Source organism: Malus domestica, chromosome 07 (genome assembly GCF_042453785.1).
Source record: "Malus domestica chromosome 07, GDT2T_hap1".
NCBI lineage: Eukaryota > Viridiplantae > Streptophyta > Magnoliopsida > Rosales > Rosaceae > Malus > Malus domestica.
The window spans coordinates 5,807,244-5,949,910 of record NC_091667.1 but is presented as its reverse complement, the minus strand read 5'-3'; the positions used below and the strand labels follow the sequence as shown (position 1 = coordinate 5,949,910).

General features: G+C 38.4%; 10 protein-coding genes and 2 long non-coding RNA genes across 18 annotated transcripts; 7 read left to right on the top strand and 5 right to left on the bottom strand.

Annotated features, from left to right (window-relative positions):
- The first annotated feature begins 5,196 nt into the window (after window positions 1–5,196).
- Window positions 5,197–7,453, top strand: LOC103420565 (uncharacterized). Of its 3 annotated transcripts, none has more exons than XM_008358626.4 (5): window positions 5,197–5,537; window positions 5,959–6,252; window positions 6,345–6,556; window positions 6,661–6,934; window positions 7,025–7,453. In XM_008358626.4, the coding sequence occupies exons 2-5, from the start codon at window positions 5,989–5,991 to the stop codon at window positions 7,319–7,321; spliced, it is 1,047 nt and encodes a 348-aa protein (XP_008356848.3). In that variant the 5' UTR covers window positions 5,197–5,537; window positions 5,959–5,988; the 3' UTR covers window positions 7,322–7,453. The 3 variants fall into 3 exon arrangements, with proteins under 3 accessions (XP_008356848.3, XP_070680636.1, XP_070680637.1); XM_070824535.1 differs by having other exon boundaries at window positions 5,212–5,537; window positions 6,003–6,252; window positions 6,389–6,556; XM_070824536.1 differs by having other exon boundaries at window positions 5,358–5,537; window positions 6,389–6,556.
- Window positions 7,454–7,790: 337 nt separating this feature from the next.
- LOC103420566 (diphosphomevalonate decarboxylase 2-like) lies at window positions 7,791–13,338 on the bottom strand. The gene is made up of 10 exons (XM_008358628.4): window positions 12,917–13,338; window positions 11,840–12,038; window positions 11,235–11,298; window positions 10,858–10,921; window positions 10,655–10,735; window positions 9,779–9,865; window positions 9,300–9,457; window positions 9,125–9,173; window positions 8,413–8,537; window positions 7,791–8,260 (listed from the first exon to the last, which is right to left on the bottom strand). Exons 1-10 carry the CDS (start codon window positions 13,130–13,132, stop codon window positions 8,047–8,049), a joined length of 1,257 nt encoding a protein of 418 aa, XP_008356850.3. The 5' UTR covers window positions 13,133–13,338; the 3' UTR covers window positions 7,791–8,046.
- A 16,788-nt stretch (window positions 13,339–30,126) lies between these two features.
- On the bottom strand, window positions 30,127–31,507 carry LOC139197335 (uncharacterized). The gene is made up of 5 exons (XR_011582628.1): window positions 31,227–31,507; window positions 31,046–31,143; window positions 30,865–30,962; window positions 30,684–30,781; window positions 30,127–30,508 (listed from the first exon to the last, which is right to left on the bottom strand). It is a non-coding gene; the product is annotated as an uncharacterized lncRNA (long non-coding RNA).
- A 5,988-nt stretch (window positions 31,508–37,495) lies between these two features.
- On the bottom strand, window positions 37,496–40,389 carry LOC103438831 (uncharacterized). The gene is made up of 2 exons (XM_008377376.4): window positions 39,217–40,389; window positions 37,496–37,993 (listed from the first exon to the last, which is right to left on the bottom strand). The coding sequence occupies exons 1-2, from the start codon at window positions 40,298–40,300 to the stop codon at window positions 37,689–37,691; spliced, it is 1,389 nt and encodes a 462-aa protein (XP_008375598.4). The 5' UTR covers window positions 40,301–40,389; the 3' UTR covers window positions 37,496–37,688.
- An 8,073-nt stretch (window positions 40,390–48,462) lies between these two features.
- Window positions 48,463–50,598, top strand: LOC103438792 (protein trichome birefringence-like 36). Its single transcript, XM_008377344.4, has 5 exons — window positions 48,463–49,020; window positions 49,186–49,357; window positions 49,564–49,745; window positions 49,866–50,024; window positions 50,123–50,598. The coding sequence occupies exons 1-5, from the start codon at window positions 48,692–48,694 to the stop codon at window positions 50,418–50,420; spliced, it is 1,140 nt and encodes a 379-aa protein (XP_008375566.2). The 5' UTR covers window positions 48,463–48,691; the 3' UTR covers window positions 50,421–50,598.
- Window positions 50,599–50,907: 309 nt separating this feature from the next.
- On the bottom strand, window positions 50,908–52,117 carry LOC103438791 (germin-like protein subfamily 3 member 2). Its single transcript, XM_008377343.4, has one exon. The coding sequence runs from the start codon at window positions 51,869–51,871 to the stop codon at window positions 51,230–51,232; it is 642 nt and encodes a 213-aa protein (XP_008375565.2). The 5' UTR covers window positions 51,872–52,117; the 3' UTR covers window positions 50,908–51,229.
- A 1,168-nt stretch (window positions 52,118–53,285) lies between these two features.
- LOC103438790 (ACT domain-containing protein ACR12) lies at window positions 53,286–59,183 on the bottom strand. The gene is made up of 10 exons (XM_029105358.2): window positions 58,840–59,183; window positions 58,450–58,504; window positions 57,614–57,736; window positions 57,202–57,296; window positions 55,664–55,748; window positions 55,485–55,544; window positions 54,485–54,540; window positions 54,030–54,135; window positions 53,883–53,951; window positions 53,286–53,662 (listed from the first exon to the last, which is right to left on the bottom strand). The coding sequence occupies exons 1-10, from the start codon at window positions 59,001–59,003 to the stop codon at window positions 53,600–53,602; spliced, it is 876 nt and encodes a 291-aa protein (XP_028961191.1). The 5' UTR covers window positions 59,004–59,183; the 3' UTR covers window positions 53,286–53,599.
- A 14,914-nt stretch (window positions 59,184–74,097) lies between these two features.
- LOC103438788 (uncharacterized) lies at window positions 74,098–83,533 on the top strand. Of its 3 annotated transcripts, XM_029105355.2 has the most exons (17): window positions 74,102–74,309; window positions 74,970–75,549; window positions 75,782–75,826; window positions 75,892–76,019; window positions 76,587–76,858; window positions 77,396–77,566; window positions 77,691–78,473; window positions 78,609–78,703; window positions 79,152–79,214; window positions 79,342–79,430; window positions 79,540–79,605; window positions 80,334–80,966; window positions 81,207–81,281; window positions 81,451–81,521; window positions 81,656–81,713; window positions 81,940–82,195; window positions 82,607–83,533. In XM_029105355.2, exons 4-17 carry the CDS (start codon window positions 75,912–75,914, stop codon window positions 83,284–83,286), a joined length of 3,420 nt encoding a protein of 1,139 aa, XP_028961188.2. In that variant the 5' UTR covers window positions 74,102–74,309; window positions 74,970–75,549; window positions 75,782–75,826; window positions 75,892–75,911; the 3' UTR covers window positions 83,287–83,533. The 3 variants fall into 3 exon arrangements, with proteins under 3 accessions (XP_028961183.2, XP_028961188.2, XP_028961189.2); XM_029105350.2 differs by having other exon boundaries at window positions 74,098–74,309; window positions 75,782–76,019; XM_029105356.2 differs by having other exon boundaries at window positions 74,168–74,309; window positions 75,788–76,019.
- Window positions 83,534–83,737: 204 nt separating this feature from the next.
- LOC139197334 (uncharacterized) lies at window positions 83,738–87,413 on the top strand. The gene is made up of 5 exons (XR_011582627.1): window positions 83,738–85,133; window positions 85,600–85,705; window positions 85,939–86,058; window positions 86,908–87,014; window positions 87,148–87,413. It is a non-coding gene; the product is annotated as an uncharacterized lncRNA (long non-coding RNA).
- An 11,221-nt stretch (window positions 87,414–98,634) lies between these two features.
- Window positions 98,635–100,527, top strand: LOC103438787 (uncharacterized). 3 transcript variants are annotated; one of them, XR_011582994.1, is made up of 3 exons: window positions 98,645–98,837; window positions 99,305–100,427; window positions 100,471–100,527. XR_011582994.1 is itself a non-coding variant. In XM_008377337.4 (2 exons), the coding sequence occupies exon 2, from the start codon at window positions 99,333–99,335 to the stop codon at window positions 100,239–100,241; it is 909 nt and encodes a 302-aa protein (XP_008375559.2). In that variant the 5' UTR covers window positions 98,635–98,837; window positions 99,305–99,332; the 3' UTR covers window positions 100,242–100,509. The 3 variants fall into 3 exon arrangements, 2 of the variants coding, with proteins under 2 accessions (XP_008375559.2, XP_008375560.2); XM_008377337.4 differs by having other exon boundaries at window positions 98,635–98,837; window positions 99,305–100,509; XM_008377338.4 differs by having other exon boundaries at window positions 98,653–98,837; window positions 99,309–100,509.
- A 10,516-nt stretch (window positions 100,528–111,043) lies between these two features.
- Window positions 111,044–117,437, top strand: CDPK (calcium-dependent protein kinase 1). Its single transcript, XM_029105345.2, has 7 exons — window positions 111,044–112,791; window positions 114,206–114,349; window positions 114,486–114,638; window positions 115,129–115,244; window positions 115,397–115,564; window positions 115,994–116,218; window positions 116,970–117,437. Exons 1-7 carry the CDS (start codon window positions 111,972–111,974, stop codon window positions 117,075–117,077), a joined length of 1,734 nt encoding a protein of 577 aa, XP_028961178.1. The 5' UTR covers window positions 111,044–111,971; the 3' UTR covers window positions 117,078–117,437.
- A 2,843-nt stretch (window positions 117,438–120,280) lies between these two features.
- On the top strand, window positions 120,281–128,843 carry LOC103438830 (nuclear pore complex protein NUP1-like). The gene is made up of 9 exons (XM_029105344.2): window positions 120,281–120,660; window positions 121,687–121,733; window positions 122,417–122,541; window positions 122,942–123,143; window positions 123,307–123,609; window positions 124,295–124,384; window positions 124,477–125,271; window positions 125,377–125,795; window positions 126,626–128,843. Exons 1-9 carry the CDS (start codon window positions 120,390–120,392, stop codon window positions 128,343–128,345), a joined length of 3,972 nt encoding a protein of 1,323 aa, XP_028961177.1. The 5' UTR covers window positions 120,281–120,389; the 3' UTR covers window positions 128,346–128,843.
- Window positions 128,844–142,667: the final 13,824 nt, after the last annotated feature.

Genomic DNA, 142,667 nt, shown 5'->3' with positions numbered 1-142,667 from the left:
ATTTAGTAGCTACTTGTCAAAACCAACATTGTCATTGGTTATCATCAATCCGTGATCCCATATTCTCATGTGCATGCGCATGCATAAAAGCTTTTTATTTATTTGGATATCCATTGCCTCTTCAAGGCTATTACACTATCTCTTCCAGGATAGTCATAATTTAAAGAATGCAGATCATAATCTCCTCTTGAGCGTTATAGAGCTTGGATTTTAATCTCCACTTTCGGGGAGTTAAGTCATTGGAACCTATACGTCTATCATGCTACATGCATGAGACATCAATATTCCCATGTCCACAGATTGTCCTTCTGGACCATGTATTCATGCGGCGACTGTCATGCTTCTGGCATGCAACAGTTATGTTACAAGAATGCAATAGTTCAGTAATGCCATATTCTTCTTCTTTCAAATGACTGAACCTTTTGAGTCTAAGGGTTTGCCACGCTTCGGGCGTGCAACAGAGAAATCATTTACAGCCTCATTATATTGTCCAACAAGGACATCAATTCTTGTAGGCACATTTGCAGCAAATATATGTGATTTCATCACTTTCGTTGCATCATTTAATCATTCCTATTTCATTTTCTCATTGATTGCTTCATGAATCAAAATAAGACAAATTATCTTCGTTCTTCTGGAACAGTCTCTTCTTATCATTCTTCTGGAATGATATTTTCTCATCGTTCTTCTAGAACAATGTTATTTTCTCTCCCTAATGGCGGGATAACTATCTTATCAAAATCATAGTCCGCATACCACACGGTAAACATATCCCCAATCAAGGGTTCTAGGTATTGAATGATAAATGGTGAATCAAATCCAACATAAATTCCCAGTTTGTGTTGATGCCTCATTTTAATATATTGTGGCTGTGCAATAGGCACATAGATAACACAACCAAAAAATCATAAAAGTATAATGCTTGGCTGGTTCCCAAACACGAGTTGTACTGAGAAGTATTGATGGTTGGTAACATGTCTCAACCGAATTAACATGTCCCCATGTAGAAAACTGGCAATTTCGTTTTCATGAGCAGAGCGCGCGTAATCAATTTCATCAGCTTAATAAAGGCTTCTGCTAAACCATTTTGAGTATGGACATAAGGAACTTCTGGTCCTTATTTAATAATTTGTAAACTGAAACTCTTATGGCTTTTATTACAATTAAGTTAAGGCACTGCGGCACTTCAAACTTACGGTACTCATCTAGGAACTTCATGTCCTGATCTTCAGGATCAAGGGACTTCATACCTGATCTTTTTGCGTGATGGAACTTCAGGTCCAATCATTTTTATATGATGAGGATCAAGAAACTGCAGGTTCTGATCTGACCAATGAACTTTAGGTCCTATATATACTCATTGTAACGAAAGATAAGTGTAATAAATAAATTAAAGCGATAGGCGGTAATTCCAGCCATATTGAATAAATTGCATTTAAGTAAATAAAACTTGTGACAAAGGCTTTAATTTAGCACCATCAAAATTTAAAGCAATGGGCGGTAAAACCGTCCATGGTAAATAAATTGCTTTAAAGTAAAAAGAACTTGTGAAAGTGTTTTAAGCCAACACAATTCACATAAATAAATATATTGTTTCTCCTTTCTTTTCAGATGGTGCAACACCATCCAAAAGCCTTTATCTATTTTTATTATTATTATTTTCTTATTCATTCACATGTTGCAACATTCCAAGAACTTTGTCCTTTTTTTTTTCTTTCACATGGTGCAACGCACCTTTCCAAGAGCTTTGGCCCCATTTCCCTTTTTATTTTTGTTTTCATTTCACAGTTCTGAAGTCATTTTGGTTACTCAGGAAATAATAGTAACAATAGGTTCCAATTGGTGTTCCTCCTCCGATGAGTTTCGAAAAAGTCGAAATGGTTCCCATAAGTTTTGGAGTCAAGAGTGTCTGCAACTTATGCGAAAATCAAACCGTTAGATTTAGGTCAAATTTTAGTATGATATGGATAAGAGGATACCGAACAACTTTCATGAAAAAACAATTTCAATCTGAGCTACCGAAATAGAGTTTTGGTACTCATAAGGTGGCTGTCCAGTTTTCTGCGGAAATTAGAAACTGGTTTGGTATTTCAGACATCTGCGACAATCGCACCGTTAAAGTTTTCTGATATTTTGATATGTTGTAGATATTGAGCAGACAAACAACTTTGAAGAAGAAAATATTTCAATCCGAGGTCTGCAAGTTGGAGTTCCGAGGCTGTTTACATGACTGTTAGATTCTCTACGAATTTTTGAGTTTGTACTCTTTTGCTTCTGCAAATGATGATATACAGTCATACAACAATATATATATTTGCTTCAAGAAAATCAGTAGTACAAAGATTTTAAGATAAAATGAAAAGATTTTCTTATCTGTGAAATTTCAGGCGATAGAGATGAACAAGATTTGTGACGTTGTGCTTTCTACTGACACGAGAGCTTCTCGTGTTGATAATGTGTTGTAAAATCGACGGCGTGTGCAGTGGAATAAATGAAACAAGACACAAAATTTACAAGGTTCCTCTACAATCAGTGTGACTGGAGTACGTCATCGGGGCAGCGGTGGTGTTTTCATTATAATCTGAAATAATAAGAGTACAAAGATAACTCTCTCTATTATCTCCTCTCCTCTTTCTCTCTTTTCTCTCTTCCTTTTATTCTTCCTATCTCTCCCATGAACCTCTCACCTTCGTCTCCTAAATCTTTTGTTGTGTTCCATAAGACTTGCTTTTTTCATCTCCTAAATCTTTTGTTGTGTTCCATAAGACTTGCTTTTATAGAAGCAAATCACAAGCAACATAGTGAAAGGCTTACTATATGCATATGAGTATTTACTATACACATTACTATACACATGTGGTATTTTACTATACACATGTGGGCAAACATACCCACTATTTACAACAGATGGTGGATTACTAAATCAATATTTTTTATAACACGTGTTTGATACAGTTATTTCTTTTAAAATTCATTATACATACGACATTTGAAAAAATATTTCGTAAAATACTGCGTCACGTAATCACTTAAACTTTCATCTCATACCATCTAATTCACTAAATTACTAAAGCAAAAATTCTGATGTTTTTGTATGTTATATGTCAAATAATAAACCTATTTAAAATAATAAACTCAAATCCTAATCATAAATATAGTTTTTTAAAGTGTAAATGGGCACTTATTATATGTTATATATTAAATTTATTTAAATCTGCCTAGTTTGCCTAGGCCCCATCTAAGCGCATAGGCGCGAGGCCCCAACCCACCACCTAAGTAGCGCCTATCCTAGTGTGCCTTGATTAGGGCCACCCGATGGTAGAATTTTGGATCCGCCACTAGTTATATTAAAAAGTCTCTTGAAGATGCTCTAGCACTATAAACATGTCTATAAAAAGCTCTAAATTTTTATTAACTAGCAAGTCAAAAGTGCCAAAAAACTATTTTAGCTATTTAGTTTAACTTTCCATCTCCAACAACACTCTTTATTTTAACAAACTTTGAATATTTTTTTTATTAACAATTCAACCCCAACTCATTTATTCTTATTTGGAGGATTTTGTACAAGTACCACATGAACTTTCATTTTTATTTTTTATCACCTAGACACTCTTAATTTTTAGAACCTACCACCTACATTACTTTTCATCTATTTTTCCGTTAAAATATTTCACGCGCTCTTCACATGGAGGGATATTTTTGTCAATTCACTTTTTAGGGATCACTATTGTCAATTTGTACAAAGGCAAAAGGCGAATTTTTAGCGGACTTGGAGTTAGGTCATCAAGAGAAAGGAAGAAGTTGATTTCTGATTTGATTTTGGCAAGGACTGTTGAAGAATTGAAGTAGAAATATTGTACAAAATCTAGTCTTTCATTTACAATGTATTTTCACTTTTTTTTTTTTTTTTGGATCAGCAAGTGGGTGTGTGATTTATCTTAATTTATACAAATATGAATTTTTCTAACTTTTATAAAGGGAATTGCCAAACTGGAGTTGTACAAACCCCCAATTTTAGCGCAATATTAACTCAGACACTATTATTTTGGAGCATATTGATTCTAAATAGCCGCATGAAGTTAATTGATGAAAAAAATCTCTTCAGGTGACATGTTTTAACAGTAGAATGGATGAAAAGTCACGTAGGTGGTACATTCCAACACTTAAGAGGGTCCAGGTGGTAACAAATAAAAATTGAAAGTTTAGGTATTATTATCGCACATGCTTACAAGTTCAAGTGGTACTTGTGTAAAAAACCATTTCTACAACAGTCTTCTATTTCTTTCTTTTTTCGTTGCTCAAGGGTCAACTTTTAATTTTATTTTTTAAATATTTAGTTGATGGACAATTACTCTATAAATTTGAAAAGTGACTATTCCTTATGTTATAATAAAGACTTTTTTATATAGTCTGTTAGAGATATGTGTGGAGCAAAAAATAATTCTAAAAATTCTGGAAAAAACATGTGACTTTTTTTTCCAAAAAAATACAATAAAGCCCTCATTAATGGGTAGGGCCCACAAATATTCACACGTGCAGTTCAATATCCCTAGAGAATTGAGCTGCTGAATACAACATCACCAAGTTTCCTGTCGTAACATGGAAAAGTTAAATACATTAATGATAGGATTAGTCACCAAATTCTATCGTTAATACATTCCTAATTGAAAATCAACTCAAACAGGCAAGGAATTCTCATCAGAAGCAATCAAAGATACTTGATAATCCCAAGGTATTATCTCATAGTTAATATCTTCGGGATAATTCTTTTCTTATCCATCCTATGAATATCACACCTTGGCCAATGGGAAACCGTCATGTGTAAGGAAAAATCCTAACATTATGACTACCCATCTTCCCATAAATACTGCATCTACACCATTTTCTGGTAAGCTTTTGCTAAACACTCAAGCTCTAAAAACTCACTCTTTTCAGATTAAGCATCAGAGATCTATTGGCTAAACCCCCAACTCGTGGGCGCGTGTGTGGCTTTGACCTTGATCAAATTCGTCAAGACTAAAGACAGCTTTTTGCTACAACAATATTATTTTTAAATTTGACTCATTAAAATAAAATTTTAGTTGTTTTTACACCATGTTTAGAGATGCTGTAATGACATTGCATTAATACCACATTTGTGATGGGTCTGATGACTCATAAAAGTTCCAATACAGAAAAAGATAAAAAGGTGAAAAGGAAAGCCGGGAAGGTATGCCAAAATCATCAGTGGATGGATTTTTCTGTGTGGCTGGTTGTGTAACTTGTGTTAGGTGGAACGCGATACCAAACACCATAATGAATTAAAAATGTCTAACAAAACTATATCCCTTCTCATCTTTCTGACTTCTCATCATTGTGATGGACGAATTTTCTTCATGACTTCTTTATCTTCTTCGTTTGTCAATACGAAAACAAGCAGCCCACCGACACCGGCAGCTTCAGCACCACACAAAAGCTAAAAGCAGCTGCTCACTCAGCCTGTTTCTGCCATTTTCTTCTGCATAAACATATAAATATCAGAGGGAGGAGCATTGGTGGTAAGTTTTTTCCAAAAAAGCACATTAGGAAGTATGATTTTTTATGTGCATATGATTTCTTTTCTTGTGGTTTCGGTTAAACAAAGGAGTGCATCTTTTAATTTCCAACTTATTTATTGATTGTGTTCGCTATAGAAACAATTAGTATAACCTAGTTGGTTAGAACACCGCGTTCTCTTAAATATTGGAATCCGTCTCTTGTTGTTTAGATATTAGAATATCATTTTCGATAAATGAAAAGTGTGTTTGTATTTGTATTGTTTATACATTACACCCTTTTTTCTGATGGTTGTTTGATTAAGATGACCTGTTTTTATTTGAGCTCTTAAAAAATTGAGTGATCCAATTGAGGCAAAATTAGAACTTATTATATAATGTCCTCAAGTGTAATGTTATTTTTGTATTTGCTTCTTCACTGCAGTTGAGCAAAGCTCCATACTTCATCTTCTCAATGATGTTTAACAGGATCGCATTCATCTTGTTGGTTGGATTGCTGGCGTGGGCACATCAGGCCGCCCGACCACCCCCTCCGAACATCTGTGGTTCACCTGGCGGTCCACCTGTCACAGCGCCTAGAATAAGGCTAAGGGATGGAAGATTTTTGGCCTACAAGGAACATGGTGTTCCAAAACAAGTGGCCAAGTATAAGATTATCTTTGTTCATCCATTCGGTACTTCCCGACATGATCCAGTCATTGCAACATCTGTCTCTCCGGTACTACCTTGATTGGTTCTCTGTCATTCTTCAGTTCAACTCTTATTTGGTTGATTTCGTGGCGGATGTTTTTGTGTGTTTTTTTTTCTCAGAAAGTTATTGAAGATTTAGGTGCGTACATTGTGTCTTTCGACAGACCAGGGTACGGTGAAAGTGATCCGGATCCTAAGCGAACAGCGAAGAGCTTGGCGTTAGATATAGAGGAGCTTGGTGATCAGCTGGAACTCGGATCCAAATTTTATGTGATTGGATACTCAATGGGAGGACAGGTCATTTGGAAGTGTCTCCGGTACATCCCTCATAGGTAAGACTTCAGAACAAGCCTCCTTCGGTACCAGATGATGCATCGTTCGGTACTGAAATTTTTCTCTAAAGTTTGATGTGTGTTTGGGATGCTTATTAAAACAGGCTAGCAGGAGCAGCGCTAATCGCTCCTGTGATCAATTACTGGTGGCCAGGACTTCCTGCCAACTTGTCATCCTATGCCTATAAGAAGCAACCTCCACAGGATCAATGGGCGGTTCGAGTTGCTCACTATATACCTTGGTTAACCTACTGGTGGAACACTCAGAAATTCTTTCCTTCATCCAGCGTTGTATCCGGTAAACCAGAGAATGTGTTTTCCCACCAAGATTGGGAAATCATTAGGAATGGAAAGGTTTCTGGAAGCGAAAAGCACAAGGTACTTTCCTTATTCGATCTCTAAATGTTTAGGATTTTTATTGAAACTCGGCTGCTTTGATGATTTTTGTTTTGTTATTTGTTTGGGCAGGCACATGTCACGCAGCAAGGAGAAGCTGAGTCCATCTTTCGCGACATGATTGTTGGATTTGGGAGCTGGGAATTTGGTCCTATGGATCTGAAGAACCCTTTTGCCAGCAATGAACGCTCGGTCCATCTATGGCAGGGTGACGAAGATAAGCTTGTCCCAGTTGAGCTGCAACGCTATATTGCCGAAAAGCTTCCATGGATTCACTACCATGAGGTACCAGGTGGTGGACATTTGTTGCCAGCTGCAGATGGTATGAGTGAGGTCATCTTAAAGGCACTTCTAATTAGAGAGAAGTAGACCATTGACGTTGTCGATACAGAGCAGCTCTCTCAGAGATGCTACATTATATACTAATTATGTTGCAAGACAAATTTTTGTAATGTTACAGATTCAAATAGACGAAATATTTGGAAATTGTGATGTTCCAAATCTCAGGCCATTTTTGTGGTTACATTCAGCGAACTCACACCTGGAAGGTGAACGAACGGCTAAGTTGGAACTACATTAATGACAGATGCAGTGCGGTTCCTGCAAATATAACACCTGGAAGGTAAAGCATCTCTTTAGAAACACGACAATTGATACTACAGAATAGGGTGTTGGATTTCCTCCCATGCATCTTGGTTCGAAACTCCCTCCTCACCAAAATTATTGTAGAAGTTTCGATCACCATTTTCCGGCCTTAACCGCTAGCTATCATTTTCAGTGAAGTCTATCAATCTTCCATCTCAAATTCCTACGAAAAGTGAAAGATGCAACGCCATACTTTTGAATGAACAAAAGATAAATTTATTCATTATTGTGTCAAAGACTCTTAATACAAAGGCCATAATTGGAATAAAGAGCAAAAAGTAAGTTACAAATGCATGAAACAAGCAACAGAAGCTGTCAAACTGCGAGCAACTCAGAAAATCATTTCAAGCCAAGTTCTCGGTTCAGCCTAAAAGCATTATCCATACAGCCATTTGAATAGACCTGAGAAGGAATAGCATTATGAAACAAAAGAGAGAAACCTTCCGCGCTTACTTTGGCAATCCAGTTTCAGGGTTGAGAAGATGACTTTCATCTGACAGCACAACTGGACCTCTCCCAGGTCTTGTGCAAATAAAGTAACTGACATCTCCTCTGAATTTCTGGGACGGATCCTTGATTTCTGGAGGTGGGGGTAAAGTTTCAATATCCTCCGGGCTCTCAACACCGGCATCTTTTAGAATTGACTTATCACCGAGAACGAAACTGGAAAATGAAATGTGAAAATATTTATTAAAAGAAGAAAGAACAGGGTTGGCACAGTCAGAAAAATCCTTGATGCAGAAACTCGCAGAAACAAGAATCTCTTAAACTTTGTGGATCATATGAAAGCATGATAGCATCTAAACTCGAATTACCTGTTCAAATCTGCATCAGAATTTGGTGGAAAGCAGAATAGCAACTTCTGAATTAAAAGGGCAGCCGTTTCTCTGTTACGTGCAATTAGAACTGCATTCGGCCCCGCATCAAATGTATAAGCCACCTATCGATTATTACAATATTGTCAGCTACTCGAACGAATAATATAAACAGTATGCAACTCAAACAAAAGCTTATAGAGTTGAGATTATTATTTTCGTTTAAGCCTAAAATCATTTTCCAACTAATATTTAGTAGCATGCTTATATGCCACAAACTTATAAAAAGTAGAATCAGTGCCAGAAGGGAAGAAGCAGTTCCAGATTTAGAAGCATGCTTTGAACTAGGTTTATCACGAGAACAAAGTCTGATCCAAATTACTTGTCAAGCCAAAGTAAAAAGAAATTCGTTTCCACGAGAAAATTTGTAAATCGTTAAGAGCTTGTATTTGTTTCATGTATGTAGCTGTGCAATTTGTGTCAGTTGAGGCATTATATTAAGAAAACATGTGCAGTGAAGCTCCATGTAGATTAATCTCTTTAATATATAGACATAAGGACTTCTACAGAAAATATAATCACTTTTGGTCTAATACTGAAAATATACGTAATCAGAAATGCTAAATTCAAGATGAGTATCATGCTAGAAAGACAAACAATTAGTATTTTATACTCATTAAATATCATTTAGTTTTCTCCTGAAAATTCAAACCTGAGGTGTTCCTTCTGCGCGGTTCCACTTTTCAACAAGGCTTATTATCCTGAGACATAGGCACTTCGTCAATATTAACTTTCACGTGTATAGCGTCGCCTCAATGAATGAAAAAAATATATGAATTAATCTACTTGCTAAGCTTTTCAAGTGACACAAATGCAACGGGGCTTGCCTGTGGGATGTATCATTCATGTAGAAGATGGGTGGACATGTGTCCAGGCAGACAGCGTGAAACTGGTTACTGTCAGTACAGGTCAGTTGTGCAAAAGAAGCAAAATCACGATTTTTTATGGCTTCTTCCATTTTCAATATGCGTTTTGGTACTACTTCCTGTAACAGTATCAAAAAAGAGATAGGAGAAACAAATTAGATCAGAGTTTAAATGACCCCAAAAAAGTAGAAAAATAACAAACCAAACAAAAAATTAGACGCCTTTTTCTTCTATAATAGCAGTGCATTTGGATGGGGTAGTTTAAAAGTTCCGAGGAATTTGAAAATGACAGAAATTAAACCACAATCTATAAATCTCTTAAGTAGTTAACCTCTTGAGCATAATTGGATGTAAAACGATGGAGCTCTGCTCAACCAGCTACTACTGAAGACAAATCCTATTATTTAGGATGGACAGTGAAAAGGAAAGTGAGAACGTACCTTTGCTCTATGTTGTAAGAGCAAACTTGTTTCAACAGTATCACGCATTCCTGTAGTGCTACTTGTTTCCTTCTGCCGTGAACTTACCTGAAATAAACAAAATCAAGAAGGTAAATAACAGGGTTCTTTACAGTTGTAGCATCTCAACATTCCAGAAGAAGCATGCGCACCTATTATAAGCACCGCAATATATATATATATATATATGTATGTATGTATGTATGTATGTATGTATGTATATTGGACTTTAGTGACAACATAAGTTATCTGGCTTAACTCCACTTATAAAAACGTATTCTTTAAGATGGTGACAACTGATCAGTCTGTCAAGTTATTAACTCTATTAGATGCAATTTTCACTCTTTTTCTATTTAATTTAATTTATGCTTGACTTTGACTTAATATCTTCCTATCTCTTTGTGTGAAAGGATACTATCTTCACGTATATCATATATTTGACATTTTGACTGCAAAAATGTAGTTCCCACTTTCCTCGAATTTTCATGCAAATACTACAGGTGAAGAAAACGGTTGCATCAAGAAGCATAGAATAGAAATATGACTAAGCAAACTAGATAAGTTCATAGGCAGTATTTGCAAAACTTAAAGGTATCATCGCCCAAGGATACACATTTAAGACCATAGAATTTATACTACCAAACCAGGAAGACATGCAGACATGAACAGATGTAAAGTACTGTATAAGCATCAAAATACAAATGTATGGCAGAGATGGAAAGTAGAAAATTCAAAAGACCCCAGAGAAAACCTTTGAAGAACCGAGCACAAAAATGACAAGATAAAAGTAACGTCCACTGGCCAAAATTTACCAATACAATCATTTACTCAAACGAGAAAAGAAAAGACAATACATACCACAGCGATAACAATAACAAGTTCATCCCAGTGCTTCTCATCTGCAAGTTGGACTGCAAGACTGTCGGTTCCCTTATCATCCTTAATAGATCATGATACCAAGAATCAGAACTAAAGCTCCATAGGAAAACTTGCTTTTCAACAGAGGACATAATGAAAACAATAAAAAAAAAATTGAAAATATAATTATAAACTAAGCTTACTTTTCCCATGATCCACTTGACAAATCCCCCATATAAGCTGCGGCAAGCACTACCAGAACCTTGCCTGTATGAGCAAACAAATTCAAGGAATTATTCCCACGAACTACAACCAGCATACTAGAATCTCTATCATATGAATAAATAAGAACATAAATTTTAAACACACAACCTCATGAATGAAAAATAAAGCAACAGAGTAAAAGTCATCTTCAGTGAGGCCTATATAGTGGCTGATATTTATGTAACGTAAAATTCCATTAACAACCACAAGAATGACAGATGAAACTGAAGTGCAAGGTGTTCCCACTTGGAATCATTATAACTGAAACAAGATACAGGCACCCTGGAAATGAGATATCTAAATAACTCTCAACTACCTTGCAATAGCAGAAAGCTGGCTGTGATCTTCTTTCACATTCATTAACTTTCCGAGGGCAAAAACTGCAAAGTATAAACAGACACTTAGCTATCATATGCTCATTGTTAATTACTATGTATATGTATTGATAAAAAAGAGTAATCTACAACCTGAAAGGGAAAAAAAGTATTTCAAAATATTAAGATAAGATAAAAAGAAATGTCCAAGTATTAAGTGTTAATACCAAAAGATATTGGTAAGAGCAGAAAATAGATACTTGTCAAGAGTCTTTATATATCTTTTACTAAAAATTATATAACATTCATATATGTGCATCTAGATACGTGGAACTTATGTATTCTAAAAAAATTTCATCCAGTAATACCAATTTGTACAACCAGCCTTCCACTTTCTCAAGTTGCCTACTAATTTTTTGGATCATTATGCAGTAATGTTAGTTGGATTGCCCATATTTTGGATATGTATCGTTGTAGACAAAAAAGCAGTTGAGTTATGAAAAGAAAATTCAGCCTAAAAAACACAAAACACATTCGGTTGCTAAGGTAAACTACTTCCAAGTTATAATGGATAATATAGGGCAAAATTAGGGTAATTATTAATTACCTAGACAAGCAAAACCAGCAGCTGAGGAAGCCAATCCAGCAGCAGTAGGAAAATTGTTATATGAAGAGATATGTACATGCAATTTTTCCCAATCCTTCTTAGTAATCTTGATTCCCTTTTCCTTATCATCAACATCGGTAGCTCGACTGCGAATTTCTCTTAAACAGCTTTGGAATCTGCCTCCAGAAATGGATATCTCCTACACTAACCGGAAAAAACATGAGAGCCATGAATCAGTGAAATTCCGAAAGGATCATGATTCATGTCTATGTGGAAAGTAAAACATCAAACCCCTGATGATTTTTGTGGGAAAAAAAACAACAGTGCAAGTTGTAAAATCCAACTACCATCGTTTTTCAACACATGAAAAACCCAACTTAATTAGCCAAAAAAAAAAAAACTGGCACTTGTTTCCTGAAGACAGATCTAAAGATATACACATTATTCAAAGTTTCAAATTTTAATCTCTTCATTTCATCACCTACTGTCACTCAACAGCCAATCCGAACTAAATTGATAAAACACAATGGCGATGGACTTGTAGCTCATTTCGCTAAGAGCATTCTCCCTTACACCCGAGGCACTTCGAATTCCCCCAAATTTTAATCTCTTCATTTCATCACCTACTGTCACTCAACAGCCAATCCGAACTAAATTGATAAAACACAATGGCGATGGACTTGTAGCTCATTTCGCTAAGAGCATTCTCCCTTACACCCAAGGCACTTCGAATTCCCCCAAAAAAAAAAAAACCAAAACCCCCAATATCAGTGATATAGCTGTTACATAGTGAAAAGACTCTGTTCCTCAATCTCTTACAAATTGACAATCATTAACTTTCAGTATCTAAAATTCTTTAATTTCCTTTTCATTGGTGACCAAATGGAGTTTGTAAAACCCACAAAATTATGGCTCCCCATGGAGGCCCACCAAGTCGTTTATGTCAAAGTTAAGAGCTTCTCTGAACCCCTGATCCCAAACAAGTGCTCCGGTTTCTTTGCCGGGCATTTTCCCGGGAACCAAACAGAAAGAAAGAAACTTGTAAGAGAAAAAAGAAAAGGCGACTAAAAGTTATACCTCGCCATTGAGCCACATCCGATCTTGGTCAAAGGTGGGACTGACGGAGACAGTGGTGGTGGTGCAGAGGTGGGCCGGATCAAGCGTCACGCTGATGCTGTCATTGACCGGCAGGATGAGCTTCTCGTCCCTCTTTCCCCAGTACTTGATCACGGCGATGTTGGTGGGCGTCTGAGCCGTCACCATCAGCACCCATTTCTGCGACTCATCCGCCATTGAACGCTGCGAAAAGACGAAAATTTTCCCGGAAAAAGCTGGGCGACGGAGTGAGATCTAAATTCTAACGAGGTCTAATGGGGAATGTGAACCTGAGAGGGAATTGGAAGTTGGTGGTGGAGTTTAATAGAGTGGCGGGCGGAGGAAGAAGCCAAATGGTAGGATTTATACTTCACAGTTGAAAGATATAATTTGTGTACCTGGCTTGTCTGCACTCCACTTTTCATACTCTCTCATCTTTTTATATTTGCGCGGTCACAGTTAAGTTAAGTTATTATTACTTTTTGTCTTATTATCTTTGTAAAAAAATCAATATAAAGTATTAACGTGACTTAAACATGATGACATAAAATAGGAAAGGATAAAAGTGTATAAGAAGCATGGTCTAAAATATCCATAATATCCCAATATTTTCATCGAAATTTCCGTGTTTTTGGACTACCGATATTTCCGATATCATCGATAGTTTAGACCTTGCTAAGTCACTCATGTATCTTACCATACAATGTATAAAGTGTAAAATATTGTACTAATTCATTATATATAAATGATTATGGTGTGTTTAAACTTTTTTCATTAATTACGACATATTTTCTACACTCATGTCAGCTCGCTATATAATCAACTTAAATCAGTTATATTTATCATGCAATACATTTCCTTCTAATTTTTTGTGATAAACTAATAGATAATTGACTAAATAAACATCCTGCAAAGTTTCAATAAAAATTTCCAAGTTTTTCTTACAATTTCCGTGGTTTTTATTCAATTTTTATCGATATCGATAATATCCCGATATTTCTATCAAAATTTTCGTGTTTTTAAACTATCGATATTTCCGATATCATTGATATTTTATACTTTAATAAGAAGTGGGAAAGCAGAGAAGCCGTCCATAATTTGTTGGAGAGAGAGCTGTCGGTAGTGGGCGCCCACCTCGGCGCTGTCTTAAGTCAATGTCAATGGGATGCGGATTTGGGGATCTGCGAATGGGAATCCTCGGACGCCCTTCTTTGACTTCGACTCTTAATTTTCTTCGCCAAAAAGAACAGAAAAATAAAATAAAAATGTTCGCCACTTTTAACTAAATTTCAGTTCCAACAAAATGATTATAAAGCTGTTAAACAAAAAAAATGATATAAATTTATATGAATAACTACTTTTATCATTTTTTTTTTAAACATTTTTGGGTAATTGGCTAAATTAAACATAAACTAGATCGTAATAGTAAGTGATAATATTATAGAATCATTAGAACAACTAATTATGAAACAATTTTTTTTAGTTCAATTAGAGCAAAAGTATTGTAACTCAAGTGATTGACATTATTTACTCTACATCTTATCTTTAATTCCTCATGCGTCATTACCTAATAAGATAATTCACCACTTGTAAACCTCTCCAAATTAAAAGTTTTTTTAGGCAATTCACCATTTATCATTTATTAAACTTCATATAAATATATAGGAGACGGATTCGTGACACCATTTTTTTTACACAATTTTTTACAAACATTTTTGTGTGGCCCACTTTGTAATGTTCTTCAACAATCCGAATCATCTATCTTTCAGATATTCCCTCAAAGACCATGTTCACCAAAAATCACTCAAATATGAGATCATATGATCGTTAGATTAAGGTTTTAGGGTTTCTTTGTAAACTAGTATTCGTCTATTTTCTTCACTACAAATGAATGCCTTAATGGTTTTGGATTTGTCTAATTTTTTGCAAGGATGATATATGAATGATGTTCTAAAAGACAGACGATTTTGATCGTCAAAAGACATTAAAGAGTGAGCTCCAAAAAAAATGTGTCAAAGATTGTGTAAAACAAGAAGTGGTACCACAAACCCGCCTCCAAATATTTATTTGAAGTCTCATGTTGAATGTTAACATTTCTCTTCACTGACCTCTCCCAGTTGACTCAATTTTTAGCATTGAACATAACTTGTGTCTACAAATAGTTGACTCTTTTTTTTTTTTTAGTACACCGATATTTTTATATTAAGAGGAGGGGGAGTTCGGCTAAGCCACATAAGAGGAGGGGGAGTACTGAGTGACAATTAACTCTTTTATTATAAGCGATATTACTACTATAAGTTACTATAAAAATAAGGGAATTGATTTGAACCTAAAGACACGGTAGCTTAAAGAGAAATGCTCAAAAATTTCTGATCCATTAGCAATTCTAATTTACATTTAAATTAAAGGAAAACTAATGAAAATGGCTTGAAAACTTTGAGTTTTAACGATAAAGACAAAATAAAGAGTAAAGTGAATAGTATCAGAATTGACTTTTTAGTGTAAAAATGTGATTTTTCGTTAAAGTGAATAATACCAGTAGCTTTTCGTTAAAGTTTCCTTAAATTTAATGGGCTTTTCTTGGCACTTGTCCTTGTACAAATAGTAGAATCTTTGACATTATTTTTCTATCTTTTGGGGGAATAAGTAAAGATGAAAACAATGTTTTTTACCAAAGTGAGTGTGAATATGGAAGAATTCAAGGTTGGTAGGTTGGTGAAAATCTGAAAATTGACCAAATTTAGTATAATATATTAGTCTGAACAATTACTCACACATCCATATATATAAAATACAGGCTTTTTTTATGGAAAGGAATCATCATTTTTTGGAAAAAAAAAAATGGGGATTAGTTATGACATCCACTCCACATCGAACTTTAACAATCTGAACATTCTATGTTGTAAATCTTGATTCATAAATTATCCTTGCGAAAATTCAATTCAATCCGAAATAATTTGTCCATTCAATTATCACGATGAAATTTTGATGATTCTTAGACCATAGTGTTCGTCAATTTCTTTGGACTCAATTAGATAAATCAAATATTTCCGATTTGTCTAATATTTTGCAAGGATAATCTATGAGATACAACTTGATAGATAGACGGTCCAAATCATTGAAACTCGATGTGGTGTGGGCTCATAACCAATCCTCATTTTTTGAAAAAAAAAAATTAAGTTCCTTCTCTTAAAGACTATAAATATTCATATATACTCTCACTCCAAAAGTAAAAGAGTTGAAAATGCTTAGTAGCATCCCAACCATGTGTGATTTGTATGAGCATTTGAAGGTCCAACCAAGAAAATTCAACAAAAGCAAGCTGAAGGATTCACCACATGGCGCATATTTGTCCATTTACTTTTAATAATATTCTTCAGGTGCTCCCAAATTTTTTTTTTTTTTTTATTCAAGAAAACTCTTATTTCTAAACTTAAAAATGTAATTTTCCTTTATGGTACGTATGGCTGAGTAAATTAACAGCTAAATATTATATATAAGAATTTAATAATAGTAAAATTTTGCATAAAACTCGTACTATTAAGTAGTATGTACTATTGTAATTGAAACCCATAAATATGAGCATAAGTTTTCTCAAAAAATAAGTGCAATTATGCATGGTAGGTAGGCATACATGTTCCAGTTTATTGTCAACCAAGACAACACATTAAAAAATGTCAACCAAAGCCACTTTTTCTGATGAGCCCAAAATGTAATTGGTTTCAATTTGGACATTCGAACTTGGCAAAAAAAAATAAAAAATAAATTGGACATTCGAAAATTAATCTTTTCATTGTTGAGTGGTTCATTAGCTCATTAGCCAACTAAGAGGGATTAAGAAGGCTGGTAGTATGCTTAAGACCTAAGTGGCTATTAATCGTCACTTAATGCTACGGTTAGGTAGTATAATTGTTCATTCATAAATGAAAAGTTATAGGCCAACAACCAACTCTTATTGATAATCATTTCGTTTTCAGTTTTTAATTTCATTTTTACATTGTAAATATATCATATTTTTAATGCAATGATACTATAGTCTAAAGGAAAAAGAGAGAGAAATTGCGTTAAATCACACAATATTTGAACAACTAATTTAGTATTGAACTTAACACAAGTACATTACATCTTCATTATTCATGGATCAAACTTTGATACTCTTAGTTAATAATTAATCAAGTGCTCAACAGTCAGCAAGTTGGCTGCATGGAATGTGTCTCTTATCACTCAGCAGCAACCAGCAAGTGCTGTCATAAAACATACAAATGGGTTTTCTCAGTCAAAATACGACAGCCTAGGCAGGCAGCCCTCCATTGTTGGCTTTCTTCAAAATTTATATTGACAACGACATCATTGACATGGGATATTATACATTAGGACGCCTCTCACCAACTTCTATTTATTTATTTATTTATCTATCTATCTATCTATCTTACTTATTTATATACATTTAATCATACATAATATTGACAGTAGAATAATACTGAGGATGTGGGGCCAAAAATAATCAAGAAGAGACACGTGAGTTTTTGGGTAAAAAAAACAAAATTACCTTCGAGGCATATCAAGATTCCTATGTGCGAGCAATGGATAATCATCCCTCAATCAAGTCAAAGGTGCCCAAAATAGATAACAAATTCAAAGTTATTTCATCCATTCTCATTCTATATTTTCCACAAGGTAATTATTTCATAACTTCAAAACATTCCATATAAATTGAGTTAATTGGCTAATTAATGGATTTATTCCTAATTAATCCATTAATTACCAATTAAATCACTCATTTCACACAAAAACCCAAAAGGCTGGCCACCTTTTCTCAAAAGAGGGACTGGCCACGCTCTATATATTGAACCTATTTTCTCTAAAACCCTAGTTCCAACACTTTTGCAAAACTCCCAAAAACTCTCTAAACACTTTTCTCTCTGGCATCGGAGGTTCTTCGGCCAAAGCCCCCCCCCCCCGGCATTCATCGTGGGTTCATGAAGCTTTTGGCCTTAACCAAAGGTGTTAGTTGTTTTGTAGGTGCAATTTTGTCCAAGACCAAGGAGGAAGAAATTTGCATCCACAGAGGAGACTAAATTTGTAGATAAAATTTACAAACTAAATGATGTGTCAACAATAGAAAATGAGAACATTTATCAACACTTCAGTAATAATTCAATCATCAATTTCCATGATAGTATATGCTCTTCAACTCACTCACTCCATTTCATATTAAAATTCTCTCATTGGAAAAAGTACATGATATTTATGAATACATGTGAGGTATAGTAATCTTCATATAGTCATCTTACTATCCTAGAAAATTACACAAATACTCCTAATTTAACAGGGAGAAATCAATTGAAGAATCGAAACTTACTGAATTGAGGAATCAATGACTTAACAATTACACTAATTAGTGAACGAAAATAAATATCCTGCGACAAAACTCCTAAAAATAGTAAAATCTTGAATGTAATTCGAATATATCTCTTTCTCTACTTCTCACTCGTCACATTACACGATACAATCTACTTCTAGTATCAAAATAATAGTTAAATTGGCCAAGAGGTACGAGCAAAAGAGCGAAAAAGTAATTTATTGAGCAATCTTAGTACTTGCATTTGAATAAGAAGAGGACAACACAAGGCATATACAGCGAAGCTTGCTTGAAGTTTGAGTTTGAACATTCAAAGTTGCACGGCGCCCAGACCTAACTCGGTTGCTAAACACTAAGAGGTCGACTTTTGATTAAAACTGGTCTTGACAAGTATCGGTTAGCCAAAAATATAACGGCAAAAAAATTCGGTGTATTAGATAGGGTCATCGGTCCTTTAACAAGTTGACCGTTAATGAAAGTTTAATCACGAGGGAGATGAGTGTTTTGCAAGTGACAGACAGACAACATCTCAAGTTCATCCTCTGACACTGACATGAAGAAGAGTTTGATACTTGATATCAAATTAAGGATCCATTCGTGTGTTACTTTCTTCTTTCAAGTTGACTATGAACGGATTTTATTGATTTAGTGGCTAAGTGGCCAAAAATTTTTCGGTGCGTATAATAAAAAATGAAGGACATTATGAGGAGACAAATGATTATGTTTCCTTTTGTTTTGTTGAATTTTCAAAGGCACAAAATTTGGTTTTTTACTTCCACTCTTTGCCTTTGGAGAAGGAGAGAGAGCATCATTTTGGTTTTTGGAGAAGCCCAACTTTGCTCAGAGAGCAGAGCAGCAGAGCATCCGAGTAGAGAAGGAGTGCTGCATTCCTCATTGGAAGAGAGCACCTCTCTTCGGTTAGTAATCATTCATCAAAGTTGTATTATCTTTGAGCTTCGTATAGAGAGGAAATTATTCACAATATTTCCTTCTCTATTTGGTTCTTTGGTGTGTGAGAACTATTGGTTGTATTGGGGTTTGAGGTTGTGAGATTGTCAACACTTTGTAAACTCCCATTTGGTTGATAGTGGATTATTGGGTGAGCTCCTACTGCTCTGAGGACGTACTCCAGTTAAATTGACTGTTGATGAACCTCGTTAAAATCTTAGTGTCTTTTATATTTTGTTCTTGCATTCCATTTGATATATTTCTTGTGGGTTAGCTTGAGTTGGTTTCAATTGGTTTTGGTGCTATCCTAGCACAACAATTGGTATCAGAGCACTGGTTGCTCTTGGGTACTGTCTAGTTTCCAAAGATGTCAGACGGACAAGATGAGAATCCTTTTGGAAGCAGCTCCGGGTTTGCAAGAACTACGGTGCAAAATGCAAAGTTCGAAGTGGAAAAGTTTGATGCAACAAACAACTTCGAGATGTGGCAATGTGAGGTCAAAGATGTGTTGGCTCAACAAGATCTACTTGCCGCTTTGGGAGAGAAGTCGAAAGCTATGTCAAAGCCGGAATGGAAGAAATTAAATTTGTGGGCTTGCTCTTCAATTCAGTTGTGCCTTGCAAAAACTCAGAAGTATTTTGTGATGCGGGAGACAGTAGCAAGTGTGTTGTGGCAAAAATTGGAAGACAAGTATATGACGAATAGTGCAAAGAATCGGCTACACTTGAAGAAAAAACTCTACAGCTTCTAATACAAAGAAGGTACAAAAATGATTAGACACCTTGATGTTTTTAATAAGTTGATTGCCGACTTGTTAAATGTAGATGAAGATATTAAGGATGAAGATAAGACCTTAATATTGTTGAATTCCTTGCCGGACTCTTATGAGCATTTTGCTACCACTATTATGCATGGTAAAGAAACTGTGAAATTTGAAGATGTGTCAAATGCCTTGATGAATTATGAAATGAGGCATAGAGATAAAAAATCATGATAGTAACTGTGAAGCTTTATTTGTTAGAGGTAGATCATCGGAGAGGAGATCCTCTTCTAGTAGAAAAAAAAAATCACACTCTCGACCTAGAGGAAACTCTAAAGGTAGAAAAACCTTGGAAAATGATGAATATGCCTTTTGTCATAATAAGGGTCATTGGAAGAAAGATTGTCCTAGGTTGAAGACCAAAGGAAAAGAAAGTTCTGAAGCCAATGTTGCTGAGGTTGAAACATATTTTTTTGATTTTGCTTTAACCACTTCCTCATCATTTGATTGTGCTACTAAATGGGTGTTGGATATGGGTTGTACTCATCATATGACTCCTCACAATGATTGGTTTTCAAGCTTGAAAAAGTTTGATGGTGGTGTTGTGTTCATGGGAGATGACAATCCTTGTACAACAAAAGGGATTGGTACAGTTCGTTTGAAGTTGCATGATGGCATGGTTAAAGAGTTGACAGGTGTTCGGTATGTACCGAATTTGAAGAAAAATCTTATTTCTTTGGGCACTTTAGAATCCAAGGGCTTCAGGTTTCATTCAGATGGGCAGACATTGAAAGTTACTTATGGTGCACTTGTGGTGATGAAAGCTCTTCGATGTGATCATTTGTATCTATTGCAAGGAAGCATCGTGACAGGTGAAGCGTCTGTAGTCTTAGAAAATATTGGCACATCTGATTCAGATACTACTAGACTGTGGCATATGAGATTAGGCCATGCCGGTGAGAAAACTCTACAAGGGCTTATGAAAAAAGGTCTTCTAAAAGGTGTCACAACTTGTAAGCTTGATTTCTACGAGCATTTTGTCTTGGGAAAGCAAACTAGAGTGAAGTTTGGTACTGCAGTACATCAGACGAGGGCATTCTTGATTATGTGCATTCAAATGTTTGGGGTCCTACAAAGACTTCCTCTTTGAGTGGTAGACATTGGTTTGTGACCTTTGTTGATGATTATTCAAGAAGGTCTTGGGTCTACACTATGAAGCACAAGAGTGAGGTGTTAAGCATTTCCTTGGATTCGAAGAAAATGGTTGAGAACCAAACTGGGAGAAAGATTAAAATTTTGAGATCGGATAATAGTGGTGAATACACATCCGACCCTTTCTTTAAAGTTTGCAAAGAGGAAGGGATTGTGAGGCATTTCAGTGTCCGGGGAACTCCACAACAAAATGGAGTTGCAGAAAGATTGAATCAAACCTTGCTTGGGAAGGTTAGATGTATGTTGTCTCAATTAGGTTTGAGCAAGTTGTTTTGGGCAGAGGCAGTTACTTATGCATGTCACATCATCAATTAGTTACCCTCAGCTGCTATTCAGGGTAAGACACCAATGGAGGTATGGACTGGGAAACCTTCTACTGATTATGATTATATTCATATTTTTGGTTCACCTGCTTATTTTTATGTAACTAAAAATAAACTTGATCTTAGAGCCAAAAAGGTTATCTTTCTTGGTTTTAGTAGTGGTGTCAAAGGTTACAGGTTGTGGTGCCCAGAAATGAAGAAACTTTAATTAGCAGAGATGTGACATTTGATGAAGAAAGTATGTACAAAGACTCTGAGAAGAATGTGAAAGATGTCCAACAGGTGGAGCTTGAGAAAGTTGCCTCTGGTACTTCAAATCCTATTTTCGCTGATGTCGAAGCCACTACAAGTGAAGAAGTTGGAGACCATGAGGATGTTGAAGAAGTTGAACTTGAATATTCTATTCAAGTTAAAAAGCAAGTTTCACCTCAAGAGTCTATTGCCAAGAACAGAAGAAAGAGACAAATTACCAAGCCAGCTCGGTATAGTGTCTATGTTGCTTTTGCTCTTCCTATTATCACTTATGATATTCCATCCAATTTTGAGGAAGCCATTGAGAGTGAGGAGAAGGAGAGGTGGTGCAATGCCATGGGTGATGAGATGAATTCTCTCTTGAAGAACAAGACTTGGGAATTAGCTAAATTGCCTAAGGGCAAGAAAGCTATCGATTGCAAATGGGTGTATGCCAAGAAGGAAGGTGCTGATGAGAAAAGTAATGTAAGATTCAAAGCAAGATTAGTTGCTAAAGGGTATGCACAAAATGAGGGCATTGACTACAACGAAATCTTTTCTTCGGTTGTGAAGCACTCCTCAATTCGCATTATGTTAGCTCTTGTTGCACATTATGATCTTGAGCTTGTGCAACTAGATGTGAGGACGGCTTTCCTACATGGTGATTTGAATGAAGAGATCTATATGTGTCAACTGGATGGGTATACAATGAAAAGGAAGGAGAATTTGTTTTGCAAATTGAAGAAATCACTTTATGGCTTGAAGCAATCTTTAAGGCAATGGTATTTGAGGTTTGATAAATTTATGAGAGACCAAAATTATTCTAGAAGTTAATATGATCATTGTGTGTACTTCAAGAAATTGCAAGATGGGTCTTTCATTTATTTATTGATATATGTTGATGATATGTTGATTGCCTCAAAGAATGTCGAAGAGATTGAGAAATTGAAGAAGCAAATGAATAATGAGTTTGAGATGAAGGATCTTGGTGAAGCGAAGAAGATTCTTGGCATAGAGATCACTAGAGATAGAGATAAGGGTTTGGTCATGTTTGTACCATACTTGACCAATCCCGAAACTACCGAGCACCGGCCAACGCTATACTGTTAAGGACCCAGAAGAGTTCCCCTCCGACCAGGAGGCCAATCACTACTCGACACGTGTCAAGATTAGAAGCCAATCAGAGCGCAGCACGTGTCAACATCAAGAACCAATCATAACATGACACATGTCAATGTGACAAAGCTACAAGTTTTTCTATAAATAGGGGTCATTCCCCCACAATATTGCCTAATGCCATTTTGTGTTAAATCATTCACAAGAACTCACTAAATTGAGAGCTTGATCCTTTGTACTTGTGTAAGCCCTTCACTACTAATAAGAACTCCTCTACTCCGTGGACGTAGCCAATCTGGGTGAACCACGTACATCCTGTGTTTGCTTCTCTGTCTCTATTCATTTACGTACTTATCCTCGCTAGTGACTGAAGCAACCAAGCAACCAAGCGAAGGTCACAAAACCTGACACTTTCTGTTGTACCAAAGTCTTCGCTGATTTTGTGCATCAACATTTGGCGCCGTCTGTGGGAAACGACACTTATTCCTACTCTCTTCAGCTGTGTCAAGCTGGTTTCTATCATTCGTACACTTTCTTTTGACCAGGCATCCCTCTCCAACATGGGAAGCGAAGGAAGCCACAGCACACAGAATGACACCCCCCTTGCACATAGTGCGAAACAACGAAAGAAGGAAGGAAAACGAGTTCTTCTTCAAGCTAAAGTCGATGAGTTGGAAGCTCAGAACAACAAGATAGCAATAAGGAATGAGGTCCTCCAGGAGCAATATGAGAAGCTCTTCGAGACACTCCACGAAGCTAGGCAAGCTCAGACACGCGAGCTTGTTGCCCCCGTGGAAGTCAACCATCAACTGGGTGCCCTCCAACATGGAGGGTCACATGCATTCGACATAGATATCCCTGATAATCAACATGAGGCTTCTCTTAACCCAGTTGCTTCGACCCGAACCATGAGAAGTGGAGGGAGACACCTCTTTACTGAAGGGGCAGAAGGATCGAAAGCCGTCTTTCGCGATTGTCGGGATTTCCTGAAGCAACGTCGAGAGAATTCCATCCATATAAGCTCAAAGATTAATGACCCAAGGATTTCTGAGAGACTCGGTCCCCTGCCACGGCCCAAGCCGGCCACCAATTTGGGGAAGGGGCAACAAGTCCCAGAGAGACATGAGGGTACAGGGGACTCAGAGGTGTTCCGACAGACATACCCTGGAAGCCAGTACAGCGAGTCCAGGGAAAAATCACATGCCCTCGATCAAACCTTCCTAATTCCAAGAGGAGATGGAGATTTACGAAAGAAAGCTCCAGTGACACATAACTCCGCTCAGGACCCCCTTGTCCTACAACTTCTTGAGGAAGTAAACAAGTTGAAGGCTGAACGTCAGGCTGAAATACCTGACTGGAACCAACCCAGGCCTGGCCCTCTTACAAGGAGGATCCTCAACACCCCCCTTCAAGCAAAGACAAAGCAAAAGCTTGGCTTGCAACTTTATACTGGAAAAGAGGACCCGATTGAGCACCTTAACCTCTTTGAGTCCACCATGGCATACCGGATGCACACCGACGAAGAGCGATGTCTTCTCTTCCCCTCCACCCTCTCTGGTGGAGCTCTAAATTGGTATTGTCGTCTTACACCTGAGACGGTAGACTCATTTGAGGAATTGAGGAAACTATTTGTTTCCCAACACATTTTCCAAACCGATCGCTTGCACTCTGCAGATGACTTGTACACTATCCGCCAGAAGCCAGACGAGTCATTACGTATGTATGCTGGCCGCTTCAGCCATGAATACTCCCGGTGTGCCGAGGCAGATGACAAGACTGCCCTCAAAGCCTTCACGGCAGGCCTACGTGATTGTTTCTTTAAATACATGATCAATGCCAATACTTGGAAGACTTACTCTGAGGTGATGGCGCAGGCTTATAACCATGCCTCCGCCGAGGCAAAGACATATCAGGGGAAACCCCCTACAACCATCCTTTATCAACAAGTGGGAGGTGGAAGCCAGACTCACCTAAATGAGAAGACCTCGACTTTCCAAACAGCAGTGGCACCTCCCCATGCCTTGCATAATGCTTCGCCGAATCAACAGACATATCAATTTCAAGGCAAGAGGAAGGATTTCCATCCTCACCACTCTCATTTCAGTAAAAAGAGTAAGGGACACTATCCCGATAACCAAGGGTATCGCCACAATAACGCTCGCCCCCAGGCAGTCAATGCAGTGGGTCAAACCCGCGTCAAGATACCCCCTACCCCAAGGTATGAGACATACACGCCCTTGAATGCCACATGCGCGGCCATTTACCCCAGCATAGCTCACCTGATACCAAAGCCAAAGCCGAGGCACCCAGATTACACGCCCCCGAATAACGCGGGCATGTTTTGTTGCTACCATGAGCATAACGGCCATGATAGCGAGAAATGTATCATCCTCCGTGATCGTATTGAAGCTTTGGCACGAGAAGGAAAAATTGATCAATTCCTCCTTCACCCTCAAAGGGATAACCGTAACCAACGCCAGGTGAATGTCATATATTCCATAAGCGGCGGCACACCCATATCTGAATCTTCCAATAGGGCCATGAAAAACAGTGAACGAATTCTGAGGCCTGGTCACCAAGTGTTTCACGTGGAAGACATCAGGGGAGGGAAGTATCAAAAGCCTAACTGGGATCCGATATGTTTCTACCCTGAGGAAGAAAGAGGCATCATCTACCCTCATAACGACCCATTGATCGTGGAGGCTCACATAGCCAACTTTGATGTTCGACGAATCCTCGTAGACACAGGGGCTTCGGTCAATATCATGTTTGCCGAAGCTTTCAGGGCACTCAGTGTAGCTGAACACTTGCTCGATCGCTCGATTTCTCCTCTGATAAGCTTCTCCGGTGATATCGTGCAACCCTTAGGGAGCATACATTTACCCTTTACTATTGGTACAGGCCCTTACACGGCTACCATTACCACTAACTTCCTAGTGGTTGACTGCCCAACGGCATACAATGTCATCTTTGGGCGCACAGGCATCAATGATCTCAAGGCTATGGTATCCACGCATATGCTGTTGATGAAATTTCCAACCCCCCATGGCAACGGCTACATCAGAGGAGATCAGCTTAGTGCACGATCATGTTACAACACTTCAGTTAAGCAACAACACTTGCCCGGACCCAAGGAAACCCTGTCTGTACATGACCAAGTCACAAAGACCAGCTTAGATGAAGCGAACTTGGATCTTCCTGATAGCAACAATCAACCCGATGATCCTCGAGATGACTCTTTCACCCAGCAAGCCCAACCTGCTGAAGAGTTGGAGAAGGTACCTATCTCAAGAGATTATCCAGATCGCATGGTGAAGATTGGCACCACATTGTCACCACCCCTTCGGTTAGCATTGATATCTTTTTTGAAAGAGAACACTGAAGTCTTCGCCTGGTCATACGAGGACATGCCAGGCATCTCTCCCGATGTCATCTGTCATCGTTTGAGTATTGACCCCAAGATCAAGCCGGTGAGACAGAAGCGAAGATCTTATGACGCTGAACGATACGAGGCAATGAAAGCAGAAGTTGAAAAACTCAAAGGCATAGGCTTTGTCCGCGAAGTCAATTACCCGACATGGGTAGCAAATGTGGTCCTTGTTAAGAAAAATCCGACCAAAGAAAGTCTTTTGCTTCAAAAGGTCTTGTGGAGAATGTGTGTTGACTACACCGACCTAAACAAAGGGTGTCCGAAAGATAGCTTCCCTCTTCCTCTTATTGACAGACTTATAGACTCTACGGCCGGATGTGAACTCCTGAGCTTCATGGATGCTTACTCAGGATACAACCAAATCCTCATGAACCCTTCGGATCAAGAACACACAGCCTTCACTACCGACAGAGGACTATACTGCTACAAAGTCATGCCTTTCGGCCTAAAGAATGCAGGAGCGACTTATCAGAGACTAGTCAACTCAATGTTCGCCGAGCAGATTGGGAAGAGCATGGAAGTTTACGTTGATGATATGTTAGTCAAGAGCAAACATGCTGACCAACACATCACCAACCTATATGAAACTTTCACTATTTTGAAGAGGTATCGAATGAGGTTAAACCCCAACAAATGTGCCTTCGGCGTAGGCTCTGGCAAATTCTTAGGTTTCATGATTAGCCAACGAGGCATTGAAGCTAATCCCGAGAAGATCAAAGCAATCCTCGACATGAAGGAACCGGTAACTTCAAAGGACATCCAGAGCCTTACTGGCAAGGTGGCAGCCTTAACCAGGTTCATTTCTAAGGCCACAGACAAATGTGCTCCCTTTTTTAAAGCACTTAAGGGAAGTAGGAAGTACATTACATGGACTGATGAATGTGCCGAGGCATTCAAAAACCTCAAGGAGTACATGAGTAAAGCCCCTCTACTCTCCAAGCCCGAGGTAGGAGACATTCTCATTATCTACCTATCGGTATCAGCTTCAGCCGTAAGTTCCGTTCTCATTCGAAAGGATGGGAATATTGAGCGACCTGTCTACTACGCTAGCAAAGCCTTACAAGATGCGGAGACACGGTACTCTAACATTGAGAAATTGGCTCTGGCATTGGTCATGTCTGCTCGAAAACTCCGCCCTTACTTCCAAGCGCACTCCATCATCGTGCTTACCAATTATCCTCTTCGACAGATACTCCAAAGTCCTGACACTTCAGGGCGAATGATCAAATGGGCAATAGCGTTGGGTGAGTTTGACATCTCCTACCAACCAAAGCCAGCTGAGAAGGGCCAAGCAATGGCAGACTTCATTGCCGACTTCACATATCCGGTTGACATTGCTTCTACACCTGAAGCAGTGGCTTCATTACCCCCGGAAGCTCAGAAGATAGAACCAACAACCCCAGCATGGAGTCTGTATGTTGATGGCTCATCCAACCAACAGGGCTGTGGAGCGGGACTAGTCTTGACTACGCCCGACAAAGTAGCAATGGAGTATGCTCTTCGTTTCAAATTCAAGGCATCAAACAATGAGGCCGAGTATGAAGCCCTTCTAGCAGGATTACGTTTGGCCAAACACCTCGGGGTTAAACAAATTGATATTTTCAGTGACTCCCAATTAGTGGTCAACCAGGTTACCAACAACTTTGATGCTAAGGACAGCTCCATGGCAGCATATCTTGCGCAAACACAACTTTTGCTCAAGCACTTCCACTACCAGATCACCCAAGTTCCTCGAGCGGCAAACAGTCATGCAGACGCCCTGGCTCGCCTCGCCTCAGCTGTGGAAGACAAGATTGGAAGAAAAATTCATGTCGAACTGTTGGCAACACCAAGCACCATGGCCGCAGAAGTATGCAACTTACAACAGGGGGATAGTTGGATCACCCCGATCTATAATTTCCTTGCTCATGGCACCCTCCCAAATGATAAAGTCCAGGCTAAGCAAATTCGATACAAGTCTACCCGCTACCTGATCATCAATGATCAACTCTATAAGCGAGGTTTTAGCCTGCCATACTTAAGGTGTCTTACGCCTGCCGAGGCGGAAATCGTCCTTCGGGAAATACATGAGGGAGTCTGTGGAGATCATGCTGGATCTCGGTCCCTAGCACACAAGACTTTTCGCCAAGGATATTACTGGCCAACACTCCACCAGGATGCCATCAAAGTATCCCGCTCATGTGACAAATGTCAACGATATGCAACTATTCCTCATTCCCCTCCAGAGCCTCTTACTCCTATGATCAGCCCTTGGCCCTTCGCCCAGTGGGGACTTGATTTGATCGGCCCAATGCCGGCAGGGAAGGGCAAAGTTTGTTACGCAGTCGTTGCAGTGGACTACTTCACAAAGTGGGCCGAAGTAGAACCCCTGGCAACCATTACTGAGGCAAAGATAGAAGACTTCGTGTGGAAGAACATCCTTTGTAGATTCGGCATTCCCAATGCGATAGTCACTGACAATGGGCGACAGTTTGACAACAAGAAGTTCAGGTTGTTCTGCTCTAAGTTCAACATCAACTTATGCTTTGCCTCTCCAGCTCATCCCCAGTCTAATGGACAAGTTGAGGCCATCAACAAAATAATCAAGCGCACTTTGAAAACCAGCTTGGACAAAGCTAAAGGCTGTTGGCCAGAATTTGTACCCCAAGTTCTTTGGTCATATCGCACTTCATATCGGACTTCAACAGGAGAAACTCCATTCTCACTTGCCTTTGGCACAGAGGTGGTTGTCCCTGTTGAGCTCGAGCAAGCAACATTCCGAGTCCAGAACTACATTCAAAGTGAAAATGACAAACAACTCACCCTCAACTTGGATTTAGTCGAGGAACACAGAAACCAAGCTCACTTGAGGAATGTCGCCTACAAGCAGCGCATCTCCAACTATTATGACTCTAGGGTCAAGCTTCGTTCTTTCAAAATAGGAGACTGGGTCTTAAAGAAAAGATTACTCTGCGACAGAGTCCCGAGTGAAGGCACACTTAGTCCAAACTGGGATGGACCGTATGAAGTCATTGGCATCAGTCGCCCTGGCTCTTACACACTTAGAAGCTCCGATGGCAAGACCCTTGGCCATCCATGGAACGCTGATCACTTGAAGTACTACTACAAATAGACTCACGATGTACAAGTGTTGAGCTATAGCCGTTCGGCATCCTATGTAATGAAGGCCATTTGGCAATGAATTCAATAAAGAGTCACTACAAAACAAGCAAATGAAGACCGTGTCAAGCGCCAAAAAAAAAAAAAAAAAAAAAAAAAAAAAAAAAAAAAAAAAAAAAAAACAACTTCATCCAAAAAGCTTCACCCGAAAAGCTTCACCTCCAAAGCTTCACCCACAAAGCTTCACCTAAAAAGCTTCACCCAAAAAGCTTCACCATCAAAGCTTCACCTAAAAAGCTTCACCCAAAAAGCTTCACCTAAAAAGCTTCACCCAAAAAGCTTCACCATCAAAGCTTCACCTAAAAAAGCTTCACCCAAAAAGCTTCACCCGAAAAGCTTCACCTAAAAAGCTTCACCCAAAAAGCTTCACCCGAAAAGCTTCACCTAAAAAGCTTCACCCACAAAGCTTCACCTAAAAAGCTTCACCCAACAAGCTTCACCCGAAAAGCTTCACCTCCAAAGCTTCACCCACAAAGCTTCACCTAGAAAGCTTCATCTACATACTTTCACCATCAAAGCTTCACCATCAAAGCTTCACCTAGAAAGCTTCAACACCAAAGCTTCACCTACAAAGCTTCAACACAAAACCTTGCTCCAAATAAACAAATTTTGTTCACAAAACCTAAACATTTTTTGTTTTACACCCACAAGGGCCCAAAATCTTCCTTCTTATTTATTCACTTATATATGTTCCCAAACATATTATGATAGATCAAATAATAATTCAAAGTCCAAAATTTCGTTATGGACAAAAATACAAGCAATTCACCAGTACTGAAGTTGTTACAAAAACTGGAATCTTCCCCAGCCTAGAAATCCAACAAAGCTTCGCCTCCTTTTCTCTATCAAATTTTTGCAGCTGCTGCTTCTCTCCAATGGAGCTGAATTTTGGACACCCTTTAGTTCTTGAGCAGATGAACAACTTTCAAGAAGGAACCATTTCTGTTTGAGCCACGGAAATTAAAGTGTTGAAGCTCCAAGCATGACAGTCGGATTCTTGCAGATTTCGAAGCTGCTGTGATGTTTCGAAGATCTGGAAATATTTAACCATTAGTTCATTCTGAATTTTTGATATGTTATGAAAGAGACGATGCGGAACAACTTCAATGAAGAAAGCATGCTGATCTGAACAATAGAAAATGGAGTTTCGAAGCTCACAACAAATCTGACGGGTTGACAGACAAATAATAACCAGTCATTCATCATACCTGAATTTCTTGAGTTATACAGCTCCGAGGGATCTCAAATTTGGATATGTTGTAGTTCACAAGCTGAGGAACAACTTCAATGAAGAAAGCATACCGATCTGAACAAGATAAAATGGAGTTTCGAAGCTCACAACAAATCTGACGGGTTGACAGAAAAATAATAACCAGTCATTCATCATACCTGAGTTTCTTGAGTTATACAGCTCCGAGGGATCTCAAATTTGGATATGTTGTAGTTCACAAGCTGAGGAACAACTTCAATGAAGAAAGCATACCGATCTGAACAAGAAAAAATGGAGTTTCGAAGCTCACAACAAATCTGACGGGTTGACAGAAAAATAATAACCAGTCATTCATCATACCTGAGTTTCTTGAGTTATACAGCTCCGAGGGATCTCAAATTTGGATATGTTGTAGTTCACAAGCTGAGGAACAACTTCAATGAAGAAAGCATGCTGATCTGAGCAAGAGAAAATAGAGTTTCAAAGCTCACAACAAATCTGACGGGTTGACAGACAAATGATAAACAGTCACTCATCATACCTGGATTTCTGGAGTTGTACTGCTCCGACGGCTCTCCAATTTGGATATGTTGTAGTTAAGGAATTAACGAACAACTTTCATGAAGACAACTTTGTGATTCGACCTACAGATGATGGTGTTATGTTGAAAAACAATTCCGGTTGTTAGGGGAAATGAAAAACAATTCCACCAAAGAAACATCATTATGATGTTTCATCATTATGGTGTTTTCATCATTATGATGCTTTCATCATTGTGATGCTTCCATCATTGTGATGCTTCCATTATGATGTTAATGCACCAACGGTTACACCTTCTGCAATTCCACTTATTCGGGCCTAGCAACCTTCATCAACAAAATCTATGAAGAAAAAGTCCGGGGCTATTAGCAAGACACCTCATTCGTCAACTCCCTCGACTAGAGACTTGGGGGACTCCCACCATATGCTACTACGCCTTGGTACTCAAAAGTTCGTGACTACTCAGTGACTTGGATTTTTCAAGTCTCCAACCGAGAAGTTTTCCTCACTCGGGAAATTAAGGGAACACTACCTCAAACTACATGCTTCACTCACAAAGCTTCAACAATACAGGTTTCAACAAAAGCAAAAATTCAAAGAACTTTATGAAGAAGGCTTTGGTGTATTTAACACAATATGTTGAAATGAAGCAAAGCTTATTTATTAATATTTTCGATAAGCCACAAATATGTACATATACATGAGTCAAAATAAACAAACAAAAGGGAGCCTTCACAAAGGTTGCTTAGGGGAAGTCTCAGCAGTCGATAGAGCCCCAGAAAGAGAAAGCACCGGAGGGTGGTTATCCGGAGCCTCAGTACTTGACAAAACCCCAGAAGGAGGAGGCATTGGAGGTTCATCATTTGAAGCTTCATTACCAGGTACAGCCCCAGAGGACGAAGGCAATAAATGCCTTTGGAACAAACCCACAAACCGCTGATGATCAAGTAAAACCTTACCATCAGATTCCTTCATCTGGTCAAGCTTCCTCTTCATGTTTGTAGCATAGTCATGGGCGAGCCGGTGCAACTGCTTATTCTCATGCTTGAGCCCTCTAATCTCCTGTTTGAGACTCATCACTTCAGCAGCCAATGATTCAACTTGGCGGGTTCTAGCAAATAGGCGTTGGGCCATATTAGACACAGAACCTGCACACTGAACACTAAGAGCCAGAGAGTCCTTAACAGCCAACTCATCAGACCGTTTGGAAAGTAGTCTATTATCTTTGGGAGTGAGAAGGTTCCTGGCCACCACTGCAGCGGTCATATCATTCTTCATCACAGAATCCCCAACGGTAAGAGGACCAGTAGGGGATATGAAGGATGGGCGCCATATGTTGTCTGGAGAAGGCGTGGCTGTCTCTTCTCCAAGGTTCAAGTCAAAACGACGGTCGGAGGGTCCAGACATTTTCAAATGTGTTGAAGAAGGAAGAGGTCAGACAAATCAAGATCTTAGAAGTGCAAGAAATGAGCTTCTACTGGTAGAGATTCAAGTGTGTTGTGGAACTTAATGCCAGCCTCTATAAAAATCTGCACTCGACGGAGCTTCAGAAATCGAAGAGGCGTTTGCTTTCTCAAAAGCTGGGCTGCTCAGAGACCACGAGGGCCGATCTCAGAAATCGAAGAGGCGTTTGCTTTCTCAAAAGCTGGGCTGCTCAGAGACCACGAGGGCCGATCTCAGAAATCGAAGAGGCGTTTGCTTTCTCAAAAGCTGGGCTGCTCAGAGACCACGAGGGCCGATCTCAGAAATTGAAGAAGCACCTGCTTTTTCAGCCTCGTCAGCACCTGTCACATGCACACTCAGCTTTGCAGAAATTACGGGCAATCTGTCGAAGATTTCTGGTGAAGTAGAAAGCACGTGAATCTTACTGTTCAATCACCGCTCTCCATATGCACCATCAACTCCTCGGGTACCACATATAACTTTGTCAAAGATCTCTGACAAAGTTTAGGCACGAGAATTTCGAAGTTCCATCTACCCTACTATTACCCATAAGGGTAAAGGAACAGCACCACTGCTTGACAACTGGAAAGTCCCTATGTGTGTCGACCTCCGGGTTTTGCGGCAAGACAGGTTGGCAAGAACGTCCAACCTTTACTCACATTCGAGAAAAGACTCCCAACATAATTACTTTCTAAAAAACCGGAGTAGCACCGCTTTCCGAATCTCGAGAGTCAGATCCTCGACGGGATTGCTTGTTCGAAAACCGAAGAGGCACAACTCTCAGAACTTCGAGAGCCAGATTTCCTTAGATAAAGCTTGTCTGTAATCTTCACACGTAACATCAGCTTTCCAGATACCACATACCACTTTTTCAAAGTGCTCTGACAAAATTAAAACACGTGAAGCTGGCAGCTCCCACTACATTGCTGTGACCAAGAAGGGTAAAGGAATAGCATTACTACTTGTTATTGGGAAATCCCTATATACATTGACCTCCCTCCTCAACGGACAGGCAAACCTGCAAAAATGCTCAACCCTTTCTCACATTCGAAAAGGCACCCTCAACATAACCTCTCGAAATACTCAGCTTTATTTCCCCCCGATAATACCTCAGCAAATAAGCCACACCAAGAACAAGAGTATCTCATATCATCAGGGTCGAAAGCAAGAGTATCCCATATCATGCTTTCTCCCTGTCTTTGTCTTTGTCCTTGTCCACACCTGCAGGACAAGGAGAAAGAGAGCAGTCAGTCGGAACCTGAAATCAAACCTCCAATTTGGAACTGACTGCCTGGAGCCTTTGCCTGGTTGCTTACTTAGCATTGCTCTCGAGTACTCATCCTCAACTGCTGTCAAGGTCACGAATTCCACCGGCAAATACCTCATGACAGTTGATCAGATATTGGCTCTTTACACTGAAGCTGCCAAGCGTGGATGAGTCACTATGAAGGAATGTTCTGAAGGACCATTTAAATGCAAAGGTTGCACACCACTTCTGCCATGCAAAAGATTGAAGCAGAAGGTTCAACGGTGAGCTGAAACAGATCACTACAGCACGACACCTTTCCATACCACATTCATTATTCCGTCAACAGCAAAAGTATCCCATATCATCAAGGTCGAACGTACTCTAGATTTGATGGACTTGTTTTGACCCTCAAATTTTTGAGTCGGCCTTATACTCTGAAGGGCACCAGAAAACCCTCCAGCACAGTTCAAGAATAAGCCTGTGGAAAGTTACTTCTTCAAAAGCAAAAGTATCTCATATCATCTCTTATCCATTTGCTTCTCCTTATCCTGGCAGTTGAATGAGAGACAAGGAGAATGAGAACAATCAACCGGAAGCCGACGTCAAACCTCTGATCCTGGGTTGCTTACTTGGAAGTTTGACTGCTTACCTTGTCTGTCACCTCTTTCGGCAGATCTCTTAGCTCGGCGACTTGGGGGACTCCTACTATAGGGTTTGTATCACACTTGACTAAGCCCGAAACTACAACTAAGCTTCAAGTGAAATTGATACATTACCTTGTGCGTCAACATCAGCTAAGTACACCATTCCCGGATGGAGGAAAGGTACTTCCAGAGAAGGGCAGATGAAGATCAGACCACACTTCGGTACTTAGAAGTTTCGTGATTACTCAAGGGATTGGATCTTGCAAGTCCCCAACCGAGGAGTTTCCCTCACTCGGGAACTTAGGGGAGCACTGTTTGTACCATACTTGACCAATCCCGAAACTACCGAGCACCGGCCAACGCTATACTGTTAAGGACCCAGAAGAGTTCCCCTCCGACCAGGAGGCCAATCACTACTCGACACGTGTCAAGATTAGAAGCCAATCAGAGCGCAGCACGTGTCAACATCAAGAACCAATCATAACATGACACATGTCAATGTGACAAAGCTACAAGTTTTTCTATAAATAGGGGTCATTCCCCCACAATATTGCCTAATGCCATTTTGTGTTAAATCATTCACAAGAACTCACTAAATTGAGAGCTTGATCCTTTGTACTTGTGTAAGCCCTTCACTACTAATAAGAACTCCTCTACTCCGTGGACGTAGCCAATCTGGGTGAACCACGTACATCCTGTGTTTGCTTCTCTGTCTCTATTCATTTACGTACTTATCCTCGCTAGTGACTGAAGCAACCAAGCAACCAAGCGAAGGTCACAAAACCTGACACTTTCTGTTGTACCAAAGTCTTCGCTGATTTTGTGCATCAACAGGTCAGTTTGAATCAAAGACAATACCTTGAAAAGTTGATGCGGAAGTTTGGAGTTCATGATTCAACCAAACCGGTTAGTACCCCTTTGGCTCCTCATTTTAAATTGAGTTCTCTACAATGTCCTAAAACTGATAAAGAGAAGCTGCAAATGAAAAATATACCATATGCAAATTTGGTTGGTAGTTTGATGTATGCAATTGTATGCTCTAGACCGGATATTGCTCATGCAGTTGGCATGGTGAGTCAATATATGCATAATCCAGGTAAAGAGCATTGGTAAGCAGCTAAGTGGATATTGAGGTATCTCCATGGTACTCGAGATGTTGGTTTATGCTTTGAGAGAGATGACTCTGGTATTGGTCATTTTGCAATTGGTTATGTTGATTCAGATTATGCAGGTGATCTAGATGGAAAAATCTACTACAGGGCTATGTGTTTACTATGGCTAATGGGCCAGTTTGTTGGAGGTCCATTTTGCAGTCGTTTGTTGCCTTGCCTACTACAGAGGCTGAATATATGGCAGTTGCTGAAACTATAAATGAGGCCATTTGGATACATGGGCTGATTAGAAATTTGGGGGTTGATCAGAAGCAAGTAGAGGTACATTGTGATAGTCAGAATGCCATTCATTTGGCTAAGTATCAGGTTCATCATGCGAGGACCAAGCACATAGATGTGCGTTTGTGCGTGAAGTCGTTGGTGAATGAGAGATTATTCTCCAGAAGATCCCAACTAAAGACAACCCCGCTGATATGTTGACTAAGGTTGTTGGTGTAGCCAAGTTTGTTCATTGCTTAAACTTGGCTCACATTTTGCCTATATGAAGAAGGTGTTGAGCAGTAAGAGTTTTGGAGCATTTGGCTCGACATGAGTTGTTCTCTTGCAAGTGTTTGGGAGTAATTTTTGTGTTGATTGTGTTGGTTGGCTTATCATGGCATTTTCGGAACTTGGCCAAGGTGAAGATTGTTAAATTAGTGGCCAAGTGGCCAAAAATCTTTCGGTGCATATAATAAAAAATGAAGGACATAATGATGTGGGAACATCATTATGAGGAGACAAATGATTATGTTTCCTTTTGTTTTGTTGAATTTTCAAAGGTAGAAAATTTGTTTTTTTACTTCCACTCTTTGCCTTTGGAGAAGGAGAGAGAGCATCATTTTGGTTTTTGGAGAAGCCCAACTTTGCTCAGAAAGCAGAGTAGCAAAGCATCCGAGCAAAGAAGAAGGAATGTTGCATTCCTCATTGGAAGATAGCACCTCTCTTCGGTTAGTAATCATTCATCAAAGTTGTATTATCTTTGAGCTTCGTATAGAGAGGAAATTATTCACAATATTTCCTTCTCTATTTGGTTCTTTGGTGTGTGAGAACTATTGGTTGTATTGGGGTTTTAGGTTGTGAGATTGTCAACATTTTGTAATCTCCCATTTGGTTGATAGTGGATTATTGGGTGAGCTCCTACTGCTCCGAGGACGTACTCCAGTTAAACTGACTGTTGAGGAACCTCGTTAAAATCTTGGTGTCTTTTATATTTGGTTCTTGCATTCCATTTGATATATTTCCTATGGATTAGCTTGAGTTGGTTCCAATTGGTTTTGGTGTTATCCTAGCACAACAGATTTAGATACGAGCAACTGTAACATCACATTATTGGAAATTGACTTAAATCTACGGTTTTGAGTTTTTGTTTGGTTTTTGTGTGCCATTTCTTTTACATTTCTTCTTCCATTCCACCGCCCTTTCACTCTTCTATATCCCTCTTTTACTTCATATACTTTCTTTCTATCTCTAGCACAAAAAAAGGCAAAGCTAAAATAAAAATGATTATTAGACGGACAATAGTTTTTCTATTAATAAATTGATTGTAAGTTTGTAACTAAATTTAGGAGACATTTGATAATCATTTCAGTTTTCTGAAATCTCTTTTGCTAACTACTTTAAAAAAATGAAAACTAAAAACCAAATCTGACAGCCAAATTTTAATAACTCAAGAAAGTAGTTTTTAGTTTTCATTTTCTTTTAAATTAAAAACTAAAAGTAGTAACCAAACGGGTTTTAGTTTTCAAAAAAGTGAAATAAATAAAATAAAGGGAAAAACAACCACTTGGAGAACAGTACAATAATATATCAGCAAAGATGTCTGCTTACAAATATACATATACATGCAAATGTTTCTAATCATTGAAGAAAACCAGCACTTCACTAGATATAAAGTAAATGAAAACAGCAGCGAAAGAGAAAGAACTAATTTTAAAGAGATTTTGAAGTCACGGGCTACTTTTGATTCTTCATTTGGTTCATACTTCAGATTGACTAATAATAAACAGTATCCACTCCCTCCTCGCGGAATCATTCAGAGATTTCACTAGGGAGAATTCTTCTGGATTACCATTCAGTAATATGCGCACAGCCTTCATAACTTGCAGTCTACTAAGTTTTGGTACCTTCAAAACCACGTCAAGTACCTCCTTTCCTTCGAGTCTCACTCGCGGTTTCACTTGACTTGCCAAAAACTCCTTCACTGACTTTGCCATCTCACCAATTGCATCCGCCATGGAATCTCTTTTCGCTTTCTTTTTTGGATGGGAGTCGCAAGTTGAAGCTGACAGATTTATACAAGCATGCGACGAGAGTTAGGAATCAGATTTTTTTCTTCAGCACAAGCACAGATAGAAAGTAGACTTCATTTATTATCCTCCCATACAGATCTTACAGAGGTATGGGAATCTTGTAAATTTTACAAAGATAACAAACTTTTCTCCATCACTTTATAAATGTTCATGAAAAAAGGCAGCTCAGTTTCAAAGATAGGATTTTATCAGATCATCCAGTGACAATCTTATAAAGATTTCCACTTACGATGAAGCCAACCTGTAAACACTGGAAGGTTATTCAAAATTACGAATCACAAAAGCATTCCGTGGTTGATCTCTAGTTGCTAAGCTGCTAACTATAATTTCATAACTACAACGCCCCCTGTAAAAACCTGACAATTTCTTACCAGCTTCACTAAAGAGCAATTTAAGGGACAATGACATTTACCGTAATAAGCTGAATGTCCAATAGCAATTGCATGGACGTTAGTTTTGGGAATCCTCATTTAAAAAATTCTTTCTTCGATGAACATATAAGGTAACAGCTATCTGTTAGATGGATTCTTAAATCCAGGCACCATGCTCACTTTGGTTGGTGCGACTGCAGACAAACATAGTTATGTACTGCAACCGCATGAGCCGGCCACCTTGAGAGCTCTAATTATAGTTATCCTTGGATCTGTAGTGGAAAGAATGTTTAACTCTATATTGTCTCACACGTTACCTGACAGAGCTTCTCAATCTTATCCTACCGGCACCGTTCTATATTCATCAATAGCTTCAGTCCTACCCTCAAACAAGGTCTCCCCTCTACTTCTTATCATAGGCAAATCATTAGCAACACCCCCTGTCGATAGACCCACAAAACCGAACTATGCCTACTACATGAGTTACATGTTAATAAACGCAAACCCACGTCTCTCTCTCTCTCTCTGTCTCTTTCTCACACACACATGCACGCACATTCATAAATAGTTAATAAGAAACGCTGATTCCTATTACATGAGATACAGATCAATAAATTCAAGCCCATTTACAGGCCAAATTCTCTCGTTTGATAAATAGTTACAGGTAATGCTAAACCCTAACATTTCATAAATAGATTATGTTAAACACTCATATTTCATACATCGTCAGTGAATTACAAACGAGAGTTCAAGATAGAGGGAAAATAAAGCAAAAGGCCATAATTACTGTCAAGCAAGCCCATGAAGCTAAATATTTGACTGACCTGTAGATTGCTGCAGATTAGTTGGAGATGGGGATTCGGGGTGTGCGTAAACGGCAGACGAATCACCGCGGAGCTCTGCGATGGTAAGTTGGGTCCTGTCGTGCCTCACGATTGGAGGCTGATTATGCTGTGGAGTTGGCTCAGAAGCAGCTGATGCTGCATTAACTATAGGAGAAGATGGTACACTTGTCTTGCCATGAAGCATCATGTTGTTGACAGGAGGCACAGGTGCGGGTGCGCGTGCGCCTGCAGGATTAAATGCAGGAGAAGACGGCACACGTCTCTTAATATAAGGTATACAATCCAACTTCAGAGCTGGTACAGAAGAACATCGAAGCCTATCCGTAGGATCAATTCGCACCTGAGAATCCATGGCGAACCGAGTTATTAAGGACCCGAAAGGCAAGTCGCCAAGGGTAAAACTTGCAGATCGGCAGATTACACGGAAAATGTAGGTGGGCAGATCAATTGGCAGATTGGTCCCAATAGCATAAAGGAGGCGCGCTCTATCAGGAGTAATGAAAGAAGAGGAAGAGAAACCCAGAGTATCAATATTATCAACCACAATGCAGTTAAGTATTTTGTAGAAGTCAGTGAGACGGGTTACGGAGAAAAGTTCTTGCAATCTCTTGTAGGGGCCAACTAAGGTAGACCTGACTAAATTCATGTCAAGCTTAGCAACAAGCTGATCATAATCGAAACCGGGTTCATCCGGCTTGAGCCGAGGAAGTTTACGCAACCGGGCAATGCTATTTACGGAGAAATTGAGGGTCTTACCGCGTAGGTAGACATCAAAAGAGTCGGGGAATGGCCGATCAGCAGGGAGAGGGGGGATGTTGGAGTAGAATTCTTGAATAATCTGGACATTAGCAGGCTCTGCAGGTCCTACAACGGAAAGCCAACCGCGTGATTCGAAGACGGAGGGAATCCCAAAATCCTCGAAATCGCTCAACAGGTACTCTTGCCGATCGGTCCTCAGAAAACACAGTCGGAAGTTTTTCTTGTAGCGATTGAGTGCCTCGGCGTCCTTGAACCTATCACCAACACCACCAACATCCTCATCGGCCTCTCTACCCATCGTCATTAATTGATTACAAAGACAAGATTGAGTAGATTTGAGTGAGAAATAAGTGAGAGGAAATGGCGTTCCAGTTTGCTGAAAACAGGATAGAAGAGGAGAGGGAGGAGACGCGAGGGAAACTTTTTATATAAGCGCGCCACTGCAATTTTGAATTTTCATAAGAAAATATCTCAACCGACTTCCTATTTTACTCTTATTTTCAGTTTTTATTTATTTATTAGGCTACTCACAGCATTTCCAATAGACTCCTTACAGCTTTTTCAAATGATAAATTCTCTTCTTTTCCAATGGATGTGTCAAATATTTATTTTATTATTTTATTGGGCCTAGAGTTACATTAACTATTAAGAAATAATCAAAGTTAGTTGTAGTTTTTATTCTATTGGTTGTTAATGAGACCCATGTATTAAAAAATTCAATTAAATATGTTTGACTCCTTCTTTGTTTGCTGTCAAAAAAGGCAGTAAGAAAGCAAGAAGTCAAATGACTCACATGCCACATCATATTTAGCATATCCATTGAAGAACACCTAAATGTCTTTTAATCCTATTTGGCATATTTGATATCTCCTTTGGAGATGGTCTTAAGATCATCTTCAAAGAAAATGCTGGATTTTAATAGTCAAATTACAATTGTTGAGTGACTTGGCAATCTAACGTCTTATGTCAAATTTTATATTTTTCCAACTAAACTGTTAAATGTTATTTTCTTATTAATATAGAGCTTAAAATGATTTCTCCATTTTATACGTTTACTATGTAAGTTGGCGTCTATATTTTCATTCAACGTTCATTGAATTTAGTGAGTTGTTCAAGCCAAACCAATCCTAAACATCATTGAGTGTATGATCATAGGGGTGGAAAAAATTCCCGAAAATCCCGAACCGAACCAAAAAAATCCCGATCCCAAACCGAACTTCCCGAAATTTTCAGGATGCTATCCCGAAAATTTGGGATTCCCGATTTGTCCTGAAATTCCGAAAATATATATTTAAACAACAATTCATAATTTCATATTTAAATTTAGGATTCCCGATTTGTCCCGAAATCCCGAAAATTTGGTTTGGAATTGGTCTTCAAATTTTTGTCCCAAAAAAAATCGGTTTGGGATTCGGGATACTAGTTTCAGTATGCTATCTCATACCGAACCACCCCTATGGTCATATGTGAATATTGAAAGTGATTTATGACTACAAGGAACTTTTCTATTTACAAAAGTTGAGATGTACAAGCAGGCTAAGTTCTACCTCCCATGAAAGTGTAAGAACGAACACCACAACATATGCAGAAGATTCGAGAGAAAGAGACCAAATTGAAGGGGCAGCTCATTCCGCTTGTGATTGATGGATTTGTTGTTAATTGTTCAGTATTGTGTGTCTTGGTGGTGCTAATGTTTCAGTGGATATGTGCTACCGGAGTTGGTGGGTGGAGGAAAACGAGTGGTTTGGCATGTAGGAACAAGTTTATAACTTCTTATTCAAGGAATAAGAATTCATCCAATTGAATCACAACTTAAAAACCAAAGCCTTGAAACATACCTGCATTATTTGATCTTGATGATGAAGCCATTGCAGCCTCTGTGCTCAAAACCTTATCCTCTTTTGCAATGATAATAGTTCTTCTAATCAATAGGTCTTAGAATAAAATAAACCAGTGTTCGCAAGAGCAGTGGTTTGAGATATATATATGGTACTCCTCTGTCCATTCCCTATCAGAATTAGACTAGGATTCAAACTAGGCAAACCATAAAGAATTATGAGACCTTATAAAGTTCCAACACTAAGTTCTTTTCCAAAACCAATTTGAACTTCTCTCAATTCTATTATCCTAAAACATTAAGGACAACCTAATAGCTTTAATCAAGACTTTTCCATATCAATCTCAAACACTATAACCGGTTCTATCATATATTTCATACTCATAATCTTACATTCTCCCACTTGAGTATGAACACAACCAGTCTTCAAAATTTATAGAAGTGATCACTAAGTCTTATTCAAGCCACATTCATACTCACATACTATATAGTTATGCATTTCAAAATAAGGAAATGAAGAATCTACTATGTACATTACATAAACAATTCAACAACTACTACATATTCAATCTGCAACCAATACTTATTTGAACCAAAGCGCAGAGCACAAAAATGTATAACTCCTACTTTGAGTGAAACAGCTTTCAACTTAATAGAATTAAACTCTCAGTTAATGACTATATTCATTAACCAACTTGACATATCAATAATTCTAATAATTATGCATCAGACAAAATCACAAATTGATTTTCTAGCAAACTTACTTTCATTGAACAAAACTTGTTTTTTCTAGAACAATTGATCACATTGGAAGAATTGAACATTTATTGAAAACCCAAATAACCTATAAAACTAGCTAAACAAATACTACTAATTTCAAACTAACAAAACTACATAATTGTGAAGACATGCTGCCTCAATGCCATCATATACTAATGAAACACCACAACAGTCTTCCAATTTCGAAGCAGTTCACTCCCACTGTTCAAAAGACTCTACAACCTCAATATGTGTAACATGCTCCTTGTAAACATTGTTTGGCAAGGCTTTAGTAAGAGGATTTACAATCATTGCATCAGTATATAAGTACTGAATATCAATTGCACCGATATATAAGTACTGAATATCAATCTCCCCTTTCTTGACCATTTCTCTAACTTTAAGGAACTTCACATCCATTAACCTTGAAGCTGAAGTTCTTTTGTTATTCTTTGAGAAAAAATACAACATCATTATTTTCATAGAACATTTTTATAGGTCTTTTAACTGAATCTACAAGCTTCATATCAACAATTAAGTTTCTGAGCCAAACAACTTGCTTCATCCCCTCAAAACATGCTACAAACTCAGCTTCCATAGTTAAAGTTAACACTATAGTTTGCTTAGCACTCTTCCATGACACAACACCTCCACTTACCTTAAAAATATATCCACCAGTTTATTTTCTTTCATCCACATCCCTAGCAAGATTAGAATCAATAAATCCAATCAACTCTAATGAATCATTATGTCCATAAACTAGCATAAACCCTTTAGTTTTTTGCAAATATCTCAACACCTTCTTAGCTGCCACCCAATGAGCTTCTCCAGGATTTGATTGAATTATTCCCAAAATACCAACAATGAAAGCCAAATTAGGTCTAGTGCAGATATTAGCATACATAAAACTACCAACTAATGAAGCATATGGTTTCATCTCGTTAACTTAGTCTCAAGTTCATTCTTGGGACATTGATCTCGAGAAAACATGTCACCTTTATTTACTAAAACATCAGCCTTGTTGCAACTTTTCATGTTAAACCTGTAAGCACTCTCTCTATGTAGCCATTCTGAGATAAGCCAAGGAGTTTTGGTCTTCTATATCTCACAATCTCAATTTCTAGAACATAATGAGCTTACCAAGATCCTTCATTTCAAAGTTTGAACTCAGCATGCTTTTAGTCTCTTTTAACAGTTGCACATCTGAACTTACAAGTAAGATGTCATCAACATATAAAACAAGAAAAATGAACTTGGATCCCTTGAACTTAAGGTAGATACAATCGTCCATCTTGTTTTCAACAAACCCTTGTGAAGTAACTACTTGATCAAATTTCAGAAACCATTGTCTTGAAACTTGGTTTAAACCATAGATTGATTTATTCAATTTGCAAATCATATCTTCTTTCCCCCTTTCAACAAATCCAGGAGGTTGAGACATAAAAATCTTCATATTAAGTTCACCATTCAAGAATGCAGTTTTTACATCCATCAGGTGCAATTCCATATCAAAATGAGTTGTCAAGGCCATAATCACTCTCATTGAATTTTTTGAAGAAAGAAGTGAAATAGTGTCATTTTAATCAACACATTCCCTTTGTGTGAATCCCTTTGCAACTAATCGAGCTTAATATCTCTCAATTCTTCCCTCAGCATTTCTCTTGGTCTTAAACACCCACTTGAGGTCAACTGCTTTAATTTTAACATATGGCTTCACTAAAGACCAAACATTGTTTTTAGACATTGAATCAAGTTCTTCTGTCATTGCTTGCTGCTATAAAGCTACCTGAGGACTTCTTCATAGCTTGTTGATAAGTCACAGTGTCATCTATATCACCATAATCAAATTTTGATACACATTGTTTTTAGACATTGAATCAAGTACTTCTGTCATTGCTTGCTGCCATAGAGCTACCTGAGGACTTCTTCATAGCTTGTTGATAAGTCACAGGGTCATCTATATCACCATAATCAAATTTTGATACACATAGCTACCTGTGGAGTTACTCTAAGTTGTCAAATGTTTTTTTTTTATTAATATAAAGTTTCAAATGGTTGTATTTATTAAAAAAACTAGCATCTATATTTTCTTAGTAACATAGAGCTTTAAATGATTTCTCCATTTTACATCTTTACCATGTAAGTTGGCATCTATATTTTCATTCAACATTCATTGAATTTGCAATTTAGTACTACAATTTAATGGTATTCCTCTTCGCTTGTAAGTGAGAGGTTCTAGGTACGATTCTCGCCAAAAGTGAATTTGAACCACATTATTCCTAGCCCATTATAAAGCTAAACTCACCTCATTCCCTCTTAATGTAGATAATAGTGTTTGTTTAAAAAAAATCATTGAATTTAGTGAATTGTTCAAGCCAAATCAATCCTAAACATCAACAAGTGTATGGTCATATGTGTATTGAAACTTTGAAAGTGATTTATGACTACAAGGAACTTTTCTATTTATACAAGTTGAGATGTACAAGCAGGGTGAATTCTACCTCCCATGAAAGTGCAAGAACGAACAACACACCATATGCAGAAGATTCGCGAGAAAGAGACCAAATTGAAGAGGCAGCTCATTCCGCTCGTGATTGATGGATTTGTTGTTAATTGTTCAGTATTGTGTAAGTATTGGGGGTGCTAATGTTTCAGTGGATATGTGTTACCAAAGTTGGAGGGTAGAGGAAAATGAGGGGAAGTAAATCTATTGCATTTTGTGTAAATAAGTGTCTGCTTATACTTAAAATATATATAATTTCATCATAAATTAGAAAATAGAATGACATATATATTATAAAGTATTGGAACATAATTAAAACATGGGGAGCAAACATATAATCATATAATGTGTGTTTATTTAAGTGTTCAATAAGTCTCTTACAATTTATTGGAAACAATAAAAAGTTATCTATTTTCTATCTAAGTAAGTTGCAACCTAAGCACACCTAGCCGGGGCTGGGCGGATTAGGCGAGTGCTGTAGTGGTCTAAAGGGATGCCTCAACAGGTCTAGGCGCCATTTCTTAACTTTCAAATGCCTAGGCATTAATCGGGGCGGTGACTAGCTGTCTAGCATGTTGCACCCCACCCCAGATTTTAAAAGTAGTTTTGGGTTTTTATTTAAAAAAATTTTTTGGGTCTTAATTGGTGAGCCCAAGGGGCCCACCCCCTGATTTGTGTCCCCGGTCTATCTTTTCTCTCTTCTCCCTCACTCTCTCTTATCTCTCCCTCTCGACTTTCTGCAACTCTCTCCTTCCATCTTCCCTGAATTCACACTCACACACCCAGTCACCCCTCACCCAAGAAGTCTTGGACGACGACACCACCACACCACCGTGCCACGTTCTCTCTCCCTCACATTCTCTCTCTGCACAGTGGTACCCCCACTGTTTGGGGTACGACTCCGATGAGATTTCTCGTCCCTCGACCTTGGTAAGCTTCGGAACTTTCTCTAATCTTTCTCTTAGATCGATCAAACCCTAGTTAGGACTCATTTTAGGTTCTTTGGTGAAGGTTTGTAGTGAGAAACAACTCAGAGGTGTTTTCCTAGTTTTACTGGCAAGTCTGACAGCTTTTGAGCCAATTTTCGGCCAAACCACCACTAGTTGGCCAGCGTGCAAGGTATCAATCTCTTTGTCTCGCTGAGTACTACAACTTTCTTTTTTGTTTCATCCAATTTTATTGAGTATTGAAGAAGTTATATTCATTTGAATCTTACCCAGTTTCCGGCGACCTCCTCGGCTTTCGAGGATTTTTTTGGCCAAACCACAGCAAGTTAGACATCGTGCAAAGTATCATTCTCTTCGTCTCGTCGAGAACTATGATTTCTGTTTTTGAATCACTTGATTTCGTTGAGTATTGATAAAGTTATGAACGTTTAAATTTGTACAATATCCCGGCCGGAATATGGCCTTCTCCTTCAATTGGGTCCGACGACCCATGTTTTGAACTCAGGCCGGGCTTTCAAGCACAAACCCTTTTGAACCAGGCCCTTTGGGCCGTGCCAAAACCTAGGGCCTTAGGCCCATTGTTTGAAAACCCAAAACCCTTTCCTTTAAGTATTTATTTGTCTATTTCCTTTTAAAACCCAAAGGCCCTTGGGCCATTCAAATAGGGCATTCGGCCCATGAACTTAAAGCCCTTTAAGGCCAACCCTTTTGAGGCAGCCCTGAAACCTTTGGGCTTTGGAACCCAAACCCACTCATTTAGGCCCTTTGACCCAAAACCCTTTAAGCCCTAATCCATTAACCTAACAGTTAACCCTGGCACAAGTCTTTACTAAACCCCTTAACCTTTCAAACCCTAAACCCTAGCCGGCCCAAACCCTTTATGTGGAATATTCCGTTAGGGAATATTCCGTCAAGGAATATTCTCTGAAATATTCTTATGTTGATCTTTCAAAGTTTAACCGGGACCCTTCTTAGGGTAATTCGACATCCTGAATCCATTTCTAATGTCTATTTTTCCAAATTCAATTGTTATGATATAGTTTTATTTATTGGACCCTTTATGTGCTTAGGGACAATTATTTGTGACGATTCCGTGTTCGCTAGTTTGTGTGGCTCTTTGGCGGCTAAGTATCTGTGAGTGGATCCCTTCTAAAATGCATATTTCAATAGTAGAAATGCATACATAAAAAGCATGATTTACTTAATACGTTTTGTGAACGTTTTATGAGACATTGATTATCATGTTATACTGAGCTTATTTTGGAATACCATATTTTCTATCAAAACCATGTTCTTTGTAGGATATCTGATGGATGCCGATATACTATTTAGAACATGTTTTCACACACTTCTTTATAGTATAGATGATGGATGACTTTATACTATGAAGATGATTTTGAGATATATGTACCTATAGTTTAGAAAGATTATGTTCAACGTTTTGTGTGTAGTGGTCACTATATGCTTGTTTGGCAATTGATACGGATATGCCCGTTTGGCAAATGATATATATGCTTGTTTGGCAAATGATAATGTTATGCCTGTTTGGCAAGTGATAGATATGCATGTTTGGCAAATGAAGGGTTCTGATACTGTAAGCGATGCTAATACTACTAGTTAGCACTATATACAAGATATTTTTTATGAGATGTTTTATGGCATGCTAGAGTTCTCGGAAAAACATATTATATATTATGCTATTTTTTTCATAAAACCTAGGGGTTAGTATGTTGATAACTGTTTCTATTATATGTATATAAACTCTGGTCCACTCATGTTTGTTTTGCGCCTCCTTCAGAACTTAGAATCAAAGTGTACAATCCCGGCGTCAAGACACTTTTGCATCGGCATCTTCGAGTCCTCTCAGCGTAGGACCCATTCTCTTATTCATTCAAATTTATATTATTTCCTTTAGTGTTCTACTTAGTCGTATGTTCTGAATATATTCCTCACTTGCATAATATTTATAATTAAATGGTTTGCGTCACCTTCGAGTGTCGACCAACACGTGCCTACCCTGGTGTATGGAGAAAATCAAGGTCGGGGTGTGTCATAGCACCTAGGCGGCGCGGGGATTTTTAAAACAGTGTTTAGGAGATATTGGTGTTTATATTTGGTGCAACGATCCTGAAATTTCTGCTAAGTAAACTGGTTTAATTATCTCTTTAACCTTTATTACTTTTGAAAAGCAATACCATTGATGTGCATGGCCTACACATCCGCCAGTTACGGGTACCTAATTTCTTACTTTTTATCCCTTGTTTCGACTTTCTACCACCCCTCCTCACTATGAGAGTAATTTGTGGCACCAGTACACTATCACAATGACGTTTCATGTCAATAATATAAGAACACCACTCTAGTAATGTCCCACGTTAGTAATAGGATGATAAGTAGAGAAAAACTAACACATTATTATTGATACGAAACGCCACCATGATAGCGTTGTGTCATACAAGTCATTCTCAAAAAGCATTGCATATGGATAATTGGATATGGTGCCACCACACCGCAAGTCATGCCTTTGATGCTACAGTTCTAATCATATACATTCATCAAGGCCCTGCATGCAGCTTATAAAATGCTTGTTTTCTTCACTGGGGACACTAGCTACTTCAAGCTGTCCCTAGCTTTGGAATTCGGAAATCAATGAGCAAACCAAAGCTTCAACTCCTCTTCTTCTCCAACATCTTCATTGTCTTTCTATGCTTCTTTCATGGGAAGTCATCACATCTTGAGCTAGAAGATGACTTTTGGCTTGACGATGAAGATGATGCAGTGAACATGGTTCAGAGCCACCAAAATTCAAGGAGGAGATGTGAGCTCTCTGACGGAAAATGGGTTTACGATCAATCGTACCCTCTTTATGACTCGACTTGTCCATATCTTAGCACTGCGGTGACTTGTCAAAAGAATGGAAGGCCGGATTCCGACTACGAAAAGTGGAGGTGGAAGCCAAACAGCTGCTCCATTCCAAGGTACCACTCTAAACTAAAACTAAAGAATCTATCCGAATGCATGAACTTAGCCAAGTAATTTGCTAGAGTAGTGTGCTCTCTCCTCTACATCCAAGTTCGAATCTCCCTCCCTGTAATTTAAAATCATTTAGTAATGTGATTTCTTGGTTTTTTGTTTCAATGAAGGTTTGATGCACTGAAATTTCTTGGGAAGATGAGAAGGAAAAGAATAATGCTGGTGGGTGATTCTATAATGCGGAATCAGTGGGAATCTCTAGTGTGCTTGGTACAAGGAGTTGTTCCAACTGGCAGAAAGAGAGTGACCTACAATGGTCCTTCAATGGCATTCCATGCAATGGTACAATTATTTTTGTTCAAATTTTAGGCATCGTTTGATAACCAATCACTTTCAATTTTCGGTTCATAGTTTTCATCATTGTAAAAACTGAAAACTTGTGTGATAACTATTTTCAGTTTTTGTTTTTACATTGTTTAGAGGAAAGCCTCAAGATTTGATCGTTGTTCTTAAATCTTTAACATAAACAGTAAATGTAATTCACACAGGATTTTGAGACATCGATTGAGTTTTCGTGGGCACCACTCCTAGTGGAGTTGAACAGAGGAGCTGACAAAAAGAGAATTTTACATTTGGACTTGATAGAAGAGAATGCAAAGTACTGGAGAGGAGCTGATGTTCTTGTGTTTGATTCTGCTCACTGGTGGACTCACTCTGACAAATCGAGTTCGTAAGAGAAAATTCGCATTCATCGAGTCACCTTTCCTCATTTCCTTTGCTTCAGAAGTGGTAGCATTGTGGATGTTCTTAATTATGATCTTAATTGAAGAGTTCTTCTAACATGTTTCAGGTGGGATTATTACATGGAAGGGCACTCTCTGTATACAAACATTAATCCAATGGTTGCATACCAAAAAGGACTCACTACATGGGCTAAATGGATCGATTTAAACCTAGATCCTCGAAAAACCCGAGTGATTTTTCGAAGCATGTCTCCTAGGCACAACAGGTACATAATATGAGATCTCTAATGCAGTTATGATGCAATTATATAGTTCACAGAATTCTTTTATACATACTTCAACGTGTTATTCGCTTTTTCGGCAGAGAAAATGGTTGGAGATGCTATAATCAGAAGCAGCCTCTGGCTTATTTCAGTCACCAACATGTTCCAGAGCCATTGATAGTGCTACAAACTGTATTGAGAAATATGAGATTTCCGGTATATCTTCAGGACATAACTACCATGTCGGCTTTTCGAAGAGACGGGCACCCTTCTGTGTACAGAAGGGCCATGGGGCAAGAAGAGAAGCAGCACCCAGGAGGCTTATCCTCTGACTGCAGCCATTGGTGCCTTCCTGGGGTGCCTGATAGTTGGAATGAGATGTTGAATGCCTTGCTTTAAGTATGACTTAATTAATTGTGTTAATTAAAAATTTAGGTCGAGTGTGAGAGTAACTCTTCTTTTCTGCAGATTAAAGTTTGTAATGCTAATTATGATGTTGTGGTGGGGTGGTTGTAGAACAATGTGAGATGGTCATCACTCATCATAATATGCTTGGTAGCAAAGTCTCTTTGCACTCGTCTATGTTTTTTGTTCTTTTCTTTATTTGACCGACATTCGAATCTAACCTAAGCTTCAGGGAGGGGGGATCGAACTTAGGTTGGGAAAGCACCTGCAGATTTAGCCAACTTGACTGCAGATTTAGCCAACTTGACTACGCTCATATCTGCATCCATTTAATAATTTATAACCAAATTTCTAGACTACTAGTAGGAGAGGTGAGCAACTAACAAAGCATGCTGGCTGGCTATGATCATAAAGGTTGAAGAACCAAAGTTTTCAATTCAAAAAAGCAAGAGATGTTACCTTCACTTTTGTAGCCATGACCTTATAATAATGATGTCTTGTAATAATTGACATTTATTTAAATTGCTTTTTCGGTAAGAAATAATCTTTATCATGCTGAGTACCAGATATAATATTTTATACAACAGTATTTCACGAAAATAATCAAACTCAGGTGCAAAAGGCCAGCGTATTGCCTTTGCCAACAGTCCTAAAAATATACCTTATTTGAATTCATGTATTTCATCAATCTATAATTTGCTCACACAATTATACTACATGCAGTCACTACATTCAAATTAATAAAATCAAATAATAAAAAATAAAAATAAAAGAAACTGCAGGTACTCTTCTAGCAAGCTCAATCAATGTGAACCAAGCTTCTTTTTCAACTTAGAAATCTCCTTAGAACTCAATCCAAAAGCTTTTTCCAAGAGCTTATCTTTGATACCGGATCCGAAAATTGCAGCGGGGATTCTCTGGGATCCGGGGTTTTGGCTGTCAAAGCTGCCCAATAAAGTTGCCGGAGTATCACCAACATTCATTTGGAAGTGCAGTAGACCCCTTGGAAACACCATCACCTCACCTTTTTCGATCACTTTGGCGAAAATCCTGTTATTCGTATCAACAAACCCCGAATAAATCTTTCCTTCGAGCACGAATGCAGTCTCCGTGGCTCTCGGGTGAAAATGTGGCACGTTTACTCCACCAACTTCAAAGTCAGCTCGGACAAATGACATGCCAAGTGTGTTGAGTCCTGGAAAGACATTTGAGTTCACCGAAACGCCAGAAAGCCCGGTAGGACCAAACTTTCCAGGAACCTTAATGCCGGAAAATACAAAATCTTCTACAGTTGCGAGGGATGAGTTCTTGCATTGGCTGGAATGGCTTGCAGGCTCTGTGTTGGCTATGCAGAAGTCTTGAACCGGATCCGGATCAGAAGCGAAAATCACATAGCTCATGTTGAAGAGGAGGATAACGAAAAGGACCACCGTTTTGTAAACCATTTTTGGTATAAATAATCAAGAATGAAGGAGGAGAACTGGTGTTTCAATTTTCAGACATTCAACCACTTTGATCTGAAAATTATGGCATCAAACAACAAATGTTCTGGCTAGATAAGGAAACAGACCTTTAAAATACGTTGTTAAAATAATAGAGAGTTGGTGGTGCTACCTGCCCTTTAGGCCTTTTACATGTACCAACTTTGCTTGGGAAGAAAGTGAGAATTGAGGATTAATTAGTTAGCCAGAAATGACTGCATCCACCAACATGTAATTTGATTTTTCTTCTTGTTTCTGGTGGAGATTAGAGTTGGTTCTAGTGGGGGGATGACCTGTGCCTATGGCTCTCATTATCATTAAAGTTTGGTCTTATTAGCTTAGCACGAATAACTATCCTAAAAATTCTACTATGCTTCGGTTAGATCTTTGCTCATTAGATCCTTGTCTAAAGATCTAACAGTCGAAAATTTTGACATATAAGATACATTGGAACATAGTAGAGAATCCACACTTAGCAACCAGTGGCGGATCCACCAGGAGGTCAACGTGGTCAGTTGACCCCTTGGAGGCAGGAAAAGTTGTGGATTGCCTCTGATGACCCATTGGTTGTCCTGGTAGTAACCAATTCGTGCACATACCAACAAAATGCATGAATGAGACTCGGCATGACCTAACTTGTCAACAAAAAACGATGACTTTTATGCTGATATCAGTTGGCAGACTCGCTCGGACGTTGTGGGCATCTCTATGATACCTACACACCATAGCTTTGCAAATGACTATAGCCTATCAATTGCTCGACGAAATGCCATATCGACAAATTTATGTGTTGTTTCCGGCCAAAAAATGGCACCAACTTTTTCCTTACTGACCCCCTCTTCCTTCCCAAGAATTTTTCCTGAACTTGCCACTGTAAGCAACCAAAGAAAGAAACAAAAACTTGTAGACTTTTACATAATCTCGCTTATTCCTCTCAGGCATTTTTAGTGCCTTGAAGGTACTCTCACCTTCAAGTTACTTGGCCTACGACAAAATTGTTATCACTTTTTAGGTGCATACATTATACATGGTTTATGACATGATTGGAAGCTAATTGTGTGTTTCATTATTATTTTTATTTTTTTAACAAGCGGCCTACCAAAAAAGTTCTCACTTTTTAGGTGCTATAGAGTGGACCATATACGGTGGTTTACGACATGGTAGGCAGCTAATTGTGTTTTATTTTTCATTTTTATGCAAGCGATAATTGAAAATAAAAGATTCGAACAAGACCACGAAAGAAGCTAATGGCGTGTTTTCAGTCTTCGGGAAAATAACATCTGCATGTTTTGAATTATGCTTTAAAAGACATAATTTCGATTCGTAAGACGTTTTACTAAAAAGCTTGTTCGAATCTTCGATACGAAATTATCAAAAATAGAAAGAAAAAAACCTCTTAAATCATTAACCATGTCTTTGCCGCATAGACACATAGAAGGCTGAATACATCAATTCAAAGGAGAAAAAGTTCGTATTCGAACTGCTTGGTCACCACTCGACAAGGCGTCGGGCGGAAGACAAATGCATACTACTTTTATATAAATCATAGGAATCACTGGATGCTCATACAGAAAATCCCCCATGCTGCAGCAACATTAACTCAAAATCTCGAAAACTAGCGCATCAGCAAGTCACTCTGAGCTGACTGTTTGCTACAGTTTGCTTTACGAACAAATGCAGTTTATCCAGGTATTAGTAACTATCTATATCTGTTTCTGGCCTCCGGATGTAGTAACGCAAACAGTTCACCAACACCTGAAAATTAAAAAAAAATTCTTATAGCAGATAGTGCACAACGTTCTTACGATGCATAACCAGAGTTTTTTGTTTTTTCAGTTATAGCAGAATTCAAATTAATAAACCCTAAAACTTGAAGGTAATCAAGAGCTCTCTCAATGACGATTGGAGCTAAAAATATTGGTTAAATCGGAAGGTCACACAATCTGAATTGGCAATACAGAACCAAATCAATTACCTGAGACAAGGAACTGTTTAATGCTGCCCCTCTGTAGCTAACATGAAATTTATCTTTGGCTACCAACCCCTATAAGACGAGAGTAGAAAGTTAACCACGGGTAAATGGGAGGAAAGGAGGAGAGAAAGCAATTAGGGAAGGGCATACTTCTGTATCAATCTCAGCTGATTCCACATCGATATTAACGTCAGCAATGATTTTTATGATTTCTACTAGCAACCCAGGTCTATCTGCTGTCTCTATGTAAAGCAAGCTGGTGATATGGATAACATAAATGCATGAGCACATGCTAAATCAAGCAACCATCACGATAAACAAATGTGAAGAAAGCTTAGAGATGAGGAGAGATTTCTTCATGTGCCCAAAACACGAGCCGGTAATATAAGCAGAGAGACGGGTTTTTTAAATGCCCCTCCCCTTGCATTATAACATGTGGTGAACCGGCCCGTGTTCCGTGTTCCGGGAACACTGAAAATTTTATCAGAGATGAGAGTATTCATTCCGCAACCCAATGTGGTGTGGAATATAACACTGAAACTGAAATAGAAGATAACAAATAAAATTGTAATGCTAAATGCTATTCTCAATTATATGTTGCAAACCTCTTCTTAGGTCCATCTTCCTTCACATGTATATGAGTTGCAATATCCACATCAAGCTGCAATCAACAATATCAGTATATTACAAACAAGTTTGTCATAAAAAAGGACATTTTGTCATAAAAAAAGGACATACAAACATGCATGAACTAAAAGCGTCTCAACAATAAAATCATACTTGACTGCAGTGAAGTAAAACAAACTTAATGACAGTGGAAATGTTTTGAGTCTTTGACAAAAAAACTAAATACTGGCTGCAAGGCTTTTAGTACTAAAATGAAGTTGATTGCACATAATTGAGAACGAAGCAAGTTACAGAACTTATTAAGCATAAGAAAACGCAAAGTGAGATGACTAAAAGTGATCCTGACTTTTCTCTTATGATAAACACAAAGTGAAGAAAATACAAGGTGAGATGACTACAAGTCCAACAGCTAATACAACAATACCAAACAAAATCATATAATACAATCAGCACACTCTACAAAAAAGATGCTAAAAAATTAGTCCACTTAGAGAGAGAGAGAGAGAGAGAGAGTGGGCAAACAAAAAACAACACACTTTTTGGCAACAGGACCCCAAACATATTTTATTATTAAGATTCATCTTCAAAAATAAATAGAACCAAAAAAAAGCAATCAACTTCTTTTCAGCCTTAAGGGAATCATATGAAGCCATTGAGACGACAACTGATGACAAGCTGACTACAATATAGCATGCAGATTCATCTGTGTGGTCTGGATTCAATTTGGCCCAATAGAGGAGATAGGCTATGGAAGCATAATATTTCCAACCCTGTGACTATTATGGCATCAGAGCAAAGGCCAAGAGTGACCAGCAGGACAGTCCTATAATTGAGTTTCATTAGGACATACACCGTTCAGCACTGGAAGGTAAGCCCAAAAGAGGGACATCCACAGTAGAGACGAACAAATAAGAACTGTAAAATGGGCATAGAGCTGAATAAATTATGATCCTAAGGCTAAAAGGTTAAGAACATCACCTTCTTCTCTGGAGCTTTTATTCCAAATGCTTCACCCATTGCTAGATGCTGACTAGATTCCTATAGTAAGCAGAAAGTTAGCAAATCAAATTGAAAACAACGAATCATTTGACAACAATTTAAAAATACAATGAACCGTCTCACACTTCACATAAAATTTTATGATTGAGCATTCTTACTGGATGATACTTCAAAAGATTGTTGATGATGGTAAGTCGAATTCTCTCTAACATATCGGGATCTTCAACTTTGCGCCCAGTGTCTCTAGCATTCGCGAAAACAATTTGTAAATGCTAAAAACTTGCATTACAAAATGTAGAGAGTATTTGTCTTATAGGTGGTACAACAAATTAAGAGTGACAATTACAGACTTGTACAGTGAAACATATCAAAATTTTGAACATCTGTAGATTATGTACACATGTATTGGAAACTAACTATAAACACACTGAGCAGTTCATCTTAAATTTCAGGTAGACAGGCCATGGGACCACTCCAACACCGATACTGTCCCCACTTGGCCACCTGCTCAATCCGTAAGGTGTGGGGTTTTAACACAAAAGGTCTCGGTGATTGTTAGAGTGGGGTAATTCTATTTGAAGGGCTTGTTCTCAAGCTCTGTGGCCGATGTGGGACAGAGGAATTCTAACACTTCCCCGCACATGAGACCCTATTTTATGGGTCACACGTGGAGTTCCACACATCGGTAACCACGTGGAGCCAAGCCAGAGCTCACCAGTTCGCGCTGGGCCAATGCATGCGGCATCTTTTGGCCTACGTGGAGCCATGTCAGGGCTCACCCATTTGCGTGGGGCCAAAGGAGACCCACCCGTTCACGTGGATGTAAGGACCCGTCCCCTGGCTCTGAGACCATCTTAAATTTCAGGTAGATGGGCCATGGGCCTACTCCAACAACACCGATATTGTCCCCATTTGGCCACCTGCTCAATCCGTCAGGTGTGGGGTTTTAATTCAAAAGGCCTCAATGATAGTTAGAGTGGGGTAATTCTATTTGAAGGGCTTGTTCTCAAGCTCTATGGTCGATGTCTGACAAAGGAATTCTAACAGCTCAGCTTTTTATAAACCCAAAAGAACAATATCTCAACATCCAAATTGGCTTGAATATCTTTTTGATTTTATGGTCATAAATTGGTGGTTCACAGAATTAGAAATGAGCTGGCTTAGTATTGCAGCACAACTTAATTAGGGGCCCTCTAAGGTCTGAAGATACTAGAGACACCAGTCGGTGTGGCACCCTGATGTACAAATTTAGCCACTAGAACAACAGTGATAAACCTTATTTTCTACTCAAATTTGGCAAAAAATAGAAGTGGCGCAGTCCCGAAATAAGTATGGTACATAGTAATACCTATGTGGTCGGTTAGGATGACCAACATTTGATGAATGGCTCTGATTGAAGCAATTCAACTTACACTGGGAGTTTCTAATTGCAAGGATTTAAATTCCAAATCTCCTGCCCTGATACTATGTTAAAGTACACCGGCTGACCACTATTCCAAAAAGCTTTAACTATTAAGTGAAAAATGAAATTGGTATGATGCTATATTAAGCACCTAGACCTAAAATGTTTGAGAATCTCCAATAGCACCACAAAACTGGTTCAAACTTTCTTTTAGAACTACGTATGGGAAAAACTCAACATACACATACTTAATATGTGCTACACGATGAGAAACAAAAAGAAATAAGTACTCACAATCGTGTTATATAAAACTTCGTTTGTTTGACTGGTCCCTCAGTGGTGACAGTTCCCTTAGCCACATCCAATCCCAAATCTTTCAATGCATTCATCTGTCCTCATTTAAACAAAGGAAAGCAATCAATCATAAGCTTCCTTTTGTTAACAAAACAAATAAAATCTATTTGATTAGTAGATCGGGTACATGCAGCACGTTTGAAGGTGGTTTCAAGAGAAACAAATAAGAAGTCCTATCTGAAATCTAAACTGGTGTGCCGAAAGATTTTGGTTTAAAAGGATCTGCTTTAAGACCCCTGTTTCAAAACTTATCACACTCAAAACTGAAATACAATGTAAATAAAAACACGAGGATCGCAATCCATGTTATCCTAAAATAGAAAACATATAAAGTTTCCATTGGCAACTTCACCGTATCAATGAGTGCTCCAAGGCGATCGCCGAAGCTGAGTTGCACAATAGTTGCATCAGAATCTGAATCTTGATCGATCATAACAACTGGCATTGGAAGATAATCAGCACCTTGATCAGACTTCTGCAGTTTAAAGTATCCATCAATTTGTTGGTATATGATACAGTCTCATCACACTCTTGCAGATAATCAAAAGTCAGTCTAGACTCTAGATGTATTATTGCATTGTGAACTAATTTTTCCAACCCCAAAAGTTCTAAGATTTGATCATGACCCACTCAAGGATAATGAAAAGTTTTAACAGGCAAATAAAATATTGACAGAGCAAAACGAAAAACAGTCAAAGAGAATGTAATCTCTATTTTCTGCTGCAAGGTCCAAACTACCTCTTATTCTATCTTACTGTCTGCGATGGAATTTCCTGTTTCAAGTCATGGGTCACTTGGGTTTCTCAAACACTAAAATTTACTCATAAATAGTGGTTTGAATAATCTGACCAATAATGCAGCCCCTAGAATCCCATAGGAATAACTATAACAAATTAACGCCCCTTATTTCGGGACCTCAGCACAAAGATTTGTGAGGTTAATTTGTTTTCCGTTAAAGCTTTCGACATATAGGTATCTCCACTAGAATCCAATGTCTGTTATCCTTTCAAAGAAACTGATCGCAACTCATTTCATTTGCCAAAAACAACAGATTCACTAATTGAAAATTTTCAGATAGTAAATCAAACAACACCAATCGATCCGAAATATCATAGGAATGGTCATAAACATGAAATCCCACTAAAATAACCATGAAACTATTTGCATTAAGCATATAATGTAACTAACCAACGAGCTTGATCCAACTGCATTCAGACCATTCATCGACGCACGCATAATGTTCCTGCATAAAATTTTCCAGTATATAATCAAAATATCAACGAATATTTCGGATCGTAATTATTAAATTAAAAAATTAAATAAAATTAAAAAAAAAAAAAACTTCAAAATCTACTCTAAGTTGACTTGAAACTTGCTCTTAATCTTCTTCGTGACGATTTAAACAAAAATGAATTAATAAAACCTTGATCATAAAGGCCGAAACAAAGAGATCGAGAGCTTCTTGAGAAGCTTGATCTTCGTTTTAATCCAAAATTTTCTCGGCTACCAAACAGAACATTCAAAGAAAAGCGAAAACTGAGAAGTCAGAAAAGAAAAACTGGGAGAGAGATCTCACACCTTTCTCTGGAGAAAGCGTTGGCGGCAGCACGTTGGGAGGAGCATACGGCAGGAAAAGGGAGGAGTTTGGGGGGGTCGTACGGGGAGGGGCGGGGCCGAGGGGCAAATTCGGAATGAGAGATTTTAGATAGATGGAGATTGATGGAAGAAGCAAAGAGCGCCATGGGGGAGGACTAAACTGCAAATTGATGAGATTGTTTGTCTGAGCTTCTCAGAAATTGAGATTTTGGGGTTCCGGTTGCTGAACAAAAATGATGAAGAAGTAGGGAGAGTGAGGAAATGGCATCGCTGTGGAGAATAATTTGATTATTGCGTCATTCGGGTGGGGCCCACTCTGGGTGATTGAAGTCCGCGTCAGTTTGTACCTAAACGTATTTTTTTTAATCAAAAACCGGTTTTGATTACGTTAAAGACAAATTTGAATCACATTATTACTAGTCTATTGTGAGGATAAACTCACATCTTCCTCTTAGTATAGATAATGTCGTTTGTTAAAAAAAAAAGGTTTTTTAGGTTGAGTTTGGTATTGCTTTAGTTTTTTTTTTTTATATATAAATTAAGTTCACCCAACAAATCTCCTTTGTAATTAGGTGATTCAATGTATTTACCCTAACAAAAATTGCTCCAGCCCACTCAAATCCCCATGCTATTTGGTGGGCCCAACTCTCCTAGACTCAACAATCGAGCAATTCTCGTCTGCCTTTTGCGCCTGAGGCAATATGATGTCATGTTGACGTCATCATGACATCACATGACAATAAAAGAATTGAAGGCGAGGGCGAAGCAATAGGAGATGGCAGTCGAGGGAGGAGTCCGCCTTCTCTATGATCGCGAAATCGGCTTAAAAGACCAAGAGGAGGAACAGGAAGATAGAGAGGAAGGGACGAAGACGAAGAAAAAAGGCAGACGGGGAAAGGCGGAGCAAACTCCAAAATTTGAGTCGTGTTCCAATGTTCTGATGGCGGTGGTGATGGAATTGGACGACTAAGAGCTGAGGCCATTGGATAATGGCCTCATGTACTAGGACTCGTCGCCCGCGAGCACAAAGTCGAGCGAGGAGGATGAAGAGAGAATTCGCTGATAGGAAGTGAGGCGAAAGATGAGATCATTCGCCGACGGCTAGTGAGTGCGGCTTTGCCTAAGCCAAAGGCAATGAACTTGGACGACATGTCATGGTGGAAGTGCAGGTTGTAAAGACCCAAAATTCTTATGTGGAAGCTAAATCCGGTGATAGGCCAAAATAAAATCATGGTTAATCTCTACGCTATTAACCATAATAAATTTCTTTCCTTAGCAAATCAAGAATAATATTAAATTTAGGTTATTTTATGACTACATCTAACCTCCTCGTTAGATTGCCTACGTACCCTACGAAGGGATCAAGTCATTCGTAGTTCACCATTACGCTTCTAGAACAACATACTAAAATTTCATTATGATCCAACGGTCGGATCTCCGCCAATCACGAAATCAAGTGGCGGTCAACGTTTTATTTTACTAACTGGCAAATTCAATTCGGGAAGATCCATACGTCGAATTCCCAATCCGTAAGTTCCTAAGGTCCTCAAATATTACGTATTATAATGTATCAAAGTTTTGTGATAATCCAACGGTTGGATCGTCGATTCATATATTGATAAGCAACGTATCGTAGTGAATTTAGGTTCAAACGATCAACCTACGTCATACGAATATCAAAACTGAATTCAAGACATCTAATTTAGCCTAAAAATAGCATTGACGGCCTTCTGGCCATGCGCCGCCGTGGGTGGCGGTTGGCCGTCCCGAAAAAGGCTCCAAATTGCCGTCGGAAAACCCCGATTTGGGTAGTTGTTGATTCGCCACCAAAACGAACTCCGCCGCCTCATCCAAGGCTTGGGCATTGCTCCTGGGGTTGAGATGAGTCTTTTGGAGGTGGTCATCGACAATATTTTTGGCTGATTCACCGGAAAGAGGGAGAAACCCGTCGGAACCACCGTAGGTTTATGGCTTCGATTTGAGAAATTGGATAAGGAATTTAAGAATCTAACACCACAGGGAGGTTGGGCTCCTTGAGAGCTCTCCATAGACACCGAAATCACCTCCAACGGACTTCGGACGGAAGAGATACAGCCGAGTCAAGGTACCAGGTCGAGTGGAGAAACCGGGTCAGCCGGTTCTCTCCTTCTCCCATCCCTCATTTCCCTCATTTCTCTTCTCTGCTTCTCCCTTATTTTATTTCCATCCCAGCCATCCATTTCTTTCCTTCCTCCATCATAGCCATCCACGTGGTACCATATCCACTCTCCAACAAATCTGGAACCTTCCAAATTAATAATTAAATTCCCATTTTACCCATAACTTTATTTGTTAATAACTCATTTGTTATAACTCCGTTTCATGAACGGTTTCCGCCTACGCGCTTGTAGGATCATCCTCTATCCAAATATGTCAAGAAATCCAATAAAACATACAAGGATAAAATACGTCCTCGTATAATTACGTTTAGTCAAAGGGGGACATTTTCGTCATTTCACTTTCCGAAAAAAAAATTCCACATAATCATATATTTTAAATTTTTTAGGGTATTACACAGGTGGCACTCCTCTCGCAAGCTCTGCGTCGTGACAGAGATTACGAAAGACGGAGGAATCGAGGGACAAAAAGAGGGAAAAAGTGGGTTTGTTCCAAAAAAAAGATGATATTTATATTATAAAATAATATTAACTTTTTATTTATTTTTTAAATAATTTTTTTAATGTGAATTGCCTGAGCAATTTATTTATAGGGTGGAGAGGCTCTCGAGCAACTATTGTTCACGAAAGCAAGAATTGCCAATTGCCCATAGCTTAGGCAATTATTGTCTTAAGGGGTGGAGTATTGACTTGCATTTATGATGATAAGGTGAAGGCGGCAACAATGATGTTAGGGAGTACTAGTAATGGCAATGATGGTAAATTGTCGTTGGTGAGATGGTGGGAGTGGTTTTGAGTGCTTGGTGATGGTGGTGAATGTTCATTGAAAAATGTAGTGGTGGTAGCGGTGATGGCGACAGTGGTGGCGGAGGTGATGGTTGTAATGTTGTTGGTGGCCGCGTTAGTAGAGATTGAAGTAGGATGGTGGTGTTGGGTAGTGGTGGCAACATTTGATGCTTAAGTTAGAGAGAGGTTTGTAGAGATTTATGAATTATGAGATTTAATGAATGACTTGACTATTTATAGAAGAAAAGTTCAAACTTACAAGAGACATCTAGACTTCTTGTACTTCATCCTAAACTCTACATGTAAGAGCTAGTCTTCAGTTCCATAGGCAAGTCTTTGACTCTATTTAGGACTTTAATGAGTCATCCAAAGCTTTTAAGCTGACCTGCAGGTTGAACTACTATCTGGTAGTTGGTCATCTTAATGGGAAAAAAAAGTGTTAACTTGCTAATGGGTCAAGTGTTCAGCTAAAGTGCTAATTACTTGGCCTTAAGGCCGAATCATTGTGGACTTTCATTATTCTTCAACTAGGCTGATCTGTTTAGTTCATTAGGGTTGAAATTATGGAATGCTTGTGCTGTCAAGGGTAACTTCGTCATTCCGAGGTTAGGGTTCATATGGCAAGCTTTGAATGGGTGTGATTATTTATGTTCCTACAAGCAATGTTATAAAAAAAGTTAGCTTGCTTGAATGATTTTTAGTTTGGGGAGTTGAAAACTCATGAGTTTGCTGTGAAAGAGATGCAAAATTCATGTTAATTGCCTTTTTGAGACAGTTGTGCAGTGGTAATATTAGGGTGGCGATTATGCTTTGAATAATGTGTAGAGGTTGTGGATACAAAATTTTGCCAAGAATAAAATGACATCAATCACACTTGCAAAACAAGTAACACCATTAGCTTAATTGGCGAACACCCAAAAAAAAATTAAGGTGTCCACCAGAGGGCCTTCAATGCCTAAAGTCAGAAAGAGGGTTTGAGAGAAACTAAATTGAGGGAGTTATGAGTAGTAAATGACGATGATCTATCTCCTTGTTCGACTTGGCTATTTATAGAAGAGGTTTCTCATATGCATCCTGACAATAAGGTTGCAGGCCCATGTTAGGTAGACCTCTGTGTTCTGCTAGGATGGTGCATTTATTGAAGAGACCACTCGAGCATATTTATGGTGGTATATGCGGTATTTGGCATATGAGGCTAACTGAACGGAGAACACTAGAGTGAGACTCCAAAGAGTCGACCCCTGCATCATTGAGCTCAAGAAAGGCAAAGTCGTAGGAGTATGGGTATCAAGGGCCTGAATGACTCCTTAATATGTACTTGAGCATGAAATTCCCAAGACCTATAGGCACGTAGTGCTTCCGTGTGTAGTTTGCTCACATTGTTAAAGATAATTCGTCACATTAAGCTTATAGTTCATGTGATCATGTAAGATAATCCTTCTTCCATTTTTGTAAACAACTTGTTGTCTTTGTAAATTGTTGACACCTCACTTTTTTTTTCGTCCCAAGTCTAACAAGTGTACAATGATTTGGCTGCCCAACTGCTTCCCATGTTATTCACTGAGCCAAACAACCCATGCAAAGTGTCTTGCACTGCATTTGTCGTAAAATTCACAACGACTTCATCCGAGCTTTGTAAAATAATTCCAAAGATGCTACAAACTCATAATGTGGTCCATCATCTTCTTATAATCACCTTTTTGGATAAATAATATGAATATATTTTTCTAAACATTCTTTCTTCCTTGGTAATAAATTTCTCGAGTCTCACATGTTGACAATGAACATATAACAAATATCCTTTTTATGTGACAAAAAGAACATAAATGAACTTGTTTATACCATACTTAGGGCCTCCGTATTTAGACCTCGTATAAATACTCAGGAGACTTAAATGTAATTATGTAATAAAGGAATGGGCAAATATGTAATAAGTGAGGAGCCCTTATTCTATAAAAGGACCCCTCACCCTCACAATTAAGAAAAGCCTCACATCCCCTCTCATATTCAGAGAAGCTCATCTTCACATAAGGAAACTATATCTCCCTTTCAATCCTCTCACAAACAGAGAAATACAATATCAGTGTGGACGTAGCCCAAACCTTGGGGTGAACCACGATACATCTTGTGTTATTTACATTTCTTGCAGATTCACAGTCGGATTTACATTGTTCCAAGATCCCTCCGGTTTTGTGCATCAACATTTGGTGCTGTCTATGGGAATCGACACGAAAAGTTATGTCGGTTCTCTTTCAATTTTTCACATCCGTCGTGAATCTGCGAAATCACAAAATCCCAGAAACATAAAAGATTCAAATCTCTCTCTCTTTCTTTCTCTCTCTAGCTTCTCTCTCCTTTCTCTTTCTAGAGAGCTCTTTCTGTCTCTGAGCTAAGAGAACCCCAAAACTCATTGACTACAAAAAGTAACAAAAATGGCAAACTCATATTTTTAATTTCCACACCCACGACATGTACTCGGAGAAACCTCAACCAATCGATTTCTACGAGGATGAAGGCAGTTGGGACATGATGATGTTCAAACGAGGCACTCTCTCAATCCCAATCTCAAGCTCATCTCCAATAGCCGCCGCCGCAGCAGATGTTGATGGGGGACAGCAGCGAGGAGGACCACGAAGTGAGGGAATGATAAATCAGGAGAAATATGTGTTGAAAAAAGATTCGCCTTGCACGCCAGACTGATAGATCACGGAGATTTGCACACCAGGAGATGAAGCTCAGTTCCAAATTCGGAAGTCGTCTCATTGGTGCCCCCACAACCTAAGCTGCTTCTCTCGCAGGTTGCCGGAGCAGACGCCGGCGGCTGACAAGGTCAGAGGCTCGCAGCAGAGGGAAGTTTGTCAACAAGGTCAGAAGCTCGGGATTCTCGGAGATCAGCCTCAACGACCTCGCCGTTGAGCTATTCGACTCATCTGCCCCTCATGCGCCACGTGGCAGACTCCATGGCCTCCGACATGTGTGCCGAGCTCATCGTGGACGGCGATAACGACCTTAAGATAATACTCAGCTACGGTGATTAGGTGGCGGATCTGACCCGACCGTGAACGGCGACAATGCCACTCTCCTCTTTCTCTCTTTCTCTCTGGTACTTCTAACTCTGGAGAAACCATCATCGCCAATCGAGTCACGTTGTAGGAGCTGATATCGAATCCGGCGACACCATGCGGGGTGTCGACACCGGAGATACAAACCTCATCTGATCAAAGGTCCCCTCGCTTGCCGTCAAATGAGGCGAAGACTCCACGGCCTGGACTCCGACGTTCGCCACAATGCCAATCATAGGTTGCAGATGCACTCCTCGTTGGTGCGAAGGGTTTCTCAGGAAAAAGAATTGGAGGGGCATCAAGGTTGTGTTAATTCCATTGCTTGGAATTCGAATGGATCAGATGTCTGGCTCGCGTTTAATCCCTCATTCCCCTAATTTTAGATTCTTGAAATCCCTAGGCCTCCGTTCCGTCATGTGAGTCAAATTCCAGTAGTGAACTTTGTTCTCGTTGATCTAGCTTCAAATTTGGTTTTGGTTTGATCTAGCTTCAAATTTGGTACTGCTGTGTGCACTGAGCACGCCCTCGACCGGGGCCCCGGTGGTGGAGAGATGATGGTGCTGAAGAGATGCTGTTCCTGATCAAAAGCCACAACCTCGTCGTCTTTGGTGGTCCCGTTGTGCCCAACGTCTCCACCTCCATCAGGTGCAATAAAGGCAAGTGCACTTGAAGATGCCCCTTCATTTTGTCTGCACCAAACGTCTCCACTTTCCAAATATTGATTATTTTCTCGGCACCAACTTTTCATCTTGTCCACCAACAATTTAAGGCTATTAAAGAAGCACAAATTGTAGTGTGGGTGAATATTACGAGCCTTGGAAGGGACTCGTGGACCATGCAGCAGAGAAAGCAAAAGCAGAGAAAATAAAAGCAGATAAAGCAAAAGGGGATAAAAAGAAGCAGACATAATTGCGATGGTGATGACATGCAGAAGAAGGAATTATGGGCGTGATCCATTGAGCAGATGGTCGGATTTATTTTTGAATGATGTAATATATTTTTCTTATCTTTCAGAGATATCTGTATAAACCCCATCAGAGGGTAATAAAAATAACAAAATAAAAAAAAAAAACAGCAAGCCCAAAATGATGGGCTGGAATATTATGTGGAGGGCGAAGATCCATATGCCCAAAAGAGTCAGGCCCTCTATTATCACTAACCAGATGATCAAAAGTACGCCCAGTACTCCAAAATTATTCGGCACCCTGCCTCTATTATCACCAATCAGGTGATCAAAAGTACGCCCAGTACTCCAAAATTATACATAAGCATTACTCATGTCAATCATACATAAACATTCATGAGCATCACTCATATCAATCATGCATAAACATTCATGACCATCATTCATGTCAACATTCATGAGCATCACTCATGTCAATCAACATAAACATTCATGAGCATCACTCATGTCAATCTAGCTTCGAAAGCTTCATTTACAGAGTTCTAGCTTCGAAAGCTTCATTTATAGAACTCTAGCTTCGAAAGCTTCATTTACAGAGCTCTAGCTTCAAAAGCTTCATTTACAAAAGCTCCAGCTTCAAAAGTTTCATTTACAGAGCTTTAGCTTCAAAGCTTCACTTGCAAAACTTCACCTACAAAGCTTCAGTGCAGGGTATATAAATACCGCCTCCGAACAACCGCCCATTCGGCCCATACATGGATTCAATTTGAGTCTCCAGCCAACAGACTCTATTGACCGAAGACTTAGGGGACTACATTATGTACCATATATTGGGCCTCAACTGGGCCTCATGAAAAATACTTGGGGGACTCTAGCCCATTATTTATGTATTAAGAGCGAGCCCTTATTTTATAAAAGGGACTCCTTCACCATCATTAGAGAGCATCAATTCTAGCACATTATTCATGTATTGAGGAGCGAACCCTTATTTTATAAAAGGGACTCCCTCACCTTCAAACGCCACAGGCCAAGCCAACCAAGGCAACATAAGCCACAAGCAGAGCAGCCTCGCAACATGTGCTACTTCTAGTTGAGCATCATTTCAGATTGGGTACCGCCTCATGTCGAGTATCAGTTCTAGACGACATCTAGTTACTTCGGCCCACACATGGACTGAATTTCAAGTCTCCAGCCAAAAGACTCTCTTGACTGAAGACTTAGGGGACTACTGTTTATACCATACTTAGGGCCTCATTATTTAGACCTCATATAAATACTCGGGGGACTTAAATGTAATTATGTAAAAAAGGAAGGGGCACATATGTAATAAGTGTGGAACCCTTATTCTATAAAATGACCCATCACTCTCACAATTAGGGAGAGCCTTACATCCCCTCTCATATTCAGAGAAGCTCATCCTCATATAAGGAAGCTCTTTTTCCCTCTCAATCCTCTCACAAACAGAGAAATACAATATTAGTGTGGACATAGCCCAAACCTTGGAGTGAACCACGATACATCTTGTGTTATTTACATTTCTTGCAGATTCACGGTCAGATTTACGTTGTTCCAAGACCCCTCCGGTTTTGTGCATCAACAGAACTAAACTCGAGTGGCACATGATAACAAAAACTTTCTTGAACTAACTTCTCTCTTTATGCAAATAAAAATGCCTTTTTTTCATAGTGTACCTTTTACCTTATTTACAACCAATCTAAATGCAAACTTATATTTCTTCTTGTGACATCAATTACTTACACTATCCACAACCTCTTATATGCTTTAAAAGGGTACAAATAATAAGACCATTTCCAACATGAGTTAAAACCTTATTTTAGTTTTAAACCAACCCAATTCCTTCTCCAATGGTTGGGTTTAAAATAAGTTTTGGATTAAAACTAAAATTTGGGCAAATTTAACCCATGCTAGGGTTGAAAAGCCAACCCACCAAAATTTAGGTTTTAAACTAATCCAATCATCCTCCAATGGTTGGGTCTAAAATAAAATTTAGGTTAAAACCTATAATTTGAGCAATTTTAAAATTTTAAATACATTAAATCTAATGGATGAGATCAAATATGATCAAATCTAAAGGTTACAAAAAAGATCTAACGATCCAAACCTAAATCTAACGATTAAAAAAAATCAAAATTCACTAAAACAACTCTATAAATACACGTTTCATGAAGTCGGTTTAGAGAATTTTCAAATTTTCTCGGAATATTTTTGGTTAAAATGTTCATGAAAATAAATTATGATAATCTACATAAAATTTATTTTGAAAAAAGTCATCGAAAAATTTTTTAGCCTGTATTCATTATCTAATAATCTTCGGATAAAATTTTAACTCAAAACCATTGGAGCAAAAAAACTATTTCTAGATTGAAGATGGTCTATGACACACCCTGACCCAAAATGTCCACCTGGACTTCGAATTGAGCTATGCTAGTCGACACCAGGAAGGTTACCTTCGATGGTATAATTCTCAATCTAGTCTACTGTACTTTACTTATGCTTTGACATCATGTGTGAAATGAGTTCATTCCCGCTCACTAGCGCACTCTTATATTTAGGCACTTTTAGGTTTAAATTTATTCACATTTTTCCACATTACTACACTTTATGGTGACGGCAATATCCACCAAACCAAAACATGAACCCTCTATCTCTCCCCCTCTCATTAGTCTATCTTGCACACACTCTCTGCTCAAGGCTAGGAAGCCGAGCTCTATTCGAATTTGAGTAGATTCCAGTGAGGATATGACGAATCCGACCAAGATAAAGGTTGGGACCACTCAATTTGTCTTCCTCGTCTCATTTTAATGATGATTGAGTCACTATACCTGTGTTTTGGCAACGTTTTGATGCAGAAATACCTCTGGGAAATATTCCCCAATTTTCGGCAAACCATATAAGATTTGTAAGCCTTTTTTTGGTTGATCTCGACCACGTCTCGACTTGATTTCTGGTATAAAATTCTTCTCCTCTCTCTGAGCTTCAAATCCATGTATAATTTGTTGAGTTTAGTTTAGATTCGAGCTTGAACGAAGCTTGGGAGCTTTCTTGGCCAAACCAACCCAGAAACTGGCTGTTGCAGAGGTGCAACCTGCGATGAAGATCGGGTCGACCCAACCTGAGAAAAAAAAACTAGATCTACAATTCGATCCGGATCCAAACCCAGGATCAGACCTAACCCATTTCTCAAATGGATATGGAAATTATTTGGAATATTCTATGAAATATTCCTTGTGCTGACTTTTTCAAAATTTTCTCGGAAATCCTCTAGGCTAATTTTGACGCCTTGAGTCCGTTTTTGACATCCATTTAGTGAAATTCCAAAGTTTTAACGTAGTAGACTGCTAAGGCATCTCGGTTGACCTTTTAGGGTTGATCGGTGACTTTTTATGAAAATTACCGGGACCCATCTTAGCATATTTCGATGCTCTGATTCTAAATCTGCACTCCGTTTTCCCAAATTTAATCATTTTAGTGGAGTTTTACTAATGAGTCCCAATATAATGCTTAAGTGCGATTATTATTGGAGACTTCGGCTTCCCTAGTTCGAACAGCTGTGACCTCACAAGTATCTGTGAGTCAGTCTTTTCTTTTATATAGTATATATGTTATTTGATTTTCCATATATATTTTAATAATGCATTTTCTAAGCGATGCCATAATTAGATTGACGTTAAAGAATTGTCGCAATGAAGAAAATTGTGAGATCATTATGAATCCTACAGGATTCACATGTATGCATATTATTACGGGGTGCCTTAATTATATTTTCGGCCATGAATAGTATTATGTTGACTAGAATTATCGATTTACCGTTGCATGATCATATTTACGTTATCTACTCATCGTGTGCTGCACTGGTGTTAGTACTTGCCCGGGGCTAGGGTCCCATTCTTGGATTTCAATGTTATAATCTACATATTTGTATTATTGAGATTTTATATTATTTTTCGATAATTTATATTAATTTAGTTGAATTTAGATTTTAATTAAACTATTTACAAAGTTTGAAGTTGGAAATTATTTATTTAAAACTTGTAGGCATTTCGAGGTCACAATTTATATATTTGGATAGAGCTCAATCTCACGAACGCGTAGGCGCAAACCATTCGTGAAACGGAGCTATAACGAAGAAATTAGAGACGTTTTGGTATTTAAAAAAAAAGAAGAAGAAAGAAATGAGGGACTGGATGCTACCAGGTGGCAACGGGAGAGAGAAGAAGATGAGGTTGTGGGAGAGAAAAGGAGGGGAGATGAGAGACCCGAAATGAGTCATTTTTCACCCGCGAACCACCATTTTTGATCCGGCCATATCTTCTTCATCCGACTTCCGTTTTGGGTGATATTGGTGTTCATGGAAAGCTCTTGACGAGTCCTACATCCTTGTAGTGTTAGATTTCCATTTTTCTTTTCCATTTTCCAAGGTCGAAGCGACAAAGTACCCAGGGATTTCCTGCGAGTTTTCTCATTTTACGATAATTCTGACAATGATTACCATCTATCACCATAACCAATAGACTCCCCTCAACCCCTAGAGCAAGGCCCAAGCATTGGATGAGGCGTCGGAGTTCGTTTTCGCGATGAATCAAGGAACACCAATTTCTAGGGTTTCCGGTGGTTTTGGATGAAATTGGGACACTTCCCGGCTGAATTGGACTTGGCCACAGGTATGAAAATTTATCCCCTCACTGAGATTTTATTGTTTGTAAAATTTGGTAATATTTGAAAATAGTTGAATTTTTCGACGAGTCGGGGCGACTGACTACCACCCACGACGGCATGTGCGGTGGCGTGGGGCCATTGGGCTAATGGGCCAATGATGTCTTCCTAAGTTCAATTAGATGTCCTCATTCCATAATTGATATCTGTATGATATAATTTGATTGTTTGAAGTTAGTTTCATTAGGATACATTACTTGATCAAAATATGAATCACCAATCCGAACGTTGGATCATTACCAAACCTTAATGTGTTATAGAACATAATATTTGAGGATAACTGGAGCTAACAGATCGGGAATCCGATGTACGGACCTTCCCGAATTAGATTTCTAAGTTAGTAAAATTAATTGTTAACCGCCACCTAATTCTAGCAATTGGCGGAGATCCAACCGTCGGATCGCGATGATATTTTAGTCTGTTGTTCTTTGAGAATAATGTGGACCTTAGGAAGTTACGGATCTAGATTATTATGTGCAGATCTTTCGGATTAAATTGCTAGGGTGTGGACCCCACCATTGTCATTTGGTCAACATGTCTTGAACCATTTGAATTACTAAAATTAGTATTACTAGAGACTCAGTCAAGCTTTGTGGACTTGTCTCGGTGAGTGACTTTAATATATGTGATATGGTGATTACCCGATTCTTTATATTAATATCCTTTGTGGATATGACATAGTTTTATAAATGTGTTTTCTGTTAAAATGTGATTATTTTATAATTGGCCATCAATCTATTTTTATTAAATGTGATTTGATTCATGGATTGGTAATATTTGTGAAAAAGTGATTCGAATTGCATATTGAAATGTTTTGTAAATTGAGGGCTAATAGGGGACTATGACCTTGCTTGGTTAATCCGCATTGGGGAATCATACAATATATGGATCATGCTTGGTTAATCCGCGTTGGGCGATCCTTATGGCCATTTATACTTAGGGGTGATCATGCTTGGTTAATCCGCGTTGGGTGATCACTGCCTAATAGTTATGTAGGTGTGACTCTGCTTGGTTAATCTGCGTTGTGGGTCACTACCTACCTAATTATCTTGACCCTGCTTGGTTAATTCGTATTGGGGGGTCACTAGTGGTCCTGCTTGGTTAATCCGCATTGGGGAACCATACTATATGTGGATCGATCTTGGTTAATCCGCGTTGGGCGATCCTTATGGCCATGTATGCTTAGGAGTGATCATGCTTGGTTAATCTGCATTGGGTGATCACTTCCTAACAGTTGTAGGAGTGACTCTGCTTGGTTAATCCACATTGAGGGGTCACTGCCTACTTGGTTACTTTCTCAAGGGTGGCTCTGCTTGGTTAATCCACTTTAGGGGGCCACTTCGTGTTTGGTTACTTATGTAGGCTTCGGCTGAACTGCGTCCCTTTAGCCCTAGTTTTTAATGTACATATGAACGATGGTTTTTGATAATCTTGGTGATTTGAATGGGAAAAGTCGTTGGATGTTTGGGTGACTCATTCGGAGTTGTTAGAGACTTGACTATGTTTTCATATTTACGAACTTATATTTGAGGTTTATAAACTGTGTTCGATGATCTTTCTTTTTATTGATTATCACATACTTCTATTATTGTCACTCACCCAAGCTTCCGAGTTTCGTTTGGCCGATGCACCATTTCCATGATGTAAGCACTGATTTTACATATGACAGGTCTGGGTAGATTATGAGAAGCAGCTTGATACTTTGGTTTCGTTGAGTGGTTCGGAACCCAGTGTTGTTGGATTCCGTTGAGTGGTCCGGAATCCTTGCTCTCGCTCATTCCCATAAGGTTAGTCTAGAACCCTAGATTCGAGTGAATGAGAATTACCCACAATAGACCTTGTGAATATAAAATAGATTTATTATGTTATTGCTCATAATCCAAGTAGGAAATTATATAGAGTTCCTTGGTTAAATTCGTGAAATGATATGTTATTGCATTCATTGATTAACATAATTAAATGCTAAGATCATGTATCTTTGATTCATGAATTGATTGGTTGACGGGATTGTGGAATGACCTTGGTTATGGTTGTTATTATTCTAATTATTTTAGTTGATCAATGTGGCTTGAGAATAATATGTGCTTCGTTGGTTATTTGATATGTTACATGCTGTGGATGGAAGTATCATGCTGAAAATATGGAATTTATGTGATGGATAGAATGAGAATCTTGAACAGCATGTTGGTTTGTTTTGTAGCCCTGAACTTGGTAATGTCATGCATGTCAAGTTCTAATAATTGATTACAAAATGCTATGTATTCCTGTTAGAACACACTGGAATAAATGTCTAAATTAGTGAACGACGAACTACGAATGACTTGATTCCTAATGAGGGTACATAGGCAGTCTAACGAGGAGGTTAGATGCAGCCATAAAGTATACGAAAAATTACTATGCGATTTGATTCTCAAGTTGTTATTTGCCGTATCTCGGAGGCGGGGTATATTGAGATACGTGTATTTGGTGACATCACGTGTCGATCTTAGATGTATGTCGGGATTCGGGTGTGACAGCCAGTCTTTCACGTGTATGTTTACTTCGCACCGTACGCTCACTTTGTATCCATTGTAGATGCGAGTCCTGTCCTAGATTGCTATAAGCAATTAGGACTCGTATGTGATGTGCATAACGCCAGTCTTCACGTAATTGTAGTATTAAAACATATATCATTATTACACCCAGTTCTGTTCATGTCATAATATCTCTGCATGAACACTTATGTCAGCATATGTCGATGAACACTCGATATGATATGTTTGTTTATGCGAGATTATGTGATTACCGAACTTTAGGTATATATTTACGAAATACTATGACGAATTGAATTCTTGAGATATTGTTGGTTACGGCAAGTATTTTCATACTATATGTAGTATGTTATATGTGAAAACTATATTTGTTTTATGGCAAGAGGTTATTACATTTGCGAAAAGATTTTTTTACAAAACTTTATTTTTAGGCCATACCTTTGTTTTTCGCCCCTCAAGGTTTTAGTAGTTGAGTTTTGTATCGACGATGATTCTTGGAAAATCTTGATATAGAAGGTTACCTTTGATGGTATAATTCTCAATTTACTCTACTGTACTTTACTTATGGTCTAAGATCACGTGTGAAATGAGTTTATCCTACTCACTAGCGCACTTTAGGCACTTTTATATTTAAATTTATTAACATTTTCCACATTATTACACTTTATGGCTTTGTTATCTTCCTGGTGTTGGCCAGTACAGCTCGATTTGAAGTCCAGGTGGACATTTAGAATCAGGGTGTGTCAGTTTAAAGAAGAAAAGAAATCATGACTTTTGCCTATTAATTTTTTTTTAATGATCTTGGACTAAAATTTCAATCCAAAACTAGGCAAAATTTTTAACCTAGAACTACTGAAGAAAAAAAAAACTATTTTTGGTTTGGAGTTTGTATAAAGAAGAAAAGAAATCATGGCTTTTGCCAATGGAGAAAAATAATTAAAATCAAAAGTGAAAAATGCAAAGTACAAATAAAGGTGAATCCATCCATATGAATATGATTCCGGTCCATTAACGGTCCACCGGTCCGGGAAATAAAAAACTCAAAACCAGATACTAGGGAGGGACCTGCTGTGGGAGAGTGTGGACTCAGCAGTCAAAAAGTCAAGCCCCTAAATTGGCGTGGGACCCACTGCCCTTCCCCCTTCTCTCACAGAAGACAGAACCTCCACGCGACGACAGCCCCAAGCCTCTAACGCCCAAAACTCCCCAAATCCCTAGAATTCACTGATACTTTGTCGCCCTACAATTCGACCTCTTCCTCCTCGATCGCTCAATGCCGGTACGTCTAGCTTGCGTTTCGTTCTGTGCTTAGCTTCTGCTTCCCCGAATTTTGTATTTGCGAGGGAAATTCAGGTTCAATTTGTTGCAATTTCGGAAAACCCTAGTTTCTAATAGTAGCTTAATTCCAGGGTTTGGATTGTTGTAGTGGGGTGCTTGAATTTTTAATCTTTCTTTATTTGTAGTTGTCCAATTTTCCCGAATTATTTTGAATTTAAGCTGTTTATGTGTTTAACATAGTGGTTAATGGTTGGTTTAATTGTTTAAAAAAAGCAGTTTATGGATAATTGCAGTTGTTGAGTTGCTTTTGTTGGTTGGTTAGAAGAATTTAGGATGTGTAGTTTGGAATCTTGAGTCAGTTTTGCACTTGTTTTGGGACGCTAGGTAAAGGTAGCTTTTTGGTCAACTCTGTTTTCAATTATCTGAACTCAATCCTGTTTTTGGAAAGTGAACTTACACTAAGTTCAACATCAAACCGGGTGCCGGGTGGTGTACCATTTCGGTGTGGACGAGTGCTTTACATGTAGACGGCACTGTATTATTTTTGACAATGATTAGTGTAATCTTTTGACTTTATTATTTAGAACTTATTGATTGTTTACTTAAAGAACAGAGTTTATATTTTGTTTGTGTACTAATTTAGGCTCAATGTGTGTTATAGATATGGTCGGATAACTTCAGAATGGACATTTATTTATGGATATGATTTGTCCAGTACTTGTAGACCGCTGCATTTGAGATTGTTTCTTGAGTGAGCTGAACTAGGTTTTTAGGAAGAAACTATTTGTTGATATAAGCTGGTTCCCTTGGCCTTGAGTAATGGCGGGAGGTGCGAGATTTGAGATGAGTGCAGCCAGTCCAGAGGACTCGGCATTTGCAGGGGGATATTCAAATGGGATGAGAGGAAATTACCCTGGTGCCAGTTTGGATAGGTCTGGAAGCTTCCGTGAGGGTGGTGAGAGTCGGATGCTTAGTTCTGGTGCTACTACGCCCAGGGACAATGCTACTTCGAGAGGAAATTTGCCTCCACTACATCAGTGTTTGATGTTAGATCCTATTACAATGGGAGATCAGCAGTTTGCTTCCTTGGGTGAGCTAAGGAGGGTTCTGGGAATACCTTTTGGCGGCAGTTTAGAAGACAATCCATTTGGAGCAGCTAATTTGAAGCCCCACACTCCAGTGGCTACAGAGGACCTAAAATGGTTCAAAGACAGTGTGCTAGTGGCCTCAAACAAGGCCAGGTAATCTCATTAACTCTGAAATTTCCATTTACACTTGAATCTGTTTATTTGTGGCTCGAGATCCTCTCTAGTGTTCATGTCCTTTTTTATGAAATTAAAGTCTCTCAAAATAAATATAGTTGAACCTTTTAATTATCGAGCTTGTTGGAGGTGGGTGAACCTTGTGATGTGTTTATTTGGGTTGTATTCAAGAAGTTATCTCTCTGCTGATGTTACAACAATTTTTGGTCAGGGTTAGAGCAAAAAGGTTGGATGACTCCATCGACAAATTGAACAGGTATTGTGAAGCTTTAAACTTAAAGAAGCAGCAAAGGAATGAGTTTATAACAAATGAAAGATCAGGTGGGTCAAACTTGCTGAAGATGGGAGCTTCGAGAAACTCTTCAGATTCTATGAATCAAAGGCTGGAGGACAGGACTAAGACTGTTGTGATGAACAGGCGTGCTCGCTCATCGGTCACAGAATTAAGGGTATGTATTCAGAGAGTTTTACCTTGTGGTTTGAAGTTAATTGCTATATATTAACGCCTAATGCTGTAAACAGTGGCAGACATACATGTACGTACATAAGTAAGAATGGTAAAATTTCAATATCTTTGTGGTTTTCTTGCTAATTAGTGAAATTAGTCTTCCAGTTTTCACTTTCTTAAATTATTAAGAAATGTAAGTTCTACATAAAATTAAGGAAGATACACCCTGGGAAGAGAAAATCAAATCAAAATAAAAGGGTTGTACCCATAACATAGGCATGGGAATTTGAAACAACAAGGGCCAACTAGAAATGAAAAATGTAAAAATTTAAGAGGTGGCAAAAACCCACTAAATATTTTTTTATAGAAAGTAGTACCACCCTTTCAGATTTAACATTATCCTGAGCTAAAAGTCTGAGTACCATGACTATAAAATTATTCAGGTTTCAGCTTGAAGGTCTTTAATCCTAACCACATATCTCTAACTTGCTTGAAATTTACCTTTGTTACTTAATTTTGAATCTTGTTTCCATAACACACACATTTGTGGTCAACTTTATTCTTTTAGGCTGAAAGCAGAAGTAATGTGCTGACAAGGCAGCCTGTGGTTGTGGGAAAAGATAGGGATATGCTTAGAGGTGAAGGCTCTGATCTTGTTGAAGAAAAGATTCGCAGACTACCTGCTGGAGGGGAAGCATGGGATAAAAAAATGAAAAGGAAACGTTCTGTAGGCACAGTATATAGCAGGCCCATGGATGGTGATGCAGAGCTAAAACGAACCTTACATCATAAGCCTAATGATGAGCCTTGTCCCCAAGCCTGTGATGCCCAAAGTTTCAGGTGACTTTAGACGTTGACAAACATCCACCACCACTTTGTAGAACCAAGAATTTATATTGTCACAATGATTCTATTAGAAGTATATTTATTACATACACTTGCAGCCTAGTTGATTGCTGTGATGACATGCTGTATTGTATTTAAATGGTTTGATGCTACAAGAATTATTAGATGTGCTCGTTGTTCTTTAAAATCCAATTTTTTAACCTGTAATGTAAAATCAAATAGAAAAAAATAGCCACCATTTGAAATTGCCATTTTCTTTATTTTTTCATATTCTGGACAATGTAAATTTCCCCTTCAATGTGTAAATTCTCAAAGCGTGAGTGAAATCATGTGTTGTGTTTGTTATTTCTGATAAACCTATAGTGCAGGGGTTGTATTTGAAACATTTTATTCTCTTCCTACGGAAGTATTGTGGTTTCTTTTTGAAATTGTCTTGTTTCGTACAGTAATCCTTTGACTGGTTTTGCCTCCTTATTAGTTTTGTTTGCTACTAGTTATTATATAAAACAAGAAATCTCTCCACTCTTGCAGATCAGGGTCATTTACTGGTGGTAATGGCATTAACAAGCTAGACTCTAATTCCTTGTCTGCTAATGCAAATGGTCGTATTATGCTCAAGAATGAGTTGGACAAGGTCTCTCTTTCAAAAGATTTAACGTTTGGGTTGACTAAGGAGCGACTTTTACCAAAGGCAAACAATAAGTATGTGCTTGTACTATTCTTGTGCAATAGTTTCTTGTAGGTGCATTGAAGGTTTCTTTGACTGGTTATTACTAAATTTTTCTACCGACTTTTTAATGTCTGATCTGGTGACCATTCTGTTCAGGTTAAATGTTCGCGATGATAGTCAAATACTCAATCCTAATCCAGTGATAAAGGGAAAGGCTTCAAGGGCGCCAAGAAATGGCCCTGTAACTGCATGCAACTCATCTCCTAGTCTTCCTCGCACATCTGGAACACCTGAGGGATGGGAACAACCTCCAAGTGTAACAAAAAATAATTCAGTGAGCGGGGCTACCAATCGCAAACGTCCGGTGCCCACAGGATCAACCACGCCCTCGATGGCTCAATGGGTTGGTCAGAGACCACAGAAAATGTCTCGAACCAGAAGATCAAATCTACTGTCTCCTGTGTCAAACCATGATGAAGTGCAGATACCCTCAGAAAGATGTTCCCCTTCTGATGCGGGTGGTAGATTAAATTCTTTTGGGACCAATGGGCTGCTTCAGAAGAGTGTTGTGAATGGTGCCCAACAAATTAAAATTAAACAGGAAATGGTTTCATCTCCTGTCAGATTATCTGAAAGTGAAGAATCTGGTGCTGGTGAAAATCGTGAAAGTAGATTGAAAGAGAAAGGACCAGGTAGTAGTGAAGTAGGTGAGAAAGCTGTGAATGATGTTCAGAATACTGGTTCTTCAATATTACCTACAAAGAAGAATAAACTGCTCAATAGAGAGGAAACTGGAGCTGGTGTTCGGAGACAGGGAAGGAGTGGAAGAGGATCATCAGTTTGTAGGGCTACCACTGTAGCTACAAGGGAAAACTTGGAAACTCCAGCCTTGGCAAAGCCATTCAAAAGTATGAGGCCTGGTTCTGAGAAGAATGGAAGGTGTTAACTAATTTATTTATTCATTAATGTTTTGTTTCAGCATAAAATGATCTATATTTTCTCACTTTAGCATTTTCCTGTTAAACCAAATCTCGACAGTATTATATTTAAGCTTTGTATTTTTTCTTACTTCAGTAAATCAGGGCGTCCTCCTCTGAAGAAACTGTCAGATAGGAAGGCCTTTACTTTTCCAGGCCATATATCTACCATCGGTTCCCCTGATTGTGCAGGTAGAGTACCAGCATTTCTTTTATTGGTATGTTTTGACTAGGTCTTTTTATTATTTCTTGTTCCAATACCAAAAGGTTATTTGGCTGATTACATTTCTGTATAGGGAACTTTAGTAACACTAAAAAAAGTCATTCTGCAGTCCTTCTCCATCCCTTTATTATTTCACTAGGGAGGAGTGCATGATGATCCTTTTGTAGAGCCAATAGCAGCTCCATTCTGTATATTGCGCCATCTGTTGAAGTTTGACCTTCATTTGGATATGCATGTCTGTACACTCCGTGAATGATGACTGATGAGAATCATCGTTACCGTTATATGATTTCAAACTTTATTTCTTTGGATTTTTGCTCCGACACAAAATTGATTACAATATATTTACTGCCATAACGGTTTGGCTCCTTGAAACTTAAGGGCTGCAATTATATGCTATTGCCTATGATGTTTCAGGTGAGCCAGATGATGACCATGAAGAACTTCTGGAAGCTGCAAATTTTGCCTGTAGCTCCAACAGTATGTTTCCGTGACTAATCTTTCTTTAGAAATATTTATGTACGTATATTATATGCTTAAATTTGTATTATAACTATGTTTTCTCCGTATACATTTTCATTATGGTATTGCTTGGTTGTTTTTGTAGATTTGGCCTGTTCTAGTTCATTTTGGAAGAAAATGGAACCAATATTTGGTCCTGTCAGTTTAGAGGTGGTATCCTACTTCCAGGAGCAGGTAGCAGCTAGAGTTGATCGCTACATCTCACTCAATAAAATTTCTTTTATTAGATTGATATGGTCCCTGACTAATGCTTTCCCTATTTGTATGTTTGCTTTCAAATCAGCTCATATCTGTGGAGGAGAATGATGAATGCATGTCTCTGATGCTAGGCAATACCAATAATGTTTCGGTAATGTCTAGCATATTATTTATTGACACAGACTTTTGATATCTGATTTCTATCTCTGCCATCTTTCTTTACACTAAATCTTGGTTATTTTCCATCCAGTGTCATATGTTATTTGATTAAGACTTGAATTTGGTATCTCATCCTAACTGTGCCACCTCAGACATCTATTTAAGCTTCAGCTTTTAGGCATCCATTATGATTTTTTTTTTTTGAGAATAAACGATAACACTTTATTAAAATAAAAACAAGAATTACAAAATAGTGGATAAGAAATCCACCATGTAGCAAAGCTAGCTAAGACCTCTCAAACAGATCTGAGTACAAGTAACATAACCTCAACCATAATCATTTTACGGTTGCTATCATATCCCACACTATATGAGAAAGAGAATAATCCTTGAACTCATTCGAAACTGATGCCCAGGATTTTCAACGGTGTAGCAACACATTTTCCTTCTATGCTTTGGCAAACGCTGCAAATGGTATCCCACTTTTAAGTTAGTGTTACAAAAGGGTGGTTGCCCAAGTGGTATAATTGAAATTGATCATTTTCTTGCAAATGACATACACCAATAAAGGGAAAAGAATGAAAAATCTATGAATGGGTTTATTCTGTCTGCGATGTTAAATTATTCTAACCGGCTTCGCTTAGTTTCTACTTTACTATTAAGTGTTTCTGAGGAAGACAAGCATTGCGATGTTAATTATGAAGTTATGTTCTTACCCAGGGTGATATTGTGCACGAAGAAAACTTTGTGCCCAAGACTCTTGTTTCTGGACAATACGAGTGGAACGTGCAAGACCAAATTCAAAAAGGAGATATATCTTGTGGAAGATTAGTCTCAAAAGGAACAAAGAAAGTGCCTCCACTGTACCAAAGAGTATTATCGGCTCTAATCGTGGAAGATGACATTAAAGAATTTGAAAATGGCAATGACTGGAGAACTATGTCTTTACAATATAATGGGGACAATTTTCCAGGTGCTACATGTGCCTCTATTAATGTTGAGCCAAGGAACAGGATCGGGGTCCAGCTTCCAAACGATACAGATATGGGTTTGCAGACTCTCAATCAATGTTCCATTGACAATTACCCTTACAATGGGGCCAGTGGCTTTGTGAATGCCACAGGCATCTGTAATCAATTATACAATAATGATTTGTCAAAAGTAGATTTTGGAGAGTTGCATTCAGAGAGTGGGATGCTTCCCTTGTTTTCCGAAAATGGTGCAGATGGGTTACTACATGTGGTTACAAACTCTCCAGGAATTTCTTCCTCTGATTGCCCATATGAACAGATGCCTCTGGAGGATAGACTCTTGTTGGAGCTACAAAGTGTAGGCCTGTATCAAGAAACAGTGGTAAGCTCTTACCCTATGTGTAGTGTTGATACTTAAGTGTTTAGCTCCATGGCCATAAAGTCTATTTTCACTTTACTGAGTTTGTCAGGCCAGTCCTGTTTCTGCCAGAAATTTGCATGTCATGGAGTGCAGAATTAGGATCAGGGCAACTATTTCGAATGGAAGCTCTCTTTCTGTCTGTTGCCTTTTTCAACCCCTTTCCTACAATAATTTAACAACTTACTGTTTGCCTTGTCTCAGCCTGATCTAGCAGATGGAGTGGACGAAGCAATTGATAAAGATATTGTTGGACTACAGAAGCTACTTCACCAACAGGTTATGGCTCTTAGATATCACCTCTTATGAACATAACCACGTTTCCACATTTCACCTCATTAATATGATTGCCCCATTTTGTCATGCAATTGGTCCATTCCGAGTAATTTCTTCACCTTTCCCATTTTATCTCATAGTTTACTAACATAATTGCATTCTGATTCTGTAGGTTGATGGGAAGAAGATACAGTTAAACAAATTTGTTAAAGCAATTGAAGAAGGCATGGACATCGAAAGACGGTATACTATTCAGTACATTAGATGATTTCTAGAAATTTGTAGTATACTTGTATATTTTTTTGGTATGAAAATCAACACAAGAACCGATTCTTTTGATTCTGTGGAAGTTTTAATCTTATGTGGCTAAATTGCAGGCGCCGCGAGCAGGTTGCTATGGACAAGCTTGTTGAGTTGGCTTTCAGAAAGCTTCTGGTACTTTTTTCAATTTTCTTATTGGGATGGGATTCGAACTTGCATGTTCCAAGCATCAGTTACTTACATCTTGATTGAAGTGCAAAAAAAAAAAAAAAAAAAAAAAAAAAAATTGATGTCCTTTAACTGGAGCATGTACCCACATTCTGCTGAATTTTAACTGTAGCATGTTAAGTATGAAGTATTACTTTAGACCATAAAAGGTCTCATTTTCTTGTTTCTTTAGGCCACTCGGGGAAGTATTGCTTCAAAATATCGGATTGCTAAGGTTTCAAAACAAGTTGCCATTGCTTTTATGAAGAGGACTCTTGCTAGATGTCGAAAATATGAAGAAACTGGAAAAAGTTGCTTTAATGAGCCTGTACTTCGAGATGTCATTTTCGCTGCATCGCTTCCCAGTAGCAATGGAGAAACCATGAAATGCAACAGCATAAGTTCGCCACTTGAAAATCAAAACTCTCAACAAGAACCTGGGGTTTCAGGTTAGTACTTTTAAGTACTTAGATGTTTTGCTTTTAAGGAGTATTTGTTGGTTTAGCACACGTTTTTTTTTTTTTTTTTTTTTTTGTGTGTTTGTAAATGTTTAGAATTTTATATGCCACAGTTTTATAGTTAGAGGTCATATATATCAGACAAAACCAATGCACAGTTTTATTTCTCTCCCATGATTTGGACCTTTTCCAAACATCTCTGATTTATTTATGGGAGCTGTTGTTGGCACACGAAAAAGGTCCTCCAAATTTATAAAAATACAAGGAAATCTGTATAGGGAGGAGTGCACTATTTTTGGAGTGCTAATAACAACACCCTTTATTTATAGTTATCTTTCTTGCAGAAACTTATTCTCAGTTGAACTGCTTTTTGTAAATGCCTTCTCTCTTTTCTTTCCACAGGTTCTTCCAAATGGGCAGAGCGGCCTGATCATCGTAATAAGCATGACTGGGGTTCTTCTGGTATGTCCAGTCTTACCCATCCCACTGAGCAGGTTACAAAAACTGGACCAATATTGTACAGAGGGAAAAAGAAGGAAGTTCTGCTTGATGATGTTGGCAGCCCCTCCTTGAAAGCTGCATCAAATCTTGGTACTGTGTTGGGTCGAGCAAAAGGAAAAAGAAGTGAGAGAGAAAGGGACAAAGATACATCAGCCAGGAATTCTGTTACCAAAGCTGACCGTCAATCATTGGGTAACAATAAGGGTGAGCGTAAAACCAAAACAAAGCCCAAACAGAAGACAGCTCAGCTATCAACTTCAGGAAATCGGTTGATTAGCAATGCCCCTTCAGCTGGATTTGTTGAAGTTGTTGGCAATAATAATAACAGTAAACGAGAGATTGAGCCCACATGCTATAATGACATTCCTCAGGGTCCTACAGAGACCAAGAAACAAATGGATTTTGCAAACTTGCATCTGAATGATTTAGACTCGATAGAACTAGGAGTAGCCAATGACCTTGGTGGCAACCAAGATCTGAGTACTTGGTTTAACTTTGATGAGGATGGTTTGCAGGACCATGATGCAGAGGGGCTTGACATTCCTATGGATGACCTCTCGGATTTGAATATGCTTCTGTGAGGACGACAGTAAACTGTATATTTCCTTGGATTACTTGACCATTTAGACAAGACTGATGGTGCTATTGTCAGAGGGCAACCTGCCAATATAAGTTTTGGCTCTGGCAAACAAGCACATGTAATTATGGCCATTTTTTGTATACTCATCCGAAGATGTTTAAAAAAGGAAAATAAAAACAAATCTCAATTGTTTGTGTAGTGCAGATGAATTCTCATCAGAACAAATAACAGTTTTCTTTTGAGCATAATTTTGCCTCTGTTCATCTTTCTATTCTCTAGCATTGCTGACTCATTTTTCCGCGGCAAATAAATTTAAGTGCTTACTGGAATCTAGGTGCCAGTGCTAACTGCTAACTACTTCCCTTCCAATTTTATATAATTTTGATGTACTTTTTGTGGCTGTTATTCTGCTTATGTGCACTAATGAGAATCCTATGCTGACAGTGATGGTGAATTATTCACTAGTATTGATTTTCTTGGGAAATCAAGTGGAATCTGGTTAAAAGGTACATTCTTATTTTGTTGGGTATTATTTATCTGCCTTATGGCTGGGATTGGTGTCTACAAGAGATCATTTGCCTCGTTGCACAGTTTCAGGCTCAGCACCAGGGTATGCCTTTAAATTTACAGTTATTTTTTTGGTCAATATATGTCTCCCCATAAATGAAGTGAATGCCTGGAAGATCTTGGTAATATTTGTTGTAGTAGGTAATTTTGAACTCTTTCCTAAGAAGACCGGTTTTGACGTAACAAATAGAGAGGCTCATTAAAAAATTTCATTCACTCTTGACCAAATAAATCTTTCTGGATTCGTTTTTATGCTTTTTCCATGCGAAGCCCACAGGTGTTCATTCCTTCTTTTTCTTTTTTTAATAATTTTTTGTCCCTTTACCATTGAAGTTTGAGGCCTGGAAACAGGATTTATTAAGGTAGGCTATTTCCTTTCATATCCTGTGACAGCTACAATTGCTTGAGATTTATACTGAGTTCTGCCAAAATCAGTGTTTGGTATCAACTATGACTTTGCGTGATATCCCGAGTTCTAACATAATTTGGCTTTTGTAATCAACTGTTATGTGGCTTGATAATAGAGTGTGCTGCACTACCCAACGCGTAACCTTGTCCCCCCCACCCCTCTTCTGGTTATGCCATTACCAATCGTAGGTACCCCATTTAGTATTTCGTTTGTATTTGTATTCTGGTAACCCTTGTAACCTTGTTCTTGGTTAGGCCCTATTTTTTCAACTAGAGTGGGAGTGGGCCTACGCATTATAGGGAGTATTGAGTTCTGTTGTCAAGTTGTTGAGGGGATGATCTCCTAACAGCTTAGGCTTTTGGGATTAACAGTTGCTTGGATGCCGAGTCTAGTAGTTTTCCTTTTCACTTGTAAGTGAGAGGTTTTAGGTTCGATTCTCGCCAAAGGCGAATTTGAACCATATTATTGCTAGCCCATTGTGAGGCTTTGCCCACTCTCCCACCCCCTTAGTGTAGATAATATCGTTTGTTAAAAAAAACACAGTTGCTTGGATTTGTTTTGTTTCTAGAAAATGGAGAGGTTTTATGGTTTGTTTCTGTTTCAGGAGCTGTTACAGTCTCAAGACCTCTGCATTTGTACGTATGCGGTTCCAATGATGCAATGTCGTGACTGTTTCATTCTGTTTGGAAACTTGATGAATCTGCAAACATCAGCTTCAAAGTTGGTTGTACCTTTTCATGTATTTGTTTCATTAAATTTTGGCGGTTGCTTTACTTGAGTTTCCTTCTTGTATGTTGTTGTTGCAGGTTGGATCTGATAGATGTGTGTCCTGAATATAGCTCGTCCACTGTCTCAGCTTGTTCTGTTTTACTGTAAGATGATTGTCCTTGCCCTGGCATCTGGCTCTGTTATCTTATCATTAATTAACCTTGCCCTAAATCTGGTTCTGTTTTTCATATATTTTTATGGTACGGAGCCTCTGGTTTGATTCGGTTAGTAGTCCTTGATGGTACTGATTTGGTTGTTTTACATAGGATTGCTTTGATTGGTCATTTCTTGAGGAGCGTTTCTTATTACCTTTCTAATGGATTGTTAATGTATTCAAATACTAATAGGTTTGAATCCGTTTGAAATCTAGAAGCAGTGAGAAACCACTGTCCTTGTGTGCATTACATTCTTAGAAAACATCGTGGCCTTTTGTTTTCATGGTTTCTGTGATCTTTACCAGCCCTACACTACACTTACAGATTCTTTTCATCCCTGTGATTCCAGTTTCAACACATTTACACTATCATGTTGTTACGATTATGAGTTGATAAAGTTTGACTTTTCTACCAGAATGGTGTACAAAAAATGGACGCCAACTTAGTGTCTCCCTATCCTATCCTTCTTGCCCTTCTTTTCTTTGGTGGAGTGAGGAAAGGAACGGGGTCACATGTCTAAGGTGTGTTTTCTTGTCGACCTATTGACAAAATTATTAATTTGGATGAATGTGATTCGATCAGGAGATTATAAATGTTGATCTGTTGGAATTAGAACAATGATAAAAGAGTAGCCATTTCATTAGCATTACTTAAACTGTATTCGTCTTAAGGTTGAACAATAATTAGATGACTAACTGGTTCAGAAGATTGTTGACAAAAAAATTGCTTTAAATATTGCTGTTTTTTGGCAAAGGTGTTCACAGACGGGAACCTAAAATGAGCGGGCTGGATTATTGGGCCATATTTCGGCATGTTATTAGGTTCATTATCAGTTGACAGTTAAAAGTAGTGTTTTGATACCGTGTAACTTCTGGTAAGGTTTATCTCTTAAATCCTAATGTTTTAATGTTCATTATACAGTATACACTCTTTTGACTGTGGAGTAGATGGGTTACTATTTATAATTTTATCAGATCAATTGATAGTTTAAGTTTTACAAGATTGATGTTCTGCTGATCCAACCGTTGAATCTCTCTAATCATACACATAATTCATATACACGGTAATAGGATTAGTGTTCTTAAACTATAAACGTAACCTTCATCATATGGTTGTGTGGGTGGTAAAGATCATGTGAATGGGAGTTCAACAGTAAATTCAATTTTGTTTTTTTAAAGAACAAATGCGAAAACTTATGAACTGGTGTAACACACTCTAGTTTACAACCCCAGCTGCTTTGAGTTTATGGCTAAAGGTGAACAGTGTCATGATTGATGTAAGATCTGATATTCAGACGGAGTTTAGGGTGTAAGCGTATAGGAGTTACGTTTTAAGTAGTTTTAAGGATTATGCGTAGCATGGGGTGATAAGGAATATGTAGGAATATGTATGTGTTAAAACTTACCGAGGGGTTTCCAGGAGTTTTCTATTGCATCTTATAAACATTTTATTCATCGCCATAGTTGGGGTTGTGAAAAAATGGATTTTAATTTTTTGTGAAGGGTCAGGATAAATGGGGATTTTAGGGTTTTATTAAAGAAGTGTTGAGAGGTTAAGGCTTGGACTGTAAGCCAAGTAAGGTAAGTGACTAGAAATTGAAGAACGGTTCTTTCGATCTCTGTGCGTTTAGATGTTTAATCCATCTCCCTGGGTTCTCCAAATAGGATTTGTAAGAGGTAGATGCTGCTGGAACAAACTTTCACAGGCTGGATTTTGGGTGCAGAGTGCAGAACATCAATGAAGGCAGAAGAAGATAATGAATGCAGAAAATTAAAGTTAGAAACCTCAGAATCTCATAGGCTAGGATGCTTACCTAAAAAACGTGTACAGGTAGCGTTACAGATTGATTAGACTTTTTTATATTCCAGTTGCGTTGTTTAGAAATTTGAAGCTATTGTATTTTCTACCTTGAATTTGTTTTACATATTTCAACTCTAATCCTTTCTGCTCATGGTATGTGCAGAGGCCAAAAAATTGCTCACAAATGGAAAAGAAACAAAGAACATGTGGGTTGTGATGTTATGGGTATGATGGTGAACCTGGCCGAAGCGGCTGAAGTTACCTGTGGCCTGGGTTATTGGCTTAAGAGTTACTGGGTTGTTCTATACGAGGAACTTTCAACGAAGAGATGTTAAGCTATCGACATCTTCAACATTCTGATATGCACGTTGAGTGCGTGACTTGAACATTTTTTGCCAAGTAGAGGGCACAACTTAGTCTTCAAGTAAGGTACTTATCATGTTTAAACTGTTTTAAGATGGAAATTCAGCAGTTTCCTTACATTGGTATGTTCCTCAAGATTTATTATCTGCGTAATTGTAATTGAATCCGTATGAGTGTCCGGTTGCTGAATGACAACAGAAACAAACGACGAAAAGTGCCTGCGGTGTAATTTTGCAACCGCAGTTGTCGTCGTGCTTGAACCTTGCTCCAATGGTAAATATGCGTTGCAAGTTTGCTGCCTCCAGCGCAAGTGTTTTCCAGATGATCATAATATTAGGCTTTCGTTTGTTTCATTGAATGTCTTCCAGGTTATGAGGAGTGGAATCCCCCAACTATTGTGCCGTTGCTTTACCACTCACTTTCTTGATACTTGGTAACCACTCATCTAAACACAACATCAAAGTTGGAAAGAGGTTTTAAATTCTAATCCCGACTCTTTCATCGATAAAAAAAAAAAAAAATGAAAGATGGTATGTGGATGGCTGAAAAATTGCAATATATATATGGAGGAGATTCTACACTTGTGCTCATTTTGTAAAAAAATGTTACATACGTATATTTACACTCCAAGGTTACCTTTTACGGTGTGGACGTTCTGCTCAGGAGGATCCAGTTCCCACTTCTTAGTTGCATAATATCACTTTGTTGATGCTGGTTGGTTAAAGATTCTATACCTCTTTCCCCTCTCCCAAAAAGTGAATGTGTAGTTGGATGCCATACACCAGGCAGCACGCTAAGGGTAGGCATATCTTGGTCTGCGGGGCTTGGGTTAGGACCCATAACCCCAATCTAAAGATTGATTTTTTATTAGCTACCCAACTATGGTGGATGGGAAATCCTACTAACCCGAGGGCTTAAGGGCGCACGTTGTGTGATTTCACCCAAAGTGAACAGACTAAGACCACCATAACCTCACCTGGTTAGGCATCACTGATACAACCAATCACTTTAATGCCCTGCTTAGTTACAAGTCCACGCTACTAGACTCGGCAATATCATATCCTTGTGTAAACCCTTTTAAACATATTTAATATTTGATCTCTGTCCGATGTGGGACTTTAGCAATTATCTACTTAATAACTAGCTTCCAACTTACCAACTGTGAAATTCAAAATCCAACAGAGAGTGATGAATAGAAAGCTCTTCTCATATTAATTTCCAGGTGAGATATAAGAAAAGAAGCTTATACCGCTTTCCCATGAACGTAGCCACGTAAATTCCTTGGTACGCATTATTTCCTTTACGTTTATCTTATTTGGTTTTCTCCATTTTTGTGACGAGTAGCCCTTTGAAAATGAAGGAATTTGAGCAGAAGGTGTTATATCTACAAATTAAAATGTTTAAACCATTGAAAAGCATGTCAGTAATCTCCAGATTCCAATATCCTTCACACACCTTGCACGACTCCTACATATTTACTTCGACCAGAAGCCTTGGGACTCAAGGAACAAAAAAGTACCGATAGTACGGTGAGTTTGATTTTTTTTTTTTTCTGTAAATAGTGATGAGAATGCTGTATCCTCCTCTTCATCGGTGGCGGTGGATTATGGAGAAGAGACCGAGGAGGGAGAAGTCGCATAGTGGGAGTTGAAGAGAGAAGGGAAGAGAGTGAGACCTTTTTTTAATTCCCTTCCTTTTTTATTTCAAATTTTTCTTAATTAATTTGTAATATGTATTTAAGTTCAAACTCCAAGTGTCAGAAATTTGGTGGGCTAGAGCAATAAGTAATGTCAAGTCACCAGTTAACGAATGAGTTGATAGCAAAATTAACAGAAGTATTAAAGTAGAAGAAAATTTAAACTTAAGGTATGGAAGTGGGTCAAAAAATAAATAAGTGGAGTAAAATGAGATTTTGCGAACTTAAGAGTAATAAAATAGAAATTATCCTCATTAGAACTTTAGAATTTAAACAAGTTTTTTTTTTAGTACAGAGGAGGGCAAAAGCCCACAGCAAGCAAAACAAGAAAAACCTAGGCAAGGACGACCCTATGAAGGACATTGCCTATAATATCAAAAACTGCAAAAAATTAGTATCAATGACAGGAGGAGAAACAAAAACATGATGACCAAGGGAAGCCATAACCCAGGTCAGCCATGTGTTCTCTATAGATAGGAGTGTCTTCATACTTTGTAGTCATCTTGGCATTCTTGTTTATTGTTTTCTGTTAAGAGTATTCGTAGTTTCATACTTTGTTCATCCGTTTAGTACTTTGATTTTCAACTGGTAGATGGTATATGACTGGCCAAATATTGCTTTATTTTTTTTTATTACAAGTCAATCAAGATGTAGTCCTCAGTATGTAGTCGTCTCGGCATTCTTGTTTATTGTTTTCCAGTTAATATTATTCATAGTTTCATACTTAATTTGTTAATCTGCTCGTTTGGTAATCTGATTTTCAACTGGTATATGGTATATGACTAGTTAAAATATTGCATGATTTTTTTAAATTTTTTATTACAAGAGACATTTTACACTATGGGGGTGAAGTGAGGACGACATAGTTGCATGATATTCATCACTTTGATTTTCCACTGGTAGATGGTATATGTCTAGTTGAAAATTATATTGCATGATATTTTTTAATTTCTTATTGCAAGAGACAATTTACACCATAGGGGTGAACTCAGGACGACGAAGAAAGATTGAATGATATACATCACTTTGATGTGGGTTACAAAAAGTGAATGTGTAGTGAGATGCCACACACCAGATAGCACGTTGAGGGTATGCATATCTTTGCTCTGCTGGGCTTGGGTTACAACCCATAATCCCAATCTAAAGCAAGTTTTTATTAGCTACCCAACCATGGTGGATGGGGGACCCCACTAACCTGAGGGCTTAAGGGCGCATTATGTGTGATTTCACCCAAGGATGAACAGAACAAGACCGTCATAAACTCACCTAGTTAGGTTTCATCAAGGCAACCAAGCTCTTTAATGCCTTGCTTAGTTACAAGCTCACGTTACTAGGCTCAATGATGTTATAGCATTGAATGTCTTCTAGGTTATGAGGAGTGGAATCTCTTAACTATTGTGCCGTTGCTTTACCACTCACCTTCTTGATACTTGGTAACCACTCATCGAAACACAACATCAAAGTTGGAAAGAGGTTTTAAATTCTAATCCCGACTCTTTCATCGATAAAAATAAAATAAAAAATGAAAGATGGTATGTGGATGGCTGAAAAATTGCAATATATATACGGAGGAGATTCCACACTTGTCCCAAAAAGTGAATGTGTAGTTGGATGCCATACACCAGGCAGCACGCTGAGGGTAGGCATATCTTGGTCTGCGGGGCTTGGGTTGGAACCCATAACCCCAATCTAAAGCAAGTTTTTATTAGCTACCCAACCATGGTGGATGGGAAACCCTACTAACCCGAGGGCTTAAGGGTGCACATTGTATGATTTCACCTAAGGTGAACAGACTAAGACCACCATAACCTCACCTGGTTAGGCATCACCGATACAACCAATCACTTTAATGCCTTGCTTAGTTACAAACCCACGCTACTAGGCTCGGCAATATCATATCATTGTGTAAACCCTTTTAAATATATTTAATATTTGATCTCTGTCCGATGTGGGACTTTAGCCATTATATATTTAATAACTAGCTTTCAACTTACCAACTGTGAAATTCAAAATCCAACAGAGAGTGATGAATAGAAAGCTCTTCTCATATTAATTTCCAGGTGAGACAGTAGCCTTAGAGATTAAGTATTCTCTCGTTGTACCCTTATTCGACGTAAGAAAAGAAGCTTATACCGCTTTCCCATGAACGCAGCCACGTAAACTCCTTGGTATCCATTATTTCCTTTACGTTTATCTTATTTGGTTTTCTCCATTTTTGTGACGAGTAGCCCCTTGAGAATGAGGGAATTTGAGCAGAAGGTGTTATATCTACAAATTACAATGTTTAAACCATTGAAAAGCATGTCAGTAATATCCAGATTCCAGTATCCTTTACACACCTTGCACGACTCCTACATATTTACTTCGACCAGAAGCCTTGGGACTCAAGGAACAAAAAAGTACCGATAATACGGAGAGTTTGATTTCTGTAAATAGTGATGAGAATGCTTTATCCTCCTCTTCATCGGTGGCGGTGGATTCTGGAGAAGAAACAGAGGAGGGAGAAGTCAGTCGCATAGTGGGAGTTGAAGAGAGAGGGGAAGAGAATGAGAGGCCTTTTTTTTTTTTTTTTTTCTTCAAATTTTTCTTAATTAATTACTTTGTAATATTTATTTGGGAGACTTTGGATGCGGTCCCTAGTTATGAATAGTCTTTGACTGAAACCTTGTTGGTTTTCAATTTTTGATCCAAGTCCCTGAAATTAATTGATAATTTATTTCTATGTACGTTACTATATTTTTTTAATTAAAAATTAAAATTTATAGTTGTTTATAGTAATGAGATTTTAAATAAAAAACCATAATTTGTGGGATTAAAAATATTAAAATATAAATATACTATTGTGTGTGTGTGTGTGTAAACATGGGTACATTCATAAAAAATAACCAAAAAATTATTGTATCAAAACATGGGTACATTCTTCAAAATTGGTACATTTAGCAAAAATAAAAATGGGTACAAATAAATAAAAAAATATGGGTACAATACAAATAAAACTTTAAAAAATATGGGCACAAAAAGAAATTAATATATGGGTACAAATTAAAAACTGAAAGGAAAATTGGTACAAATTAAAAAAGGGTTGCAAATTAAAAATGGGTACAAACTAAAAATAAAAATATATGATAAAAAATTTAGCCATAAATATAAATATACTAATTGTAACATTTTTAATATTAAATGAATATATTTAGAAATAAAAAATATTTTATTATTGAAATAATTAATTATATTATTAATACAAAGGACCTTGATCAAAAATTGAAAAGTAATAAGGTTTTAATCAATAGAGTAGTAAAAATAAGGATGAAAACCTAATTACTCCTATTTATTTTAAGTTGAAACTCTAGGTGTCTGAAATTTGGTGGGCTAGAGCAATGAGTAATGTAAGATCATCAATTAACGAATGAGTTGACATAAAAATTAATAGAAGTATTAAAATAGCGCAAAATTGAACTTAAAAGTATGGAAGTGAGACGGAAAATAAGTGTAGTAAAATACGATTTTGCGAACTTGAAGGTAATAAAGTAGAAATTAACCTCATTAGAAATTTAGAATTTAAACAATTTTTTTTATTGGTATAGAGGAGGGCAAAGCGCAAGCAAAACAACAAAAACCTAGGCAAGGACAACCCTATGAATGACATTGCCAATAATATCAGAAACTGCAAAAAATTAGTAGCAGTGATAGGAGGAGAAACCAAAACATGATGACCAATGGAAGCCATAACCTAAGTCAGCCATGTGATCAGCTGAGACATTCTCTTCTCTATAGATATGAGTGTCTTTATAGTTTGTAGCCGTCTTGGTATTCTTGTTTATTGCTTTTCTGTTAATAGTATTCGTAGTTTCATACTTTGTTCGTCCGTTTAGTACTCTGATTTTCAACTAGTAGATGATATATGACTGGCTGAAATATTGCATGATTTTTTTTATATTACAAGTCAATCAAGATGTAGTCGTCTTGGCAGCAGTCTTGTTTATTGTTTTCCAATTAATATTATTCGTAGTTTCATACTTAATTTGTTAGTTTGTCCATTTGGTAATTTGATTTTCAACTGGTAGATAGTATATGACCAATTAAAATAATGCATGATTTTTTTTTAAAATTTTTATTACAACACATTTTACACTATGGGGGTGAAGTTAGGACGATGTAGAAAGGTTGCACGATATTCATCACTAAGATTTTCAACTAGTAGATGGTATAGGACTAGTTGAAATATTGCATGATTTGTTTTTAATTTTTATTCCAAGAGACACTTTACACCATCGGGGTGAATTCAGGACGACGTAGAAAGATTGCATGACATTAATCACTTTGATGTGGGTTATAAAAAGTGAATGTGTAATGAGATGTCACACCAGATAGCACGCTGAGGGTACGTATATCATGGTACGCGGCTTAAGGACGCACTTTGTTTGTGTGATTTCACGTAAGGGTGAATAGACCAAGACCACCATAGTCTCACTTGGTTAGGCTTCATCGAGGCAAACAAACACTTTAATGTCTTGCTCAGTTACAAGCTCACGCTACTAGGCTCGGCAGTATCATAGCATTGTGTAAATCCTTTTAAACATATTTAATATTTGATTTTTGTCCGATGTGGGAGTTAGTAATTATTAATTAATAACTAGCTTCCCACTTACCAAGCGTCTCTTGGCGAGACACTGTAGCCTTAGAGATTAAGTATACTCTCGTTGTAACGTTATTCGACATAAGAAAAGAAGCTTATACCGCTTTCCCATGAACGTAGCCACGTAAATTCCTTGGTATCCATTATTTCCTTTACGTTTGTTTTAATTTGGTTTTCTCCATTTTTGTAACAAGTAGCCCTTTGAAAATAAGGAATATGAGCAGAAGGTGTTATCTACAATGTTTAAACCATTGAAAAGCATGTCAGTAATCTCCAGATTCCAATATAATACGACTCCTACATATTCACTTCGACCAGAAGCCTTGGGACTCAAGGAACAAAGAAGTACCGATAATACGGTGAGTTTGATTTTGCTGTAAACACTAAACCGTGATGAGAATGCTTTATCCTCCTCGTCATCGGTGCTTCAATTGTCCCTAGCTTTGTGTAAAACTGTAATGAGTTGTTCTACCATTCTCGAGACAAATTCGATATTTGGAAGATGAAGAACTGTATGATATTCCTTCTCGTCGAACTCGTAACTCTCAGTAGCTGATCTTGGATATGACCCCTAGCAATGGAGACCTGCGATTTCACGGAAAACCATTACATAAGACGTTAAAGAGCGACTTATCCTAGGTTAATCTTTCTCTTAACTTAACCTAACCTAAATGAAACTACTGCAACTACTGCCAAGGTTAGAATTCAGAACATGTCTTCAATGTTTCAGCCTTTAATCGTTAATGTTCTCGAGTCTCCAAGTTTCCTCCTTTTCTTGATATTTTTGTTACAACAAATATCCCTCCATATGGATGTTATCATTCAACACATAACGTCGTGAAATATTCCAATTTACCTACGCACCAACGTTACTTTTACTAAATGTGGATGTTATAGATCGGTCGTACCCAGTGCACAAGGCTCCCGCTTTACACAGGGTCTGGGAGAGGTGAATGTCGGCTAGCCTTACCCCAATTTATGGAAAGGCTGCTTCCAAGTCTCGAACCCGAGACCTACCGCTCATGGGCGAAGGCACTTGCCATCGCACCAAGTGCGTGGATGTTATAGATAACCAATAAAATAACTATGTAACCATGACGATCAAAATGACACAGCGATATGCACCAAAAAGCCAAAGCTCGTGGAAAAGAAAGAGAGAATTACCAATGAACTTACCAAATGTCCCTTCCCTAGCTCGAGAAGCCAAAATCACCATCCTCTCATAAGCTTCCCATCAACGTGTACACAAATATTTGTCCAGCTACTGTGATGAAATTCCACTTTGTCCAAACCATATGCCACTCCACTCCCAATGGCTTTGACATATGCTTCTCTCAAGCACCAATATCTACACACACATACACATACACACAAAGAACATACAGATCGTCAGCTGCTCAAAATTTTTACATCACTTGGATGCTGTTTGTTTTAGAACTAAAATCTTATAAGACAGAAAAAGTTTTCATTTTTTGTGAAGGGCTTGACGGCAACTTGAACTAAATCAATATGCAAGAAATTATGACAATATTTTCTGTGTTTTTTAATTGATTCAATGTTGAATAACTGATATGTCTCGTGTACTTTACCGAGTGCATAAACTTGTTCTACTGTCTTAATATGAGCTATGGTTTTAAAAGCAGAGAGTGACCATTTTTTCTTGTAATTTTCAGTACCTTGAACCTTGGGTATATTCCAATCATTATAATCAATATTTTTATTTGATTGATACTCTATTTATTCTTCATTTACTATGTCAGGATTTTTACTAATACTGGCTCTAGAATTATAACTTACGCACGAGTTTGATCTAAACAGTCGACTCATCTTTGCAAGATTACTGATGTTCGTCACTTTGATGTGGGTAGCTTGAGGAACAAATCAGTCAAGATGTAACTCAGTTCGTCCAATTTTCAACTGGTAGATGGTATATATGGCTTGATGGGGGTTACAAAAAGTGAATGTGTAGTGAGATGCCACACACCATTATAACTTACGCACGAGTTTGATCTAAATAGTCGACTCATCTTTGCAATTTTCAACTGGTAGATGGTATATATGGCTTGATGGGGGTTACAAAAAGTGAATGTGTAGTGAGATGCCAAACACCAGACAGCACGCTGAGGGTACGTGTATCTTGGTCTGCAGGGCTTGGGTTACAACCCATAACCCCAATCTAAAGCAAGTTTTTATTAGCTACCCAACCATGGTGGATGGGGAACCCTACGGGCGCACTTAGTGTGATTTCACCCAAGGTGAACAAACCAAGACCACCATAACCTCACCTGGTGAGGCTTCATCGAAGCAACCAATCACTTTAATGCCCTGCTTAGTTATAAGCCCACGTTACTAGGCTCGGCAATATCATACCATTATGTAAATCCTTTTAAACATATTTAATATTTAATTTATGTCCGATGTGGGACTTTAGCAATTATCTAATTAGTAACTAGCTTCCCACTTACCAAGTGTGAAATTCAAAATCCAATACAGAGTGATGAATAGAAAGCTCTTCTCATATTAATTTCCAGGTGAGACATAGTAGCCTTAGAGATTAAATACTCTCGTTGTACCCTTATTCGAGATAAGAAAAGAAGCTTATACCGCTTTCCCATGAACGTAGCCACGTAAATTCCTTGGTATCCATTATTTCCTTTACGTTAATCTTATTTGGTTTTCTCCATTTTTGTAACGAGTACCCTTTGAAAATGAAGGAATTTGAGCAGAAGGTGTTATATCTACAAATTACAATGTTTAAACCATTGAAAAGCATGTCAGTAATATCCAGATTCCAATATCCCTTACACACCTTGCACGACTCCTACATATTTACTTCTTTTACGAAAATATCCCGCTTTTTTATTAGGGCAAGTCACTCAAGTTCCTCTTTTACGAAAATTCTGGGGTTTATGCGTTTTTCAGAAACTAAAGTCAGTCGCTCGTCAAGCTAAAAACAAAGGAGTTCCCTCACTACGAAAGGTGTCTCGTGGATGGACGAGTTCCTAAACTAAGCCAAGTTTCTCGCTTGTTGGGTGACTAGAAGCCTTGGGACCCAAGGAACAAAATAGTAACGATAATACGGTGAATTTGATTTTTTCTGTAAATAGTGATGAGAATGCTTTATCCTCCTCTTCATCGGTGGCGGTGGATTCTGGAGAAGAGACAGAGGAAGGAGAAGTCGCGTAGTGGGAGGTGAAGGGAGAGGGGAAGAGAATGAGAGCCTTTTGATTTTTTTCAATTTTTTCTTAATTAATTAATTTGTAATATTTATTTGAGTTTAAACTCCACGTGTCAGAAATTTGGTGGGCTAGAGCAATAAGTATTGTCAGGTCATCAATTAACGAATAAGTTGACAGAAAGATTAACAGAAGTATTAAAGTAGTAGAAAATTAAACTTAAGCTATGGAAGTGAGACGAAAAATAAGTAAATGTAGTAAAATGCGTAATAAAGTAGAAATTATCCTCATTAGAAATTTAGAATTTAAACAAGTTTTTTTTTGGGTACAAAGTAGGACAAAGCCCAACAAGCAAAACCCAATCTAAAGATTGATTTTTTATTAGCTGCCGAACCATGGTGGATGGGGATCCCACTAACCCTAGGGTTGAATGGCACATTTTGTGTGGATGAACACAAACCAAGACCACCATAACCTCACTTGGTTAGGCTTCATTGAGGCAACTAAACACTTTAATGTCCTACTTAGTTACAAGTTCAGGTTATTAGGCTCAATATCATAGCATTGACTAAATCCTTGTAAACATATTTAATATTTTATTTTTGTCCGATGTGGACGTTAGCAATTATTGATTTTTGTCCTCATGCTTGAAGTTTTGAACCTTGCTCCAATGGTAAATATATGTTGTAAAGTTTGCTGCCTCCAGCACAAGTGCCACATGTTTGGGGAGTTCCCATCCCATGAGCATAATATTAGGCTTTCGTTTGTTTCTATAAATGTTTTCCAGGTTATGAGGGGTGGAATCCCTTAACTCTTGTGCCGTTCGCACTTTCTTGATACTTGGTAACCCCTCATCTAAACACAATATCAACATTGGAAAGAGGTCTTAAATTCTAATCCTGACTCTTTCATTGAAAAAAAAAAATGAAAAACGAAAGATGGTATTTGAATGGCTGAAAATTTGCAATATATATATATATATATATATGGAAGATTCTACACTGGGGCTCATTTTGTAAAAAAAAAAAAATGACGATTCAAGCCGTCTATTTTATTTCATTATTTATTGATCATTATTGAAAAAAAAAAGACAAATTCAAACCATTAAGACTTCTATCGAGTCAAGTTGATGCCGAAGCCCATATTAATGTCAAGCAGATTTATCTCCGGGAGCTGGGAAGAAGGGGAACGAAGCGACGACCCGCTTTGGCTGCTGCTTTCTGGTTGATCGGCATGATCCGAACATAACCCACTTGAATGACTAGTTCGAATGATTGATACTTAAATATTATGATTGACTCATCGTCTCGCTAGGTCAAATTCTAACTCTAGTGTCACGTTGGATGTTCTCTTACACTATGTTTAGATAAGAGAAATAAAGTTGGAATTTAGGTAAAAATCAGAATTTATAAATTGACATGCACAAATTCTCTTGTTTGGATTCATAAATATAGAAATTTAGAATTTCCGCATGGAAAAAAAACTTGGAATTTGGGACCTTCAATTCCCAAGTTTAAATTCCATATAAATATGTGTTATTTCCCAATTTCTATAATTTAGAGTTTAAAAATAACAAATTCCATATGGAATTTCATTGTTCTTTTAGATTAACCAAACAAGAAAATTCACAAATTCTAAAAAATAAAATTTCGTCATTTCAATTTCTATCATTTTAAATTTTTTTAATAATTTTAAATTTTTTCATCGAAACGTAGTGTTACGGTTGAGATTACGATCCTAACCGCATTAAATGAAACCCACCGGATCTGCAAGTTGCCCGACCTGAACATTATTTATCAAAAAAAATAAAAATAGAAAAAAGAACCCGTTGAACGCAACAACAGGAAAACGCATATTTCTGTGCGAACCACGGCCGAAGAAGAAAAAGGAGGCAAACTCTCTCTCTCTCTCTCTCTCTCTCCCCTTTCCCCGTTGGGTTTCCACATCCTCTGCAACAACGAAGCTCTCTCCTCCAAATCCAGGTTTGTTTTCTCAATAGCTTTTATCCTTATTTCTCCTCTTTTTTTTTCTGGTTATTTTTACCTTTATGGGATTAAATTGTTGTCTGGAATATAGGGGTTTAGTCTAGGGTTTTGATTTCGTTTTCTCTGTATTCCCAAATTGTACCATTATTAGGGTTTATAATTTAGGGCTATCAGTTATCTTTGTCAAGATTTTATCATAAAAAAAATGGACCTATATATCCAAATTGTTGTTGGGATTCATTTGGTTAATGATGACAAAATGCAATGTAAGCTCTGCAATCACAAAAATTTGACATCTAACAATCTCTATGTTGCACGGACACACCGACCTTACTTAGTGGGATAATGCTTGGTTATTATTGTTTTATTAGAAGAAATTAACCGTTTTTGGTAACATGATATATGTCTTGTAGCAATTTATATTATCATATATCATCCCTTGAATGAACTCTTTTTGTTTCTAGGAAGATATTGGCAAAATACAAAATCAAAATGTATGGATCCACAGCGAAGCGGCTTCTCCAGCACTTTGGCGCAACGTTGGTTAGCAGTAGCGGTACCCATATGATTCGATTCCGTCCTCTTCAATCCCTTGTTAGTCGTTCTCACTTTTCCACCACTGTGAACTCTGAACCATTTGCCAATAAACCCCCTAGTTTTGCGAATTCCACATCATCATATGCCGATGAATTCCCTAATATTTCGAATTCCTCGTCGTCAACAGCCGATCATACTAGGAGATCGAGAGTGGAATACCAAGATGAGCAAGCTCGCGTGCTCCAAGCCTCACTTCCGCATGTGATAAGGTTGGGATGGAGTGAAGCTGCGATGATTGCTGGTGCGAAGGATATTGGTGTCTCTGCATCTATTGTCGGATCATTTCCAAGGAAAGAGGGAATGTTGGTTGAGTTTTTCATGGATGATTGTTTGCAGAGGCTTATTGATAGAATCGAGTCCAGTCCAGATGAGCTGAAAAGTTTGATACCCAGTGACCGTATCACCAAGCTTATCCGCATTCGCTTAGAAATGCAGTCACCCTTCATATCGAAATGGCCTCAAGCTCTTAGCATCCAGGCACAACCAGTGAACGTCCCCACGAGCTTTAAGCAGAGGGCGATGCTTGTGGATGAGATCTGGCATGGTGCTGGCGACGACACCGCTGATTTTCAGTGGTATGTGAAGCGGACTGTCCTTGGAGGAATATACTCCACAACTGAGATTTACATGCTTACTGACAATTCCCCAGATTTTCGTGATACATGGGCATTCTTGGATGATCGGGTGAAAGATGCTTTTGACTTGAAGAAAACCACTCAAGAGGCGACATACTTGGCAGAAGCTGTTGGTGCTGGGATGGGGACTTCTTTGCAAGGATTTGTGAAGAGAGTCTTTCAGGGGTAAGAAATTACGAAGGCATTCTATTGCAAGCATCAGTCCTCCCTCCGGTCAGTATACTTGGATGAGATGCTGTGTTAGTTACTACTGTAGTAGTTTCGGGGCGGATCGAAGTTGAAACTTTCTCGAGTCTATTGAACGTTCCGAGTCATACAATAAATAAAAATACAGTCGAATTAAAGGAAAATGGAGGTGTTATTAAAGTTGTACGAGGTTTTGTATGATGTATACAAAGAAAATGCTTCCTAGAATTTAAATTCTTTTGCCTTAGAAATGAATTTGTATAACTTCATATCCCGCGCTTTAACCAGTCATCCATGGCTTTGCTACGAAAAATTCCGACCGAGGTGCTTCGCTGTAGGGGTCGCTTCCTTTCCTTCAAAGGCAAGTTGGTGTTCTTGGCTTCTTGATGTGTGGATTGCATTGTGCAACAGCTCACGTTTGGTTCGAGCATGGCTGAACCCGGTTGTTACATGAAAGTCCTCCTCTATACAATGAATTAAAATTGGGAAAAACTTGTATCCATCCTATGAGGGAACCTATTTGTATCATCTATTTGAAAATCATTCTATTTGAAGATCGTTTAGTCATATATATATATATAACCTTTAAGGGAAGGGATTCTCATTTTTTTATAAAAATAGGGATTAGTTGTGGAGCTCACAACATATCAAATTTTAACGATCCGAACTGTCTATTTTTTAAGTTACATCTCATAGATCATCCTTACAAAGTATTAGCAAAATCGGAAATGTTTAAGACATCTAAGTGAGTTTAAAGAAATCAACAAATACTTTGTTATGATAATTAAATAGATAAATGGTTTCGGATTGAATTGAATTTTTGTTAGGATGATCTATGAAACGAGACTTACAAAATAGATTGTTCGGATTGTTGAAGTTCGATGTGAAGTGAGCCCCACGCCTAATCCTCATAAAAAATGAGGATCCCTTTGCATAAAGGGCCTAATATATATATATATATATATATATATATATATATATATATCAAATAAATAAGACGGGTGATCATAAAGATGTTATTTGTTTTTAGAACCGTCCATTTGTTTGACATGCATGAATGCTAAATGGTCTATAAGTTGACCATTTATTTTTTGTAGAGATAATTTTTTAATAATAATAAAAAGAATTAACGGTCGCCATTTAGTACTACGGTCTAGTGGTATTCCTCTTCACTTGTAAGTAAAATGTCTTATGTTCGATTCTCGTCAAATACGAATTTGAACCATATCTTTTGCTAGCCCATTGTGAGGCTAAACTCACATCTCCTCTTTACTGCAGATAATATTGTTTATTCAAAAATAAATAAACAGTTTCAATTATAACATTTATTCATTAACGGAGTGGACACAAGTATAATCTTAAATTGTTCTCGTCACAGTAAACGTAACCAACACGTCAAGCCAAAAACTCTCCCACTAATTAAGAACTTTTCCATCTTATTGGTTGACCCAACAGAACCTAAAACATCCCAAGAAATTATAATTTTCGTGACGTTCATCTTATTCTACAAAGTACAAAAATAAACAATTAAAAGGATGAGATTACCACGACGGCAAACTATTGTAAGCCTTTCCTTAAATTATTGAAATGGCAAACAATTTTTTAGTAAGATCAGAAATGGCAAGCAATTAAACAGCTAAATTACACTGTTTTTGGCAATATTTTGTTATCTCTAACGCGTCCAACTAACATATAAATAAGCACTCCATCTCCATGCATGCATTAGTCCTTCATTTGAAAAAAATAAGTCTCCTTCGATCGATCGAATTATTACTGTCGAAGATGATGATGAAGAAGTACGTGAAGCTTCACAAGTGCAAGCTCCAGCAGGACCAAGAGTCGTCTCAGAGACCCATGTTAATGGAGGACCACCACCATCACCACCACCAGAGGCGGAGCCACCGGAAAACCAACATAGATGTAGTTGTTGGTGATGATAAAGAAGTTGTTGGGCCCCACACACCTAGGAGTACAAAACTCATGGATGCCATGCGCAATCTCTTTGTCCAACTCCAAAGACAACCCTCCAATTTTGCTCCCAACTCCCAAGAACAACAGTAATAATACTTTTACTATTGCTCCTCAAGAACAACAATAATAACATATATATCATCATGTCATATGTGGTGGTGGGACGGCCGCTACAGGCGGCGGCCGGGGCTTAGCCGAAATGTGTCGCTTCTCATGTTCCGTGAATAGCTCGGATATTGAAGAAGATCTAGAAAGGCATTTAGCTAGAGAATCGATTTGATTCTATCTCTCTTTTATTCTGTTTGAAGGAAAGAAGGATCCTAACGAATCGATATGTCTTCTTTTAGGTGTTGAACATTCTTCATGTTTAGGTGTTGAACATTCTTCATGCTTGTCCAATAGAATTACATATGGAAGAAAGAATTAAAGGACATGAAGATGATTCTGTACTTTTTCTCTTTGTAATATACTTGTCTTGCTTCTCTTCATTTTTCTTTTCATTTTCTGGGTTGTGCATGCCCATGAAATTGGCATGAATTAGTATTTCACCGTATGAAATGTTTTAAGGGTGACTTTTTTTGAACCCCTAAATTTGTTCAACTATCCACTTTAACTTTTTTGGGGGGTTTATGAACTTTAATTGTAAAACTAAAACTTAATTAAAATCTGGAGTTAGATTACATATTGGTTATAATTTTTTGACTATATATCCATGTCAACATAAATAATAAAATTCTTATTTGACTTTTGTTTCAATATTTAATCTGTATTATTATAATTTTTTAAATTATTCATTTATTATCTTTAACATCTTCCAATAATAAAAGTGCCTAAAATGTGAAAACATTCCCAAAAAATATATTAGTTTATTTTTTTAAATATATTTTGTAGAAACGGATTAGGCGAGATTAGCTCTTCTTCAACAGTCGCGTGCGAGGCACCAACCCTCTCCCAAAGGAGAAATGACTGTTGCACCTAGAAACCCCCTGCCCGTCCCCCCTCTACAAGATTTTATTAATAATATGAAGAAAAAAAGGAAAAGTAAAACAAACGGGAGGACTAGGCCAATACCCGCTAAAAACAATTAACAAAAATGATATGGACTAGTTTAAGACTGCTTAGCTTCAGTCACCTGAAATTGATTTCCCATAATTCAGCTGCTCATATTTCATTACCAAAATCCACTTCCATAGCAACAATTTGCTCCTCATGAGCTTGAACGGAAGAATGAAAGCCTGACATAGTCTCTTTTATAAGACTCATCAGCAAAATCGTGTACCAAGTCCCACCACATAAAGCTATTATTCATCGCACCAAAATTAGCAAAAGCATCCGCCAAACAATTCTCTTCCCTGAAAATATGCGAAAAACACAAATGCAAGCGAGCAATATTCCATAAACAATTTGCCCAAGAAACTTTAAGAAACCATGGAACATCCATGGAATGAGCTGATAGTAGGCTGATGACATGCATAAAATATGTCTCTAACCAAATGTTATGTCATTCTTTATCCTATGCAATCTGAACTGTCTCGATGACAGCCACAATCTCCGTAACAACTGCACTTGGATAAGAAGACGAGGAGGCAAACGCCCCTAAAAAAAGACCACTGGAGTCACAGAAAAACACTACCACTACCCACATGACCATTCCCTTTACAAGACCCGTCTGTGTTAATCTTAATCCACCCAACAGGAGGTGGATGCCAAAACACAGGCACAAAACTAAGAGCATCCAAAGAAAGGGATGAAATTCTTAACATGGAGAATATGGGAATCGATACACAACCAGGGAAAGAAGAAAAACAAATAGAAGTTGATTCCCTCTAATGCCGTAAAAGACGACGTCGGGACTTGACAATACTAAAACTTTTGTTCTCAAACCTGATCTTGTTCTTTTCGTGCCAAAGCCACCAAAAGAAACTGCAAATAACCAAGAACCAAAGTTTCCGAACAGATGTGGGGAAAGATGAGACCAAAGAACCATAAAAAATAGGGTAAAAGACTGTTTACTACCCTCATGTTTTGTGGTTTTCAACATTTAGTACATTAAGTTTTTTTCGCCTCAGATTCATACCTAAAGTGTAAATTTTGGGACAGTCTCATACATCTGTTAGTCAAATTGTTAAATTTGCCATTAATTGTGACGTGGCACCATGACTGGGGCCACGTGTCATCCACCTTTTTTTTTTCTTTTTTTTTTCTTTTCTTCTTTCTTCTGCAATTTTTTTTCCTTCCTCCTTCTCCTTCTTCCTTCCTCCTTCCTCCTTCTTCCTTCCCCTTCTTCTCCTTCTTCCTTCTTCTGCCTTCTCCTTCTCATTCTTCTTCTTTTTCTTCTTCCTCTGAATCTGGAGATAGTTTTTTTTTTTTTTCTTTTTTCTTCTTCGTCCTCCTTTTTCCTCCTTCTTCTTCTTTCTTCTTCTTCTTCTTCCTCCGACTGCAACCTTTTTTTTTCCTTCCTCCTTCTTCTCCTTCTTTCTTCCTCCTTCTTCCTTCCCCTTCTTCCCCTTCTTCTCCTTCTTCCTTCTTCTTCCTTCTTCTTCTTCTTCTTCTTCTTCCTCGAATCTGGGGAAGATGAAGGTTTTTTATTTTTTTTATTTTTTTTATTTTTTTAATTTTTTTGAGGAAGATGAAGAAGAAGGGGAAGGAAGAAGGAGAAGAAGAATGATGGAAAAAAAAGTTGCAGTTGGAGGAAGAAGAAGAAGAAGAAGAAGGAAGAAGAAAAAAAAACCTTCATCTTCCCCAGATTCGGAGGAAGAAGAAGGAAGAAGAAGAAGAAGGGGAAGGAAGAAGGAGGAAGGAAGAATGAGAAGAAGGAGAAAGGAAGAATGAGAAGAATGAGAAGAAGGAGGAAGAAAAAAAAATAAAATAAAAAACCTTCTTCTTCCCCAGATTCGGAAGAAGAAGAAGAAGAAGAAGAAGAAGAAGAAGAAGAAGAAGAAGAAGAAGAAGAAGAAGAAGAAGAAGAAGAAGAAGAAGAAGAAGAAGAAAAGGAGGAAAAAAAAAAAACCTTCATCTTCCCCAGATTCGGAGTCGGAAGAAGAAGAAGAAGAAGAAGAAGAAGGAAGAAGAAAGAAAAAAAAAGTTGCAGTTGGAGGAAGAAGAAGAAGAAGAAAAAAGAAGAAAAAAGAAAAAAAAATTCCCCAGATTCGGAAGAAGAAGAAGAAGAAGGAGAAGGAGAAGAAGGGGAAGGAAGAAGGAGAAGGAGGAAAAAAAAAGTCGGAGGAAGAAGAAGAAGAAGAAAGAGGAAGAAGGAGGAATAAGAAGAAAAAAGAAAAAAGAAAAAAATAATAAAAAAAATTCCCCAGATTCGGAGGAAGAAGAAGAAGGAGAAGGAGAAGAAGGAAGAAGGAGAGGAAGGGGAAGGAAGAAAGAGAAGGAGGAAAAAAAAAAGTTGCAGAAGAAGGAAGAAGAAGGAAGAAGGAAGAAGAAGAAAGAAGAAAAGAAAAAAAAAACGTCGATGACACGTGGCGCCCAATCATGGCGCCACATCACAATTAACGGCAAATTTAACAGTTTGATTAACGGATGTATGAGACTGTCCCAAAATTTACACTTTAGGTATGAATCTGAGACGAAAAAAAACTTGATGTACTAAATGTTGAAAACCACAAAACATGAGGGTAGTAAACAGTCTTTTACCCTAAAAAATATTTTCAATGCATTGCCAAGGATCATAAGGCTTGCCAAAAAGAACAAAAATACATTTCCATAAAGTAACTGTTTTAGGACAATGCAGAAGAAGATGGTCACAAGATTCCCTAGCATTATGATAAAAAACGCAATAAGAAGCTAAAGCCACACCTCGGCGTTGCAATAAATCATCAGTCAATAAGCTTTCCAAACAACTAAGCTTTTGCGTGGTTGAATAGATTGATGCCAAACCATTTCAGCTCATTTTCTACGCGGAGCATGAGATGAGAAAAAAAGAAAAGCCTCATTAGTTGAAACAGTACCTGAAGATGAACCTGTCCAAAATAAAGCATCATCCATGTGCGTAATTGGCAATGGAGTCTTCATAATCTTCTCCAAAACATGAGGAAAAGAAGAAGTAAGAACATTGGGAGGAGACCATTTTTCATCCTGAATAAAATCTTTCACCTTAGAATTCAAAGGAATTATGTCAACCTCACCAATATTAGAGAGCAAAGGGGTTCCAAGCCAGTTATCATACAAAAAAGAAATCTTACGACCATTACCAACACTCCATTGAAGGGAACTATAGAAGGAGGGCCATAATTGTTTAAGCTCCAACCAAACGGAAGACTTTTTATAAGACTTTAGCAAATGAAAGTTGTCTTTAAGAAATCTATTACGTAACCAATCTGAAGCCGGTGAGGAAGAAGAAGTTACATCCCAGCATCTTTTAAGAAGGAGAGAACGGTTGGATTCAAAAAGATCTCGATACCCAAACCACCCTCTTCCTTCAACTTACAACAAGAACTCCAAGCTATTAGAGGCATACCTCGTTTTAACGGATCACTAGACCAAATGAAATTTCTAATCCACCCTTGAACCTCACGTAGCAAATTAGTAGGCCAAGCATAAATTTGAAAACTATAAACCAAGATTCCCTGAATTACTGAATTAATAAGTTGGAGTCTCCCTGCTTGCGAAAGCAAAGAGCCTTTCCAAGCTGTCAACTTGCAACGAGTCTTATCAGCAATGGCTTGAAAATAGATCCTTTTTGGACGACCCCGAAAGATAGGGACACCTAGATAAGTAAAAGGTAGATTTCCCCGACTTACACCAAGAACCTTTCGAATAATAGCATGCCGACTGCTTGCATATTTCCTAAGAAAAACTAAAGATTTTAATTTATTTATGCATTGCCCAGAATTTAAGTTGTACTCCTCTACAAAACGCATTAGGTTACGCATAGATCGCTTAGTTCCACGCATGAAAACCATAATATCATCTGCAAAAAGAACATGAGATGGTGGAGCAATACCCATGGGAACTGAAAAAGTGTCAATTAGATCATCTTCCACCATCTTTGTTAAACCCCTGCTAAAAACCTCCTCAACTAGACAAAAGAGAATAGGAGACAAGGGATCCCCTTGATGAACACCATGAGAACATGTGAAAAAACCTTCAACTGAACCATTAATAAGGACAGAAAGATGAGCTGAAGTTAGAATAGAACGAATCCAATCCACAAAACCTGCTGAAAAACCAAAAGCATCCAAAACCCGAAGAAGAAAACCCCAATCCAAAGTGTCAAACACCTTTCGAATATCGAACTTGATTGCAATATTCCCACCTTTACAACATCTATCAAGGAGGTTCATGCATTCAGAAGTGAGAATGATGGGATCCACAATAGATCGTCTTTTTGTAAAAGCATTATGCTGGGGGGAGAAATACGAGCAGCAATAGGGCTTAAACAATCTGCTAAAATCTTAGTGATAATTTTAAATGAAAAATTAGCCAATGCAATAGGACGAAGATGATTCACTGAATTTGCTCCATCTACCTTTGGAATTAAAATCATTACGTTAGAATTGAAGTGAGGCAGAATATTCCCTTGGGAGAAAAAACTTTGCAATGCTTGAACCACGTCATTACCCACAATGGACCATCACCTAAAATAGAAAGACCCGCCAAAACCATCTGGACCCGGGGAACTAGAATGGTCCATAGACTTTAAAGTTTTAAAATTTTCATCAGGAGTTGGAACTGCTAACAAAGACTCATTTTCTATTGCAGTGACTACATTGGGAATATTGCGAGCAACCAAACCAGTGTCCGTCATAGAACTATTTGTAGAAAAAAGATCTTGAAAATAGATAACAACATGCTGACTAATATCCATATGATTATCAAGAACCTTATTACCAAATCTCATAACTACCAGTGACTGATGAAATTTCCTGATTTTAACCATGGAATGGAAAAAAAAGGTATTATTATCCCCTTTAGAAAGTCATTTAATGCGAGACTTGTCACGGTAAAAATTTTCATGTGCAATAAGAGCCTTTTGCACGCACAAAGAAGCTTTATCCTCATTTGTAAACCTTTCTTCTGAAGGACCCAAGCTGGAAATTTCCTTTTGAATTTCATCCAAAAAATATATTAGATATACATAAGGAAAATATGCAAATACATGTGTACCAAAATCTCCAAAACAGTTGTGAAAATATGCAAATACATATGTACTGAAAGGTGTATGCAAACACCATGGCTAAACCACGGTTGTGTACACCTTTAATTTCCAGTTATAATTGTGTAGAATTTCGGTGAAAAATAAATGTTCACCAACATATTAAATTTCGCCATGCGAGGGCTTACGGGACATGCGAGGGTGGACTAGTCATCGATGACAAATGTCAACACTTGGTGAACAGTAGTATTTGATTTTCATTTAAATTAACAAATTAAGTAATTTAAATTTAATCAAATGAAAATGCCAAATTGGAAAGATTGATTTGTTTGATTTTTATTTAATTTTTATTTGAGTAAATCAAATATTAATTGATGGAGTAAAATCACAAATCATGAACCAAGACACAAATTAAATCTTGGTTCTTTCGTAGGCAAAGCTTGGAGAGTCAGTAAATAGGAGGCTCCAAAACAAAGAAAAGAGTCAAGAAAATCATTCACACGCAGATGAGAAAGCTTTGAAACTCTAAAGCTCTCAAGCATCCAAATCCTCCAAATTCCCAAATACTTAGAAGAATTCAAAAAGAGCTCTATGTTCTTTGTCAAACCTTTGAAGAATCATCAAGCACCACCACTACACGTGTCAGTTCTTCAATTGCCACAAGCCAAAACCTTGAGGCGTTCGTTCATTCGAGATCAAGTCATCGTGATTTTTGGATTAACAACACTACATTTTTTTTTCTTTAGGAAAACTAACGAAAGTAGCTTGAAAACTTTGAGTTTTAATCAAAATGACAAAAAGGTGTTGTAAGTGAATAGTACCAGAGTAACTTTTTAGAGTAAAAATGTGGTTTTTCGTTAAAGTGAACAGTATCGGAAGTGTTTCGTTAAAATTCCCCTTTTTTCATCTTCGGAAACCGAATAAGAGGATCTAGTTATAAAGAGATTGTAACCCTACATTTGCATGGATACAAATATTCTTTGTACATATGTTCTTGTTTAATTTGCTACAGGTATTTTTGTGTTTACAAATTGTCCGTGACATATTCTCATATTTTGCAATCATCGTATTACATCATCATTATCAATAGAATCAAATACATTTTTCTCAATGTATACAACCAAAGACGAATCCAAAAGCCAAAACTGAGGTAAGCTTAACTTTGAAGCCAAATTCTGTTAATGGAACATTTTATTTTATTTTTATTTATTTCTTGCTCAATCTACTTTGTTTCTATTATATTACCCTACTTTCGCACGTATTATTGACTTCCAACTACAATATATACAAACGTTCTATAAACAAAATTTGACCGTAAAAAAATACATTTAATTAGGGAATCTATGAGTCTGATTCCTTAAAATGTATACTTATACATAATAAAAACTCAAGAAAAAAACAAAAAAAAAAACAAAAAATAATTCAATATAAACTAATTGTAAGAAGTTAAAAAAAAAAAACAATGTTTGATATAGAATGAAAAAGCAAGAAAATTAGTTTTAAAAAACAAAATTGGAATTAGGATATATAAATTACAATAACAATGCTAACAAAAGTGAGGGATTAGTTAAAAGTGAGTGGGGTTGAGGGGAATTGGGGTCGGCTAGATGGGCAGCCAGGCCTGGGGCCTGTCCTTTTATACAACAAGCTATCATCAATGCTAATATTACAAGCAAGTACACCGAGAGATATTGTTTATCTCCCGTTGCCTCCATTAATTTTTATGCAAGACTACTAATTTATTTCAATCAAGAAAATTCATTATGCAGATGCTTGTTAGAAATTTAATTCTTAAGTTCATCTACAAGAAGTGTGAGCTATCGATCATAAAAATCTTTGGAGAAAATCAAGCAAAATGAACTTACTTTTCAATGCCAGAAATTGAGAATGAGTTATTTGGGTTTAAGCATGCCACACAAAGAAGGAACTTTGCAGTTGCCTCGTTAAAACAACTATTCAACTCTTGAAGTTGCTTATCAATAACATCAAAGAGATGAGTCTGTGACCCCAACAATGCGTAGAACAAACCATGTGGTTATGACGCATCGTCGAATGGTTAAAGACGTCTCCACAAGATAATTGTGGTATTTCAGGTCAAATGACTACCTTGCATTATTCCAACAAATAAGTATTCATTAGATATGAGTATGAGAACTTTTGTTTAATTGTTTTCACTGAACTCAGTCTCCAAACTCGTTGGGCCGGGCGAACCCAACACTTTATAAAATGCGTAAGGCACAGGCCTAGCCAAGGATCGATAAAATTGGAACCGGATCCCCTCCTAAGCATAAGATGGGGATCCTCTTGATCAAACCATCTAAGCCATTGAAATTTGATCTAACGGCTACAAACAGGGACCTCTTAAAAGTTATAATTATTGTAGTCGTTGAATCAAATTTCAATAGTCCAGATGATCCGGTTCCGATAAAATTTGTTGTTGGTAATCTAGCTCGTTTGTGTTTGTTATGCAGTGTGCTTTCAGTCTTTTCATTTTTCAAGTTATTTCTTCTTATCGTGGGTTATTACTTGGTAATTGGAGATACAATTGAGATCATGTGAATGTGATCTTTCCATTTCTCACGGGTCACGGCTTTTGCCCCGTTGTCGACAAAAATGAAAAAGAAAAGAGATTTAGATTCTTTGAAAAATATCTTCATGTTCCCCCTAATTTTGCGTAAACCTCGTACACTTTCGTAATGAACAATACACATCTGAATCTTTTCAACAATATTACAGATGATGATTTGATAACATGTTTGAACACAAGGAACCATGAAAGCCGGGGGTTTTTTTTTTATTTATTTGGACCGAACGCGTTTGCTTCTGGGTCCTCACCCTCCTCCCATTCACATTCACATACAAACCTGTCCAAATAGAAAAATGCTTCTCAGTGGCAGCAGATAGAGACAGACAGGAAAATCAACCCCCATTCTCTTTGCAGTCCATTTCTACTAGGCTGGCAGGCAGCTTGGTAAAACCAAGGGAAAAGGACAAGGTCGATCCATTCTCTTTCTCTCACCTACAACTTACTGGCTACTTGCCCATTTTTTGTTTCTACCTGTTCTACACGGTTCCTGTTTCTTTTTCTCAGTTGGGTTTTGCAGCACCATGCTTGAATTGTTCAAATTTGATAGCTTTTGATTCATTTGTTTGTTTATCTCATCTGACTACTTCTTTGCCCTTTATTTTCCTTGGTTTTTTCATCTCAAACTTGTCAGTAATTGTAGATTTAGTCGTTGATCAAGCAAGGTTTTGACCATTTTTATCTATCATTTGTGTATTCTGCAATTTATACTTTGAGTTTATGATTTCTGGGTTTCTTCTTTCAATCGCAAGAGTTCATGTGCCATAGTCTGATGCAATTTTAGAAAGAAAGTTGGTAAGGGTGATTTCTGTCTGTTGACTTGGTATAAATTTTGATGCTTTACTTTTGGGGTTACAAATCCAAGCTTTTGATCTTGCTTCTCTGGTGTATAAACTAGAGTCTAGAGAGAGAGTGGGAGGAGAGTTTGACTTGATCAACGATAGTTGTCGGATTCCGAAATTAGATCTTATGTGTTGTGCTAAGAGACATTCAATAGAGAAGGTTAGATTTTGATGTTAAGCAAGTGTTAAGGAAGGAATAGAGTTTTGGTCTAAATGGGTAACACTTGTGTTGGACCGAGCATTTCCAAGAATGCTTTCTTCCAATCAGTTTCAGCTGTAATGTGGCCAAACCGCTCTCCCGATGACTCAGTTCATACTAACAGAGAACCTGTCAATGAGACATCATCACCTAAGGAACCTGAGTCGCCTATGCCAGTACTAGACAAACCACCAGAGCAAGTGACAATACCAAAACCAGAAACCGAGCCAAAGCAATCCGCAAAACCTGAAACTGAGCCAAAACAATCCGCAAAACCCAAGAAGCCACCGCAGATAAAGAGGGTCCCTAGTGCAGGACTTCAGGCTGGTTCGGTGTTGCAAACGAAAACCGGAAAGATAAAGGAGTTTTACAGTTTTGGGAGGAAACTTGGACAGGGGCAGTTTGGAATAACGTTTCTGTGTGTGGAGAAGGCGACAGGGAAAGAGTATGCGTGCAAATCGATTGCGAAAAGGAAGTTAATAACTGATGACGATGTGGAGGATGTGAGGAGGGAAATTCAGATCATGCACCATCTGGCAGGCCACCCAAATGTTATCTCTATTAAGGGAGCTTATGAGGATGCTGTAGCAGTTCATGTTGTTATGGAATTATGTGCAGGAGGTGAGCTCTTTGATAGGATTATCCAGCGCGGGCATTATACAGAAAGAAAGGCAGCTGAGCTAACTAGGACTATAGTTGGAGTGGTCGAAGCTTGCCATTCATTGGGAGTTATGCATCGAGACCTTAAACCAGAGAACTTTCTCTTTGTCAGTCAGGATGAGGATGCACTTCTCAAAACTATTGATTTTGGATTGTCAATTTTCTTGAAGCCAGGTAATTATCATCGTGTGGTTTTCATATTATCAATGTCATTTCATATTAGTATTGTCACATGATCAAGATTGTTAAATGTATCTTGCCCATTATCTAGTACAATACTTTGCATAAAATGTGCCAGATAATTCTTTTTGCTCTTTGAATAATACTTAACACTGTACTCTTTCACTCACCAGTCTTACAATACCGTTTGAATTTGATATTCGATCATGTATTAACAATTTCTTTGACTTGAACGTTTAATTTGTTCTGGACCATTGTGCTGTTGTAGCGTTTGTCTCTAAAGGAACCATTTCTAGCTCCAGGTTTTTACTTTGTTAATCATAAAGTTAACTAAGATGTTTTCTTGGATGCTTAATTCTGGGATTGGAATACCTGAAGCCATATTGACCATGTATTCCCATTTATAATGATTTAAAATTTTAAAAACGTCTTCTTCCAGGCTTCAACATTCCCAGTAAACTATCTGATTTTATATACCAAATGCAGTCTGCTAGCTTTAACAATTCCTTTTTAAGGTTCCTTGGTTTCTCTAAGAAAATTATAATTTTTTAGAACGAGTTTGATTATCAGAGTCTGCTGAAGATGTAAGAACATGTACTGTTACTCGCAAAAAAATTTTACTTTGACAGATTATATTTCACAAACAGAATTGTGAATTTTATGAGAAAATGGGACTTGAGGTCAAACGTTATCAATTATTGTGGATTGAAATTCGAATCAATAGATTTTAAATGATAGGAATGATCTTTGAGCTTAGTACCAAAAAGTTAAATTTTAAGGGAACATCAGGAACCCAACCTAAGTTATTTCCATATTAGTCACTTCTTAAATAAGCAGTACTTGTTTGTAATATTCTAGAGCAGTAACTTTACATTGGCATTACATCTTTTGGTATAAACTTATTTTGTGCTCAATTTCATTCCCTAATCTATACACCTTGAGTTGAGACCTGGATGGCAACTTATGATAAAAAATTACAATTCACTATGTCTTATTATACAGTTTTCAGCCATTAACTTCGCAGTCGTACTCATTGAGTATTTGAGACTTCAGACTATCTTCTTTCTATTTTTGTATCTAGGCCCATTTGTCTCGGTTGTTCACTTAGTGAACCACCCTCTTTTGCAGTTTGGGAAATGTTCTGATTTCGGAGAGCTTTGTTGTCGCTGTGTTCCCAAATAGTCAAATAGAAGTAACGACTGCAAAAAGCATCTCATGACGTATGGGATCTGTATAATCCGACCCTACATTTAATCCATGCTTCCTAATTGTTACTTTTGGACAAGTTTTCTTCTTTTCAGTGCTCTTTTTGACTCATTGGTGCTTACACAACTAGAGTTTATGATAAAATGATTCAGAATTGATGATTGAATCTAGAGTTGAAAAATTCATGGCTGCCTCCTTGCAGGAGTAAAATATAGTGATGTGGTTGGAAGCCCATATTATGTTGCACCTGAAGTGTTACGCAAGCGTTATGGTCCAGAAGCAGATGTCTGGAGTGCAGGGGTGATCGTTTACATTCTGTTAAGTGGGGTACCGCCATTTTGGGCTGGTGGGAACTTTTGACTTGCTATCTATTTGATTCTTGATCTTCATTTCATGCTTTAACAAACATGAGCTTACTTTTACTGATTGTAACTGTTTTCCACATTGTTTTCTTCTTAATGTACTTTGTTATAATTCCCCAGAAAATGAGGAAGGAATATTTGACCAGGTCCTACATGGTGACCTAGATTTCGAATCAGACCCTTGGCCTAGTATTTCTGATGGTGCCAAAGATTTAGTGAGGAGAATGCTTGTCCGAGACCCCAAAAGGCGGCTGACAGCCCATGAAGTTTTGTGTGAGTCTCTTCCATTACTTTTTGTTTATTATTTAGTTATTTTTTCGTTGCTCTATTTGGGGCTTTTGTAGGTCCTAATATTATACCTTAAGTACTCTTCTGGACTGTTAATCAATCTTAATGCTGTGAATCTGACTGTTGAGTAATTGCCTCATTGATGCTTGCCTTTATGGGTTCTGCTATGAGCTCTAATGCTTGCAGCATCTACCTCCATTGACTTAAAAGAAAGACAGAATTTCCTTCCACATCATTTGCGTATTGTGGGTATTTTCATTTGTTTTATTGTCTCTCAGACCGACAAAAATGTTACCATAGAAGTGATTAAATCTTTAATTTTATAAACCTCTTAAGAATTCCTGAGATCATTTCTGCTGCTACACATAAAGTTACAGGCATTTCTTTAGATATATAAATTCTTTTTTTTAATTACAATTTGGTTTTAGGAATGCCATTTACTTTTGTTTGATTAGGTAGGTTTTATTCCTTTCAGGCCACCCCTGGGTGCAAGTTGATGGTGTGGCTCCCGATAAGGCTCTTGATTCTGCAGTTCTAAGTCGCTTAAAACAATTTTCGGCTATGAACAAACTCAAGAAAATGGCTCTCAGAGTAAGTATCAATTGTGCCAGACGCATACTTTAGATGCCTTTAGTTAATAACTCTTTGCTTTTGGCCAGAACTTCAATTAGTAACGTAAACATGTATTTTCAGATGGTCATTCACCAAGAAGGATGATAATTTCTTTTTTAACTATTTGGCAGGTCATTGCAGAGAACTTGTCTGTAGAAGAAATAGCTGGCCTGAAAGAAATGTTCAAGATGATAGACACTGACAACAGTGGTCAAATCACTTTTGACGAACTAAAGATTGGATTGAAAAGATTTGGGGCAAATCTAAAGGAGTCTGAAATTTATGATCTAATGCAAGCAGTATGTACCTCTTACCCTCTCTGGCCAGTGCTTCGTCAAGCCATAGCTACTATGGTCATGCCAGCCATGTTGACCTGTTTTAAGAATTAAAAAAATAGAAGAAGAAAGACTAGTAGTATTCTATATCCAGGGATAAAAAGTGAAGTTAAGTGAGTTTATTTTAACTGTCTCTTTGATGTCGGGTTTGGCAAAAGCAAATTTTAGTGAATATCGACAATTGACAGTTTCAGTTTCCTTTGTAATCTATGGAATCTAATTATCATAAATGCTATAATTCTCGAATTTCAGCCATAGAGGTTGTACATATGATTAGGCCATTTAAATACCCTTGCTGTATAGCTGTTCTAGTTGATAATTTGTTTCTTAAAAAAGTCGATATCATTTATCCAGATTTCAATATCATAAAGGAATACCTTTTCTGATTTGTAGGCAGATGTCGATAACAGTGGAACCATTGATTATGGGGAGTTCGTAGCTGCAACGTTGCATCTGAACAAAATTGAGAGAGAAGATCATCTATTTGCAGCTTTCTCCTACTTTGATAAGGATGGAAGTGGCTATATTACTCCGGATGAGCTTCAACAAGCTTGTGAGGATTTTGGCATAGAGGATGTTCGCCTCGAAGAGATGATAAGAGAAGTTGATCAGGACAATGTAAGTGATTATATCTTAACAATACGGCATTTGTATCATATTAGAAAGGGAAAATAGTTGAGTGAGCTATTTCCTTGCATAGAAAAATGATGTGGCTCAAAATAAGACATGGATCCAAGCATCTAAATTCAGTATCAGCATGAAACTTGACTTTCAAAAGTAAACTTGCATAATTTGGAGAGTAATACAACAGGTTCACATATTGAAGAGTGATTTATTGTATAAATTGACGTGGTAGTTCCATTTCCGATTGTTATCATCCATATGAGGCATGTTATCTGCACCAAAGTGATTACGAGTGGCATGTTAACTCAAGTCCTGTGTCAGTTTATGCAGCAAATTTTTGTTAAGCTTGAAACTGTGCCCGTAGTATTTTGCTTTCATGGACCCTCAAAGGCCTTATGGTGACTGATTAGGGAGCAATTTGCATGCAACTTGGTAATACCGTATGTCTTCTTTCAAGTAATTGGGATTTGTCCTAGTTGCTTTAATTAACAATTTTAAGACCAAAATAATGACTGCAATGTCAAGCAGAAGCTCTTTGCTATTATGGTGATGATATTCGAAATAGGACAGTGGGTTTGGGGTTTACAACTCATGATGACCGAAATGGGGGAACTAGCGTCAAGAATCTGTGCCTTTTCTTTGTTGCAACATTAATATTACTTGCATACGGGAGAAATGATTACGTGCAGCCTACTTTTCTGATCTGTTTGTATGTGAGAGTTACCGTGTTGATTTACTATTGCAGGATGGACGCATAGATTACAACGAGTTTGTAGCCATGATGCAGAAGGGAAATTTTGTTGGCCCTGGTAAGAAGGGACTGCAAAGTAGCTTCAGCATTGCATTTAGATAAGCACTTGAAATTTAGTTCATAGATAACAATGAGGGTTTCAGGTTTCCTGCTTCATTCTTCATTGTTTTGAGGTATGAAGATTGTATAGAAAGGTACTTGACTGCTCTTCCAAGTCGAGCCAGGCATTTCGGGTTATTTTCTCCGAATTTATTGAGGCTTCCACACCGAGGGATTTTGTATCTGAAACTCGGAGCCCTTTCTATCTTGTATACAGGGAGGAGAATTTTTTTTTTTTTTTATTGGCATATGTATTTTTATTTTCGTAAAGCGGGAGCCTTGTGCACTGGGTACGACCTTTTTTTATATGTATTTTTATTTTCGTATCGATAATGAATATATGCATACTTGGTTTGAAAGACACATTTGCGAGCTGTGATGGTAACATACACTGATTTATTATGTCATTGTCACGATACGAACACTCTCCTAGTTATTTATTTATTTCGGAAATTTGAACATTTTTTAGTTATTTATTTATTTATTTTGGAAATTCGAACACTTTATCCTAGTTGGGAGTTTTGAAATGTGGAATGTGCCCTCTTTCTAAAAGTAAGCTGAAAGAACTAGTTTATATGGTAGTTGGGTACAAAAGTGCTTTCACAACTTTCTGCTTTGTGGGCGCCATGCAAAGGGAAGGAATTAGAGCATCCAACTGCATGAGCGTATCCCACTTTCTTGCCCACCCGCTCCCTCCCACTCAAAATCATTACATTTGATTTGATTGAACATAGCCAAAGTACAATTCTAAATTAAAATACTTACAAAGCAGATGACCTTTTACCGCAGTGACGAAAAATAATCATGTTTATGTATTCTGGTGCGGGTTTGGTCTCTACCGTTCCTCTTCTCCTCTAACAATTAACAATTTAATCCACCAACGTCATCGTTTGTTAAAAAGAAAAAAATACTTAAAAAGTGTAGACTTTGCGTAGCTGAGTTGATTACGACAATGTGCTAGTGGTAACTAAATTTCACCTACTTGAGAGGGAATGTCACATGTACAAGTGGATCTCGTACATCGATATTTTTACACTAAGGGGAGGAGAAGTCCGATAAAGCCACACAATAGGTAGCCTAATTTAGTATCGAATTCGCCATTCACGAGATTCGAACCTAAAACCTCTCATTTTTAAGTAAAGAGAAATACTATTAGACTGTAGTACTGGGTGACACAAGCAAACCTAGTTGAAAACGTCACCCATATGGTTTCGTCAGTGCTTAACCCTCGCGTGGGAAGAGGGGGCAACACTTTGGGACCTTGGGTAGATATTACAAACGCAAAAGTAAGGCAGAGCCACCTGCATCTAAAATTTTTCATATTATAGCACACAACCAAGCCAGCAGTGCCCCCTATACCTACTACATGCGAAAGCACGTCTTTACAGAACGTCATAGGGCGGTGAACTCATGTCATCCAAATCCTTCTCACAATGTCCTTATCGACTTGTTAAATAAATTAATAAACACCCCAAATATATTGATTCTATTTATTAATAGAACACTGCTTATGGATTAACGGAGTTGCACATTTTTGTGGGTATATTTTTCAACATCCAAAACGAGAGAGTCAATCTAAATTTTGAATTGCCTGCACTTTAGCCCTTAAACTTACTAAGTCTTCAAATTTGGTCCTTGGTAAATACTTATAAAATAAAATTCCAATTGTATACCACCCCAAAGTGTGTTGATTAAAAACAAGCTATGATAAAACATTTACAAAGTTTAATTAAAATGCCATTGTCACTACAGTTTATTGGTAACCTTTTTCACTAATAGATGGAGATCTAATGTTCTACTTACATGAATGGTGAGTTTAACATGTAAAGACACTTTTGGCAAACAATGTTGTCTAAACCTTTAAATTTGCGTTTTAGGTTTTTAGGAAAATAGAGCTTGTTTTGCTAATCTGTAATTGAAACTGAAAAAATTGGATTAAGGAGAATTAGAATTCGGATTCTCATTGAAGTTGTTTAATAAACTTTTTTGGAACTATTGTAGGAGCATTGGTTCCATGTTTACCTTGCAACAATGGAAGGAGGAAATATACCAGAGAATTTAAAAATACGGAAAGTAAGGAAAGAGAATCAGATCAACTAGGGGAAAACGAAAGGTTGGCGTTGCCGACGGGGGACGGTTTCGACGTCGGGGAGAGGGGGTAGGCCAGGGAATTACTAGTAGAGTAGGATGAAGCCAAAATCGGAATGTTGATTTTTTTGTTTGATGTATTCAATTAGGAGTTTAAAAAAGTTTACAAATTCATATGTAATCAATCAAGATTTTAAATACAGTTCATGGGTATTGAATCAAGATTTTAAGAATTTATATAGAAATATGAGTGTTTTCATTTCGGATTTTAAAGTAGTCTACAAAACTTTATATGTATTCAATTATGATTGGAGTTTAAAGTATTTTTAAAGATGATGGATTTTAATGGGTTTAGAGAGGTTTTATAGTGATTTTTAGGTTTTAAGAAATCAAGTCTCAACCCCAAAGATTTCTAATAATTTCACTTAAAATTCACATGGAGTGTATGAAACTCCGTTTAACTTCATGAATTTAGAAATCTTGTAAGATATTTCAAATCTCAATTGAATATAACCTTTTATTTTTTAATTGGCTTTTGAATTTTAAGATCTAAAGTAACTTTAAATTCTATAGCAAACAAATTTTTTGGTATTAAACAAAACTGTTAAAAAGATGAATTCTTACAAATATTTTTGAAAATTATCAACGTTTTTGAATAAAATATAAAACCAGTCTTAGTTAAACTGTTAGACCGGGTTAAAATCCTCGGCAATGTTTTTATCGAGACCCATTATATGTATCATATCCTCAATGATTGTGCGTGTTCTATTACTTATCAATGAATATCTTACTGTTAAAAAAAAAAAACAACCCAGTCTTAGTTTTTTTTATTTTTATTTTTATCTTTGTTTTTTAAACGATAACATTAGTAAAATAAATTATTAAATATTTATAAAGGAAAACTGATGAGGATCGAATGCGAAACACGGTGCATACAAATTATTATTTTTTGTCACGGTGGTAAAATACCATATTCATTTTAACCGAATTTATTAGGGCTAGTTTCATATTCTTGTTTTTTTCCGAGACAAAAATATCATTCCCATACTTCTGTCACTCTCTCCCTGTCCCCGACATGTTTCGCTAAATATCAAATTGGCCCCTTTCATTTCCACTCTCGGGCGGTGCAATTAAAAACCCTAATTTGCAATGCCATCCCTCTCTCTCTCTACCCCCCACAAAATTTTGAAACCCTAGCGCGCTCTCTCTATCTCTCTCCTCTCTCTCATGGCGTCGCCCGCGCGGGAAGAGAAGCAGAAGCAGGCATACGAAGGATTGGGTGCGGGTGGCAAGTTCCGAAAGACGCCGTTTCGACGGACCACCCAAGCAACACCGTACGATCGGCCACCAACGATTTTACGAAACCCTAGCGCCGCCAACGATGGCTGGCTCTCGAAGCTCGTCGATCCGGCTCAGCGCCTCATTTCCTCTGGCGCCCACCGCCTCTTCTCCTCTGTCTTTCGCAAACGCCTTCCTCCGCCTCAGTCGCCTTCTACAGGTTCGGCTTTTGCTGCATTCGTGACTCTCTTTGTTTACTATTCCATGGGTTTCTTAGTTTAATCATTTAATGTGGAGTTGGGATTTCGTTGTTTGGGACACCTTTCGTTCTGTTTTTGCTAATTTTACTTGCATGTTTTTAACAATTATCTTCTGGCTGAGTTTTTTGTGCTGTGAAATGTAATGAGGTTGATTTCTTTGATATTTTCCTATTGATTTGGAGCTAGGTATATGAGACTTAGAATTCATTGTTTTCATTACAATAATTGTGGCGTCTATAAGAAAAACCTGGAACTTCATCAACGTTTAATGAAAACTGTTTGAAATTGCAATCGACGGAATCCAAAATTCAAGTTGGTCTTCTGAATTTCAAATTATACATAACATGCAGAGTTACGCTATTAGGAAGACGTAGGAATCCTTTATTTTTGGCAGGAGGAAGACAAAGAATCCTTGCTCCGTCTTATTCTACTGCTGGTTTAATTTATTCTCTTGTATTGGTATGTTCAAGAAGTAGTTCTTGTAAGAGTGAGCTTGATTGATATAGAGTCTCTGATGCTGGTATCTTTTCCAAAATCCCCTGATTACCCCTTTTAATTACTGTTTCACTTTATTTGTGAGTACTATATCATCCTTATTAATTTTTCAAATATTAAAAAAATCATCTGTATCCTTTCTTTGAAAGGATGCTGCACCTTTTTCAGTGGTCATTGTGACTTTAAAATTTAGTTGGTCGGTGGCTCCTTCCTTTGATTCTTGAATGCAAGGGAATTTTCAAACTAATTTACTCAGCTGTTGCATGTATGTCCATGTTATCTTGCATGCCTTGTACTTGTTATCATAAGATGTCTTCATTTTAATAAAAAGAAAAAAATTATGATTAGCCATCGTGAACTTTCTTCTGTGCCCTTTTCAGAAAAATAAAAAAACTTTTTTCTCTGCCTTCTCATCTGAGCTTAAGACTGTGATTGCTTTATTAGTTTCTTTACCAACTACTTACGAATTTAGTCTTCCATTACTTTATCAGGTGTAAACCATGAAGCAAAGATGAAGGGCAAAGAAGAAGTTACTGTGGTAAGTTTAATGTGTTAGATATTTGTATTTTAGCACTGATCGGACTTTGCGCTTAGTGATTGGGAGTAAGCTATATGCTCATTGTTTTGTTAAAAGTCCTGTTTTTAGATGAGATTACATCATTTCTTTCTGGAGCTATTTTTGGGCAGTACATCATGATACTTGGATCTTTCTTTGGCCCCGTGTTTGAGTATTATAAGCGTAGTGAATTTTTTTCCCTCCCATTATTTAGACTCGAAATTTATGTTCACGGGAAATATTTTGTTCCCTGATTTTCTTCTATGTTGCGCGCGTCTTAGAATATATTTTAGGGTTAAGTGAATATCTCAAGTTTCCTGCAAGTGCACTGATTGGCTTTACACTACCAAAGTTATGTTAGAGGACATTATTAAGGAACAGCGCATAAAAAAACTTGATATCCTCAATATCCTATTTATTCACATTTTTACTCTTTGGGATAAGAGTAGTCCATGTTACATCCACATTTTTTGTTGCCCACTATTCCTTGTTGTTTTACCACTGATGTGTAAATTTTATTGTGATTGAGTTATGATGGTATGCTATTATTTATTTTCAAGTAGAACAATTTTCAGTTCAATTCATTTCATAGATTCTTTATCATTTTTTTTATGGTTTTGATATCATGTTTGACAATATGTTGTATGTAAATGTACACTGTAAAGGATCTTCCTGGAGTGCTAAAAGGCACAATTGGTCAATGTTCCGGTCCAAGTCATCCAAGTACTACTGGTGATGGAGGCGAGCTCACTGAGCTTGAACAAATTTTAGAGCAGAAAACCTTTACCAGGTAAGTTGTTATGTACATACTTCTTTTTTGGTCTGGTCAAGTTGATATGTACTTCGTGGTATTACTTCCAAGTACTATTGATGAATGGGGATGATGTTTGTGCGAGAGAGAGAGAGAGAGAGAGAGCATTTTTGTGTGTGTTCTTAATAGAATTAATGGGGGTTGATGTACCACTTGTGCATTTATGATTTCATCCATGGCGCGTCTGAGAGAGAGTATGTTTGTGTGTGTTCTTAATGGAATTAATGGGGGTTGATGTACCACTTGTGCATTTATGATTTCATCCATGGTGCTTCTAGGGCTTAGAACATTTTTTTTTCTTTGAACATGTGTTTATCGTGGAACTTTTTTTCTTCTAACATGGGCTTATCTTGATGTTGAATGTTAATCACCTCTGCAGATCTGAGATTGATCGATTGACAGAGCTGTTGCATTCAAGAACTGTTGATATGCCAATGGAGAATCAAGAGAAAGGGTCTGAAGTGATACCTTCAAAGTCGGTGGTTTCTCATGACAAAAAGGAGGAATTTCCTAAAACTCCATTGCTAGACAAAAATGGGATTGAGAGCCGCCTTGCTTCAAACCCTGTTGTTAGTGCAAGTGTATGATAACTTACTTTCCATTTGTATACTTTGGCTCATTAGTTTGTGAAAGCCATGTTCTTGATCTAGCTTATCTTTAATTTAAACTAATTGTGGAGTGATAGTTCCTATGAAATATTCACTTTGGCTCTTTTTTCACATTTAGTGGTTAAAATGTCTTCAGGTCCTTGATGAAGAAGTTGCTTCACCTGCAGAACTCGCAAAAGCTTACATGGGCAGTAGGCCTTCAAAAGTATCTCTATCATTGTTAAATTTGCGAGGTCAAACACACCATGAAGATTCCCCTATTTTGAGCAGTCTGCCATTTCCTTCAAAATCGCCAACGATGTCACTTGTGCCAAGGAATTCTGGCAGTGGGATGGCTCCATTAAATGGTTTTGTGACCCCTAGATCTCGAGGCAGGTCTGCTATATACAGCATGGCTCGAACACCATACTCTCGAGTCTGCACAACAAGTAGTTTGAAGGTTTGTTTGCTATGAGAATAGTTCTTTTCAATTAATGTTGGTTTAGTTGAGTGATTAGGCCTGTGGTACATTTGTTCAAGGTATCTATGTAGCCATTTGCTAGAGTTTCCTGCCTTCCAAAGACTGCAGGGTTGAGTGGTGTTCTCCAATTTGACATCCGTTTTCCCAAAGCATGTTTGAGGATTTCTGGTTATAAGAAAAAGACAGTACAGATCCCTTTCAGGTTTTGATTGTTTACTGGGATTCACTTGGGCAATCCCAAAAGTTCTCTCTTTTAATGAATGCCATTTTTTGCTTTGGAAGGGCAAGAAAGCCAAGGTCATGTGGATTGTATGTTCCATGCGGTAATTTTGGTCGTTTGGATGGAGAGAAATAGAAGGATATCTGTTAACTAAAATAAAAAATTAGAAGGATCTCGTTCCCGGCTTCCTTTTCCTCAGAGTTCAGGGAATCTCTCTCTTTTTGCTTAGGCTAGATCAGAGTCTTCTAGGTGTTTTCTCAGCTGATTGTGCTGGGTCTTTTCTATGTTCACTTTCCAAGTTTTGTTTGTTTGCTGTGTTCTGGGTTGGTCTTCTCGACCGATCTCTTTGTTGGTTTCTTGATCTTAATACAACCGTTTCTTTAAAAAAAATACATATGTTTACTGGGAGTTTGGGCTCTTACTTTGTATTTGCTTGTATTTCAGGGTGCTGGGTCTAAAGTTGATGCTTATGGTGGTGCTTCATCATCTCAGTCTGTATGGGAGCAAAGCCAACCTTCTGGATCTAAACAAGGGGTATGATATCTGATGATTATCTAATGCTACTCTTTATTTGCACTAATCACCTCCAGATTTATGTCATTTGAATTGTTTGTTTTTATTTGTAGACCTCGAAGCGCAGATTCTCAGTCTTAGACAATGACATAGGATCTGTTGGTCCTATTCGGAGAATTCGTCAAAAACCTAATCTTCTTTCTTCAAGAGGCTTGAGCTCACCTACTACTTCCATTCATGGGGCAAGAATAAGTTCTGAGGCTGCTCAAAACTTGTGGAAGCCACTATCATTGGGTGAACCTAAGAACAAAGCATTACCAGAAACTAGAGACAATTCAGGTCCTAGTACAAGTTTCTCTACCGTTCCCTCAAAGTCCAGTGAAATGGCGTCCAAAATACTTGAGCAGCTTGATAAATTGGTCTCTCCAAAAGAGAAATCATCTGAGCCCAATCTACATACTGTGAAAGACAAATCGCCAACTAAGCTTTCCCCATCAATGCTATATGGTCAGGCTCGGAAAAGCCTGGAGGATGTGGATTCACCAAAATTTTTGGACAACGAACATAATAATAATAAAAATTTCAATAATAAGTTTGATGTTTCCGCTGATCATGTGATACCAGATGCTCGAGAATTCACCTCTCAAAAGCTGGATAAGGTTAGAGAAAATGGCCCACTTAGGATTGGTGCTCCTCAAGACTTCACCTCTCAAAAGCAGGATAAGGTTAGAGGAAACGGCCCACTTAGGATCGATGCTCCTTCTGACAGTTCAATGTTAATAAATGGAGCAGATTCTACAACAGAAAAGAAGGATATTTTGCTAAATGTTAAAACTACAGTTTCTGCGGCATCAAACTCTGTTCATCATCCACAAAAGAAACGGGCATTCAAGATGAGTGCACATGAGGTATAGTTGTGCTCTATTCTCTTGATTGTTTCTAGTAAGTTCTTGATTATCTTGTTTATTCTTTCTACTTCCATGGAATTTGAACATTTTGGGTATTGTCTGCAGGATTTTCTGGATCTGGATGATGATGACGATTCAAATGGGGTTGCATCTGATTCAAGAGGGAAGGTTGAGGCATCTTCGACCAAGAATACTCCAGTTTACTCTGAAGTAAGGACTTCAGCTGCTCGTAGTTTAGCTTCATCCAGCTTGACAGTCTTGCCCAGTGTAGTAGCTACTCAGCCATCCTTTACATATGACAAAGTTGATCTACCGAAAGATTCGCATCCTGGTCTTCCCACTTTTAACTATGGGGGTAATGTTACTTCAGTTAAGGTTTCAGATGCAGCTACTCCTCTGTTTAAGTTTGGCTCTAAGAGTGTTGATAAAGTTGCACTGCCACAGTCTACTTTTACTTCGTCACCTGCAGTTGGTGAATCCGTGAACGCAACCTTTTCACACTCCAATGCTGAAAGCTCAAGCAGGTCAGTGTGTTAAATCGCTTGTTTCTTTTCAATCTTTACGTTTTGATGAAAAACATAGTTGAGGGCTCTTGAGTGTTGCATTTAATTATATTTCTTATTATTTTCTTTCATATGAAAAGATAGGTGGAGATTCAAGTGTATAGAAAACTAGGCTTCCGAAGGGACAAATGGAATGAAACTACTCATTGTCTTTCATTTTATCAGAGTATATGTGTGTCCAAAGACCTTGAGGGTAGATAACCTAATACCGCGAAGGCACACTGCCTGTAAATGTCGGTTAAAAGTGCTCACTGAAGGGTGGCAATCCTGTAAATGTTGGTTAAAAGTGCTCGCTGAAGGGTGGCAATGAGGAATTAATCTATTGTCAATAGTAATTCACTGGATTTTCGGAACTATAACCTTCTTTGCTATTGGTGAAGGCAGTTAGCTTTAATGGTGGTGGTTCTTTTGTCCCCAACCAGATTGTTCATTAGTGATGGGCGGGTGGATAGGTTTGGAAATGGGTTTGAGGGGTTGCTCCTGTGATGGGTTGTAACTTGTAATTGATACAACTATTGAATGAACAACAAAAAAATAGCTTGTTTTCTATTGTTTCAAAATGCAACTGTTTTCTCCGTTCCTTGTTTTTCTTTTCAATGGTCTTCTTGACCACTCGTTTTTCCCTTGTTCTATTGTCTTTTGCAATAAAATAGTATGTGTCTAATAACAAAAATATTTAATCAGTGGTATCATGTGGAAATCCCATTCATTATGTAAGTGGGTGACTTTATGATTTTTTAACGTGTTCCCCAAAAGTTTGTTATTTAATTTATCTTTGTTTTCATCTGCAGTGTACATGCGGTTGTATCTGGTGCAACAACTTCTGTAGTCCAACCACACAGATCAGGTGAAGCAGTTAATAAGAGTAATTCAAATGCTGGAGACTCTTTTGTGATACCTAAAACTACTGTATCAACTGCACCATCAACCACAGGCATATTCTCCTTTGGCACCCCTAATTCAAATATAAATAATGGGTCAAGCCCTCTATTTACTTCCTCCACTCCTTCAGTCTTCAGTAATGTGACAAGTCCAAATTCATCGGGTAGCATTAGTCACACTGCCAACAGAGACACTGTTGACATCTCTACAACTGCATTCACCACGAACAGTAGCAATGGTTCTAGCTTGGCTCAAGCACCTTCATTTTCAACCACGCCTACAGTCAAATTTGAATCGTCTACTGCTTCAACTGTAGTCACACCAGTTCCAGTAAAATCTCCCATGGAATCTTTTGAAGGCAAGAACAAGGAATCATTTGGAGGCAAGAACACAGAAGACAAAGGCTTTGGTAACATTAGCAGCACTTTGTTTGCTGGCACATCTGCTGCCATTTCAAGTGCTGCTAACCAGTTCCAGGGTTCTCTTTTTGGTGCTGGCAGTGGATCTGCTCCTATTGCCCAGGCCTCATCTGCTGCGACTGGAATTGCATCTGTTGCACAAAGTTCATCCACTGAACCTGGTTCATCAACATCCCCACTATCACATGGGTTTGCTGGAAATACAGCTTTCTCTTTTGGAGGTTCTATTTTTGGCCCAACCTCTACTGCCAAACTCCCTAGTTCAGGAACTGATACTGCTCTTGGTTCTTCTACTTCCTCATTGGAGGCCAACTCCATTAGCTCTGGCACTGCCCCTAATGTATTTGCTTCCAGTTGGCAACCTGCTAAATCTTCTGTATTTGCTACCGCTTTCAACTCTACATCTTCGTCAACTGGGTTTTCTTATGTATCATCCTCCGCTGCTCCTGCTACTAACAGTGCACCTATTGTATCCGGAGGATCCTCCACTGCTGCTACTACTAGCACTAACAGTGTGCCTTTTGTATTTGGAGGATCCTCGACTGCTACTGCTACTACTAACAGTGCACCTTTTGTATTTGGAGGATCCTCGTCTGCCACTGCTACTACTAACAGTGCACCTTTTGTATTTGGAGGATCCTCGTCTGCCACTGCTACTACTATCAGTGCGCCTATTACTTTTGCAGCATCCACAGTTTCTTCTACAAATAACAACAGTGGATTAATGTTTCAATCATCCAATGGTGCATCCTCAACTTCCATGTTCTCATTCACTTCAGCTGCACCTACTAGTGCCCCGTCACAGCCTCCATTTGGCAACTCCAATCCTGTATTTCCATTTGGTTCCCCAGGTAATAATGATCAAATGAGTATGGAAGACAGTATGGCCGAAGACACTAATCAGGCGTCTATGCCTACAGTCCCAGGTTTTGGTCAACAGTTCCAGTTTGGGCAACAGCCTGTTTCAAACTCACAACCTGCTTCTGTATTTGGATATACACCCACAGCCCCAGGGGCGAGTCCCTTCCAATTTGGAGGCCAACAGAACCTAACCAACCCACAGAACCCTAACCCATTTCAGGCCTCTGGTAGTTTGGGTGCGAATCAGGGTTTAGGAGGGGGCAGCTTCTCAGTTGGCTCCAGTGGCGGTGATGGTGACAAGTCTCAACGAAGAATAGTTAAAGTTAAACACACCAGGCGGAAGAAGTAAAAACTCAGTGGTGTGGTTGTTATGAGTTCTCTGTTTGTCCGAGGGTGAATAACTTGAACGCAATACTAGAGGCAAGAGGTGGCTGTTGTCACCCAGAATGGTTCGATATTGATGAAGGTATAAATCGGCCTTCTCAGGTTCCGAGGATTGGATGATTCTGTTTGCTTTACAGATATTGTTTCCCTTTTTCTTTGTACTACCGAGCCAAATTTTCGCGGTTGCAATGAGAGCGTAAGTTTTCACAATTTTATACCAGTTTGTAGTCGGAACGATTATGCATTAGTAAGTGTAGGGGATAGGCTTTCTGGCTGGGCAATTGCGTTATCTACTGTTGTGTGTACTCTGCTATTTGTAACATGAAAGAAAACAGCTGTGAATGTGTCGAAGCTTCTCTGCCGGCATCCTGAATTTTTCGAGTTGCCTTAGCAGGATACAGGACGGAGCAGTGAGCACATTGTTTTTGGTATTTAAACAAAAACGGATTAGCTTCTTTCCTAATGAATGTTTTATTATTTCCTGCACAATGCCGTAAGTTTGGAAAGGTTTGCGTAAGACAAGCTAACGTAACGTCAGTCTGTGTTAGAAAAAAATGCATCTTCCGACCCTGACCCTTAGATAACACGGTTGACTTATATCTAATGTGAAGCAAATGGTGACAGATGAATTAGCCAACCCCTCGGACTAAGATCCGTCATGACGTGACCACAGGCTTCGAGATGAAACTTAGTCTGTAGTGGCGTAACTTAGTCCGGTGAGAAAGGTTTATTACTTTTCACCAGTGTTTTAAAAAACTCGTTTCACATCGGACAGAGATTATATATTAAATATGTTTTTAAGGATTTACAAAATGTTATGATATTGCCGAGCCTAGTAACGTGGGTTTGTAACTAAGCAGGGTATTAAAGTGATTGGTTGCCTCCTAACCAGGTGAGGTTATGGTGGTCTTGGTCTGTTCACCCTTGGGTGAAATCACACAAAGTGCGCCCTTAAGCCCTTAGGTTAGTAGGGTCCCCCATCCACCACGGTTGGGTAGCTAATATAAAATTGCTGTTTGATTGGGGTTACTTGGGTCCTACCCAAGCTCCGTAGACCAAGATATGCTTATCCTCGGCGTGCTGCCTGGTGTGGTATAGTACACACTCACTTTTTGTATACTACATCAAAGTGATCAATATTATGCAATTTTTCTACGGCCTTAGCAGTTTGATTAAAAACTTCAGTCACACAACATCCACCCGAATTAACGGACGTGTGTGGATAGCCTAGTTAGAGGTAATGCGATTATTTGTTGACTGCAAATGGTCTGTGATACATCCAAACCCAAGCTCAAAAATCTAAGTGGGAAGATAGTTATTAGATAATTGCTAAAGTCCCACATCAGACAGAAATCAGATATTAATTATGTTTAAAAAGATTTTCACAATGCTATGATATTGCCAAGCTAGTAGCGTAGGCTTGTAACTAAGTAGGGCATTAAAGTGATTGTTTACCTACACGAAGCCTTACCAGGTGAATCATCGCATCGACCTCCGACCATAATAAGTAAACAAATCCTAGTGTAACCCAAAGTTTTTCTGAATCATCTTATCTGCTAAAAACAGATTATAAACTTACAAAACTTATTAGAGATAACCTCAATGCTTATACCCTAGGCCATCATTTGAAGTGCTTATGTTCTTTTCATCTCCCATTTCCATCGAATCAAGATCAGAACCATCCAGCAACCTCTGGATCAATGCAAAGGGTCAATGCAAGGATCTTACTTCAGAGCAACCACTGGAGTTTTGCTTTATCCAACCGTGTTCTGCAAGAAAGTTGGGGTTCATATTGGGCTCCAACTACGCGCCGTCGTTTTAACCAAAACTACTTCTTGCAATTCATGCGTTTTTGTTTTTATGACGAGAAACTGTTTCTTGATACTCATTTCAAACTGTTGTCTGGACTTTTTATCAACATGAGGTGTTCGTAAAACATTATATAAGACTCGTGATTCAGGCAATACAATCTTCCACGTATAAGGCGGAAGCCCCCAACGTTTTCTGTTAATGGACGACGAAACAATAATGGCTATGCATATTTTGGCAGCCATTACTTTCGTCGGACTTTCTTTCTGCCCGAGTCCTTTAACAATTACCAAAAATATTAGTCGTAGACATCACAGACTTCACAGTGATATCAGGAAGCTAATGGTTTAAATAACAAAGTAAACGATATCCAATTTGACAATTTTTATGGCAAACCAGTGCATATTCATCTCTTTAACGATGTTTAACAAATCATCCATGGACAAATTCTGAAAGCAGCAGTGTATCGAATATCGATTCATCTTTCACCATACCTTTTTTTAGTAGTGTTGAGGCATGGAAGAAATTTCAGTTAAACAAATAGCAATCACAGTAACGGTCCCAAGTCAGAACTTTTGGTTTCAGAAAGCTATGAGATTTTAAGTTTTTTTCATTTATAAAGACTAGACACAATTAATGATTTATTACTTGCACGTAAGCTCACAGAGCAAGCAATACCATTAAGTAAATAAATTGCACGAATCAGACGCAGATTAAACAAAAACATTGAAAGATACAAGACGGGTGACAGTACAAGGCACCTGAGGTGAGGGATGAGATTTTGATGTAATTGTTTGCTGGGTTTGTGGTGGGAGTGCGTTATAAGCTTCTTTTCTTTTGTCGAATAGGGTAAAACCAAAGTACACTTAAATCTCTAAGGCTCCTATGCCTCACTTGGCACTCTGTATTGAATTTTGAATTTCACTATATGGTAAGTGGGAAGCTAGTTATTAGATAATTGCTGGACAGAGACCAGATATTAAATAAGTTTAAACAAATTTACACAATGCCATGATATTGCTGAGCCTAGTAGCGTGAACTTGTAATTAAGCAAAGCATTAAAGTGATTGCTTGTTTGGATGAAGCTTAACCAGGTGAGATTACGGTGGTTTTGGTCTGCTCACCCTTGGGTGAAATCACACAATGTGCACCCTTAAGCTCTCGGGTTAGTAGGGTCCCCCATCCACCATGGTTGGGTAGCTAATAAAAAATTGTTGTTCAGATTGGGGTTATGGGTTCTAACCCAAGCCCCACAAACCAAGATATGCCTGCCCTCGGCGTGCTACCTGGTGTGGCAGCTAAATACACATTCACTTTTTGTAACCTACATCAAAGTTAAGAATATCATGTCGTTTATATATGGAAATAGAAAGAGATAGACTAGAAACGACGTTTCTTATCTCAATGATCCCAAAGGGATATTAAATGAATGAAATGAGATAGACTAGTAACGATTTTTCTTATCTCAATGACCCCAAAGGGTTATTAAATGAATGAAATTGAGATATGAATGGAATATAATGAAATCGAACGGTGTTGAGGTTCCCTCATCACTTTTTTTATTGTTGGATCCGATAAATTAAAAAATATCAAAAGACATAAATTAATAAAAGGTGTGTGGATAGTACACATTTTAACTTACCATCTCTGACAACCCTCTCCACTTTAACAAAAAAATATAATAAAAAATATTTATTATATAATTTAATTGTTAAAATTTAGCACAAGTATTGAAGATGCTCAGTTGCTCACCATCACCGCTTCGACCATCCCTCTCGCATGTTTTAATAAAAGGGTATTCATGTAATTCTATTACAAAGAAGGGGCGACGGTTTTCGAACTTTGGAGAAAAGCCGCTTAGGTGGTAGAAGCAGAAGCCGGCACCGTCGCAGTGGGACGTAGAGCCACTGCCGAAATCACAGACAAAAATGTGGAGGAAAGCCATAGCAACAGCAGCGGCAAGAGGCTTCGGTGCCGCACTTCACCACCCGTGGCGCACGATAGCACGCCCCCACTCAACCACCGCATCCCCTTCCACCGCCGTCGACACCGTTATCCTGCGGTCCCTCAAGGAACACTATATCGATGTCCAGAAAATGAACCCTCCCCCAAAAATCAACCCTCCATCGCCCTTCACAGTCGTCCAGGGCTCGCTCGACGGCAACGGCCCGGCTCTCAAGCGGACTTACGGCCGTGAAGAGATCACCATATCGGTAATGCCACTGCATCTTTATCTGATTATACCTGACATTTCCATCCATAAAAGATAATACTTTGTGTTTTGCCACTGCATCTATGGATAGATCAGCCATGACATGAGATATTCATCTTTTGGTGTAGCGCCATTAATATTTTTGTAATTAACACAACATCGTACTGCTTTTGTTATGGCTTTTAAAACGGGTACAATGTTGGCCAGCCACTCCACATATTTGGCAGGTCTAATAAATCCAGCTTTTACTAGTCTTTCAATTTCTTCTTTGACCTTTTTTTCTATTTCTTTTGACATCCTTCGTGGCGCTTGTTTAACAGGTTTCTATCCCTCATTGATGGGCATTTTGTGTTCCACCAAGGTTGAATATAAACTTGGCATCTCAGTATAATGCCAAGCAAAACAATCTTCAAATTCTTGCAGAAGACAGACAATCTTTGCCCGATCATTAGTCTTTAACAAGCCACTGATTTGTATAGGTCTTGGATCTCCTTCTGTCCCCAAATCAATGACTTCCAAATAATTGTGAACTTCTGGTGGTGGTTTGTCAGGCTCTGCGCACAAAAATTCAACTAACTTCGGGCTTTCGGGCAAGTCTTCTGACCCATCCAAGTCATATATGCACTCGGCCATTCGTATGGCCACATCCAATTCTTCTCCGCAAAGCTCTTCTCTGCTTTTATCCTGGCTGGTCAGAGTTCCTAGCTGCCATTCCTGCTCTTCTTTTTCTAAGAGTTTCATTTCTTGCTTTCTTCCTCTCCCATACACCAACAGTCTTTTGATCAGGGACCTGACTACCATTACCTGATCCTTTCTTTTTTGTTCTGTCATTGATGGTGTTGAGGTGTTGGGACGATGCATGGTCTATCCCATTCTTCTCTAGTGATGAGCATTCCTTGTTCTAAGAGCTTTTGGGTCGTCACCTTGGTAATGCGGCCGTTCTCATCTGCTCCTGAACATTGCAGAATTCCTACATTGGGATTGTAGAAACTTGCCTCCGCAACATTGGCTGTAGGGAAAAATGGCCGTGATTCGGCCTCCACTATCTCCCAAAAGCCTGGTCCTTCCGTATCTGCCTCATGGTAAACAGCAACTTGCTAATGTAAAGTGGAGGGTATGGCGAGACTTTGGTGGATCCAATCCATTCCGAGTAGTGCTCCATAGGTGGAAGTGCAATCCACCACAAAGAATGCCAGCATGATTTGTTTGGACCCCAAGTCCACTTCTAAGGGCAATATCCCATGAGTTTTGGTGATAGCGCCCGAGAAGCTCGAAACCGTGAGGTCCGTGGGAATGAGATCTTCTACACATCTCCCTATCTTCTTCATTTGCTTGGCTGGCAATATATTAACAGCCGTTCCACCATCAATCAAAACCCTTTTGAAGGGCACCCCCTCCAAATGAGCTGCAACATATATTGGCTTAAGATGGTTGGCTAGCAACATGTTTGGGCGGCTGAACACCATTTTATCTGTATAGATCCTTAATTGACCATCCTTGGATGTCTCAGATGATTTAGCTTTTCCCAACTCTCATTCTCTAACTACTTCAACACTAACATGGGCCATCATTGGCTCCGCTGTCAAATAGTCACCTTCCATAATGGCGGGCTGATCAGGGTCGACACCAAACATGGCGGATAACACATACGTCATTTTGACATGAAAATTGCTAGGCTCTGGAAAGTCTTCTTTCTTGCTCCCGATTTGGCCCATAAACTCATCTAACCAGACCATCGCATCTTCTGGAAGTAGTGGTTCTGGTGCCCCCTCTTGTCGATTTATGCCCGAATCTGGTATCTGCTTTGGAACTTCGCCGAAAGGATCCACCAGTGATATAGAATGGAGTCTCATTTCGGGCGAAATAGTTCCAAAACAAATAGGTTATGTCCTCCATCCGGGAGTTGACATCATTATCATATCTTCTTGAGCTCTCTTCAAGATCCTGTACTTCCCAGGGTGTAAGCTCTGTGGTACATGGTTTCCTTCGCCTTTTGTTTTGCTATTAGCCCTCTCCATCTTTTTTTTACTCCTCCAGTGAAACTAACTACTTCCCCCAGATGATGTTTTTTCAACCTTTTACGGACGTTGCGGGAGTTTTTAAAGAGTTCATGTAGGCTTTATGCTGCCTCTGGACCCTTCTAATCATGGAGGCTCCCATTTGTGGGAGTCTCATTTTCAAACGTTGCGGGAGTCTTTAAAGAGTTCATGTAGGCTTTGTGGTGCCTCTGGACCCTTCTAATCATGGAGGCACCCATTTGTTTGGCGGGTTGCCCATTTTTCCGACCACGTACCATTTTTGCCCGAGACGGGCAGGATTATCCTTTTTGACAGGATTAGTTATCCTATCATTCCTTTTGACTTCTCTTCCTGTATGGCCATATTAAGAATGCCCTATCTCCCTCTCTGTTGGACCTTTGGCCTCCTTGTCTTCCGCCTCCTTAGAAGCTTCATGATTTCGAAACACTTCTGATAAAGCTCTAGGTTGGAAATCCCCTCCCAACCGCTGAAAAACACTTCGGGAAGTATCTCTATAAACTGCTGTCCGCCTAGCTTTCTCGTGGGCAAGTGCCTTCGCCCATGAGCGGTAGGTCTCGGGTTCGAGACTTGGGAGCAGCCTCTCCATAAATGGGGGTAAGGCTAGCCGACATTCACCTCTCCCAGACCCTACGTAAAGCGGGAGCCTTGTGCACTGGGTACGACCTTTTTTTCTTCTTTCCTCCTGATCAGCTCATGATCAATGAGGAGTCCTGCTGGCGGTATTTCGAGCTCACACTCACATTGGCATCTACTGCACAGAACCATCCCTTTGATTATAGCTGCTTTTGGATGTTCGGGCAATTTGATCACCCCTTTTGTGGATTTGTCAGCCAACCTTTCTTTTTTCTGTCTCCCTTGCAACCTTTCATTTTCCCTTCTCGGCCCATGCTAAATTAATCATATTGACTTGGGCCTCTGAAAAGGGATCTGCATGCTTGTCCACCATTGCTTCGACTTGCCCTTGATTATTCTGTAAGAATATTGATGGGCTAGGTGGATTATTTGCCAAGGTTATTTCTTCATCTGGCTGGCTGGCCTCAAGCTTTTTTTTCTTTCTTCTTCCCCATCATCTTTTTCCCCAAGTAGAGGTAAAGATATGAGAATAGTTGGTCCCATAACCAGGTCTGTTTTCCTTCTGAAGCCTGCGGAGGCGTTTTCCAATCTTTGCAACATTTGCAACAAGATAGTTTGCAAGTCTTCAGGTAATTTTGACATATTTCTTTGGCAAGTAAGATTTGATCAAGCGATCCCACCAGGTGTGCCAAAACTATGTTCGTCTGGAGGAATTTCCGATAGGGACTTTTCCTGGCCTACGAGCACACAGCTCCCCGAGGGGTTGGCGCCGGTTGATATTGTCTGTCGGGCTTCTGCTTATTAGCGGGTTGTAAGAGAAGGACATAGTTAATTCTGAAAGGTGCCTTTGTGGGGCCTTAGGTGTAGGCCTTGAGGCTCACAATCAAAATTAACTTTGGGTGTTCAGACGTGCCACTGCCATCTTTAGCATAACAGATGTAAAACAGATGTTTAGTTTAATTGTATATGCCTGAGAGACCAAGTTAGCTATGAAAGGTGCCTTTGTAGGGCCTTAGGTGTAAGCCTTGAGGCTCGCAATCAAAACTTAACCAAGTACTCTAACATATAGTGGTTGTTTCATTGTTGCAGAAGTATTACAACTGTTATACTTTAATCACCCGAGCCCGTAGAGCAGAACGAACCCAGATAGGTGCTTTGTAGGGCCTTAAGTATAGGCCTTGAGGCTTCCCATCAGAATTAATTCTATACTCAAGCGTTCTGTGGCAATCATAATATAATAGAAGTAAAACTAATAAATAGGCTGATTACTTGCGCCCCAAGTAACTTCGGACTTCTTGTTATCAAGGATTGTCGTGGATGGGTTAAGTCCACATAAAGTTCTTTTTTATGCCTTGAGACCAAGGACTTTTGATTGATCAATCTTATGCCCGAAAGGTTAGAACTTAGATCTGGTCAAGCTATGAGTACGGATTCCAACTTTATCTTTTGCATGGTTGGGCACCATTAAACCAACCAGATCCGAGAACCAAGAAGTCTTTTAATCATAAACTGGCTAGAAATAACTTGGATACAGATGGAAGTATACATCATATTACTAGATTTATGAATGAAAAGACAGAACAAAGAGGGTCGAGCAAGGTTTCACCTTGTCGGGCAAGGCTGATCGTCTTGCAACTTCCTCTCTTTGTGATTCACAAAGGGTTTGAGTGCTAGAAAGGGAGATTGGGGGATGAGTTTACAGGGGGAATCGATATTACAGCAAAATTCAGACAAGGTAGCAGAGCTTTTACAAAAGCTTTTCGGTGAAGGTTGATCTTAAAAAGGATGAAGGCTTGGTGCTGACTACAGCTTCGTATGCAAATTTGGCTTGAGCAGAGTTTGTGTATTTGTTTGTTTGATTGAGTGCCCTTATCTCTGATTTCTCTTTCCTCTTTTATAGATGATTTGGCTTGGCTGCCTGAAACATTGATCTTGCCCGAATGCAGCTGAAGGGTAGTGACTCATCAGCTTTTTACTTGTACTGTCATTGTAAAGTACTTTTGGGCTGATTAGCTGGCTAGTCTACACCACTTGACTTCTAGGTAGGTGAGCAAATGGCTCAAGTGATCTACACTTAGTCGGGAAAATGGCTTCTTCCGCCTTCTGGGCTTCAACTGAGCCTTGGGCTTCCTTCCTTCTATACCTTCTTCTGGGCTAACTTCCTTTTGAGCCCAAAGTTCCAGTTTTAACCCAAACAAAAGGTGTGTGGAAATCATTTCCTAAGCATATATGTTGAACTCTTTCACTGAGATTATTGTATCTAATGATCCTAACTCTTGCACTGTAGATTATTGTATCCCTCAGTGCTGCTCTTAGTTTGAGTTACTGAATTTCTTTCTTCTTTTATAATTTGGTATTGCTCTTTAGAAATTAAACCTGTCATGTGCTCTGATTTATGCATGAAAAACTAATGTTTATTTGGGTTGAATTGTTCAACTGACAGAGATCTTGATGAAACGACGAGGGACGCGTTCCATAATTACGTAGAAGAGCGGGGTGTGAGTGAAAGTCTGTTTCCGTTTCTTCGAGCGTGGCTTTATGTCAAAGATCATCGTAATCTTATGCGATGGTTCAAATCAGTGGGAATATTCATTTCTGAAAACAAGAAGGCTAAGGATTCCTAGGTTCATTAGGAGACCCAGAAAAATGTTTAGCAGTTTCAATGCTGGTTTGATCTCAACAATAAGTGTCCATTTATGGTTTAATTAATATACTTGAGTTCTTTGGCGAAAGGTCGCTTAGTACTATAGACTAGTGGTATTCCTCCACTTAAGTGAGAGGTTTTAGGTTATATTGTTGCCAAGGACGAATTTGAATCACATTATTGCTAACTCGTTGAGAGGCTTAGCCCACTCCTTCACCCCTTTAATGTAGATAGGGTGAACTGCCAATTTAGTCCCTCAATTATTACGTGAGTGAAAATTAGGTCCCTAAACTATTTTTTCAAAGAAACCAGTCCTGGAAAATTAGGTCCCTAAACTATTTTTTGATTCGCTGGTTGTTGTGAAGATGCATTTGAAGATTCTAAGTTTGAAGCTTCTTTTTCTTCTTCTTCTTCAGTGTGGAGCATTGCTGATTCTGCAAGTAATTGTTACACTGAATCTTAGAGTTGGGCAGCTTTGTCCTTACTCTTTGTGCTTGTTGACTTAGGTGACTTGACTGTTCCTTGAAGGGATGAGGATGGACTAATGTCTGATAATGATAGTGTTGGAATGACTGGAGATGGAGTAATGGGAAATTTAGAGAGGACCTGACTAATGACCCTCTGGCGAAGTCAACAGAGTAAGATCAGTTAAGTGGTGGGGTAAATTCAATCACCAAAGGGTTATCAGTCAAGTCCTTCGTGAATTTTCCATTATTCCACCTCCAGTCATTCCAACAAAGCCATTAATGCCAGTCATTCCAGCACAATCATTATCGGACATTAGTCCACCCTTATCCCTCAAAGGAATAGTCAAGTCACCCAAGTCAACAAGCACAAAGAGTAAGAACAAAGTTGCCATGCTCCAAGATTTAGCTCAACAATTACTTGCAGAAGCAGTGATGCTCCACGCTGAAGAAGGAGAAGTTTTAGATTCAGAATCTTCAGATGCATCTTCACAGCAACCAGCCGATCTAAAAAGCCAAATAACTAAATGGATCAACTACCAAGACCCATTTGCATAAAGCCATGTGAAATTTCAGTCATCATGAATGGAGCCTAGTCAAAATTCCCATCATTAATGCTGACAAAGTAAGAAATTATTCATCTCGTGCTTCAATAGTAAAAGCAACAATCATTCCAGACATATCACTATTCATCAACAATAAAAACAAGTCATCATTCGTCCCGTGCTTCAACAGTAAAAGCAACAATTATTCCAGACAAATCACTATTCATCAACAGTAAAAGAAAGTAATCGTTCATCTCGTGCCTCAACAGGGAAATCCAGCAATCATCCAAGCCTCTTTTCAAAAGCCTTTAAAAGGAGGACTCCGAGGAAGGAAAGGCAAGTTTTTTAGTTTTCAATTTTTCAGAAAATTTTCTCTGAGTTCACACTGTAGACATCGAAATTGCGGTGAAATAAATGTTCACCAACGCATTAAAATTTTGACGTGTCAAGGCATACATGGCATATGCCACGTGTCATACAAATTGTACACATGGTGTGTGACTCAACAAAATAAAAAGAAATACCCTTGGAGGATTACACAAGTTTTTCTTCTCATTTTGGGCAATGACAAGGCAAGCACATTTCAATCCATTGAAGATCAAAACAAGGTTTTCTTCTCATTTTGGGCAATGACAAAGCATGCACATATCAAGTTTAAAATGATATTAAGTGGAAAATTAGGCCATAAAATTACCACTTCAAGTTTAAAATTGTATTAAGTGGGAAATTAGGCAATGGTGCTTGGAAAAGAAAAAAATATTTTGTGGTGGTGATTCATTCTCAAAGCCTATAAATAGGCTTCTACATCAAGGTATCATCAACCAATTCACAAATACATTTCTCTACTACCAAAATGGAAGATAATACTCCCCACACATCCAAAATCCTTGCAGCTTTGAAACTCTAAAGCTTTCAAGCATCCAACCTCCCAAATTCAAGCAAATCCCGAAGGATCAAGAAAGCCTTCTTCGTTCTTCGTCAAATCCTTCTTCAAGATCAAGCCCTAACGGCCCTTGAAGAAATTTCTCCTTCAAGATCAAGACCCAACGGCCCTTGAAGAACTTCCACCAATTCAAGATCAAGCCCCGACGGCCCTCGAAGAAAGTGTTCTTCGTTCTTCGTTCATCGTTCATCCAAGATCAAGCCTCGACAGCCCTTGGATCAATCGCACATTCACAAATACACACCTTACGGAGATCGAATCAGAGGATCTAAATTGAGAGAGATTGTAACCCAAAAATCAAAAACACAAATATTTGTTTGTGCACGTTGTTCTTGTCTCTTTCGTTTCAGGAAATTTTCGTGTTCACAAATTTGGCACGCCCAGTGGGACAATCTCTACCTCTCATCTCTTTCTCCGTTCAAGGAATCCAAACACACCTCAAACTCAATGGCATCAAGCAAGGGACAAACCGTTCTCGCAATCACTGAGGGAAGGATCCTAAGAACTTCTGCCGCAAATGGACAATCCATTAGCGCCACAACCGCTCCTCAACATGCCACTTCAAAGTTGGTGCCGCTAAAAGAGCAAATGGAGCATCAAAGGTGTGAGTCTGTCATCAACCTGACCTCGTTGGGGGCACCGAAGCATGCTGCTGAGGCACACAAGATGACATCCCAAAACAACCAACGACGTTCTTCGTCAGCATCTTGGATGTCTAAAGGAAAGTCACGTCTATTGGTTGCACAAGTCATGACCATCGGCGTTACCTCCATCGAAGAACAACTGGCTCAAATGAATGAAGCAATTGCAAGGCTAACCCGAACTGTGGAAGAAAAAGACTTGCAAATCGCTGCACTCGTCAGTCGACTGGAGCCACAGGACGGCGAGAACCCTAACCCAGAAGATGAGCCTACGGTGGAGAGAATCGATGTGAAGCCGGAGTCAGACCAAGAAGCGGCACTCATGGGATCTCTTTCTATCCAGCAGTTGCAAGAGATGATTGCCAGCACCGTCAAGGCACAGTACGAATGGAGCTCAAATACCTCCGGGTTGTACTCAAAGCCTTATTGAAAGAAGATTGATGCCCTAAAGATGCCGAGGGGATATCAACCACCAAAGTTCATGCAGTTTGATGGAAAAGGAAACCCAAAGCAGCACGTTGCACATTTCATCGAAACTTGCAACAACGCGGGGACGGAGGGAGACTACCTCGCCAAGCAGTTTGTGCGCTCACTGAAAGGAAACGCCTTTGAGTAGTACACGGACCTAGAGCCTGAGTCCATCAACAGCTGGGAACAGTTGGAAAGGGAATTCCTCAACCGCTTCTACAGCACCCGCCGCACTGTGAGCATGCTAGAGCTAACGAGCACAAAACAGTGGAAGGACGAGCCAGTCATTGACTACATCAACAGATGGCGCACTCTAAGCCTCGACTGTAAAGACAGGCTATCGGAAACCTCTTCAATCGAGATGTGCATCCAAGGCATGCAATGAGGTTTGCAATACATCCTTCAAGGCATTAAACCACGGACCTTCGAGGAATTGGCCACCCGCGCCTATGACATGGAGTTGAGCATCGCCCATCATGGGAAGAAGGAACCGATCGCCGACTATAAGAACGAAAAAATTCTTGAGACAAAGGTGGAGAAGGCTACGTGGAAATCCACCAAGGAAGCAATGACAGTCAACACATCTCCCGTCAAAATCCCTACACAAGGCAAGACGATTCAAGTTGAAGCTTTTCGTGATTAAGAGATGCGTAGACGCACTTTGAAGGAGCTTGAGGAGAAAACTTATCCATTCCCCGACTCTGATGTGGTTGCCATGTTAGAAGACTTGCTGGAAAAGAAGGTGATCGGCTTGCCTGAGTGCAGACGGCCAGAAGAGATGAATGGCACCGACAGTCCAAGGTACTGTAAATTCCACCGCTTCATCAGTCATCCGACAGAAAAGTGCTTCGTGCTGAAAGATCTCATCATGAAGCTGGCTCAGAAAGGAATCATTGAGCTAGATCTTGACGATGTGGTGAAGTCAAACTATACCACCATCACTTCTGGCTCTTCCGACTCAAAATTTTTACCTCAACCTCAGGGGGCATCCTCCAAGACAAGCAAAGTTGAAGGATGGACTCAAGTCACTCCTAAGAAATTGCACAAGAAGCATACGTCTCCTCCACAAGTCTGCCAATTGGAAAGGGGGCAAAGCAGCTCTTGTCAACCTTCAAAGCAACGTGAACGTGTTGAAGATGATGAAATTTCGACACATAGATCGTCCATCCCCATCACGATGCGCGATTTCTTTCCCAAAGACTTCTTCAATCACTTGGTCAAGGCTCCTTACTATGAAGATTGTGAGGAACGCCTCTCCAAAATTGCTTGACAAAATTCACAAATTCTCCTTGCCCGCACGAGTCTAAGCTGCATGGCACAAAGCTCCTGGTCTGCACGAGCATAAAAAGCAACACCAATGCTCCTTGTTCGCACGAGCCTAAACTGCACAAACCAATGCTCTTTGTTCGCACAAGCCTAAACTGCACGAACCAAAGCTCCTTGTCCACATGAGCCTAAACTGTAGGACACGAGGCTCCTCGCCTACACGAGCCTAAACTGCATGGCACAACGCTCCTGGTCCGCATGAGAATAAAAGGCGACATCAACGCTCCTAATCCGCATGAGCATAAAAGGCGATACCAACGCTCCTGGTCTGCACGAGCATAAAAGGCGACACCAAAGCTCATTGCCTGCATGAGTTGAAACTGCATCAGGCACCATTTGCAAAAAAAAAAAAAAATATAAAAAAAAAAATAAAAAATTCTTTATGCTTTTGGCACAAAATAAATACACACACACACACACAAAGAATGAAATAAGGCTCATTTATTGATTTCTTTGAAAATTTACAGAAATGTACATTTTACATCAATCAATCAAAAAAAAAAAAAAAAAGGAGGGAGCCTTCACGAAGGTTGCTCGTGTGAAGCCTCACCATTCGGTGAAGCTCCAGGAAGAAGAGGCGCCAGAGGTTGATTATTTAGTACCTCATCACTCGGCGGAACCCC

Coding starts and splice junctions, on each gene's coding strand:
- LOC103420565 (XM_008358626.4), top strand. CDS start 5,989: ATGATGTTTAACAGGATCGCATTCATCTTGTTGGTTGGATTGCTGGCG. Junction 6,253..6,344: donor TTGCAACATCTGTCTCTCCG/GTACTACCTTGA, acceptor TTTTTTTCTCAG/AAAGTTATTGAAGATTTAGG. Junction 6,557..6,660: donor CTCCGGTACATCCCTCATAG/GTAAGACTTCAG, acceptor TTATTAAAACAG/GCTAGCAGGAGCAGCGCTAA.
- LOC103420566 (XM_008358628.4), bottom strand. CDS start 13,132: ATGGCGGATGAGTCGCAGAAATGGGTGCTGATGGTGACGGCTCAGACG. Junction 11,299..11,839: donor TGCTGGTTTTGCTTGTCTAG/GTAATTAATAAT, acceptor TATACTTTGCAG/TTTTTGCCCTCGGAAAGTTA. Junction 8,538..9,124: donor GCGCAGAAGGAACACCTCAG/GTTTGAATTTTC, acceptor AATAATCGATAG/GTGGCTTATACATTTGATGC.
- LOC103438831 (XM_008377376.4), bottom strand. CDS start 40,300: ATGACGATGGGTAGAGAGGCCGATGAGGATGTTGGTGGTGTTGGTGAT. Junction 37,994..39,216: donor TAATCTGCAGCAATCTACAG/GTCAGTCAAATA, acceptor TAAATCTGTCAG/CTTCAACTTGCGACTCCCAT.
- LOC103438792 (XM_008377344.4), top strand. CDS start 48,692: ATGAGCAAACCAAAGCTTCAACTCCTCTTCTTCTCCAACATCTTCATT. Junction 49,021..49,185: donor AACAGCTGCTCCATTCCAAG/GTACCACTCTAA, acceptor GTTTCAATGAAG/GTTTGATGCACTGAAATTTC. Junction 49,358..49,563: donor CAATGGCATTCCATGCAATG/GTACAATTATTT, acceptor TAATTCACACAG/GATTTTGAGACATCGATTGA.
- LOC103438791 (XM_008377343.4), bottom strand. CDS start 51,871: ATGGTTTACAAAACGGTGGTCCTTTTCGTTATCCTCCTCTTCAACATG.
- LOC103438790 (XM_029105358.2), bottom strand. CDS start 59,003: ATGGCGCTCTTTGCTTCTTCCATCAATCTCCATCTATCTAAAATCTCT. Junction 53,952..54,029: donor CAGCTGAGATTGATACAGAA/GTATGCCCTTCC, acceptor CTCGTCTTATAG/GGGTTGGTAGCCAAAGATAA. Junction 53,663..53,882: donor TAAACAGTTCCTTGTCTCAG/GTAATTGATTTG, acceptor TTTAATTTTCAG/GTGTTGGTGAACTGTTTGCG.
- LOC103438788 (XM_029105350.2), top strand. CDS start 75,128: ATGGCGGGAGGTGCGAGATTTGAGATGAGTGCAGCCAGTCCAGAGGAC. Junction 76,020..76,586: donor CATCGGTCACAGAATTAAGG/GTATGTATTCAG, acceptor TTATTCTTTTAG/GCTGAAAGCAGAAGTAATGT. Junction 81,714..81,939: donor TGGCTTTCAGAAAGCTTCTG/GTACTTTTTTCA, acceptor TTGTTTCTTTAG/GCCACTCGGGGAAGTATTGC.
- LOC103438787 (XM_008377337.4), top strand. CDS start 99,333: ATGTATGGATCCACAGCGAAGCGGCTTCTCCAGCACTTTGGCGCAACG.
- CDPK (XM_029105345.2), top strand. CDS start 111,972: ATGGGTAACACTTGTGTTGGACCGAGCATTTCCAAGAATGCTTTCTTC. Junction 112,792..114,205: donor GTCAATTTTCTTGAAGCCAG/GTAATTATCATC, acceptor GCCTCCTTGCAG/GAGTAAAATATAGTGATGTG. Junction 115,565..115,993: donor TTTATGATCTAATGCAAGCA/GTATGTACCTCT, acceptor TCTGATTTGTAG/GCAGATGTCGATAACAGTGG.
- LOC103438830 (XM_029105344.2), top strand. CDS start 120,390: ATGGCGTCGCCCGCGCGGGAAGAGAAGCAGAAGCAGGCATACGAAGGA. Junction 121,734..122,416: donor GCAAAGAAGAAGTTACTGTG/GTAAGTTTAATG, acceptor TACACTGTAAAG/GATCTTCCTGGAGTGCTAAA. Junction 125,796..126,625: donor AATGCTGAAAGCTCAAGCAG/GTCAGTGTGTTA, acceptor TTTCATCTGCAG/TGTACATGCGGTTGTATCTG.